Consider the following 121,896-nt stretch of genomic DNA (forward strand, 5'->3'; position numbering starts at 1 on the left):
TGGAGAAAGGAACTCCTGTGTACTGTTGGAGGGGATGATGCAAATTGGTACATACTGGGAAAGCGTAGGAAGGGTCCTCAGAAAATTAAAAACAGAACTACCCTATGTTCCAGCAACTCCATTACAGGGTATATCACCCAAGGAAATGAGAGCAGGACAGTGAAGAGAGATCCGCGTGCCCATGTTCATGGCAGCATTACTCGTGATTGCCAAGGTGTGAAGACAACCTAGGCATCCTTTGGGAATGAAGGGATGAAGAAGATAGAGCAACTGGCAGAGCAGCCAACCTGAAAGCCACGTCAGAAGCAGCGGTGAGACGGTAGGTTGGTGGAGGCAGAGGGCACAGGCAGTTGCTCACTTACAAATCTTTGCAACATGTAGTGTTTGAGGCAGAACAGTGCAAAATCCTGATGGAATGAACACAGAAGCACGTGCCATGAAAGAGCTAGCAAATTAGGTAAAACATGCTAAGGGTTGCAAGTAAAATGAATGGCCATTCTCATTGCCCAGAATTTTCAATGTCTCAATCCATTTGATTTTTTTAAACTGGTGAAATACAACCTTAAATTTTCTTGAAATAAACAAGGCATACGTATTGTATTAATATGAGCACTCACATGAAATATCTAGAATTGGCAAATTCATGGAGATGGAAAGTGGTTGAGTGGTTGCCAGGGGCAAGAAGAAGAAGAAGGGGTAAATGGGGAAGTGATTGCTTAATGCTTACAAAGTTCCCTGTAATGAAGTTTTGGAACTAGATAGTGATGATGGTTGTGTAATATTGCGAATGTCATTAATGTCACTGACTTGTACACTTAAAATTGTAAAAATGGCAAATGGGTGAAAAAGGTAAAAGATAGATAAGGTCAATGATACCCAGACCCTTTGGAATTAAAAATCAATTCCGGAAAATTTTTATACATTTTATCCTTGAGCATTCTTTTTACTTTTTCTTTGTTTTCCTCATTTAAAAATACCTAGTAGACATGTTCTGGACACCCTCATTCTATCTTTCATATCCTTTAACATCGCAAATATTTTTATATTTTATTCTCACTTTGCACTAAATTTTATATGATTTCTTCATATATATTTATAGTTTAGTAATATTCTTTTCAGCTGTGTCTAATCTTCTATAAAACTTATCTACTAAGTTTTTAAGCTTTATTAATCCTTTGTTAAATTCCTATAAATTCTAATGGGTTATTTTCCTATTAGTTTTTCTTTTCATTGTCTCCTGTTTTTCTTCTTTAATAATTTATATATTTTATAGTCTTTGGCATAATATTTATTATTATTTGTTTTTTGAGGTTGGTAATAGTCCCATTATTTTTGTCTGCTGATTATCTTTCATAGTTAACTTTTGATTATGAACTTAGCTGCTATATCTCTCCCTTGTATTCTTGACTTTATAGATTTCTTTTGTCTTCTCTGTGGGGTTTCGGGATAATAGTGGTATTAAGAGGAAAAAGAGGAAGAGGCATTTTGGCAACAAGTAATGTGGTTGTGATGTGTTTTATTCTTTGAGCTTTTACTATTTTCCAGGCACTGTTCTATTAACTTTCCTTATATTAATGAACTTAATCCTCCAAATAACCATACATATATTCAGTTATCTCAATTTTTTAAAATATATTTGTATTGATTTCAGAGTGAGGAAGGGAGAAGGAGAGAGAGAGAGATAAAAACGTCAATGATGAGAGAGAATCATTGGCCCACAATCCAGGCATATGCCCTGACCAGGAATTGAACCATGACCTCCTAGTTCATAGGTCTAGCTCAACCACTGAGGCATGTTGACTGGGCTATTATCTCAATTGTTATGAATGAAAAACTGAGGAAGAAAAGTTAAATAGGTGATACAAGGACACACAGCGATGGCATAGCCAGAATTTGAACCCAAGTACATCCACTAACTGCTGTTTTATTGTTCTTAAACATGCTGCTATGCAGGGAGAATAAATTCAGCTCCTGCTCCTGTGTCCTGTATCTGACGTGTGCTACATATGCTTGGGTTTCCATTTTCTGTGGAGGATACATTTGTTAGTTTTTTAATCTAGAGATTGGCAAATAATACATCCTTACTTTCCATTGGAGTAGTAGGTGAAGTTTTTCTAGTCTCAATTTCCAACGCTGAACAGTCTTGTGAAGCTTCTGGATTCATGTGGAGGCAGGAGGCCAACTTCAGAACCTGCCAGGCACCACGCTCAGGTCACAAGGGTATGAAAATACCTCTTTGGACTGCTGGATTTCTTTTTTTTTTTAATTTCTTTATTGATTAAGGTATCACATATTTGTCCTCATCCCCCCATTCCCATCCCAAACCCCTCCCCACGCATGCCCCCCACCACCCTGTTCGTGACCACTGGTTAGGCTTATATGCATGCACACAAGTCCTTTGGTTGATCTCTCCTCCTTTCCCCCACCCTCCCCTACCTTTCCTCTGAGGTTTGACAGTCTGATCGATGCTTCCCTGTCTCCGGGTCTGTTTTTGTTCATCAGTTTATGTTGCTCATCATTTCCCCTAGATGAGTGAGATCATGTGATACTAGAAATACACTTATAAGAACCGAAAATGAGACAAGCAATAATGGTTATGCTGGGAGGCAAATGAATCAGTCTGTAGTGAGTTTCTTTCTGGGCTAACAGTTCTTTGAGTCCCAATTTCAATGTCAAACAGTTCCTTATGTGTACATGTCAGCAATGATATTTCAGTTCTGGGTGGTGGACAAATGGTGGTAATGCAGGTCTGATCCTCTCTGGTTTGGTCCTGGGCAACCTGCAGCGACGCACAGCTGCTGACTGCTAGTATGGCAAGGCGTGGTCAGTGTCTTCCATCTCTGGACTGTTTCTCTTGTCTTCATGGCTGGAGCAGTCCTGTCAATTCCTCTCTGTTGCAGGAATCCACATGGTCTTGGAGGTGTTTTCTGAAAATACACAAACATATTCTCGACCAAAAGTTAATAAAGGAATCTTTTCTATAAATTTGACTTGGGATCCTTTTTCATTTTTTGCCCAAACCATTTTCCTTTGGCTTGTTTTGACACCATGTGTGTTTTTCATGGGTGTCTTGCTGTTAGCATTACAAATGAAAGTTAATTTTCTAAAGTAAAAATTTTCTAGATGTAATTTACTTACAGGATATTTTTCCTTACATGATATTCTTCTACTATTCCCCCTTTTTTGATTTAAATATTAGGAGGCTTTTGGAAATTTTATAATGTAGTCTTGAGAGCTTTTAAATTTAAATTTTTTGCACTAAAATATGACTGCTTTAGGTTCATTACATGTTACACAATTTTACCATGAGATGAACTACCAATAAAAATTTTAGCTAACACTTTAGGAACAGCTTTTTGTCCAGTACCATTAATTTTTCTAGAATATTCGCTTATTTCACTTAGCCAATTTAAATTAGTCTAAGAACTTGACTACTATTTTACTGTCAAATTTAATACTCTAACAACAGTCTTATTTTACCCTGTAAATATTACTGGAAAGGATTATTTGCCTTCTTGAGTAGGCCCTGAGCATTCCTGGTGCTAGGCTGGATTTAGATATCAAAAACCCACTTCCCCACACCATGGGTACAAGACAACTCAAACAAGTCTTGTTGCAGTGAGAGGGCAGCTACTGTCGGCCAAGTCTGTCTGTTACCTGGGTCCCGATTTGAGCTGGGCATGGGAAGCGAAGCAGCCATGGGGCAGGAGACCTCCCTCAGAAGGGGTGAGAGTTCAGGCCCCTGCAAAGTTGAGAGGGTAAGGGTCTGTGCCCCACCTCTTTTGACCCCCAAGTTCTCTCCTGATGGCCCCTCTGCGACTGTGCCTGTCTTAGGTTGTTCCTTCCCTGAAGAATCTTACCCATCTCTGGCTAACCAGCCATCCTCCGGGGCCAAGCAGAGTGATGTGAGGTTCAGTTCTGTCTCCTTGGTAGCCTATGCCCCCGTGGCCTCCACGCCCAACACCTGCCTTGGGATCCCCTTGCCTGCTGGCGGGGCCCCGGCACTGATCACATATTGGACTGCTGGATTTCTAACATAGTCACAGTTCCAGCATTAATTTCCCTTCCCCTTTTTTGCACCTGAGAATGTGTTTTTCTTTCTCTTTGTTTCTTTTGTTGATTCTTATTTTCTTTTCTTGATCTTTTTCTTCTTCTAGGTTTTGGTTATATATCTGAACAGCTATTTTGGATATATTTTACCCACCATTTCAATGTGCTTCTAGCTGGAGGTTGGACACATTTTTAACAAATTAGGTCAAATTTATGGGGAAGTCATGGAAAAAGGCCCCCCCAAGAAATAAATTATAGTAAATAAGTCAAGAAAGAGGGACACAAAGAATACACACACAAAAAAAACAATGATAAAAAGTGAAGTTAGTAAAATACTTAATCTGAATAATTATTGACATCGTAGTTGTGAATTTTAATACAATTATGAGAAAGGCAGGGTGGGAAAATGATTTTTAAAATGGAGTCTATAGAGTCTAAAGCAATAACAAAATGAATAAAAACTTGAAATATATTTCAGGTGATTTAAAACAAACTTAGCATTTTTGTTTGGACCCTTGACCTATTACTGATATAAAATTTTAATAGTATTTATGACCTGCTCCTCTGCCCCCATCTATGAGAACTTTAGAACATTTTTATTACCTTTGTTTTTGCCAAGTTTAAATGTAAATGACATATAATATTTCACTTGATTATTTGTAAAAGTAGAACTAAAATAATCCACCTTTTCTCCAAAACATCTCTCAGTTTTATGATTATTAACATCTGTGGATCAGGAGCCATGTCCAATATTTGAGATTTCCCAATTCATGGACTTTGGCTTCCTGTTTTGTCATTTACTTCACTGGGTCAAGAAAAGTTTGCAACTCTTTATAGAGAGAGATAAACTATGCAATAACAGTTGAACAAATTTCAAGTTTTTTGCCTGGTTGTCATGCATAAAAATTGACCCAAATCTTTTTTTTTTTATTCTTCTATGTTTTTTAGTCCCTAGAAATCCACTTTTTTTTTTATTATGTTCTATTTTCCTTATGAAATTTGGCATTCATTATGAACTGAGCGGGGGAAAGGACTTTGTTTATTATTCATTTGTCTAACTTAGGTGTTTCTCCATTGCAAACTATGGATTGCTTAGCTTTCTTAGGCAAAAATTTGAAATTCGGTTCCAGCATGTTGTGCATATTTCATCTAAAATAGTCTAATATATCATTGGCAGTTGTGTTTGGGCATTAGGAGTGAAAAAAGTAGCTGAAGAGTCCTTATGCAAATTTACTTTGCTTAGTTATTGATTTTACTCGGTCAGGTCATCATGCTCCCCCCGCCCCCCATCTTTATTCATCACGTCTGAAGGACTCGCTGCATTTGTTTACCATTGTCCCCCAGAGCCCTGGAGTTGAAAGGCCAAGTGCACAAAAACAGCGTTTGTTTTATTCTCAACCAACCACAGAACGGTCATTTCTGTGCAGAATAATTGGCGTAAGGAAGAAAGGAAAACAAGTTCATCATGTGCAGCTTGGTTTGACTACACCCCTTTTCAGAAATCAGCCTGAGTTAACTGTTGGGAGTGGGTACCCATTTAAGGAATAAATGAAGAAGTGGCAATCAGAAAATTTTAATCGTTGCCTTAGACAAGAAGAGAACAGTGCTTTGAGAGTGTTTTCCAGAGTACTTCAGATTTTTCAGTAAGTAAAACCCTGTTTTGTGGTAAGTAAAGCTCTGTTTTGTGGTGTTATGTCAAATATGTGGGTGAACATGGGGGCGGGGGGAGGGGGAAGAGATCAACCAAAGGACTTGTATGCATGCATACAAGCCTAATCAATGGACACAGACACCAGGGGGGTGAGGGCATGAGTGAGTGGGGGTGGGGGGGTGGGGAGGCAATGGGGGGATAAGGACACACATGTAATACCTTAATCAATAAAGAAAAAAATAATCTATTTTTCAGATGTTTTTCTAAATACTTATGTGATTTATGATAAAATTTTTCTATTTATTTTCAACCAAGTTTATTATATAGACACAAGAGTAGAATATAGGAAAATAGTAAAAATTTGCTTCTATGCTAGTGGAGAGAGAATTGTCTGAATATTTTAATAAGCAAATCTAAAATTAATTTTGAGATTTAAAAAAAAAATTATCTCTTGGTTTACTTGGCAAACATTTGGGCAAAATTACTTTCCCATGTGATTTTTTTTTTCTTTTTTCTAAAATGTACTTTGTACTTTGTAGTTTGTTCCGTCAGTTATTCAGGGACTTCAGAAGTCAGAAAATTGAGATAAATTGTTTCATTCTTCCTGTGTATTAAAATCAAGTGTCAGGTAGTTTGTGTCTGGATTATTATCCAATGGCCTATCTCTTTTGATAAAAGTTGTTCAAGTCAATCTGGAAGGTAAATGCCACAAGAAAATATTTCATTGGAGTTACATCTCATGGACATAATTATTCAGATGAATTTAATCAGAAGTTTGATGTTAATTTGATGTAAATACTGGAATTTCTATTTAAATGCAAAGAATAAAAAATTAGTCATATAAGATACAATTCAGATATGGTATTCATATAGTTGAATTTCTATTTTGAAAGGTCAAAAATGTGAAGTATCTTATAGGTTCTGGTATCTAATGATGTCTTTTCCATTGTAATACTTTGTTATTGTAAAATTGTGATAATAATCATTGTACCTCCCCACCAAATAACTCACAGTGCATATATTTGATGTATAATTTTATCATGAATTATTCAAATTCTTTAAATCCATTTTTTTTCAGTTCTTAAAGGTAGGAAATATTCCTCACCCCCATGTGATCAAAGTTTTTCTTATTGTACCTTTTTTCTACTTTATGCTCCACAATGTTTACTTTCTTCTTCTTCATTTAAATGAATAGGCTAAATGCACAGGAAAAAGAAAAATGTGTATCAACAAACTCAAGCACTTCTGTGCAAAAATTTTCTTAAGAAATGGAGGATGAAAAGAGAGAGCTTACTGGTATGTTTGAAAGTTTTCTTCTTTCTACAGTCAATATTATTGTATTTCATTGCTTAATGATTCTCATTTTATATTTTAAGTAACAGACTGGATGTATTGATTTTGAAGTTGTCTCTTGTTGTATTTGTTGAATTGCGAGACTCACAGCACTCCAGAAAAATAATGTAACGTTGTCAAGACAAAGTATTAACTCATTTTTAAAAAATGAGGTTAAGTGAAAATTTAATTATGTGATAAAGTGCAACAATTATTAAAACTACTATAATTTGCATGTAATACATTTAGAGTCAAGAAAGAATAAAAGTAGTGCCTGGCAGAAATGAAAGAATTTTAATTTTAGGGATTTATTTTCAAGGCATGAATCATCTACATAGAGACTGTTTCTAAGAATTATGACCAAGGAACATCATGGTCAGTTTGAATTAGGTAGGTGGGCTATCTACAGGTAACAGCCCCAAATCGCAGTGGCTTCACTCTTTTTACAGCCTAAATAAGGTTGGCAGGAAAGTGAAGTGGGTTGGGTAGGTGAAGGGATCTTCTCCACACAGTCATTTAGGAACCCAGGCTTTCATCTAGGGACTCTGCCCTCTCCTTGGGCCTTGGTGACCTTCACTGGATCCAGTGCATCCAGTCAGAAGACCAGGAATAGAAGGACCTCGGTTGTATTCCATGACCCAGGCCTGGAAGTGGCCTGTATCACTGCTGCCCACATTCTACTGGCTGTAACTGACACACTTGGTCCCACTTGATTTCGAGAGGCTGGAAATATAGTCTAGCATTGTGCCAAGCAGGAAGAGATTACCAATAGTGGTGAAACACTAGACAGTCTCTACCACTCAGTTCGTTTTCATTTTCTTCGATTTCCTTGACAACTGACAAGGATATTGCTCTTTGCCACCATAAAACTTATCTGGGATAATCTGTGTCTCATAGAATTTAGAACCTGATGCCCACACATACAGAGATTGTCATCCTTTTATCTTATAGGATGGCCTCTCCATTGGTTCATGATTTAGTGAAAAGGTGTAGTTCTATTAGTGGAGAGTGATATCTGTAGCAACTTTCTCAGTATGTGTCTGTCTTTGGGTTCCTTTTGTTCTGACCGAGAGCAAAGAGAAGCCAATGCTGTGGCAACATTGGAATTTGTCTTTAGTTGTTTGGTGTCAGTTGAGCTCTTTAATGGAATATAATATAAATTTGTTCTTTTTTCCCCCTCTGTGTTATAGGAATGGGGCTTTCCAGTACTTCTTGGACTATATATGGGCTTATTGTCATATGCAAAAGAAAATAACCAGTTTCCTGAAAGGCCTTCTCAGAACCTGGGAAGGGTAGATAAATATAATAGCTCTTTAATGATTGCTGTGTATACACCGATCTCTAATATAACCAATCAGATAATGAATAAAACAGTATCTGCTCCCTTTTTGAAGGGTAAGTATACTAAAGACAAAGGAATTACTGATACTATTTTAAATTTTGGGGAAGATGTGTATATGCTTAATTTGAAGTTACAGTAACCCATTAAGCTAATTATTTAGGTATTAAAATAGCATATAAATTTGGTTAGTTTCTTCTTTAACAACAATTAGCCTATTAAACCCTTTTTCAGCTTGGTGGAGGTTCAATTTAGGGAGGCCTACATTTCTATTGGAATTTAACTAAAGCAATACATTTGTCATTCCAGATTTACAGAATAGTGTCAAGGAAGAATATGTGGGTGTTAAGCAGGAATACAATGATTCAGATTTATGTAACTTAGGGAAAATAATCATCTAAATAAAATAAATTAGGCCATAGTTATTAATAACTTCAAAACTGTGATAAGTTAGGATGGATAGTCTAAAGATAATCTGTATCAGGTGTTTTTTTGGTAAGCATCTTTCAAGGCCTTCATTCTAAATGAGGTTGCCATATAACTGAGATAAGCACAATGTGTATTTCACTCATGGGTGAGCTGGGTACCTGAATTCTAACCCTTCATTTTTAACAGGTAGAACTCCTGGCTGTTAAATATAGAATCACTTTGTGCTCTTGGTTCCTAAGTAAAGCAAAGATCATAGGAGAGATGTCTTTGCTTCAGTAACTCTGATTTCTTAGGCATACCAATTCTCCTTTCTTATGCATACTTCTCCTGGTATAGTATTTTATGTACCTAAAACTTGCCCTAAGACTTACCATTATTTCTCATGCATGTCTCTTGATTCTAGAATCTAAAACATTAAAATAAAAATTTCCCCCTTGCCTCTTGGCATAGGTTTTATGTAAATGGAAAAAGATTTCATTTTCATTCTAATGGAAAATATAGGATGATACAATTGGATATCACATTCTGGTTTAGTAAAATTCTAACCATCTTATCTGGTTTTGCTTTGTAATTCACAGAAACGGAAGTCATTGGGGCACCAAATCAAAAATCTATGGACGAACTACTTGTGAACCATTTCCCAAATGCAGTGGGAATCATCTTTAGTGACACTTTCTCTTACAAGTTAAAATTTTTTCATAAACACGGCATTCCATTTTTGAAGGAAGAACATCTCTCAGGTTATTTTCCCTCTAAAATATCATCATGATGTTTTTCATGTTTTTCACATAAGGAACAAGTTGGCATGGTCAACAGAGATGCTTTCAATGGCGTATGAGAACATTAAAAAGCACATGTTATTGCTAACCTTCTCCCAAGGTCAATCATATTATCCCACTATATGATGATGCACAAAAGATTATAGAGTCACCCAACATCTGTATGCAGTGAGCTCTCAGGTGGATACTGCAAGGATGCAAAGGGTGACCAACAGTGATAGGTCCCAATCTAGCAGAACAGACATATTGAAATATATTAATGGTACGTGCAAGGGAAAGTCCTTGAAGGGACTTAGACCAAGGGTTTCTAATACGCTTGGGATTAGAGAAGTCATATGTGGGGAAATGATGTTTTAACAAACATCAGAAGGAATAGCACATATACAGTGCTAGGGGCATTGTTTTTTAGATAGGAAAAGGGCAAGTGTGAAGGCCTGGAGGTGAAGGACATCAGCTAATATATACAGAAGAAGAACAGTATAACTGAATAGAGAAGACAAGAAGGAATGTGATGGGAGAATGAGGCTGAAATTACTCAAGGTCTAGATCCTGCAGGGCCCTTTAATCCTAGGGCAGTGGTCGGCAAACTCATTAGTCAACAGAGCCAAATATCAACACTACAACGATTGAAATTTCTTCTGAGAGCTGAAAACTGACTTCTGCGTATGGGCCACGAAGTTTCAATTGCACTGTACGTGTGCGCCGCATGTGGTATTTTGTGGAAGAGCCACACTCAAGGGGCCAAAGAGCCGCGTGTGGCTCGCGAGCCACAGTTTGCCGACCACTGTCCTAGGGCAATGAAGAGCCATCCAGGTACAGTAATCAGGGCTCAGAGGCGTGATTAGATTTCTGAGTCTAAGGTAACAGTGTTGTTTAGTTTTGAGGATGGATTGCAGAGGAGTCAGGGAGAATGCAATAAAACATACCAGTGAGGTGATGGTGGCTTAGACCAGAGTGGAGGCAGCTTAGAAAGGTGAAGATATTTGAGGACCCCTTAAGAAGCAGAATCGAAGTGACTAATAGAATTGGTTTTTTTCCAATCCCTTCACTGATGGTCTACTGTGTGTTCCGCATTTTTCTTGGCCTTGAAGATTGAAGTAAAGAAAACATACTTAGATAAGCCTGCTAGCACGGATCATTACAGTCCGGTGGTGATAAAGCAACAGAGTAAGATAAAGCAGGAATAGAAGATAGAGCCTGAAAGAGCTATTTTAGATATTCTTATTTATGGTGGCCAGAAAAGATGTCTATAATGAGTTCACTTTTGAGAAGAGGGCAGGATGGAGGGAAGGAGCTCGCCATTAATTCCTCTAGAGTGAGAGTGTTTGAGCACAAAAGTTCTAGCCCTGGAGTGCATTTGGTGTTTTCAGGCACAGCAAGGGGTCCAGTATGGGTGAAGCTTTCATTTTCTTTTTCTAAGCTCCCTATGCATGCTGTGGTCTCCAGGAATAAACTTGCCTCATTGAGAACTTTCATTTGCTCCTTTTTTTTTTTCTATGTGTTTGAAAGTCCTCACTGGTGGATCCCCTTCTAGATTGTTTTCTCTTGGATTCTTGTTTCTTGTTCTCAAAGTGCCTTCATCCCATAATATTGATTCTGCCCTTCTTTGTGCTTTACAGCTCATTGCTGGAATGCAGGAAATGAGCCATCATGTTCACTGGCCAGATACTGGCGTTCAGGATTTGTGACTTTACAAACTGCCATTAATGCTGCTATTATAGAAGTAAGAAAAGTCCTAATAAACAATGCAAATTAATGCCAGAAGTATCAAAATGTTGATGAAAGGTGATACATACTCAGGTTTCCACATGGTTATATAAGGAAGCAGGTATATGTAGGGTGAAATGGCAAAGGATCACATTGCTTTTGATTTTTTGCTTTAACATTTCCAGTAGTTCTGGAATGAGTGGAAGTTGCAAAAGCAATGCCCAGGGAGGTCTGTGTGTCTTTCGCCCAGTTCCTCCAACTGGTAATGTTTTACGTTACCATGGGACAGTATTAAAACCAGGAAATTGACATTGGTACAATCCCAATAGCTTATTGATTTCTCGATTCTTGACTTTAGAAAGTGATTTTGTGTCTTTAAACTCTTTTTTTAAGATCCTGACAGATCACTCTGTGATGGAAGAGTTGATGTCAGTCACTGCTATAAATATGAAGACATTACCTTTTATTTCTAAAGACTTCCTTCAAAATGAGATGTTTATTTTCTACTGCTTGCTTTACTTCTCCTCATTTATATATTTTGCATCACTTGGTGTTACCAAAGAGAGAAAAAAGAGTAAGGATTTGATGAAAATGATGGGTCTACAAGATTCAGCATTCTGGTGAGTGACAGATTCAAACAGCACAGATGAGTAAGAGATATGAAGAAGCAGTGAGAAAGTGTTAGCATTTCAGGACATTATGATCTAAACTCGATACATTGGCCATTTTCCTTCTGTTCTGACTTTTTTATTTAGTTTTTGTTAAATTTTGCCATGCAAAACAGTTACTCTCATTTGCTGAGCACTTTTTCCGTGCCAGAGTAGGTTAAGCTGACACTGTTACACTCATCAAAGGGAGTAAGAGTAGGCCACTATCCACTGGCCACTGATTGCCAGAGCTGGAACTACTATCCAGGTGCCCTTATTGCAACTCTCTGGCTAAGTCTGCCCACCATTGTCATTTGATTTCTTTGCAGTTCCTTGTGTTGATGAAAGTATGACCTAATAAAGGCTAGCTTGTGTTCAGAGGTTGGGCCATCAGGAATATATTTTTTTGAGCAACTAAATATCGTAAGTTGGGGTTAAAAGAGATTGCCTGTGGAATGTTCCCAGCACACACAACACATAGGCTGGCACATAGCAGGGCTTAATAAGAGCATATTCTTCATATATTGATATATTGATATCTTGCCCTGTGCCATGAATAGTTTAAAGTGATTATGAAATTTTGAAATACAAGTGTGTATGTATCTCTGTGTGTGTTTGTATTAAAATAAGAACAGCCCTGGCTGGGTGGCTTGGTTGGTTGGAGCGTCATCCTGTATACCGAAAGGTGGCAGGTTCGTTTCCTGGTCAGGACACATACCTGGGTTGCAGTTCAATCCCCTGACCTGGTGCATATGGGAGACAACTGATTGGTGTTTCTCTCTCTCTCTCTCCCTTCCGTGCTCTCTGAAATCAATAAACATTTCCTCAGGTGAGGATTAAAAATAATAATAATAAATAACAAAATAAAAACAAATAATTGAGGAATAGAAGCAAAGACCTAGCAAAATAGTTAATAGGTAAGATTTGATAGATGAAAATGCAAATCATAGAAGCTCTAACTGCTGAGCCCAAACAGAATTCTGCAATACAATCAGTTATAAAGTCCATAGTCTTTAGGAAAAGAAAAAAGGTCAATTAATTTTACCCCCAAAGACACCTGATGTTTTTCAGTATTGAAACCCGGGAGACATGTCTCTGTATAATCCTCGTGTCCAGAAAATACTGTTTAGGAATGTGGAACTGTCTGGGATAGATGAGGAACTATTTATTGAAAAATCTTTTGCAAGCCACATGTCCTCTGAAACAAAAGTATGATTTAGGCCTGGGCAATGGACACAGACATCAAGGGGGGTGAGGGCGTGAGTGGGGAGGTGGGGGGCAATGGGAGGATAAGGACACATATTTAATACCTTAACCAATAAAGAAATTAAAAAAAAAGAAAGTATGGTCTAGGACAGTGGTCGGCAAACTCATTAGTCAACAGAGCGGCCAATTTGATATTCCCTATGAATTGTGTTTTATGAACAGAGTTTTGATTCTGATATGTAATATGACATGTGAAATAGAAATAGAGAAAACTGGGTCTTTCAATAAAAAGGAAAGAGGAGAAGAATATTTTGTAGTGGAACTTTGGGAAATACAAAGGAATAGATGGAGTCTGTGAGGAGGGAAAAGATGGGAGCTCTGTATGAAGACACTCTTTCAGTCCAGGGCGTGTCTTGTGGAACAGCACCTCTGCAGTCACCTGAAATAGGTAGGACCAAGTCAACTCTAGATCAGAATCGGAAAGGCATTGGATATTTATTTACATAGGGATTCATTCTCAGGATAAATGCTTCTTAAAAGCATTCCCAGTATGCATGTAACTGAAAACTAAGAAGGCAATAGATTCTGAAACTTTTCATTAAGTATAGGATGTCTATTGCAAATACATTTTATGACAGCTTTTAAAATCTTACGTAATGAATGTGAAATGTAATCAGTATTTTTTTTAAAAAATTTTTTATCTTGTTGAAAGTATTACAGATGCTCCCTTTTTCTCCCCCCTGACCCCTTCTAGCCCACACCCCCCCCACACACCGCAGGCCTTCACCATACTATTGTCTGTGTCCATAGGTTATGCATATATGTATATAAATTCTTTGGTTAATCTCTTTCCACCCACTCACCCAACCCTGCCTTCCCTCTGAGATGGGTAATCTGTTCCATGTTTCTGTGTCTCTGGATCTATTTTGTTCATCAGTTTATTTTGTTCTTTAGATTCCACATATGAGTTAAATGTGTTGTCTGAATTGCTTTGTTTTCATGCTGAAGTTTTTCTTGAGTTTAATAACATCACTCTCACCCCCTACCCCCAGCTCTGCAATGAGTTCCTTGTTCTAGATAATGTTTGAGTTTCCTGTACTTGTAATTCCCCTACCCTGTGGTTTTTCAATTCCTACCTATTGTAGTTCCTTATGTTCTCAGGAAGTGGATTCTGCAGAACATATTATGCTTTTTAAAAAATGCTGATGTTTCCAGTCAGGCTGAATCATTGTAAAGACATGGATTTTAAAAAGAAATCTCATAGCAATATTTTTTTCTGACATACCTCATTGGAAACAACAGAAAAAATAAATGCAACTACATGGAACTTAAAAGTTTTTGCACATCAAAGGAAACCATCAACTAAATGAAAAGACAACACACTGAATGGGAGAACATATTCACCAAAGATACATCTGGTAAAGGGTTAAAATCCAAAATTTATAAAGAAACAAAGAACTTATAAACTCAACACCAAAAAAAACCAACTCAGAAACAAACAGTCCAATTAGTAAATAGGCAAAGGATCCAAATAAGGATATGCAGATGGCCAATAGACATAGGAAAATATGCTCAACATCACTGATCATCAGAAAAATGCAAATTAAAACCACAATGAGATATCTTCTCACACCTGTCAGAATGGCTATCATCAATAAATCAACAAACAACAACGTGTTGGTGAGGATGTAGAGAAATGGGAACCCTCAGGCACTGTTATTTTTTTTTTTAGAGATTTTATTATTTTTTATTTTTATTTTTCTACAATATACAAATCTATTACCAGATTGTAGATACAAAATAATTAGCCATTTACATGCAATAAACATTCATATTTTAAGAAAAATGATTTTAAATATAATGTTACATGCAATAAACATTAATATTTCAAGGAAAAAAGATTTCAAGTATTACAATATTACCAAAACTGTACTAAAATAGTATAATATCACAAAAGTTGTAGGAAATACTAAAAACCTGCAAATAATAGGATTACTTCTGTTATATTCTAAAATATATTTTTTCTCTGGCTCTATTTTTGTTCATCAGTTTATGTTGTTCATTATATTCCACAAATGAGTGAGGTCATGTGAGATTTACCTTTCTCCGACTGTCTTCGCTTAGTATGATCCTCTCCAGGTCCATCTATGCTGTTGCAAATGGTAGAGTTCCTTCTTTTTTTCCCGCAGCGTAGTATTCCATTGTGTAGATGTACCACTGTTTTTAATTCACTCATCTGCTGGTGGGCACTTAGGCTGTTTCCAAATCTTAGCTATTGTAAATTGTGCTGCTATGAACATAGGGGTGCATATATCCTTTCTGATTGGTGTTTCTGATTTCTTGGGATATATTCCTAGAAGTGGGATATAGTCCTAGAAGTGGGATCACTGGGTCAAATGGGAGTTCCATTTTTAATTTTTTGAGGAAACTCCATACTGTTCTCCACATTGGTTGCACCAGTCTGCATTCCCACCAGCAGTGCACGAGGGTTCCTTTTTCTCCACATCCTTGCCAGCACTTGTCATTTGTTGATTTGTTGATGATAGCCATTATGACAGGTGTGAGATGGTACTTCATTGTCCGTTTGATTTGCATCTCTCGGATGATTAGTGACTTTGAGAATGTTTTCATATGTCTCTTGGCTTTCTGTATGTCCTCTTTCAAAAAGTGTCTATTTAGGTCCTTTGCCCATTATTTGATTGGATTATCTTCCTTTTGTGAAGTTGTATGAGTTCCCAGTAAATTTTGGAGATTAAGTCCTTATCAGAGATAACATTGGCAAATGTGTTCTCCCATGCAGTGGGCTTTCTTGTTGTTTTGTTGGTGGTTTCTTTTGTTGTGCAGAAGCTTTTTATTTTGATGTAGTCCCATTTGTTTATTTTCTCCTTAGTTTCCCTCCCTCATGCACTGTTGATTAAAATATAGATTGGTGCAGCCATTGTGGAAAGCAGTATGGAGTTACCTCAAAAATTAAAACTGGAACTACCTATGACCTAGCAGTTCTATATCCGGGAATATATCTGAAGAAACCTGAAACACTGATTCAAAAGAATACATTGCATATATTGAACCCCTCTGTTCATTGCAGCACTATTTATAATAGCCAAGATTTGGAAGCAGCCCATGTTCCCATCAGTAGATGAGTGGATAAAAAGTTGTGGTACATCTACATAATGGAATACTACTCGACTAAAACAGAAGGAAATCTTACCCTTTGTGCTAGCCTGGATGGACCTGGAGAGTATATTATGCTAAGTGAAATAAGGCAGTCAGAGAAAGACAAGTATCATCTGATTGCAATGCTCTGTGGAATCTAATGAACCAAATAAACTAACAAACAAAATAGAAATAGACTCAGAGAGAACAGACTGGCAGCTATCAGAAGGGAGGGTTGTGGGGAGCTCAATGAAAAAGGTGAAGGGATTAAGATAAAAAACAACAGCTAACTCATAGACACAGATAACAGTACGGTTATTACCAGAGGGAAAAGAGGGTGGGAGAGGTGAAAAAACACAGTATAATATACAGATGATGTGTTATAGAATTATATACCTGAAACCTATATAGACACAGATAACAGTACGGTTATTACCAGAGGGAAAAGAGGGTGGGAGAAGTGAAAAAACACAGTATAATATACAGATGATGTGTTATAGAATTATATACCTGAAACCTATATAGACACAGATAACAGTACGGTTATTACCAGAGGGAAAAGAGGGTGGGAGAGGTGAAAAAACACAGTACAATATACAGATGATGTGTTATAGAATTATATACCTGAAACCTATATAATTTTATTAATGTTACTCCAATAATTTCAATTAAAAAGTAAATAAATCTTGAACTCAAAAAAAGTCAGATAAGCAGCAAACATGTTCTGTTGGAACATATTGATGCAAGTTTCCAGTTTTAATACTTTTGCTGTTATTTGCAGCTGTTGAATTCTTTCTTACTTAGGCAATTTTATGTAGAGGAAAGAGCTCTGGACTGAGCAAAGTCCCTTGGCTTCATCTTAGCTTTGTTAAACTGTTTTACTCTGTTGACCTTGAATAGGCCCATTAACTAATAATAGGGACTGTGTTTACTCAGCTGTAAAAAGAGAAGTTTGGACTAAAACACCTTATATGCTTGTTAGGTCTAAGGTTGAATACTATTTCTTAATAACCACCTCATAAAAATGTGACCACTAGCATATCTAAAGCAAAACAGTGTGAACTCTTAAGGCATACCATAATTTATATCAGTTTATATAAATAAATTATGAATAGGCATGGCAAGAATGGAATGGGCTTAGTGGGGTTATGGAATTTGCTACTGGCCAAGATCTCAAGAATGGTCAAATTATCATCTGCCCCCAATGCTTCCACTGTTACTCAATTGATTGGCAGCTGTCAAGTTTCCTTCCAATGTTACAGTTATAACTGTGAAAGTGTTGCAGAGTGGCAGGAAGGGGGCGGGCATCCTACATGAAAGGCTCAGTGGACAGTGCCCTCTGTACCCTCCCTCAACTCTGGGCCCACTCCGACTGCCAGAGGTCTGGTCTCTAGCTCCCGGACAAGGTTTGGAAGAAGTTGTACTAGTCCAACTGAGTCTCCATGACCTCCTCATGATCTCCTGGTTGGAGCTCTAATAGGCATTCATTCATTCATTCATTCATTCATTCATTCATGTTGGACCTTATGTTGGTAATATATAAATTAAGCTGAAGATACAAAATGCTTATCCCCTTTAATTCAGCAATTTTACCTAAGAGAAATGTTTTTGCATTTTCCCCCCCGAAAAAAGACAAGTAGAAGAATGCTCTTAGAAACATTGCATGAGAAAAAAAGAAAAGAAACACCCAAAATATTTATGGGCAGGAGAACTTTGAGATATAGTTACTAATGAAAGATTATATAGCAGTGTATACTATTGTATAGGTTTATTGGTAAAGGCAAGTTGTAGAGGAATCCATATAAGATGATAATATTTATGCAATGTTCATACTATTTATACAGTATGTGAATATAGAGCTAACACCTACCCAGTAGATACAGCCATGCCAGTGTATCATTAGTGGTACTTTAGTTAACAATCTAGGTGGCAGGCACAGGGGCAATCATGCCATTATTCTTTAGATACTTTATGTTTCCAGTATTTCATACTAAAGTTAAAATAATTGCAATAACTTTTTGTCTTTAGGTTTTCCTGGGGTTTAATCTATGCTGGCTTCATCTTCATTATTTCCATATTCATTGCAATGATCATAACATCCACCAAAATGATAGTCATGACGGGCTTCATGGTCATATTTATACTTTTTTTCTTATATGGCTTATCCTTGGTAAGTTCATGGCATGACGACCACTTTCTCTGCTTTAGGTCTTAGCTATATGTAGCAAGATTGTCTCAGCAGTCGTTTCTTTCATGTGCATTTTGTGTGTACATGTGTTTGAGAAAGTCCCTCTGACCGTGAGAAAATGATGTAACCTAAATAAAGTTGGACCTCACTTTTACATAAAGATCTGAATTAATGAAATGCATCCAAAAGAAAAAAATAGTCCTAGCTGGTTTGGCTCAGCAGTTAGAGCATAGGCCCACGGACTTAAGGGTCCCGATTGGATTCTGGTCAAGGGCACATACCTTGGTTGCAGGCTCAATCCCTGGCCCTGGTCAGGCTGCATGTGGGAGGCAACCAATCGATGTGTCTCTCTCACATTGATGTTTCTCTCTCTGTGTCTTCTCCCCTTCCTTCCACTCTCTCTAAAAAATAAAAAAATTTAAAAAAATCAAGGAAAAAAATAACCTCCAGTGAGGATTAACAAAAAAAGAAAAGAAAGATGTTTGACTAAATTATCTATGATTTGTGTAGACGATTAACAAGGATGCACTTGAGGAGTGAACCCATCTTTTTTCTCCAAACTTCCCAATCACGTGGTAGCTTTATACAAGTCTTCTCCCTCTCATACCCCACCTTGCCACGATATGGGTCAGTCTCCTCTCCCTTCTTTAAACAACAGCCTCTATTTTCTCCCACCTTTCGGGGCATTTCCTGAAGAAGGTTTGTCGACGCTCTTTAATACTTCAGTTTCTTCCCATCTTTGCAAGTCTGCATTTCCACCCTTTCCCTGAGCAATTCTTCCCAATTCCCCCCGACCCTATCCTCAGCAACAAAAGCCCAACATTTGTATAGGACAAAAAGGGATCCTATTTATAAAAGGGTTGAGAAAGAAGGACTGAGCATAATTACACCTTCATATTTTCATCACTGACTCACTCATAAAGATGTTTTGACCTTTAGTTAATTGTGCTACCAATGTTTCTCAGTGAACTGATTCTATATAACAGCTACCTGTCTTCTCTCTCTTTCAGATAGCTTTAACATTCCTGATGAGCGTGGTGCTCAAGAAAACTGCCCTCACCAATTTTGTTGTGCTTCTCCTCACTCTCTTCTGGGGTGGTGTGGGACTCTCTGTATTGCATAGACAACTTCCTTCATCTCTGGAGTGGATTTTGAGTATTTTTAGCCCTTTTGCCTTCACTGCTGGAATGGCCCAGGTGAGAGGATAGTTAATTGGTTTATTATTAAAGTGTCAGAAGAATTTGATACTTCATGACTCTGTGTAGTCAACACTTTCAGATGAAGACCTTTTGTTCTAAACAGTTCTACTCTAAAGCTAAATTTGAAAACATTATCACATTGTAGGAAAACATGGTCAGCTCACATCTCAGATATATTTTCATTTGAAGTCTTTTCTTGTCTTATTTCTATACTAGAGGCCCAATGCACAAAATTCATGCAAAAGTAGGCCTTCCTTCCCCCAGCTGCCGGCACAGGCTTCCCTCTGGCATCCAGGACCCGGGCTTCCCTCCAGCCGCTGGTAGGCACCCGGGACCCGGGCTTCCCTCTGACCACAAGCAGGCACCCAGGCCCCGGGCTCCCTTGCAGACCCTGCTTCATCCAGAAGGTCTTCTGGAAGGACGTCCAGTCTAATTAGCATATTATGCTTTTATTATTATAGATAGAAAATTTCTTTTTGCTTCACATAAGGTATTCTGCTAGTTTTTTTAAATTTCTGGGTAAACCTCTTTTTGAAAGCTCAAATATGAAAAACTTTTGAGGCATACATACAGAGTTGAACCAAGAATTATAAAATAAATCCAAGGGTTCATGAACTAGATCAAGAAATAGAAAGTTGCCCCAAACCGAGAAGCTCCTTTAAACACTCCTTCCTCCTAGAGTTAAGTTGTATGATAATTAATTACTTTTTATTATCACCTATAAGTATGTGAACCTAAATGTAATTTTTTAGTTTTTCCTATTTTCACCTCTAAATGATATTGTTACAAGTGTATTTTTTGAAAGTCTGGCTTTTTTTACTGAACACTGTTTTTAGACATCATCCAGTCTTTAGACGTCATCCATCTTTAGACGCATTTTCAGTCTTTCAAATTTTAGCCATTCTAGTGGATAGGTTTTGATAAATCATCACTGAGCTGATTTGCATTTCCCTGAGGATTGATATATTTTTGCATTTTCGTTTTTATAAATTGATGATTCAAGCCTTTTCGCCATTTTTCTGCTACCTTTCCTATCTTTTCCTGATGCTCTGTAGGAATTCCTTAGACATGTTGAATATGTGACATTTTGCAATTATTTGTTGCTGACATTTTTACTCTCATAGTGGTACTTTTGTTTGATGAACAGAAGGTCTTAATTCTGATAAAGTCCAGTTTGTCAGGTTTTTCTTTTATATAGAGTAATTTTGTACCTGTTTAAAAAAAAATCATTGTCTACCCCAAGATTATAAAGATATTCTTCTACCTTTTTATTCTGGAAGCTTGAATGATTCCGCTTTTATATTTAGATGTAAAATCTTTTTCAAAATAACTTTTGTGTATTTCTAGGTAGAGTTAATATTAATTTTTCTACATGAATATCCACTGTATTTTTTAAATCAGTATTTTCTAATGTTCCTTTGCTATAAAATAGGAATAGTTTCCTAATAATTTCATTAAAAGGCTTCTTCAAAGAGCCCAATAAAGTGATAATTCTTGCTACTACACTGCATTATTTTTATTTATTTAAGTATTTATTATTATTTTTGTTTGAACCTTAGATTATCCACATGGATTATAATATGAATGGTGTAACTTTTCCTGACCCATCGGGAGACTCATATATAATGATAGCAACTTTTTTCATGTTGGCTTTTGATGCTTTTTGGTACTTGGTATTGGCATTATACTTTGACAAAATCTTACCCTGTAAGTAATAGTGGATTTTTCTCTGATCTCCACAAATGTTGATCACATTAAAGATTTTTTTCTTAAGGGCAAATAAATATGTTTTAAGAAATGATGAATAACAGTTATTTCCCATCACAGACTGAATGAGTTCTTTATTTCTACTTCATGGTTTTAATGGTCTGAAAAATATTTATGTAAAAGCAATCATAATTCTGACTTTAATATAATACACATGGACAGTGATGATCATTTTAATACATAATATAACTATATTGTATTAAATAATGTTACTTTTTTCAAGGATCCCTGAGTGTTTTTAAATAATGATATTTAGGATCTGTTTAGAACCAGCTGAAATAACTTAGTCCTTCAGATGGTTTGGACTTATACAGTATAGGGCCATAATACTTGTGTTTTCTTACAAGAATGTGGGACAGATTGTAAACTAAATAAAACTAGACCTGGGTTGTGAACTAATTAGTGTCTTCCTCACTCACCCCATGTGTGGGAGAACATTTCAGAAGGGAGATCTCTGCCTCTTAAGGAAATCACAAAATGAACATTAGGACATTTTCAGAGTCTTTCTGAAAAGTTTTCCTATATTGTTCATGCTTACAGAAGCATATTGCCCAGTTAGATTTCCTTTATCTCACAAACAACCAAAAATTTCACATATGCCCAGAATTCCTTCACATACACTAGAATCAAAATGCTTTTTTATCCATGCACAGTCTTTTTATTTATTTATCTTCTCATTTTTTTTTCTTTTTAAAAAAAATATATTTTATTGATATTTCACAGAGAGGAAGAGTAAGGGATAGAGAGCTAGAAACATCGATGAGAGAGAAACATCGATCAGCTGCCTCCTGCACACTCCCACCGGGGATGTGCCCGCAACCAAGGTACATGCCCTTGACCGGAATCGAACCCGGGACCCTTGAGTCCGCAGGCCGACGCTCTATCCACTGAGCTAAACCGATTTCGGCTATCTTCTCATTTTTTATACTCCTTCCACTTTGACTGTAGTTAAGATTGTTTCGATGTATACCTGTCTTTTTATCACTTCTGGTTTATATCTTGAAGGCCCTTAGTAACAGATACTACTTTGTTTTTTTTCTCTTTTAATCTAGAAAATGACCATATATTCATCCTGAACAAATATAATTACTCTATGTACTTTCAATTCATGTACCATACAGATTTCAGTATTATGTTCAATCGTATTGCTGTGGTCAAATGCTTCATTAAATTCACAAATATGTTTGCAATTAATTTTATGCCATATTAAGGCTTTCCCCAAAATATTTGGTTTTATGTTCTGAATACCTTTTAGACCATATTTTATTCAAGCCTTTGATTTATGCTTTGTTGAATGTTCTATCTTTTAACTTCTGTGATAAATGTTGCTTTCTTTAGATTTTCATTTCTTAATTATCAAGTTTGCTTGATAATATGCTCAGTAATAGGAAGCTAGAACAGAATTTCTTTATGATGCTTTAAAGTCTAAGACATTCTGCATTATTCTGAACAAGGATTCTTCTCTCACTGTTTTAATGTTACTGATCCAATGTTTTTATTGCTTAATTAATTAGATGGAAATGAGCGCCGTTATTCTCCATTATTTTTCCTGAACTCGTCATCTTGTTTCCAACACCAAAGGACTGATAAGATCATTGAGAAAGAAACAGATCTGGAGCATACCTCTGATGATGATTTCGAACCAATGGCTCCAGAATTTCAAGGAAAGGAGGCCATCAGGTAATTACACTTATACTAATTAATGTATGGGTACAGGCTGTTCCCTTTGGAATTCCAAGGTGCATTTAAGTTTGACAACCACTGATTTAGAGGTGTGTGCGCGTGTGTGTGCGTGTGTGTGTGTGTGTGTGATATTTGTATGAAGAAATCCAGCAAACGTTTGAATATGTGAGCCTAAATCTCAGGGTCAAGGACTGAGTCAACATTAGGTTGGTATTGAAAGCATGAAAACCAATGAGATAACACATCAACAGAGTCTGGAGTGAGATGAACAATAATATACATAGAGAAAACCAATAAAATGGAATGTGACCTTGAAAGCAAGCACTTTTAACACAGAGAAAGTCATGAATGGTGACCCATAACCTAGTAAGTAAGGATGTAAAAGTACTTGTTGCATTTGGTGATTAGGAGGCCACTACTAATTCCCATGTGAAGCGGTTCACGAGGGTAATGGGGTCAGAATGCAGAGTGCAATTGATTGAGGAGGAAGTGAGAAGGGAGGAAGTGGACATGTCAAGTTTGCACTTTCATTTTGAGGATTGTGTTATGATTAGGGAGAGAGAAATTCAATCATCTCTAAAGCAGATTCCCTGGCCAAATAGGAGCTCTCAGGAAAATTCAGGTGACAGGGTTTGGGAAAGGATGGTTACAGAATGCAGATACATGTGCTAATGTAGACGGGGGAAATCACCCAATGTTCTAAGACTAAAGGAAGAAAGTGAGGATGATTACAGAGCGTTCTACTTTTCTAAGCAAAACACTGGTAATTTAACCACAGCTTTCTAAAGAAATTTGTTCTGTTTCATGGGGAAATGATTTATCAAAAACAAGTCTTTGTCTTCCCAAGTAGACTGGGGATGCCACCCCTTCTTTCACACCAAGTGGGTGACTGCATCTGCCTAGGGTTGCTCATGATCTGTATCATTTTTATTTCTGTGTTGTCTAAGTAAGCACCTCTTTTGTCATTTCAGAATCAGAAATGTTAAAAAAGAATATAAAGGAAAGTCTGGAAAAGTAGAAGCATTGAAAGGTAAAGAAAAGCACTTAATTGGAAAAAATCAATGTGAAAAATTAGAAAAGACTGGTAAAACAGAAAGAGAAAGAAAAAAAAAGTATACACTATAACTCCACCATGTGGAAATTAGCTATGATTAAGAACTGGATGTAAAATCCTTCTGGATGGTTCCTGGACATATTGATCTACAAAAACGGGATCATATAATGAAAAAATGCAAGTTCACTTTGTTTTTTAAGATGAATTTGTAATAAGTAATATTTTCTATTATTTGGAAGGAATATTTAGACTTAAAATTGATCAGTTTTTTTTATACTAGCTAGGAAATCACACAGTTTACATGTGCTGGTGAGATTCACTAAAACAAGATGAGTAAAACCATTGACCATGAATGAAATTTCACAAGTCAGTATCCTGTGACATAGTTTATAATTTTGAATGAGCCAACATATCTTACACTAAATATTCTAACAAATACAGTTTTCTGTAACAAATATTTAAGTAAACCATAGATCTTCCCGAAAGTGGAGAGTTCTCTGTCCTTTGTGTTTATTTTATAGCAAATGCAGCACCCCTTCATTCAGTCTTACTTATTTCTTTGAGATTAGAGCTTTATTTGATAATTTAATGTACTTGTATCAGCAAGTGTATTCTTACTCCAGGTTTTTCTCATCAAACACTATAGATCTGTGGTTTCTTTCTTAATTTTGGCCAAGGATATACTGAGGTATTTTTAAATTTATTATTTCAGTTTCCAGAGCACATTATGTAATACTTTTGCACTCATCAACAACTGTGGACGTTTTAAGTGTAAACATCTTCAACTTCTGCAAGGATTTCCTCTTGTTTGAAGATAAAATTAACTCTAATTCCAAATATTAACACTCTACTTACTTCCAGTATGCATGCATGTGTATATATGAATATGTAAATGTATATGTCTCTTACTCTGTCTATAGAACCAGCCTTGTCTAATGCTCTCTTAGATGTTAATATTTTATTTTAAAAACAGGTTTGCTGTTTGACATATATGAAGGTCAAATCACAGCAATTCTGGGCCACAGTGGAGCTGGCAAATCTTCATTGCTAAACATCCTTAATGGGTTGTCTGTTCCATCAGAAGGTGAGCAAAAAGAAGTTCCTCAAAGGCAAGATGTCTGATAATAGAGGGAGGTCATATGTAGCCTTTCTCATTTCAGGGTTTATATTTGTCTCCTTAAGAAAAAATAATGTTTGTTTATCTAAAGTTATTGACCAGAAATACATGATTTTAAATATATTTCCCCAATTTTAATGAAAATTATCTTTATTCCATTGATACGTTATATCCCAGGGGAAATAGACACTACTCTGAGCACACATTTAGGTTAAGAATAATTAGTAGTTGTTAATAAATTGTGAAGTCAAATTATTTCTCACTTCTATTTTTAGGATCAGTTACCATCTACAATAAAAATCTCTCTGAAATGCAAGACTTGGAGGAAATCAGAGAGATAACTGGTGTTTGTCCTCAATTCAGTGTTCACTTTGACATACTTACTGTGAAGGAAAATCTCAGGCTGTTTGCTAAAATTAAAGGGATTCCGCCACAGGAAGTGGATCAAGAGGTAGATGGGCATGGTTGGGACTAATTAAACTGTCTACCATTTATCAAGTTAAATCATGACCACAGGATTCCCCTCAGTGATTTACCTGTCCTGTTAGGATTGGCACTTAGGCATTGAGGTTCTATAAAAAAAAATCTACTGCTATAATGAACAGTGAAAATTGCACAATGTGAGTCATCTTGCATTTTAAGCTTCATATATTTTCTTCTACAGGTACAAAGAATTCTATTGGAGTTGGACATACAAAACATTCAGGATAACCCTGCTCAACATTTAAGTGAAGGACAGAAAAGAAAGCTGACCTTTGGAATTGCCATTTTAGGAGATCCAAAAGTAAGCGCCGCTGTGCATGGGGAGGAATGCCGATGGAATGTCAGTGAAAAGCCAAGCTCTTCTTTTACCTCTGAAAGTAGCAGTGCTTCCCTTGTAATGTACCAAGAGAGAATCTGCTGTGTCTAACTGTGAATATGAGTATGTTGGACATAAACGGTTGGATAGGTTTTTGTTTGTCTGTTTGTTTGGGTTACTCATCATCAGGAAATGGGTAACATGAGAGAAGGTCATATTTTATATATCATCATCCTCGGTAGGTTTTGCTATTGGATGAACCAACTTCTGGATTGGATCCCTTTTCAAGGCAGCAAGTGTGGAGCTTCCTCAAGGAGCGCAAAGCAGACCGTGTGATCCTCCTGAGCACCAACTTCATGGATGAGGCTGACATCCTGGCTGGTGAGTGTCGATTTGATCTCAGTATCACCATAAAGAACTTGGGCAGTACTTACTCCCAGAGCCCTGCTCTCATTGCCTTCGTGTGCCCATGTTACTTACCAGTCCGGGGGATGACAGGAGCCTGCTCCCACGGTAGAATTCCTCGCCAACTGTATGATTGCTAGATTTTGACCTCTAATAAAAAAAAAAAAATTGTGATTTTTTTTTCCAGATCAGCTTTAAATTAATTTAAACATCCAACTATTCTTTAATATATATATTTGGTTGAAAATATCCACTGAAGCCCTAACCGGTTTGGCTCAGTGGATAGAGCATCGGCCTGTGGACTGAAGAGTCCCAGGTTTGATTCCGGTCAGGGGCATGTACCTTGGTTGCAGGCACATCCCCAGTTGGAGGTGTGCAGGAGGCAGCTGATCGATGTTTCTCTCTCATCGATGTTTCTAACTCTCTATCCTTTTCCCTTCCTCTCTGTAAAAAAATCAATAAAATATATTTTAAAAAAAAAGAAAATATCCACTGATTATTTAGCATCCCATAGAAAATGTACCCATGTAGCTCTAGCCTGTTTGGCTCAGTGCATAGAGTGTTGGCCTGCAGACTGAAGGGTCCCAGTTCGATTCCAGTCAAGGGCATGTACCTTAGTTGCAGACTCCTCCCCAGTCCCGGCCCTGATGGCGGCTCCTGCAGGAGGCATCCAATCAATGTGTTTCTCTCACATCGATATTTCTCTCTGTCTTTCCCTCTCTCTCCCACTTTTTCTAAAAATCAAGGGAAAAATATCCTCCAATGAAGACTAAAAACAAAAGAAAATGCAACCATGTAATTTCTGTTTTTTCTTTTTTACATTTTGGAGAATACTAAAATGAACTGGAACTCATAAGCTCATTTAAAATGCATCCATTTTAAGGGGTATTTCAACATTTTAAATGGATCGTTGATATAGCAATGCCTCATAGAACGCTTCTCTTTTGGAAATCTGAGCATTGGTCCTCATCTGTGTTTTCTAGGGAGGGAAGAAGTGACTCCTATCATCCTTTTTCTCTTTCTTTTTATTCAGATAGAAAAGTGATCATGTCCAATGGGAGATTGAAGAGTGCAGGCTCTTCTGGCTTTCTGAAGAGAAAATGGGGTCTTGGATATCACTTAAGGTAAAGAATTTGCAGATAAATTACATGTACACACACACACACGCACACACACACAGATATTTTAATATTGGTATATCAGAAAGGTAGATAATTATGAGAGAGATTTGGCCTTGTGCTTAGCTCTGCCAACCTGTATTGATCAATGTTTCCCAAATGTTTTCCCTGTATCCATTGTGATAATCAAAATTGCAAAATTATCAGCCCAGGCTGATAAATCATAGCAGGGCTGCTTCATGGACTACTTTCCACCCTCCAGTTTCCTCAGCTGATCCACACAATCCTGTGACATCGTTGCCTTCTTTCATAGGGTACAAAATCAAATAATATCAGAAGCTAGTATCAAAAATGGGAGTCAATCTGGTGGCAGTGAATAAAGAGGACTATGTCTACCGAGAAAATGTTTCCAGGCAGAAAGCATTTAAAACACAAACTCTCTGGCTCGTTGGCCAGGTTTTTCTGTTAGGCACTAATTTCTGGTATCTGTACGGTCTGGTGTAATAATGATTTTTCCTAAGAAGTCTCTTCTGTCTAATGTCCGCACCTCCCTCTGTTTGTCTTCCTACTTGATATATATCAGCTTTCAAATCCATCATGCATTTGTTTGTAAAATTTAGTTGTTCTGAGTCAGAATATTTTTCTAACCAATGGCAATATTATTATTATTATTATTATTATTATTATTATTAACTCATTTTGTTTGTTCCCTAAAAGCCAAGTAAAGTACTCAAAGGTTAGCTAATTCAATAGAAAGCTCTTCTTTTGTGATAGCACTGGAGGAAACACAAATGAATTGTCTTTTCTTTCAAACATTAGTTTGTACAGAAATGAAATATGTGATCCAGAAAGATTAACATCTTTCATTAATCACCACGTCCCGGATGCTAAATTAAAAACAGAAAGCAAAGAAAAGCTTGTGTATACTTTGCCTGCGGAAAGGACAGATAAATTTCCAGGTAACTTAAATATGATTTCAATAGAATGAAATTTGGGAATAAGTGCTTACATTATTATTACAACTTTATTGTTTAATGGACTTGGATTTCATTTTAGGTTGGGTTTCCTAAGAAGCAGCACTTGAGATGAGGATTTTAGTGCCATTTATTTGGTAACGGATGCTTAGAAGTACCAGTAGGGAAGAGAGGAGAACAAAAGGCGGGGGGGGGGGGGGGGAGAGAGAGCGAGAGAGAGAGAGCAGATTTACTTGGGGAAGTCCTTGAGATGTCCAAAGAGCACAAGTCAAGAGGTAGCGTTTGGTGTGAGCAGCTACAAGTCGTCTACCTGTACAAAGAAAGACCCAGAATATGAGTAGAACTACACGTTGGTTTGTGGTGTAGAGGAGATATTTCCTAAAAATATCTGCAGGAAGTTCATGGGCTGAGAACAGAAGATAGAGTGCAGACAGTGTGAGGATAAAAGGAGAAGTCTGACATTCATTTCAGAGGGGAAGAGCATTCCAGTGTAATTTTGGTTTTCCTTATTGGGATATTGCAAAGATGTAAACTTTATCAGCCATATTCTGCATCTTTTAAATATGTTAATTCACTGGGTTTAGTTATCCATATGCTATTTCAAATGTATCTACTCCTGTCTGTTGCCTTAGACCTTTTCAGTGATCTTGATAAGGGTTCTGTCCAGGGTGTGGTGAGTTATGACATTTCTGTGCCAACCCTGAATGAAGTCTTCATGAAAGTGGAAGAAATATCAACTGTTGAGCAAGGTACATTCATTTGTATATTTCATATAAAATCAATTTCCCAATGATTATATAGCAATTTAGTATTTATAATGCTTATACCTGATTCACTCTAAAGAACGGGACTAATTCCAAATCTGACTCTGCTGTTTGTGAAGAGCAGGCCTTGTTTCCTAACATCATTACTAGGACTGAACACAGACTCCTCTTGGAATATACCAAATTTTTCTGTAGAAACTACAAGTGTTTGTTTCCTTTGTGGCACTTTTCTTCTATCCTCTGTTACTCACTTCTTAGATACTTTGAAGATGTGAAAGGCCCTCAATCGAGGTCATGAACTCTAAGCAGATATATTTTATGAAAATTGCTCTTAGCTTGTTCATAGACAAAATTCCAGTAAGGTCTCAATGGAGGAAAGGCCTAGGATCAGCTCTTGTGTATTTTAATGGGTGATCATAGTAAGGGCTGTCATTTACGGAGTGTTTATGCCAGACGCTTTGATCAATGTGTGGCTGAATGGCATTGCTGTCCTTACAAGAACCATTCAAACAAGTGATGTTGGCACCATTTAAACCTGAGAAAATCAGACCTAAGAGCAGTTCAGTGATTTGCCCCAAGTTATACCACTTGTAAGTCATATATTTGGAAATCAGGTGTCGGTCTTGGGGTTTCAGAGCTGGCAGTTTTTCACCTGGACTTCTAAATGATTGATAGCTTAATAGTAGACATTTAGGCATCAGTGTAACTTGAATGTACCTTGGCTACTTCTCTGGAGAAGACTTCTTGAAATTTCTCAGGATCGTGTTACATATAGGATTTTCTGTGCCTTTTTAAAGACTGGGCAGGATGAGATCACCCTCGACTGAAGTCTTCTTTTGATAAGCATTCAGAGTATTTTATCAGTGAGTTTATTAAATGTCATCATGATGAACATAACCTGGTGCTTATATTGTTTGTTTTATAACCACAAATATCCTAAAACATTTTTTCTCTAAAAAGAGAAAACTATGATGACCCAAGCATGTCATTAAGATTTAGTACGTGTGTGTACGTGTGCATGTGTGTGTGTGTGTGTGTGCACGAGCATGCATACCTGTGTGTTTATTTTGAACAAGCAGAGATGAGAGACGCAGAAAGCCTGCCTGAGATGCAGCCGGCTCGGCCTCCTTTCCCTGTGACTGACCTGGAACTCTGGATAATGCAGATCTGTGCAGTGGCACGGCTCCATTTCTTAAAGTTAAAATGTGGCAAGAAAACGCTTTTGACCCTGTGAGTATCATAGTGCTGTGGTTTTCTTGGATAGTGAGTTTCAAGAAAGGGTTAAACCAGAATAAAATTTAACGCTAGAATGAAATACCCAACATTCCTGCCAGAGGATAGATAAATGTAGCCTTTGGGTTTACTGCCAGTGGGAATAGCTGTATGTGAGCATTTGATTAGCCATATACACAGGTCTGTTTAGTCTTCATAGTTTGATCACCTGGTGTTTATATAGAAAAACCTTTGGTACAGTGGGGCAATGTAAGGTATGACTCTCAGAATTTTCTCATTTATCCTTACGGCTAGCATAAAAGTTGATATTCTACAAATATCTGAAATGTCTGACGGAATAAATGAAATGGCTACAGATTAATATGGTAACTTTTCTTTATTGGTAGACTGTTGGTATTTGGAATTGCACTGCTCCCATTGATTGTGGAACTGGTATTTGATGCTGTATTAAGTCAAAAGAGTGATTGGGAATTTAAACCTGAATTGTATTTCCTCTCTCCTGGGCAACTTCCCCAAGACCCTCTTACCAGCTTATTGATCATCAATAACACAGGTGAACAGAAAAACACAATTTAAATCTAGAAATAAGTTATTTTTATGTAGAGGGAGGAAAGCAAATCGTAAGGGAAGAATATGTGTATTTAGACTTTATGAATAGAAAACAATTTCTAGCCCAGCTGAGTGCTCAGTGGTTGAGTGTCAGCCCATGAATCAGGAAGTCACCGATTTGATTCCCAATCAGGGTACCTGCCTCGGTTGCAGGCTCAATCCCCAGTAGGAGGACTGCAGGAGGCAGCCAATCAATGATTCTCTCTCACCATTGATGTTTCTATCTCTCTCTCCCTCTCCCTTTCTCTCTGAAATCAATAAAAATAATATTTAAAAAAAAAAAAAGAAAAGAAAAAAATGTGAGGAACTGTGCACATTTGCTCTGAGTTTAGAAGTGCTGGGGATCAGGGGACAAGGTAGAAGCATCCTTGGTCACTACGTAACCTGGTAGAGAAGAGCCGCTTATCTGCCTGATGACCCCGAGCTATCACGTGAAGGAGAATCTTCTGTATTGATTGAACCCCTCAGTTTTGAGACCTCTTTGTTACAGCAGCCTTTACAGTTGTTGGCTCCTGTGTGTGCTAGGCTGTGGGTTTTTCTCGGCTCCTACTTATCTATTTTCTTCGTTAGGGCCTAGTGACAACTGTGTCCTGATAGTGGCACTCTTTTTTTCCAATTAATTTCTTTATTGATTAAGGTATCACATATTTGTCCTCATCCCCCCATTCCCATCCCAAACCCCTCCCCACGCATGCCCCCACCCTCCTGTTGTCTGTGACCACTGGTTAGGCTTATATGCATGCTTACAAGTCCTTTGGTTGATCTCTCCCCCTTACCCCCACCCTCCCCTTCCTTCCCTCTGAGGTTTGACAGTCTGATCGATGCTTCCCTGTCTCCGGGTCTGTTTTTGTTCATCAGTTTATGTTCATCATTTCCCCTAGATGAGTGAGATCATGTGATACTAGAAATACACTTATAAGAACCGAAAATGGGACAAGCAATAATGGTTATGCTGAGAGGTAAACGAATCAGTCTGTAGTGAGTTTCCTGATAGTGGCACTCTTTTCCTTTCCCACTTCCTAACAAAAAATGTATCTATGTAACATGTGTATGTAATACACATGTAAATACGCAAAATACATTCATGTTTTAAAATACATTCATACATTCAGCTAAATGCATGTACTTTCTGTTATCTGGAGAACACGGCAGCAAGGGGAGTGCTATCATTAAGCAGTCTAGGCTAGCCAATTTGAAGTCGTCCTCATGCATTTATTGTAGTTTCACAAATTGTTGAGTTAAATTGTATTTTTTTAACCAAGAGTCATAAAATAGAATTACATTGTCTTAATGGTCACATGTTAACTTGCATGAAATAGGATCATAAAGCTAACTTATCACAGAGTAAGATTCGATGAATAGAAGTTGGTATAATGGGTTCTCCTTTATAGGCCAGAATTATTATCGTGATGCCCAAGGAGACATGCCTTTATACATAATATAAATTGTGTATGTGGCTTATTTTTTTAAATTGACATATATGTTCTTGCTTTCTGTGGCCTTCTGTTGTTGATGTAATACTAGAATCCAACATTGAAGATTTTATACAGTCACTGAAGCATCAGAACATACTGCTGGAAATCGATGACTTTGTAAATAGAAATGGTCCTGATGATGTGTCCTACAACGGAGCCATCATAGTCGCCGGGAAACAAAAGGTGCGTTTGCCTCTTACTTCTTGGTTCTGCTATCATGAAAAACAATGAAGTGCTACATTTTAACTGTCTTAACGCTGTGGAACGTCAACCCAGCAACTGGACTCAAACACGTTAGGGTCATTATTAAATAATCTGTGAAGTTTAAAGAAGTGTTCGTAAAACATTTTCTATCTTAACTTTTGAATTAGACAATTTTTTTTTTTTTTACATTTCAAAGTAGCTGAATATAATTGCATTATTCAAACTCAAAAGTTCTGACTAGAAAATATACTAAATTCTATCATAGAGATCCTTCCAGGGGCAAGACTACTGAACATGCGTTCTAATCATAAGGAAACCCAGTCTTCCTTGCATTCCGATGAAAAACGGAGCCAAATTATGTGACGCTCCCTCTTTATTTCTTGCCACAAGGAGAGAAAACAAAGACCTTTGAAGAGATAGCATTGAATTTGGCTCTACCTAAACTAAGTCCACCATGCAAAATGTCATCTCCGTGAGGGATGCTGCATTGCCTGGTAGTTGCTTTATTTGTTCTCTCCAACATATGTGTTACATGAACCCTTGGTAACATTTAAAGAACATGGATGAATGTGTGAACATTTTCATCGACCTGAAGAACATAAACATTGTCCTAGAAAGTGCGAAAATGCTCCATTGGCCGTGTAGCCACGAATACTTAATGAACCTCATGCTTACTTCCTTTTCTCAAAAACAGCGTTCCTTCCTTTGCTCACTGCAAAAGGGGCAAGTTTCCAAATCGGGGCCACCTTTAACACCCATCAGCTGAAATGTCCTTATCGACAAAATGAGGACACAGTGTTCTAAAATGAGTAATACTGATAAAAATTCATATTGCTGACTGCTGGGGCCTAATATATATTGTCCCCTTTAAACTGTACAACAACCCATTTATCGTATTGACCCTTTCACAAGATGAGGATGCTGTCGCTCAGAGAAGTCGGTTAATTTGAGGATGGTCACACAGCTAGAAAATGGCACTGTTAGGATTTTATATACACAACCTTTTTCTTTGTTCATTAATTACTTAGAATTAACATTGTTTTATTTTATTTGAAGGATTATAGATTCTCAGTTGTATGCAATACCAAGAGGCTGCAGTGTTTTCCTATTCTTATGAATATTATCAGCAATGGGCTGCTTGCAATGTTTAACCATACACAACGGATTCGAACTGTAAGAAGCCCCTTCCCTTTAGTAAGTACTGGGTTTACTCATTCCGAACAATTAGCAGTTTGACAGGTCCCCTGTGTATGTTCCTTCTTTAGCTTTTACATATTTATAATTGATTGTTAACCCTAAAAAATTAACTTTGGCCTTATATTTTAAACAGATTGTATCTAACATGTTGCTGATTTTCCCCCTTCATTAGGCTCAGAGAATTTTCAAGGGGGAATACTGTTCCATAGTATGTCATGGTCTTCCAGAAAGTCTTCTAAAAAGATTCGTAGTTGATTGCACGAGTATACTGAAGAGAGAATGAGGTGTGTGTGTGCGCGCACACGCACTTACTTGGAAATCAGGAACAGTTGTTTTAGAATCTTATATTTCTAATATAATTTGTTGGTGAACCCTTCATTGACTAAATGGGTAGTCGATTGACTGATTTGAAGGGAAATTTGCCAGTTCTTCGGCTAGATGCGTTCTGATCAATTCCTTCACCCACCCACAGTGGCTCTGCCTTGGGGTGAGGGAGTCTGGTACACACAGGCTGTGTTCTCATGACTCTTTGTCCTCTGCCTATACTGTGGCCTGCCAACTGGAAGCAGTGCTTTCGGCTAGGTCAGCAGAAGGATCCTTCCCCCTGGCCTTCAGTCACATCCCTTCCTCCCCTTATCCCTCCACCCCAGGGGTGACAGTGGCTTCTCACATTATCATCCTTGGCTTCTCTGCTCTTTCCACCCATGTAACCATGGCATGATTAATGTTGCTCTGTTTTTTTCAAATATATATTTTTATTGATTTCAGAGAGGAAGGGAGAAGGAGAGAGAGAGATGGGAACATCAATGATGAGAGAGAATCATGTATCAGCTATCTCCTGCACGCCCCACACTGGGGATGGAGCCTGCAATCTGGGCGTGTGCTCTGACCGGGAATCGAACCATGACCTCCTGGTTCATAGGTTGACGCTCAACCACTGAGCCACGCCGGCTGGGCCGTGGGGGTGGTGATTTAAAGTGTACCTCCTTGAAGATGGGCTCGGTGGTATCGAGTTGTCCTTTCGGGGCTGTGCTTCATAACATACCGCCAGCTGCAGTACTTTGCACGGATTCATCGCTGGGTTTACTGAGGAAGACCTGCTGCTGCTCAAGCGTGAGCTACCTGTTTCTCTAGGACCCTAGTTGTTGAATCATTTTTTTTTTTTTTGATTTTGATTTAAAAAAAACACCCACATAACATGAAATTTACCACCTTAACTATTTTTAAGCGTACAGTTTAGTAGTGTTAAGTATATTCACATTATGGGAAACAGGTCTCCAGAACTTTGTCATCTTGTAGAACTAAAATGCTATGCCCATTAAATAAGAACTCTTCATTCCTCCCTTCCCTGGACCCTAGTAATGACCATTTTACTTTCTGTTTTTATAAAATTTGACTCCTTTTGATACATCATATAAGGACAGTTGTATAGTATTTGTCTTTTTGTAACTGGCTGTCCCTCAAGATAATTTCCTCAAAGTTCATTCATGTGCCAGGATAATTTCCAAAGTTCATCCTAGCATGTGCCAGGATTTTCTTCCTTTTTAAAACTGAATAATATTGCATTGTGTATACGTACTACATTTGGTTTATCCATTTGTCCATGGACATTTGGGTTGCTTCTTGGGTATTCTGCATAGTGCTGCTATGAAGTGTGTGAGAAGATACATCTTTGAGATCCTACTTTTGATTCATTTTCATATATACCCTGATGTGGGTGGGCCCTGAGGTGTTTTTTTATTCCCCTCCCCTTTTATTTTCTAAGAGTTAAAACCTCATGTTAAATGATCAGAAATCATCTTCCTGCCACCATGCATAGATGTTGATGATCTAGATGTACACTTCGTTTTTTCCAACATATTTTGAACAGCATATTCTTTATGGTTATTCATATTTGTTTCATGTTCTTAAATATTTACTAGCTTACAGTGCCTCTTATGATTGCAGAATTTGTTCTTTGTCTGGACTGGGCTGCCAGAAGGCTCCTTTTTCCTACTTTCTGTTGTTTGCAGCATTTCTCCTTACATCTCCATGAGCAGTGTCAGCGATTACAAAGTAAGGAGAAGGCGGGGGGAGGGGTGAGAAACTTCAGAAACTTCAATAATTGTGTTTTAAATGCTATGTGTTCAAAATGTAGTCCTGTGAGGAAAACATTTAAGTGTATATTTAACTTTAGATAATGTAGTTAAGCATTATTTCTATCAAGTAAAAAATGTACTTCTAAAAGCACAAAATACTTTTTATTTCAAAATTAAAAGAAAAGTACAGTCATTTTACAGGGATTCAAGTTAATCTAATCCTTCAAAGGGGAATATTATAAAACTTTCGACTATATTACTTCTTAACTACAAAGAAGAAGTCATTGATGTTGACATTAAAGACCAGATTTAAGACTTGAGTCCCCTTTCTACTGTGGGGAATACAATTTTTTTTTGGTTATATTTGTATTTGGTTATGTCCATTATTCAAGTCCAACAGTTCAATGAGATTTAGGTGAGTCATTTCAATGAGATTTAGGTGAGTCATTCTTCACCCTTCTGAGCCAGTCTATTTGGATAATGGAGAATTTATTGGCCTGCAGGTCACAAAAATGGTATTTCTTTTGAAGGAGATTCATTCCTGGATCATGGTGATGTCTGCTTTTCTACTTATTATGCATAAGTTAAGGTGGTATTATGAATCAAACCTACATAATGAAATAATACTAGTATTCACTGTCAAAAATGGTCACCTTAATGGAATTCACTAAATTCCATTGAACAGTATATGCATAATTAAAATTATCAGAAGATTTGACAGTATTTGGTTAGATTGTATTTGACATATCATCCAATGTGTTTGTTCTGGATTTGGACTTTAATTGGATCTATGTATGTCCTGTGTTTTTCCATCAGAAGAGAATTAAGTCCCAGCTATGGACTTCGGGCCTCTGCCCTTCAGCCTACTGGTGTGGACAGGCCATGGTGGATATTAGCCTCTTTGCTTTCTTTCTCTCTTCATCGTTTTTAATTTTCTGCCTGGCAAACATAGCGGACCGTTATTTCACAACTCGACTTGTGTTTGCTTCGGTGAGTGATGCATTACATAGAGATTGTCTTACAATATAAGTTCATGATACATTTTAACATTTGCTACTTTATGTAATCAAGACATTTTCATTTTTATTTTGCCCCAAATGGAAACAAAAAGCATTCAAAGTGTATGTTCAATAAAATATTTTAAAATACTTATAATTTAAATGTTCCCTCAATTCATATTTTATTTTTTGACTTTGATATTATTTATATTACCTTTTAGGTTGTGATTATATTTGGTTATGCAGCTTCTCTCACCTTTTTCACATATGTGATATCATTTATTTTTCGCAAGAGAAGAAAAAACAGTGGCATTTGGTCATTTTGCTTCTTCATTGTAAGTATACATACAAACATATAAATAGAGAGATAGAGTTCTTTTTTCAACTTTCAGTGTAACAGGAAACATAGTCACTTTTGCCCTGAGCAATGGGAAATGAACACCTTAAAATTACACCACAGAAAGGAGAGAGAATGTAACATGTTGCTGATTCAACAGTGTTTCTGAAGACTTCATCTACAACTCTTTGACTAGAGTTTACAGAGTACCTACAGAAAACCTGAAGCTCGGGATGCCACTCTTGAGTTTACGAATGCTTCAGAATACAGGGCTTCCTGGTGACACTAGGACAAAAATGGGCTTGATAAAATTTGACAGTCCAATCCATCTCTACAGTGTTTAAGAAGTTGTCTTTTAACCTCAGATGCTAGTAATTTCAGAGATCAAAGATGTTCTTATACCTACAGCAGAGCATTTATTAGTAAATAGGAATGAATGATTCCAAGATTACTGAAAACTTGGATGGAAATGTTTACCAAGACACTGGACACCCAGTGTGTCTAATCCCAGCACTTTAGGTTCCTTTTAGCTCGTGGTTGAGTGTGTGTCTTGCAAACATAGCTCCCAAGTCTTGGAGTTGAAGTCCTGAAACCACAAGAGGAACCCAACCAGAGGCTGTCTGCTAAGAAAATACATCTGACATTGCCCACTGACTTCTGTGAGAAATTAGCCTTAGACTATCTGGTCAGTAGGTAGCTATTGAATTATCCCTTCTCAGTGGACAGTTTTCTGATTTGGCTTCTCTAGATTGCATTTCTCAGTATGCAACAGGTAATATCTGTTCAGAATATCCCTTCAATACAAGCTCAGAAGTTACAGAAAGATGTATAGAGATACCTCACTCAGAAGACTGGCTTTGAGGCAGTCATGAAGATCTGATACACCAAACATCTTTGCTTTTATACCTTGCATGGGAATGTTTTATTCAGTCAACAGATTTACTGCCTTTGTCCAATGTAAACCCAGGTATTGGGTAGACAGCACAGATGTTAGCAGAAGAGAGTCTAATAGTTGATTTCTTTTCCATCAGCGCTCTTCTATATGTCCAGCAAAGTTTAACAAAGAATCTGTGTCCATACTTTGTGTTTTCTAGTCATTTCAACTCTGAATGAAAGTCTTTTTCAGAGCTGATGTTCCAGCAATGTCAGGGTTATTGGCCAATATGACTGTTGACATGTCTGTTATTGCTAGCCTAAGGCTCGAAATCTCCTAGTGAGTTCCCTCATAGACACTCTTTAAACTTATTGTCCTCCAGTCCTAAGCAGTCGGCAGCCTCAAGTCATTGTTCCTTTTTCTTTCCCATTCTTGTGTTGGTTCTCCTTAAATAGAAGCCATTCCAGACTGGGACTAATACAAGTCTATATGAATGTCTTTTTTTGCTTTGTGTTAAGTGAAAAATCAGCCCCTGGTTTACCTTATACTCACAGTTCACCCCGGTTTGTATAGATTTGACAATATCTCGGGTAGGGGAGCACCTGCATCAACAGGCGAACCATACCTCCACCCCTTGTCCTTCAGCCTTCAGTGGGACCTCTTCTCACGGAGGGAGGCTCCACAGTGATGGTTTGGGTTGGACAAAAATATGGATGGAACTTTCTCAGAAAAGGCCATTCTTTCAGAACTTGAAACACCATGATCTTCCAGAACAATAGCTCTCATCTCTTGGCTTACAGAGTAGAGACCATTTCACTTAATACTTGATAGGTATATAATCAGGGGCAAAAGTCTAACGAGGCAAAGTTCCTTCCATACCTGGTAGAAGGCAAAATGAGTTCCTCTTGCATAATTCCCCAGCTGCAAGTGCCTAAATGCGCCAATGAAGAAATCTGATGTTGTTTCTAGGGAAAGTCATGATAATGCAGAACACCTTTTCTATTAGGTTTGTGGACAAATGTTTGTGGATTAAGATGTTCTCACTGTGATGGGAACAAACTATAGCAAATAAAGGACCACAGCAGAGAGTTGAACATGAGACTCTGAAACACTATTTTTCAAATAGAATTATATCTATATATGATTAAATACCATTTTTCCTTTGCTGCCAACTATTTTTGAATTATTATGTATTAAAATAAGGCAGTACTGCAGAGGCAAAGTCAACTTTTTAAAACAAGGATTTTTGTTCAAAATGTAAAAAAAATTACATAATGTCTGATTTTTTTCTTTTTCATATTTATCTATTTTAGTGCACTTGTCTATTTTATTTTTATACACTTGTCTATTTTAGTGCACTTGTCTATTTTATTTTATTTATTTTATTTTTAAAAGAAGCTACATGTTAATGGAATATTGAGATGTCAGGTTTGAAAAAAATTCAAGATTATCTAATTTAATTCCCCTCATATTTTTAGAATGAAAATAATTAAGCCACTTGTTACACACAAAAAATAGTGATAGACTCATGAAGGAACCTGAGATCTCAAACCTTATGTCATTCTTCAAGTAAAAAAAAATATGAGCTAGTAACATGGTGGAAAATACTGATGTAAAGTTTGTATTGATCAACATCTTGATTTTAGTAAGCTAAAATACATCTTCACAGAAACCTCATGGAGTTTACAATAATTTATGTCTGCTACAAAGAACTTAGAATTTCATTCAAAATAGGTATTGAGGCTAATTACTGTGATAATTGATCTTTCATCACACAGTGCGTATAACTTTAAACCATGCCAGTCTTAGGACTGAGGTAATTTTTTATTACTCCCAGGATCTTATATAGAAAGGTATCACATGCTGAGGGGCAGTACAGTTGTCCTTTAGTGACCTTGGGCTTACTTAGAAGGACAGTATAGGCAATGTCTCCCCATCACTGCGTGAAGCCACAGTCAACAGTTAGTTTCTCGAGTCCAATGCACTCCTGTACCCCCAAGGGTGTGGCACTTCATAGGTACCTTAGGCCCTTGTCCAAGGAGGAAGCACCCTGTCAGCCCACATTTCAGCCCAATGGTGGAGGTGCAGTCGCACATCTTAGTACACTGGGCCATTTCCTTTGGTGCATTTTGGCATCTTCTCTTATTCCAGTGGGTGAGAAAGGAAGAAGAGAAATGGTCACAAAAGCAGAAACTTGGAGTCCTCGTAGAATAAGCAGAGTCAGCTAAGTGGACTAAAGGACTCATAGTTATCAAAAATAAGGAGCTAGGAGAAAAAATAGAGAAGTGTGATGTCATGGAAACTAAAAGAAGAGAAATGTGTAAACATGGACAGTTGTGCAATACCTTTGCAAGGAGATCGTGGCGGTTGTAAAATGAGAGAAGTCTTTTGGGTTGGCTATCCAAAATGCTTATTGTGCCCTTCTTACTGAACACTCAATTATAAGTTTTTGGGGTTTTTTCCCAATTGTTTTTGATAAGGTAGGTTACACATTTCCCCAAAACTTTAAATTCACTTAGTAGCAAAGACAACATTCCCTGTTATATACGTAACAATGCCTCAAAACAGTCTAATTTTCTTACACAAAGACTTAGCAATCATTACACCCACCCAGAGTTTTGAACTCCAGCTTTGTCCCTCACTAACTGTGTCATCTTGAGGATCTTATTTAATGTCTCTGGACCCTAGATTTCCCATATATAAAAGGGGAGGGATAAGAAGAAAACGTGGTAGAGTCATTGTGAGGGTTAAAGCAAACAGTGCATGCTCACTTCTTAACGCCTGGTCATTTGTGTAATATACAATGAATTGAGTAGTTATGATTCTTACCAGTTTTATTATAATTAATACATTAATAAGACCCAGCAAAGGTTCGATAAAGTGTTCAAAACGTACTTATTGACTTATAAACTGATCCTTAAAACAAAATATTATTTTTAATCTCCACCCCAACATTTACCAGTAATCTAAAATAAAATGAGTGTATTACAATCAAAATGCACAATCTCCAAAAAATCATTTACTTGGAATGGTGAATTAATGGAGAAGGTATATGACAATTTGAAAACTTCAGTCTAAGTGATAGGCAATATGGATTTTTCATAAGGTCATATATATTCTCATTAATAAAAGCATATCCTTTCCCTCTTCCTTCTGAAAGGGATGTGTCTGCATATAGGAAAATTCTGATATGTAGGATAAGAATATCTACATCTTAAATGTTTTCTCAAATATCAATGGACTGAGTATGTCTGACATGTAATATATTTCACCTTGCCTTGTAGACCTCATCCAGCTTGTTAGACATGATTATAATAAGTCAGTCCCTATCATCTGCCTCGCTTTTGACCATGGTGTTTGTTCCCTCATTCGCCTTGAATGGATTTCTTGCTTTTATGGTAGAGGTAAGGTATATTATCAACTGTGTCACTAATTTTGAATATGCAACCTGTTAAAATGCTTTGCCCGAATCTATAAAGATGAAAGTAGGCTACAGGTTTTCTGGGGCTAGAGGTTAGGGGCTGGCAGTGCAGAGTGACAGCAAATGTATATGATGGAAATGTTCTTAAATTGTGGTGGTGTTCTCACAACTCAGTACATTTACTAAAAATCCTTGAATTACACACTTAAAGTGGGCGGATTTTAGGGCATGAAAATGTGACCTCAATAAAGCTGTTAAAAAAAAGCTTTGCCCTATGCACTTTGCAAAACATACACTTATTCTAAACAAACTCCAGATTGAGAAACGTTGCCTCATTCCATGGGTGTTCATTATCCATTGTGAGGAATACACTCATGGGTGATATCACTCATTCATTTAAAATGTATATTAAACAATATTCTGTGGCAGGCACTGTGCTAGTCATTGGCGATATCTGATGGACAAAATAACACAGTCCTACCTTTGACAGAGCTTAGTGGAGACAAAGGCCAACCTCAAGGTAGTCATTGCAAGGGACTTCAAGGTTGCAAAGGAGAAGGGCAGAGTTGTAAGCACAGCCGAAGTGCTCTAGAGAGGCAGAGAATTCTTCTAAGGGGAAGCAATGTTTAAACACAGTCCTAAAGAAGAAGAATTAATTAGGGGCAGAGTGGGGTGGGAGGTAATAAGCATGTTCTGTAGAGGGAAGCAAAAGCATTGAAGCAGAAAAGACCAGAAATCATCAAATAAACTGAATGAGATTCAAATGGAAAGAAATGTACAATGAGGGGGGCAGAAGAGCTCAGTCAGTAACATAATTTCGGGGGCCCTGCCTCATCCTGAATGAAGCAGCTTTGAACAAGGTAGCGAAGGCTTCCCCAAGCTTGTGTTCTTGGGAGCCTGTAAGAACACTTTTCCATTGGCTGAGCAATGCCTGGGATTTCAGTGGAAAATGTATTTCTCTGTAAAGCAGTTTTCTCCTGAAATAGAAGTAGACCTGCAAAATGAAATACGTTGATCTACACCTGTCACACATTATTTAGGCGTCATGAGTTACTTTTTGAGTGCATTGATTGATGAAGAAAGAATAATACAATAGGACTAATTATGGAGGTGGAAACAGTCACCACTGTGGGATTAGGAAGGGACTCTGAAAAGGCTTGTGATGGCTCTTTAGGACAAATATTGTTGACCCCTAGAATGTATCGGGATGAAGGCATCTCTCTCTGTTATGCTTTCAGCAAACATTAAACCAAAATATTAAAGGAAAAAAAGGAATTGGAGAAGACAACATAGGTTATACCTGCTCGTTGGGAGACATTCAGAGTTGAGTAGGGGTCCCCTCACGTCTCTGCAGAGAATTGCTTATCACCCATGCATATAGGGGACTCAAGCTTAAGAAAAACATTCAATATGTGCAATTCCTTATTACTTAAATGGAAGTTGTAAAGCTGATGAATTTTCATTTAGCATTTTTTGTGGGTTTGTTTGTTTTTGCTTTTACAGAGAATCTATGAGTACGAAAAACTAAATGAAGACCTAAATTATGACCTGAGTGGAACTGATTTTCTAGTATGCCTAATAGTAAGAAGGTTTTTTTCAACTCACCATTTATTTTTTTATAGTTATTATTTAGTTTACTATAACAACTACTTAATCTTGCCTAAAGTGTACCACCTTCAAAGATGTTTTTAATTATAGTCTCAGAATAAGTAATTACATTCCAACATGATTCTAAACCCTGGAGTTATTTTTTATATGCATGAATGGATGGTGTACATCTAGAATTCAATATAAAATTAATTTTTCATGTTTATTTATCATGTATACTGCCCCCTCCAAATTTGAGAGAGCGTGTTAAAAATACAGATGAATATAACTTAAGTTCTTCGAATTAGAGATAAAAAAGCAAAAGTTTAATAAAAATGAAAGGGAAATAATGATTATGTTGATGTATTTAGGCTGAAGAAAGGCATTGTCTTTGAATATAATGTATCAGTACTTTTCTAGGCATAGAAGCACATATAGACGTAAGTCCCTGCCCTCATGGAGTTTACTTTTTGGTGAAAGGAGACAGATAATAAATGAAATAGATAATAGATACCATGTCAGATAGGTGGTCAGGAAAGGCCTGGCTGAGAAATAATGATCTGAGGGAGGCAGGGAGCAAGCTGTAGAGAGAGCTTGGGGAGGAGCGTTCCAGCAGAGGGGCAAGAGGCACCTGGCTTGTTTGAGGGTCAGGCAGGAGGCCAGTGTGCTTGTGGCAGAGTGACCTACAAGGGGAGGTGGTACGAGAGGAGGTCACAGAAGCCACAGGGACACGTGCAGGTGGATCGAAGAGGTTACACAGTGTTCTCGGTCACCATAAGGACTTTGACTTTGTTTGAGTAACTGAGGAGTCACTGGAAGGTTTTAAGCAAAGGACATGTTTCAGAAGAGTAGCCGTAGTGGCTGTGTTGAGAATAGATGTTTGGAGCAAGGGGAGAAGAGGGAGACCAGGTAGAAAGGTATTGTAAATTTTTTTTTAATTGATTAGAGAGAGAAAAAAAAACATCCATGTGCGAGAAACACAGCAGTAGATGCCTCTGGCATGTGCCCTGACCAGGGTTGGAAGCCGAAACCTGGGCATATGCCCTGACCTGGAATCGAACCCGCCACCTTCTGATGTATGGGATGACATTCCATCCAGCTGAGCCACACCTCCAGGGTTCTTTTAAAAAATAATAATGATAATAATGATAATAATAAAGAGAAATGATAAGGACCTGGCCCTGGGTGGGGGTAGCACAGCCATGGGTGAGAAGTAGTTAGTTGGATGCTGGGTAATTTTGAAGGTAAAACAGCAGCATTTGCTGGCAGACTGGGGTGGGTTGTGAGAGGAAAAGGAGTCGGGTTCCACTAAGCTGGATTGTCACTGTGCAGCTGGATTTCTTCCCGGTGTGTAAGATGATTCCCATCTCTTTTACCTGAAGACCAAAGGTCGCCAACTTAATTAAAATGTTTAACTCATATTTGTGAACAAAATACCTAAATATAACTGTTTTTTGTTTGTTTGTTTTTGCTCCTAGCCTTACTTTCAGGCTTTGCTGTTCGCTTTTGTTCTAAGATGCCTGGAAATAAAGTGTGGGCAGACAGTAATGCGAAAGGATCCTGTTTTCAGGTGGAGGAAAGCTTCCTTTCATGCTTGATGTCGTATTTTAATATTCCTAGATAGTGGCCGCACTGTTGACCTATTACTACAGGTTTATCTTTGCAATGTAAACAGCATGCTGATTTTCACCAGGATCAGCAGATTGCTGGCTTACTGTCAGGAAATGGGGCTCCCAGGCGGAGTTCTGGCACTAACCAGCTGAGGGCGCTTCTAGTCTCTCCAAAATTGTGTAGACAGCTAGCAATGAGTCCTCAAGCATGCCATTCTGCTGTCCAGGATGGGTACACATCCTTGAACAGAGGAGATGGGATGGAACTGGTTGAGCAACATAGTTCCAAGTGCTTTACGTGTGTGTGTGTGTGTGTGTGTGTGTGTGAGTGAACTCCAGAAAGGGTGAACAATAAGAGATGCTAAGGCAAATGTTGGGCTGATTAGATGGGCTCAGAATAAACAGAGGAAATGTAGGTGACATGATTTTTAAAGAGGCACTGGTCCTTACCAACACATTGGAAAGGGTCAGCGATGCTAACTGAAAGAACGGAAACCACACGGACAAAGGGATTTGGGTTACCAGGATGGGGATTTTTGGCCAAAGCAGAGGTAGTATGCACAGGGCCATGGTCATCACCAGTTTATTGAAAGAAAGGGGCAGTGGTCATATCACCAGGGGCTGATTCGCGATCCATCTTTGACAACTGGAAAAATCACATGGCATATACGTTTCCTTTTGTCCACAGAATTTCCCCCCAAAGAAGAGAGGCCCGGCCAAATCCAGAGGAACCTATCGATGAAGATGAAGATGAAGATGAAGATGTTCAAGCAGAAAGAATGAGAACAGCAACAGCCCTGATGACCACTTCCAGCACAGAGGAGGTAGAAAGCCATGGGACAGAGGGCATGCTAATGGCACTATCCAAAAACTATCCATAGTAGAGGTTGATGTGCTGGTTTTCACTTTGAAAGTTGAGCGTTTGGTGCATTTTCATGATTCTTAACCATTCTCAACACTCCCACTTCTTGGGGGTGTCCTAGGAGCTCCAAGAAGTGTATAAAGCAAGTGGCTCTATTCTTCTTTTGATAAAAATGGACTTTGATCATTTTCAAAACCAAAAACTTCATGAGTTGAGGAATTTACCTGAGTGACATTTGTTTTAGAATCCTACATAGAGATTGAAATTTTAAGCATCATTCGTTTATTTTACTTAGATGCCATGATATTCCCATGAGGTTAGACACTTCTGTTCTAGGAAGGCAGTGAGCCGGCTTCCATGAAATGATGCTGCTTTTCTCAGCCCATTCAGATGCACGAAATGTTAATGAGTACATGTTGCATTTGTTTTTTTTTTTTTTTTTTTTTTTTTTTGTGTGTGTGTGTGTGTGTGTGTGTGTGTGTGTGTTTAAATATTTGTATTGATTTCAGAGAGGAAAGGAGAGGGAGAGATAGAAACATCAGTGATGAGAGAGAATCATTGACTGGCTGCCTCCTGCACGCCCCCCATTGGGGATGGAGCCCACAACCTGGGTATGTGCCCTGACTGGGAATCGAACCGTGACCTCCTGGTTCCTAAGTCGATGCCTAACCACTGAACCATGCCAGTCAGGCTGCATGTTGCATTTGAAACAAGCAGTAGGACCACCCTCAACTCAGCATCTGATTTGGTTCATGGCATAAGGCGCGAAGGGCTCCATTAGGGAGAACATGGGAGCACAGAGTCTCTGAACGTTCAGAGGAAAATCACGTGGTCATCTATTCCAGCAACCCGTCATCGTTGCTAGCTGTCTACACAAAGAATATGCTGGCCCGAAGAAAAATTGCTTTTCAAAGAAGAAGAAGAAGGTAGCCATAAGAAATATCTCCTTCTGTGTTAAAAAAGGTTTGGAAGAACCCCCCTTTTTTTTATTCACCATCATTTTTAGAAATACCCAGTGAACATCTCTGTTGTAGACACCACTGTACCTGCTGAAGCATTCGTTCATTTAACTTATATAGGATGTCCCCAAAATATGCATAAACACTGTAACAGTGGATGGCCCAATTTTTTAAATGAAATGTATTTTAATAAGCACTGCCTTCATAATTATTCAAAGTGTGTGTATACCTTTTTGGGGACACCCTCTATTATTTGAGTGTTCCAAAGACCGGATTTTGGCTCTGAAAATATAATTATGGAGGAAATAGGCAAGTTCCTGTCCTCATGGATTATATATCCTAAGGGCTGGGTTTTTTTTTCCCTGTTTCGTTTTTTTAAAGCCCTCTTTTTCTCTGTACTCTGATGCTGAATTGGCAACACTGGTACTTTCTTTGTTTTTCAAAATATGTCTTGAACATATTTTGAAAAAATAACCTATTAAGAAACAAAAATAACCCATTAAGAAAAATGTCAAAGGTGACATAGGAAAGGTCTGTGTGCAACATGCAAAAATGTGGAATGATATGTGTGGCCTTCACTTAGGGTTTGGAAGGACCTTCCTTGAACAGCCACATTTAAGCCACAACCTGGGTTATGAGAAGGTGCCAGCTGTGTTAAGCACGAAGAGAGAAGGGCACCCCAGACAGAGAAAACAGCGAGGACAGGGACTCAGGCATGGGGATGCCTTTGGCGTGGTCGAGACACATACAAAGAGGCCAGTGGCTGCATTGGTGGATGGAAGGGGTGAAATCAAAGAGGCGGACAGGACCAGATGAGGTGAAGCTTTGTGAGATCTAGCACAGAATTCAAGTTTTACATCAAATTATTGGAATGCTACGGGAGGGTTTTCAGCCAGCGGTTGTCACAATTATTTGTGTTTTAAAAAACAAAACAACACGCTATTGTTTGCTCATAAATTTGTGTTGTGGACAGGTTAAGAGCCTTTGTGTTAGTTCCAATGAAAGATGGCTTGAACACAGGCGGTGGAATTTGGGGTGGAGAAACTACTCAGCACATCAACCACCTGTTCTAGGAAACAATCTGGGCACATTTTTCACTGAAAAATTTTTTTAAAAGAACAGTGGTAATGACATCAAATTCATAAGCTTTTCACAAATATCTTAAATAATTATAGGACTTGAAGAACATGTTTTGCTGACATGGATTACATATGTTATAAATTTCAAAATGGCACTGAGGGGTTATTCAAGGTTATTGGAGAAACAGTTTTATGTTCTGTTTATTTTCTGATTATTTCTGATTTATGTCCTATTTATGTTCTGATTATTTTACTTCCAATAATCAATGGTCCTCTTTCAGGTGAAATACTGGGATTGCTGGGACCCAGTGGTGCTGGTAAAAGTTCATCTCTGAGATTGATATCTGGGGTCACAAAGCCAACGGCTGGAGAGGTAGTAAAAAATGAAGAAACAGTATTCATTCCAAGAATAGAAATCTCACAATAAATATAGACCATAGCTTTGCATGGCTATGCTTTGAATCATTAAAAAAGTTTTTAATCATAAATCTAGGAAGTGATTTCTAGAAATATTTCTTAGATGCTCAAAAAAATGTAGACATTTATTAGCTACATGTCATTTTCTTGAGTGATTATGTGATTGGAGAAAAGGCTGCATGTATTTCTAAAACCAGTTTACCTCCATAGGTGGAACTGAAAGGATGGAGTTCAGTTTGGGGAGATGGCTCTGTCAAGTTCCTGGGGTACTGCCCTCAAGTGAACGCGCTGTGGCCCAACCTGACGGTGAGGGTGCACCTGGACCTGTTCGCTGCTGCGAAAGGGCTGAGGAAAGCGGACGCCGCAGTCGCCATCACACGGTACAGTCATGCGATCCCCTTGTGTCAAGAGGCAGGGAGGCTGTCCATTGATGATGAATCCACTAATAAAGAGTGGAGAGAAGAAAGGACATCTCCCCCTTCTCATAGGGGGGAGCAGGGATGTCGGACAAGGGCTGTGTGGTGTTTATTTTCTTCCTGATTTTTTGTTGTTGTTTTTTAAAGTACTCTTTTCCTCTGTACTCTGATGCTGAATTGGCAGCACCAGTACTTTCTTTTTTTTTCAAGATACGTTTTTATTTATTTAGAGAGAGAGGAGGGGCGAGGGAGAGAGAGATAGAAACATCAATGATGAGAGAGAACCATCTATCAGCTGCCTCCTGCACTCCCCACACTGGGGATCAAGCCCACAACCCTGGGCATGTGTCCTGACCAGGAATGGAATCATGACCTCCTGGTTCATAGGCCGACGCTCAACCACTGAGCCACACCAACCAGGCGACAAAGGCTGTTTTTGACAGTGAATGAATGATCATTTCCGTTCCTAACAGAATCCTAGCTACTCTTAAAACCTGTTTACGAGATGAAAATCTTTCCCATTCTCAAGTAAACTGTCCTCTCCCTCGGTCACTAGAGTTAATGAGAACAGTAATACCCAGCTTCCCCTGAAGGCTGTTCCTCTTCTGTGTGATGACCTTCTCCCCATTCTCTTCCTGTTTCCCATCAGATTGGTGGATGCCTTCAAACTGCACCAAGAGCTGAATGTCCCGGTGCAGAAATTAACCGCAGGAGCCACCAGAAAGGTATGTGTGGTGTGTGCTGCTATCCTGAGGGCGGATGTGGGCTGGCAGCAGATAGAGGTGTTTCTCTGCATTTCAGTTGTGTTTTGTGCTGAGCATCCTGGGAAATTCGCCCATCCTGATCCTGGATGAACCATCTACCGGCATGGATCCTACCGGACAGCAGCAGATGTGGTGAGAACTGTCCCCCTCATAGCCAGCAGTAGAAACCTCATGTATACGTTGCATCCTTAAACTGGTCGTAGAAAAACAAATCCACGGGTTCCCAGTTCAGTGAAGATACTCCATATTATTAGGAAAACAAATATTGAACAAATAGATTCGCTAATGTAGCGTATTCATGTGGTATTCACATTGATTTTTATTGTTTAAAGTATTACACATAGAACATATGTCTCCTTTTCCCCCTATTGACATCCCCCCTCCCAGCACATGCCCTCACCCCCTAGTGTCTGTGTCCATTGGTTGTGCTTATATGCATGCATACAAGTCATTTGGTTGATCTCTTACCCTGCCCCCCCACCCGCTAACCCTTCTAGATTTGCTAATGTAGCATATTCATGTAGTATTCACATTTTTTTAAGAACAGCAAAACAAATGCACCCTAAGGACTTCTTTGGAGTTTTAGATATTGCAATTTGGAGTGTATTTTGATTTTGTCTTTTACTTATTGAGATGTCTATAACTGTTTCCTTAGAAACTATTAAGTTAGTGACATAATTTCCCCATTTCTGCCCCTCCCCCATTACCTAATCTGTCAAGTTTGTTTATATAACTTCTTAGTTTTTAAATTCTTTTTAGTTTCCTATCTGAGACTTTCCATTTGGACTAATAAAATTTTCCAATTCATTTTTACATTTGTGACTGTCCAACCTCTAAAAAGGACTTTATTATGGACATTGTTATACAAATGTAAAGAGAATCATTTTTGAGCACATTTTACCCATCACCCAGGTCCAGCAGTTCCCCACACAAAGTCACCATTTCTTCATCTGTACCTCCGCCCACTTCATCCCCTCCCCATTGTTTTGAAGCAAATACTAGGCAGCAGGTCCTTTATTGATAAATATTTCAGTTTCTACAAAAGATACGGAGTTTTTCTTTTTAAAAAAATATATTTTTATTGATTTCCTAGAGGAAGGGAGAGGGAGAGAGAGACAGAAACATCAATGATGAGAGAGAATCATTGACCAGCTGCTTTCTGCATGCCCCCTTCTGGGGATTGAGCCCGCAACCCAGACATGTTCCCTGACTGGGAATTGAACTGTGACCTCCTGGTTCATAGGTCAGTGTTCAACCACTGAGCCACGCCAGCTGGGCTGGAATTTTTCTTTAACTTAACCAGAATCACTCCTAAATGGTAATAAATAATTTAATAATAAAAATATTTTAAAACTTTTCTTTATGCTATAAAAACCTAATCATTAGTCACATTTCTCTGTTTTGTTTTTTTAATTAGGATCTAAATATGACTCATAAACTGTATTTTGCCTATAAAATTTCCCCTTTATCTCATCCCCCACCCCCATCTCATGCTCTTTTTTTAATGGTGTCGATTTTATTGGTTTACTTCAGGCAAATGATTCAGTCAACCATTAAAAACACAGAGAAGGGGGCCCTCCTGACCACCCAAAACCTGGTGGAGGCCGAGACCCTTTGTGACCGCATTGCCATCATGGTGTCTGGAAGGCTGAGGTGGGTGTCTTTCCACAGCCTTCACGTGACCCCCAAAACGAGATTCCCTATGAAAAGGGACAATCACCAGATGGAGTTCTTCTTTTCAGCTCCCTCAGTGATGCCCTTTCCCTTATATTTGAAATTTAGGAATAATGTAAAAAATTTCAGAGCCAATATTCATTCCAACATGTTTTCCTTCTTGTTCATAGATGCATTGGCTCCATCCAACACCTGAAAAGCAAACTCGGCAAGGATTACATTCTAGAACTAAAAGTGCAGGAAGCTTCTCAAGTGACTTTGGTCCACACTGAGATTCTGAAGCTTTTCCCACAGGCTGCCCTGCAGGAGAGGTGAATGGAGCTTCTGATTATGGAGAAACTTGTTGTTTTTACCCATTCGGTGGTTCCTTTTCTGCTCTGAGAGAACTTCAGGGTGACTTCATAATGAAAGTTGGGGCCTCAAAAATGGATTTGTTGAGTCTTACAGATTATGAGATTTGGGAGCTATCCCCCAGGGTAGCCTGGGGACAGCCTTCATGGGTCTCCTCTGCCATCCAGGGCTGATCCCCAGCTCTGGCAGAAGACTTGGGGGGGAAGAATTGGGGGACATCTGATTATTAAAACCCACACAGAGCCACAGTCAGGCCCATGGCATCCTCCTTGGGCCTCCTTGTAAATATTCAAAAGATGTTAATATTTATAATTTAAAAGATGTAACTGTTTAGGGTAAGTTCCCTTCATAGGGAACAAATAGCAACTGAGATAATCAAAGAGTTTTCCATTAATGAAGTTTTCATGACTCAAAATGGAGAATAGGTGTGTGTGTGTGTGTGTGTGTGTGTGTGTGTGTGTGTGTGTGTGTTATATAGGTGGGGAGGGGGGCAAGGAAATGGAGCAGGAACTGAATTTGAAATTTTTTGGAGAGGTAATCACTCCAGAGAAGCAGAACATAACTGCTGTTTCCATTTTAGCACAGTATAAATATAATGGCACTCTCTGAGATCTATGGCAAGGCATGTAACAGACCTATTTCTAGACCTTTGGTGTCACAAACCTGAGAAGTTTTTGATGTAGGTGGGAAGATCACGAAGGGTAAGGCTAGAAGGGCAGCGACTAGGATGAAGAGGGCCAGTCCTGGAAGTCTGGGCAGCTTTGGAACTACCTGGGAGCACCAGACTTCTGTTTAGGAAGGAGCTGAGAATGAGGCATGAGGTCACACAGCCAGAAGTAGCATGAGGTCACACAGCCAGAAGTAGCATGAGGTCACACAGCCAGAAGTAGCATGAGGTCACACAGCCAGAAGTAGCATGTGGAAGCAAGATGCCAAACATCAGTCCCAGCTCTTCTTTCCTCAGAGGTCAGGGACGTTTTTAGTTAAAACCTTTTGAACCCCATCCACTATTATGCCCCTCTTTCCCAACCTCATATCTCTCTTAGCTTTCTGGTGACAAGGATGAAATATTGAGTTGAGATTAATTCCAACCTCGTTTGAATTTACCAAAGGGATTAGTTCAGAATAGCTGTGTTCAACAAGAAAAAGGTTTGTGTAAACTGAGAATAAGTATAATTATGCTGGATTATTTCTAGGAGAATTGTCTCCAACAGCCAACTACCAAAGTCATTTTAAGAAATGTCCATTGATAAATTAGATTATTTCATATGTGAACTACATTAATTTGCATTATTACTTTTTTAATCTGTACCCAAGGATATGTTTATTGAGTTTTAGAGAGAAAAAGGTAGAAGGAGAGAGAGAAACATCAGTGTGAGAGAGAAACATCCATTGCTTACCTTCTGTAAGTGCCCTAACCAGGGATTGAACCCCCCAACTAGGTAATGTGCCCTGACTGGGAATTGAACCCAAAACCTTTTGGTGCACAGGATGACACTAACCTACTGAGCCAGCTGGACAGGTCTAATTTGCATTGTTTTTATTTCAAAAAGGAAATTGCTGATAATATCAATATTTATTTTGATGGTCATTTTTTCTCCTTGAAACTCAAGGTCAAATATGAAATTTTCCTATTTCCAGATATTCCACCTTCTTGGCCTATAAACTGCCCGTGGCGGATGTTTACCCTCTATCTCAGGCCTTTTACAAATTAGAAGCAGGTAAGAGGGACCATTTTTACAAGAAAACTTTTGAAGGATTAATTCAGGCTTGGATAGTAATTTAATAGGAGATAATTGTGTAATACATTTTAAAAAACAGGTCCTGTAGGATGTGTATGATCTTAAGAATCCTAATGGTACATAACGGTCGGGATTTAACCCCAGTATTGGTTAACCCAGTGGTCGGCAAACTCATTAGTCAACAGAGCCAAATATCAACAGTACAACGATTGAAATTTCTTTGGAGAGCCAAATTTTTTAAACTTAAACTTCTTCTAACGCCACTTCTTCAAAATAGACTCGCCCGGGCCGTGGTATTTTGTGGAAGAGCCAAACTCAAAGGGCCAAAGAGCCACATGTGGCTCGCGAGCCGCGGTTTGCTGACCAAGGGGTTAACCCAAGCCTCTGGGAAGAGGCTACTTTCCAGTGCAGATGGAAGCTGCAGAAAACACACAGTTGTGCTTGGTTGGTTTTAATGTAAATTCATAACATTAAACTCAGGAAGCCCTTTAGTCCTGTCTGCTTTGTTTACATGTACCCAATCCACTCATACCAAGTGTCCCGGATTCTTACTTCCCTCCCCCTCCCCTTGCATGTCTGTCTCCTTCCTGCTCTTCTCGCGCAGTTGATGTCCTTGCTTTATATTTCACTCATAAAATAAAGGCAACAGGAAACTTCCCTGTGTCTGTGCTGTGTGTTCCACCTTAAAGACGCATGAACAGCCTGTGTCTCCAGCTAAGGTTGTGCCCTGCATTGTGCATGACTCCTCTCGCCACTTGAAATTGTCCCTTTTCTCTCTTTGTCATCGTGTTTCCACTTTTCACTGGGTGGTTCTCCAAAGCAAACATCATGGTGGAGTTTCCGAGCGCAGCATAGTAGCACAGAGCGCCAACTCTAGCACCAGGCTCTCCGGGTCTCCATGCCAGCACTGCTGCTTACGAGCTAGGAGACACTGGACAAAGTTGCTTAATCCCCGCATCTGGATGGCTCGTCTCTAAAATGGGGGATAGCATCCGTGCCACGTGGCAGGGTTGTTGGGAGGATTACATGAGCTCATTTGTGAAGAGCCTAGAACAGTGCCTGGCTCACCAACAATGCTTAACACAATAGAAACCTCTGGTTTGCTCCTCCCACTCTAGACACCCTGACTTCCTGCCTCGGGACTGTGCACTTGCTAATCCTTCTTTCTGGAATTCTGCTTCCTAAATTTCCAAGCTGCTTCCTCACTTCTTTCAGGTTCCTGCTCAGTTATGATCTTGTTATTGTGGCCCTTCCTAGCTATCTATAAAGAGTGCCCTCCATTTCCTATTTATTTCACTTGGTTTATTTTTTCTCAATAGTAGCTATCATTTACTTCATTATACTTAGGTAAATTAATATATTATATATTGCTTATTTACCTAATGTCCATATTCCTCCCACTAGAATGCATAATACACAAAGGCAGGGGTTTTTGTTTTACCTGTTTCATTTACAGCTCTATCCCTGGCACCTAAGGGTGGCTCCCACTCATAGAAGGTTCTCAAAGTATAAATGGCAAACTGTGAACACAGGAATATGTAAATCTGGTGACCACTCTCATGCAGATTTCCTCTTGGGGATGCCCAGCAGAGAGCTGAAGCACACAGTTCCACCAAAGTAGTGGGTCCTCTTAAAGGGAATGGAATGGGATTGAAATCTTCCCCACGTGTAAGAGTCTATCAGTCAATTATGCAGTTCCTCCAGGAACCTATATATCTCCCAGGGCACATCAACTAAGTAATAAAACACGTGTGACCAATGTGTAATAGGAGAAAATTCTAATATCAAGATTTATTCAATGTGTATTTGTATTCTGACTTTTCATTATTTCTTTCTCTTATTATTTCATTTGTTTGTTCAGCTGTATAGTCCATTTATATGAATGGATGAATGGTTTGCGTTTTTATTTCATATGACTTAAAAAAAATTATTGGTAATAAGTTATAAGCGTCTACTACTAGTCTTTTTTCCCCCCAGTGAAACATAATTTTAACCTGGAGGAATACAGCCTCTCTCAGTGCACGTTGGAAAAGGTGAGCCAACTCTGACAATTTTGTGTGGTCTTTGTAAATTGCACGTGACAGTAACACACATTGTTCCTGACTGTAAGACAGTCAACGACTTGATAATTCTTTTTTCTTCTTGTTTGTTTCTTATTTAGGTATTGGTAGAGCTTTCCAAGGAGCAGAACGCGGGAAATTTTGATGAAGAGGTTGATACAACCGTGAGATGGAAACTCATCTCTCATTCAGACGACCCATGAGACCCGGAGCCCGGTCATTCCTTGCTGATGTCCTCTAAGCTTCTGTTATATGTAATAATTTGCATTTTATATAATTTTTAAAAATTGTCAACATCGATATTAGGTACACTTTGTATATTTAGTTAATAAATGAATACATTGTAAAATTATTCTTCCCCTCAAATTTAGGGACAATAGAAAATTTGTGATAAAAGCAATACGAAGTATTGATGAAGTTGTCTGAAGAACCGGGCACTGGGTTTTGAATAAATAAAACTACAAACTTGGATTTCTTTGAAACGTGACTTTTTTGAAATATGACATTCACTGAAAAGTCATCTTGCCGAACTATGTGAGGGTTGTAATCCACAGCTCGAGGCGCCGTGATTGCTGCACACCAGGTTATGATACATCCGGGTGCTGAGTTTGCTTTAATACCCAAGGACGACCCAAGAACCTTCCTCTGAAACCTTTTCAGGAATTGTTTTGAAATCCACAGGTTTAGGAACCCCTTAGCTCACAAAGGAACAAGCACCTGCATTGGAAAAGCAGTTCATACATAGCTGTTGAAAACAATGGGAATCACCACAGTATTTGTTCCGATTTTGAAATTGTTGAGTGTATTATGATTGTGTGAGTGCTGATTTCCCTCTTCACCTCATCAGCAGCTTTTTGTGTATTTACTGTTATTTTAAAATTATTTTTATCCTATATAAGTATATGCATAAGTGTGTACATCATACATGCACACACTCTCATCTGTTGTACTACTTCCAATTTAAAAAAATTTGTGTTGGCTTTACATAATATTTTATTTTTGCCTGCTTTTCATGGTCCTCCATTAATATCGTTTTGTTCAATGTCATTTTTGTCATAAAGTTGCTCAGATGTTATTATGAGCCATTAGTTCAGAGGAGACCTTCACAAATTTTTTTTTTTGTTTTAAGAACTACCTACCTAGGTAGGGCTGTCAGTGGGATTTGAGAGCCCTAGCGTGTGTAAGGCAGACTTTCCCCTGATGGCTATTTCAAGACTCCAAACACTGTCCTCAGTTGCCAGGCACATCTGTTGGTCTGTTCTTAGAATTTGCTTCCTACTTCACAGAAAAATGTCTCAACTCTCAGGGGTGAAGTACATTTTTTAAAAGTATAATTATTAATTGGTTTATTTTATGATAGTGGGAAACTCTTGGTGTAGCATAGATGGTAATTTACCATAAATCTTTATAATATTTATGGAAAGCTCTGCTGTTCTTTTTTCTTCTTTCTTTTCAGTTACGGTTTACATTCAATATTATTTTGTATTGGTTTCAAGTGTGCAGCGCAGTGGTTAGACACTCATATACTTTACAAAGTGTTCCCCTTGATATCTCCAGTACCCACCTGACACCATACAGTTACTACAATATTATTGACTGTATTCCCTGTGCTGTACTTGACAGCCCTGTGTTTTTTGTAACTACCAATCTGTACTTCTCAATCCCTTCACCTCCTTCATCCAATCCCCCAAGCTCCCTCCTCTCTGGCAACCATCAGCCTGCTCTCTGTGCTTATAAGTCTGTTTCAGTTTTGTTCACTTATTTTGTTCTTTAGACTCCACATAAAAGTGAAGTCATATGGTATTTGTCTTTCTCTGACATTTCACTGAGCATAATACTCAGGGGTGAAATTTTCACTTCACTTTGTCATATTTAAAAATTCTCTCAGTTCTCACTTTCACCTCCCTTTTTTCTTGTGACGAAGAACCTCTCCTTCTCCTTTTTCAGGCTGACCTCTGGTATTGGTTCTGATCCACTCCCTGCTTATCTCCCCTGCTGCCCCCAAAAGTAATGTTCCATCTGTTACTTAATTTCTCCTGTTTTTGTTATTTCCCTTTTCCTTCCTCTTCTAAAAAACACATTAAAAAAAATGTACTCTTGATCAGAACAACTCATTTTGGCTACTACCCAACCAAGATCTTTCTTTCAAAACCAGGCTTCCAAAAACAGTAAGTGATAGTTTAGTTTGGTTTAGTTTGCTTCCCTGCCTCACATTCAACATTTAAAAATCAAAATAGAGGTATTGAGCAACTTGTATGTCCCAGACTCTGTGATGCTATAGCAATGAAGATAGCAGTTTCCAGTCCATAGTTGGGGAGAGATGGTCATTAGTTTAAAATGGGGTGAGGTACATACTACAATAGCAGTGACCTTGGTGTGCTACAGGAGACCCTGGAAGGCGTCCAACCCATGAGGAAGGCAGGCCAGGAAGGCTCACTGGGGAGAAGAGGTCATAGCTAAGACCTGCAGGACAAGTAAAAATTAGGCAGATAGATGGAGTCATGAGAAAGCCAGTTGAGAGGAGGGGTTCATTCCAGGAGAGCAAATAGAGGTAAATGAGAGCGTGGTGGATTCATTAAAAATTGAGTGGTCATGCCCAGCTGGTGTGCCTCAGGAAGTCATGGTTCAATTCCCAGTCAGGGCAAAATCCCTAGTGTGGGGTGTGCAGGAGGCAGCCAATCAATGAGTCTCTCTCATCATTGATGTTTCTATCTCTCCCTTCCTCTCTGAAATCAATAAAAATATATTTAAAATAATTATATATATATAATTTAAAATATATATTATATAAATATATATAACATTTATATATATTTATAACAGCTGGAGTTGGAGGAAAGGCTCAGGCAAAGGAAGTCTGGAGAGAGAAGCAGGGATCAGATAGTCAAAAGTCTTACATTTTTCTGCAGAGAAACCAGAAAACTGGAGGTAGTTAGGAGAGAGACATAATCAACATTACATGTTGGAAGGATTATTTCCATGTGGTGTGAACATGGACAGCTTTCCAGTTTTAAGATGGTACATAGGCAAAAGATAACACAAGGACTATAGATGGTAAATACCTAATGAACTTCCAGGGGAAAAGAATAGAAAGATTAAAAAGAAAAAAAGTGAAGGTAATATTCGACCAAAGTATTAGCTGAAAATTTCCCAGAACTTAGAAAAAGAATTAAGATACAGGTTCTTGGATTACAAGTGACCACAAAGTGCCATGCAGGACAAAGGGGAAAAGACAAAAACAAAAGCTACACCTGAGTGCATTGTCACCACATTTCATACACTTGTGGTTAAAGAGAACATCCTAAAATAGCCTAATGGGAGAAAGACAGTAGCTGGAATTAATGGGGTTCAATGATACATAAGCATTCTCAGCAAAACCGGATGTGAGGAGGCAGTAACATGTAATTATTTCTTTTATTGTTGACACTGTTACAGATGTCCCCCATCATCCCCATTATTCCCTCTATCAGCCCCCTAATCCCCCAGCTTTCACCACATTATTGTCTATAACCATGGGCTATACATATATGCATATATGTTCTCTAAGAACATATATGCATATATGTATAGCCCATGGTTATACATACATGCATATGTATATGCATATATGCATATGCAGCCCCCTCCCCTCTGAGATCTATCAGTCTGTTCCATGTATCTATGGCTCTGAACCTACCTTGTTCATCAGTCTATTTTGTTCATTAGATTCTACACATAAGTGAAATCATATGGTAACATTTTTAATATATTTTTATTGATTTTAGAAAGGGAGGGAGAGGGAGAGAGAGAGAAACATAGTGATGAGAAAGAATCATTGATCGGCTGCCTTCTGTACATCCCCTACTGGGGATTGAGCCTGCAAACCCAGGCATGTGCCCTGACCAGGAATTGAACCATGACCTCCTGGTTCATAGGTCAATGCTCAACCACTGAGCCACACTGGCCAGGTGGTAACATATTATTTTTAAAGTGAATGATTTAAGACATTTCAGTCAAGGTCAAAAATCAAAAATGAAAACCAAAAATCTGGAATGACGAAGTAACAGAACTGGAAAAATCAGACAGTTTTTTCTCAGATAATTTACAAATGGCCAAAAATTATATTAAAATATGCTTGACATCACAAGTAATTTAAAAAATGCATGTTAGGTAATCAAGGAGGTAGGATTTTTTTTAATCAATCAGATTAGTCATTAAAATGCCTATAATTTCCACTCTTGGCAAGGCTCTGGAGGGTCTGGTCACTAGGATTTATTGAGTGCTCACTCAACATTAGGTATACTGTGATAAATACTTAGCATGTGTTTTTTTTTTTTTTTTCTTTAATCCCTACCCTATCCCCAAATCCTACATTTAAAATCCTAAATGACCCTGTTGGAGACTGTATCTTACGGGTGAGGAAACAGGCTTTTGAGATAGGTCACCTGCCTGGCATTGCAGAGCTAGCAGAAAGCAGACCTAAGGTTTCAAGGTCAAATATGCTAAAGGGCTTAATCTGGAAGGGGTATAATGGGGGCACATATATAGCTGGTCCTGGGGGAAGATAGGCAAAAAAAAAAAAAAATAGGCTGATTGTTTTTTTACATTGTCAGGGTAATGTACGTCCAAATACGTTTATCAACATTTAAGGATGATCACTGGTAGAATGAAATAACAGAAAGCCCTCACTCTGACTTTCCAGATGGGAGGAGGAGAATAGGGCTAGGGGAACCTTAAAAAAGGAACAGAAAAAACATGGTCCAAGTAGAAATGGAGAACTGGAAAACCACAGGAAAGCTTAACATAGAAACTATGAAACCAGATGACTGGATGAAATGGATGGGTTATCCTAGGGACCTACCTTCTTCCCTCATGGGAAGTAAAAGATTTGCAGGCTAGGTGAGAAGAAAAAGAAAAGTATACTGTTTCCAGCGACATCCTATTAACATAATGGAAGCAGGCCAAAAATATACCTGAGAAGTGCAACTGCAAGTAAAAATGAATATCATACAAAGGATCTTTCCGGGCCCCCCCTTCTAAAAGAAGGCACAAATAGGACCGAGTAGAATCTGTTTACTATGTTTTTAAGAAACAAAGAGAAATTTTTGGAAAGTATCTGCCAAAACCCAGGAGGTGCAGATGGATCTGAGGAAGGATGAAAAGCAAGAACAGAAAAGTCTCTGGGAAATGAAGAGTCTCTCTCTCTCTCTCTCTCTCTCTCATTGTCTGTTTATTTTAACTTAAGTAACAGATGTGATCTATTGCTTAGTTTACTGCAAAATTGAGAATATAATTTTACTTTACCGGGTGTTTTTTAAGATGAAAAAAAAAGTAATTTACATTGTTGTTGAAGAAACCTTTTTTCTTCTCTTCTCTGGGCACTGTTTACAGTGATCATGCCTCATTGGAAGGGGTGGGGGGGGGCTGCATTTTACTTATAGAATTTATTTGGAGACATTTGGAGACATTTATTTTATTTTCTATGTTTTGTGTATATTGTCATAGGTATTATGAAAAATACGTTAGCCACATTAAGCTTTTAAGCTTTCACTAACAATTAATAATGACTGCTTGGGAGTATGCTTACATTAAAAAAAATGAATTGGAGCCACAGCTCATGTAGGCATATAAAAAGAAAATACTTACCAGCAAATATTCCTTCAGATGACTTGGGTTTTTTTGTTTTGGTTTGTTTTGGGTTTCCTATTCATGGAAGTGTCCTTTAAAGCAGTGATTTTTAAAGTATGCAATGCCTGGCTGTTCAGTCAGGGGCACTGAATTTTTTTTTTTTATATTGAACTTATTGGGGTGGCATTGGTTAATGAATTTTTATAGTTTCAAGCATACAATTCAATACTACATCATCTGTATATTGTATTATGAGTTCACCACCCCAAGTCAAGTCGCTTTCCATCACCATTTATCTCCCCATACTCTCTTCTCCCTCCCCTACTCCCCATTCCCTCTGGTAATCACCACTGTTGTCTGTATCTATGAGTTTGGGGCGAGGGTTGCTTAATCTCTCACCTTTTGTACCCAGTCCCCTAACCCCCTTCCCCTCTGACAGCTGTCAGTCTGTTCTCTGTATCTATAAGTCTGTTTCTCTTTTACTTGTTAGGTTTTTTTTTGCTCATTAAATTCCACATATTAGTAAAATCATATGGTACTTGTTTTTCTCTGACTAGCTTATTTCACTTAGCACAGTGCTCTCCAGGGCCATCCATGCTGTCGCAAAGGGTACAATTTCCTTATTTTTTACAGCCCAGCAGTATTTCATTGTATAAACAGGATGCTTCCAATAGGGGGAGCATACTTCAACATAATAAAGGCCACATATGACCAACCCACAGCCAACGTCATAGTCAGTGGGCAAAAACTATAAGCTTTCCCCTTAAGATGGGGAGCAAGACAGGGATGTCTGCTTTCACCACTCTTATTCAACATAGTTCTGGAAATTTAGCTATAGCAATCAGACAAGAAGAAGAAATAAAAGGCATCCAAACTGGAAAGGAAGAAGTATTACTGCCATTATTTGCAGATGACATGACACTGTATATAGAGAACCTTAAGATTCCACCAAAAAACTACTAGAACTGATCAATGAATTCAGTAAAGTATCAAAATAAATATCCAGAGATCAATTGCATTTTTTATACACCAATGAACTATTTTAAAGAGAAACTAAGAAAACAATCCCATTCACAATTGCTTAAAAAACAAACAAACAAAAAACGTAGGGCCCGGCCGGTGTGGCTCAGTGATTGAACTTCAGCCTATGAACCAGAAAGTCATGATTCCATTCCCGTTCAGAGCACACGTCCAGGTTGCAGGCTTGATCCCCAGTGCGGGGTGTGCAGGAGGCAGCCGATCAATGATTCTCTCTCATCATTGATGTTTCTCTCTCTCTCTCCCTCTCCTTTCCTCTCTGAAATAATAATGATAATAATAATAATAATAATAATAATAATAAACATTTTAAAAACCACCTAGGAATAAATTTAACCAGTCTCTTTATCAGGCTGCTGGGCCAATTCATTCTTCTCTCGTTGCAGATCAGGTATTTCTTCATTTGCACACACAGTGTTGAGGGCTGCACCAGGTTCCACGGTAACAGTTATTCTCAATCCCAGCCGAATGTTTTAGCCTGAATCAAAGCCCATCAAATGAAATCTATATGGCTTCTGGCACTGGAGAATAGTGAAGCAGTGTAGCATTTACTTGAGCTCACAGACTGGAGATGATCTGGGTTCTAACCCAGGTTCTGTTCCCAGTTTTGTGAATTCAGACAAGTAATTTCAACTCTCTGGGCCTCACTTTTCTTATCTGTGAAGTGGGGGTGATTGTAATAATGCCTACCACATGAGATTATTATCTTCATTAAGTGTGTTTTGCACATAGAAAATGCCATGTGTGATTGCTAAGTAATATGTTAGGGTATAAATTAAGTGCCATTCCACTTTTGAAATCCTACTAACACCCTTTTCCTTTTTCTTTTTTATTTTATTTTTTTATTTATTGATTTCAGAGAAGAAGGTATAGGGAGAGAGAGACAGAAACATCAGTGATGAGAGAGAATCATTGATGGGCTGCCTCCTACATGCCCCCCACTGGGGATCGAGCCCACAACCCAGCATGTGCCCTACCGGGAATTGAACTGGGACCTCCAGGTTCATAAGTCTTTCTCGGCCACACCAGCCAAGCAAGACTCTTCTTTTTAAATTGGCAAGCTAATACTAAAGCTTATTTAGAAGAGTGAAGACAAATGACTCGATCAAGACAACGGTGACAAAGAAGTTTAATGGGGGTGGGCTTGCTGTGCCCCAGTTCTGCAGAGGTTGCATGTGAAGAATGAGGACACCACATTGAAGGGAAAGAACAGAATCCAGAAGCCAGCCAGGTCCAGAACACACAAGCTCCATCCTAGATTCAAAGTTCTAGGGGAAAAAGTTACTGAGAACAATTTCCTAACTTATGTTCTCCGAGCACAAAATACGGGCAATGTTCTTAAATGTGATCATTTTGTATTTTCTACAGAAGACAGCAGACATACAGAAACCATCAGAAATGGTGAGTGTTGCTGTTTTTTGTTGTTTTTTTTTAAATGTCTGACAGTCTCGTGCATTAATGAGTTAGTTCAACCTGCTTCTACTCTGCTTGCTGAGCAATTTCTGAACTCGTGGAATTAACCGAAGGGTAAACATAATAGATTACATATTGAGGGGCAATAGGTAAGGAAGACTTCATGTGATTTGCATGGATGAGGGGACACAGAGGAGTCTGTTGCCCTGAGAACTGCATGCCTAGCACTTTGCTTCGCTTTCAGCTGCGTACTTAGGAAGTAATTGCAGCCCAGAAGAACTTAGACTTGTCGCCTGCCAGCAGAAAGGTAGCAGTCCTTGCTTTTTCTCCTTTCTTCTTCAGCTCAAGACGAACTTCATGAATTCTAAGCAGCTTTGGAACAGGCTTCTCTTCAAGTTACATGAGATGCTCAAAAAAAAAAAAATGGCAGCTCCTAGCTGTTAAAAATGATTGGTAAACAATATGGAAAGTGGGACATACTGAAAATCTATAGCTGCTTATAGAGGAAGTAGTTTGTTTTCTGGGACTCGCGCAGAAGTAGTCAGCGTATGGAGTGCAGTACTTTTTATTTTTAAGACATGCCTCTAAGTCCCTCCTGTTTTGCACTCGGAGAAAAATGCTGCCGTTGGCGGGCATGCAATGCTGCTAAACTATATTCTCTGTGTACAGAATGCGGGCGATGTTATTAAACGTGATCATTTTGTACGTTTTACAGAAGACAGCGGACATACAGAAACAATCAGAAATGTGTTTTAAGGTTTGACCATCTCATGCGTGAATGAGTTTATTTTGTTACCCTGAAAAAAAAAAAAATCACTGCTTCATTGCCATATTTCTATGTCCAGGTTTGAAGAACCAAATTTCAGAGGAAGCTTCGTTTGGAGCTACTTTCTGACTTGATTGGTATATTTCTAGCTATTTTTTAAAAATCTCCCCCACCTCCTGCCCCCTACTTCTTTCTGCTCTGCTCTGCACTGTCTCTAATGTTCCTTTAAAAGATTGGAGGCTGGGGGAGAAGGGAGGTGGAAATCCCATGAGGGCCTTGTATGAAAAAAGCTAATGGAGAAAGACTAAAACCTTTTGGGTCTGATAGTATCTAATGTTTTGTTCTGTCCAGCCAGCCATCTGCAACTCCACACTCCCTGCTGAGGAACTGGCCTGGAGACAAAGCAATGGAAAACAGTGAAGGAGTCGCCCCGGTGATGTGAGCAGAGAGCTTTTGGCAGTAGCCCGGCTGAATTAAGACCATAATCCTTTTCGGAAATCAGTCTACAACGGAACTCTTCACAATAAACATGAAATTAAAAGCATGATGTACTAGTGATCCAGAAGGAATGTGAGTGCTTCTCCAGGAACTGCCGAGCCCCGTGGACGAACTGTGTCTGGACGATCATTCCAGATTTCCTGCGAGTAAGTAAACCTCGAACCCTGTGGTGGTATTGCCTATGGAAATATCACCTACGACTTCCAACAGGAAATGCCAAACATTTGGGTGGAAACTATTAAGTGCAGTAAGTTATTAATGACTCGTTTTGATTTGTCAAATCATCTGAGTAGTTTCTATTGTAAGGCTAAATAATCGGTTGGAGAACTAAGACTTTTTTTTTCCCTTCTCATTTTTACCCCATGACTAAAGCATATTTGGACCAAGTGGCATATATTAGCTAATAGGCTATTGGAGAAATGGAAAGCAATGTAACTTTCTGCTCCCTCTTTGCAAGTAGGAGTTACTTCCCACGTTATTAGACTTAATTCTTTTTTGTTTGTTTTCAGTGTTACTGCCAGAGGATTAGTAAGCATGGGGGGGCGGTGGGAGTGGGGGTGAGAGTGGAGGGTGGGGGGCGGAGGCTGGGGGGCAGGGGGGAGCTACATGATTTTCAGAGTTTTGAATTGTGTTAACTGGCTTGAGAATATTTTCATCAAGGAAACTCAGGGCAATGTTTTTATGGACCTTTGTGGAAATTCTGGCAGGAAGTGACTGGGTTTTTATAGCCAAGTTATTCTTTCTAGATCACACAATTTTTGGAGCAATTTAAGCTAGTTAGATGTTTTGTGCTACTATATGGTGAGTTGTATTTTTTCCTGGCATTTACATCAGGAGGTGCTGTGCAGGGGGCGGGGGGAGAGTGAGGGGGGGATAGTGTTAACAGTGAGAGACAAAGAGCCAAATGATGACACTTAGATCATGTCCATTATTCTTTTATTCATAAATAATTGTCAGCACATGCACTAATCACAGAAAGAATTGGCAATATATTTAACTCTTTGATACTGTGGTTTACCAGACAGTGATGTCCTGATCTGAACTGCTGCTGTTGGTGTCAGGTGAGTCCTCTCAGCTGTCACCACCTGCTCCAGTGCAGTAATATTGGGAGCTCATCCCCATGGCTTCTGAATCCTTCTGTTCATTCCTGGACAATTGTTAAACATAAACACATGGCCTCCTGTGTTCCATGAACAGCACATTGTAGAAGGAGCCTCCAGCAACTATTTCTGTCCTCGCGCTCTTTTATTATTATTATTATTAAACTAGAGGCCCAGTGCATGAAATTCATGCACTGGTGGTTGGGGGTGTCCCTCAGCCTGGCCTGTGCCCTCTCACAGTCCAGGAGCCCTGTGATGGATTGCCCCAAAGAGGTAGGCCCCACTCACCCAGTCAGGGCTCCGTGATGGATCACCCCTGCAGAGGGAGGCCCCAGCCTGCCGGCCGGTGGCCTGGGCTTCCCTCTGCAGGGCAATCATGGTGTGATGACTGGGCCCGCAACCAATCACATCACACCTGCCTTGGCTGGCCTGGCACCAGTGGGTGTCATAGCATAGTCGTCCGGATGGTCGTTCCACTGTTCGGGGTTCAGTCGATTGGCATAACATTGGTCAACATGAACATATAGATTCCATGTGTGGATTTCTAAGTTACAAAGTCTGTATATAGCACCATGTGCCCAACACCAAAAGTCAAATCTTCTGCCACCTCATATTAGGACCCCTTTCTCTGCCCACCTCTCTCCCCCCGGCAACCACCACACTGCTGTTTGTGTTCATAAGTTTCAGTTTTATATCCCACATATGAGTGAAATCATATGGTTCTTAGTGCTTTCTGTCTGACTTACTTCACTTAGCATAATGTTCTCAAGGTCCCGTGTGCTGGCTTTAGACTGGTCAGATTTCTTCCCGTCTTGTGCCCAGTCCTCCTTTCATGCTCCTGTGTCCGTTTTCTATTTCAAATGACCACATACCTGCCCTGACCAGTTTGGCTCAGTGGATAGAGCATCGGCCTGCGAACTGAAAGGTCCCAGGTTCGATTCCGGTCAAGGGCATGTACCTTGGTTGCGGACACATCCCCAATAGGAGGTGTGCAGGAGGCAGCTGATGGATATTTCTCTCTCATCAATGTTTCTAACTCTCTATTCCTCTCTCTTTCTCTCTGTAAAAAAATCAATAAAATATATTTAAAAAAAACAACAACAAAAAACAAAAAAACAAATGACCACATACCTAATGGCGTCCAACAAGACAGATTTATCATCTCAGAGCTGGGGAGGTAAGACACGTGTTGTGAGTCACACTGGACTACATAGAGGTGTTGGCAGGGCTGCGTTCCTTGCTGGAGAACATAGGGAAGGATCTGTTTTCTTGCTGTTCCAGCTTAGCTGCTGCCCCCATTGCCTGGCTCATGCCCTTTCCCCTCCATCTTCAACGCCAGCAGTGGATTGCCTCCTTACAACATGCCATCGCTCTGACCTCCTCTTCTGCCCCCATCTTTACGGTTAAGGGCCCTTGTGATGACATTAGCCCGCCCCGATAACTCATGATTACCTCCCTGATTTAAAGTCAGTTGCTTAGCAAACCTACTCCCATCTTACTCCACACCTTAATTCTCCTTTGCCATGTCACAAATTCCAGGACTAGAATGGGACCATTATTCAGTTCTCCTCCATTAGTCCTTGCCTTTCAGACTTAGGCAGCAATAGCACATTATTCCCAGCAGTAAAGCATAATTAGGCTCTACCTCTGGCATTCACCGGCTCCCTTTCCCCAGTGGTGATCTTCCCATTTGAATTGCCTCCTGAATACCAGCAGGAGGCAGCATGGGCAAGATCAGGATTTTAGTCCTTGAACCTCAGCCATTTGTAAAATAAGGGAAGAGACAATAGCGACGCTATGATTACCATCCTTGTTAAATATGGCACCAAAGGATGCCACTACCTTCAAAACGCATGTTTCATTGGCCAAATAGCCTTCTGCTCCAAGCACAGTCCTTGTAACATTTCCTGGACCAATTCCCCCTCTTAAAATGTTGGTTTGTTAACTGAGATTAGGCCTTATGTTTTCTTTATCAACTAAGATAATTCATGGGTGTTTGTTCACACTCTACAAGTCTCAGAGTCTTTTTGTTTTTCTGCCTTATGGGAAAATAATGAGATATGCCCTCTGCAAGGCAATTATGTAGCTCATTCTGGGAAATATACTACTGGTTCTTGGGCTGCACTAAGATGACCATGTGAATAATGACATTCCACCGCTGCTAACCAGGTAGAGTGTCATATCTGAATTCTGCTGCCTTTATTAGGTTTGAAGTGATCAGTGAATGGCCATTAGACAGATAGGTCCTAAATTTTTGTGGTTATATAGGTTCTAGACTAGAATTAGAATGCTCTCTGCAAGCAGCTCTATAAAGAGTTGCTGACGACTTGGCCCACATATTGCAAATGGACCCTCAGACCCAATGGTGGATCTGTGGTAAGCCTGAAGGCTAGTTATCTCTTCCTGCAAGTCTAGGCCTTATGTGGATTAGCCCCAAGGCCAAGGTTGAACCCATAAAAAAGGAGGGAATGGGTAATCGTCTTCTACTGACAACAGCAGGGCAACATAGATGCCTGCAAATAATTATGCCTATATTGCCTAGGATGCATTTCCAGTTCAAGGACCTCTAAGTGCAAATTTATCCGATCCACGTATCCCTTATCAGTTCACCCCTATCCCTATTGCCACCTCCCACCTCCCCATTCATATGCAAGGCTGAAGTTTCTATGCATCACAGACCTGATGATTATATGGGGTGCTCTTTTCTACTGGCAATAAAACTGGACCATCTATTTTGTAAGAATCAAAGCATGGTATGGGGTTAAATCATATTCTAGTTTTATTGCAAATAGATTTTCTTCAGTGTTCTTCTTTAGTTTTGTCTATTTTGGTAGGTTTCTCTAAAGGAAATTGAGTAAATCGCTTTTTCAATTCCACCTCGAAGATATCAGGCTGATTTTTGTTCCATTACAAACTGTTTACTTCCTCCTGAACTACCCCATTCCTATCCTGTCAACTTGATTCTTCATAGACTCTTCCTTTTATCCTTTAATTTCAAACATATAATTTTTTATATTTCCTTGTCATTATATTTGGTACTTAAAGAGCCTTTAGGAAAATATGCATGTCTTCCCACTACCTTGAAAAAATATTTCCATTTTTATTTTTTACAATGTATTTTTTATAATATATACTTTTTGCAATTGTATTTTCTTTCTTTTTTTTTGATATCACTTCACCAAATACTTTACTTTTTATCTTTTTTCTCATTTTAGTTATTTTTAATCTCATTATTTTCAAAGATGTTTGAATTTTTTTGAAAAATTGGAAAGATTGCAAATTCTCTGTATCATGGAAGATGTTATGGTCTTGATACATAGGGGAATTTTTAGTATGATATTTGCTTTTAATTTCTTTTTAACTTTCTTCTTGAATTTCATTATGGTCATTAAATGGAAGATTTTAAATTTTTCTTCTGTTTATTGTAATACAGTTTTCTTTTTAAATAGTATATATTTTCTTTGCCTTTGGGGGTAATCTGCCTTTCTTTATGTTCCAGAATCGGGGGCTTCCGATAACAATTGCGCAAACTGAAGGCTGCGGATAAACGCCTGAGTGAATCCCTCCTAGAGCTCCTCACCGCCAGTTGGGATGCTGGTAGGATCTCTGATCTTGCACGGAAGTGACCCCTGATCCACACACTCCTCAGATGAATTTGTACCACAGCACGGCACTTGGTTCAGAGTGAGGGCTCCAGAACTTCACCCTCTCTGTTCGAGCCCTGGTTGTGTCACCCTTAAGCTGTGTGCGGAGAGTCACTTTGCCTCTCTGTGCCTTAGCTTCTTCATTTGTAAAATGGGGAGAGTAATAAGGTCTATCCCAAAGGTTTACTGTGGGGATTACACTAATTAATTCTTATAAATGCTTAGAACTACCTGGAACATAAACCATCATTAGAAGTTAGATAATATTATTTTCTTTACAGTATCCTATGTTTAACCTACTTCCAATCGCTCTTCGTTCCAGCCATAATGAACCATCTGAAATTCTCTGAAATTTCATGAAAATTTTTATCTACCTGCTTTTGGATTTTGTTGCTGTTGGCCTTGTCGTTTTCTCATTTAATGGTTGGCATGGAACTTCTTTGAATTTTACTTATAAAAGCTGGATAAAGACCTAATTAATCATACTTTTGATTTCATGGCACAACATGATTGGTTCAAACAAAGCCCTTATCTTGTTTTGGTTATTCATTTCCTTAAATTTACAGCTCCCACTTTATACCCAAACTCCATTTCCACTTCCCACTGCCATAGGTAACCTTTTCATTGTACTTGATAACCATCCTTTAGTTCCTGGATATTCCTGGAAAATGTATACGGCATGAAGTGCTAATTAATATAAATGATGATGTGTTATAACTCTCAACATTTTCTTACTTTAAAAAAATGGCACTATGTTTTTTTAAAGATCTCTTTATGTTGCTACATGGATACCAATCCATTGCTCCTGAACCCTACATGCTTTATGGGCTATATTGATTAAAATGCATTTCACAACACCATGCCACCATAGTGCCCATTATGAAGAGCATCTTCGTAAAGGTCCCCTTCAGGGCTCCTGTGAAAGTTTCCTGGGCGTTTGTACCCCACCCTGAATTGACTGATGGCAGTACCATGTTTCCCCGAAAATAAGACCTACTTACAGGTTTCCTTCTGAGTGGAATATAAGGCATCCCCCGAAAATAAGGCCCCCAGGCTCTGTCTCAGAATGAAAATTAATTTACCATAAACTGGTCGCTAGGGCCGCCCCGACTGGCGTCTAGCAACCAGTGACGTTACGCGGAGTCCTGACGTCACTGCTGTGTGGAGGCGGATCGGAGGTCGGATTCACAGTTTATCTGGTTTGTGTTGACAACTACCGTACTACTGTACCGTATACAGGTAATAAATTTCCTTTATTTTCATTTAACAATAAATGTGTACCGTATTCTTCTTTATGGAAAAATAAGACATCCCCTGAAAATAAGACCTAGCGTGTCTTTGGGGGCAAAAATTAATATAAGACACTGTCTTATTTTCGGGGAAACACGGTAGTAACGAATTGGGAATGAATCACTCCAATGGCCGTGTGATTCTCCACTCCCACCCGCAGTACATAAAGTTCCCGTATTCCCATTAGAAAGCTGAACAGTGGAAGGTTGTGGGGAGAAAACTTGACTCTGTGAAACTCTCTAATATTTGTCAGTCCATGAGGAGTCAGTACAAATTATGTCTAATCATGTTTTAAATTGTGGCTTCTTTCAACGCTGCACATGAACATCCCTTTGTCTGTCTTTGAGCTTCTCACCTCCCTTCTTTGCTACGCAAGCACTTGGAAACAGCTGTTATGATATTTCTTTTCAGCTTGATTGCACAGTGTTCTTTATTTCACACCTTTCCATTTACTTCCTGATTTTTAAATAAACAGGTCAGAATGAGCAAGAGGCACATCAGCGTGGGTCAGCAAACATGGGCCCTTCTCTGCAAGAATTTTCTTAAAAAAAGGAGGATGAAGAGAGAAACCTTCTTGGTATGGTTCAGAGTCTATGTGTTCAGAGTCATATGTAGAGGAGGAAAAAGTATTTGATCAGGAAGCACAAATACTGTGTCTTCATTATTTAATGTTTCAGATAGATTCTATTTCTAACAGACTGACTTTTTAAAAATTCTGGACTTTGCTATTATTTCAAACTAGGGGCCTGGTGCACGGGATTCGTGCACTGGTGGTGGGGGGGTGTGGCCTGCGGGGATGGCCTGCTGTGGGAGCGCTGCTCATCCTGGTCAGCCGAGCAGCGCTCCCACTGTGGGAGTGCACTGACCACCAGGGGGCAGCTCCTGCATTGAGCGTCTGCCCCCGGTGGTCAGTGTGCATCATAGCGACAGGTTGACCTGTTTTTCTGGTTGTTCCACTGTTCAGTCGTTGGGCTTTTATTATATAGGATAAGATTCCTTTTAAAAATATTATTATTATATGTTTTAAGGCATTTGAAAAATAATTCCTATTTAGAAACTCCATGAGAAACAATGCCACATCTTTACATTGCAGAGTTAATAATTCTTAGCATCTGAACTCATTTGAAACTCATGAAGGCATAGGTACACAAGTTCAGGGTTAAAGTCAAAGAAACAAGCAACATTTAATCCAGAATTAATCCAGAAACCAAGATGAAATTTTAAAAAAGCATTCAAAAGACAAAGTGTAGCACTTCCAAACAGTTGTATTATGGATGCGGATGATGTCAATTGGAAAGAAATAATGGGTGTATATACAACTAAGAGAGAAAGAAAGTACATTTTGAACTTTTGCTTCTATTAGGATAGTATTTATTTTCTTCTAATTATAAGGATGACTAGAAGAACTTTGTGTAGAAAATTCAGTAAATTTAGAAAAATATATTAAATACATTAAAAATCACTCATAAAATATCCATAGATTAAGGGATGATGTATTAATATTTGATCCTAGAGACATTGTGTATATGTATGTGTGTGTTCTTTCAACCAATATGTATTGAATACTTCACTTGGCAAGAATAAGGTCTATAAAATCCCTGCATGAGTAGGGATCATATGAATATAAAAGTTAGATGCTACTTTTGATAGATGTTTTGCTATCATCATTTTAATTATTCATATAAGCCTTGTATCTGTTAATTTATCTACCTGACTAGATAGATTAGGATAGATATAGGCCAACACACACAGCTGAAATAAGAACATATGGTGAATATTGTCTTTTAAGGGACATGTGTTTAGAATTAAAACTAAATATTAAAGTGTTCTTAACACAGGACTTCACATGCATTCTGTTACATCTCCAATTCCAGAATATTGTCACAATGACGAAGACTTTTAAAATCTGTCTTTATGAGCAATATTTTGAAACTATCCTTTTCCACATACAGGTAGCAGAAGATAAAAATATGACCTTCCTCCTGTTGATGGCTGGTTCTCTATTTCATGCCACCTAACATTTCTTGATCATTGTCACTCGGGTTTCCACATGACTATAAATCATTAGGCCATTCATGAAGCAATCTAGCTTTTAAAACTTGCATTGAAGTATGATAAATTTAGATTCTCAATTATAATTAGAACTAAAAGCCCGGTGTACAAATCCATGCACCGGTGGGGTCCCACAGCTTGGCCTGCGGGATCGGGCCAAAACCAGCTCTTGAACATTCCCTGAAGGGTCCTGGATTGTGAGAGGGTGCAGGCCAGGCCGAAGGACCCCACCGGTGCATGATCAGGGCGGGGAGGGACATGGGAGGTTGGCCAGCCAGGGAGGGGCTGTGGGAGGGCTCCAGGGTATGTTTGGCATCTCATTCAGTCCAGATCACCCAGATCCCAGCAGCAAGCCAACCTACCATAGAAGAGTCTTCGCTCTAGTGATCAGTGCATGTCATAGCAACTGGTTGACTGGTAGACTGTCTGCCCCCTGGTGGTCAGTGGACATCATAGGGAGTGGTTGAGCAGCCTTAGCATATCCTTAGCATATTACGCTTTTATTGGTTGAAGGGACCACCGGACACTTACATATTAGGCTTTTATTTTATAGGATGGATGCTACAACTCCATCTTGATAGATGATGTGCACATTTCAAAACGGGCAGATTAGAGGATAAGAAATTTGGGAGAGTTCAGGACTGGGAGAGAGGAAAAATGGAATCTTAGCTACATAAAAATTAAGTGTTTAACTTTGTTTGGGAATGATCTATCTGTGGTTGAACAGCTACTGATTTGCTCCATCTTCTCTCATTGCTGTGCAGGAATGGTTTTTCTCATTGCTCCTGGTGTTATTTGCATACCTGTTTTCTTCCACTATACATTACACTGACAACTTTCCTCAGATACCTGCAATATATCTGGGACGTGTAGATCATTTTAATGATTCTAATTACATTATTGCATTTGCACCCGAATCCAAAATCACCCAGGAGATCATGAACAAAGTAGCTTCAGCCCCATTTATGAAAGGTATGTGCTCTAGAAATTCAGGGTAAATTTCTTGTTGGCAAAATACACAAATTCATTTTGAAATTCCTTTGATAAACTGCGTTAAATGATTAAGTTTCTAGATTTAATTCACAACATTAATGCATATTCCTTTCTGATATCAAGAAATTTTCTTACTGTATTTACTAGTCTCCTATACTATGAAATTTTATATTAAGAAGGTTTTCCTTTTTATAGTCCATATAAAAATGAGGCAGTCCAGGGTTTTTCTAATGTATGTTTGTGAGAAGATTGGTGACAGCATGGTTTTTTAATCTCTTGAAAGGCATAAAAATTGAGAGAGAAATTAGACAGCAAAAACCAAGAAACCATGGACGATATTCACAACAAAATAGGTGCAAAGGTGTTTCCTTGAGCCTCCAGATATAACAGGGAAGAAGCCCTAACAGCCACAAGGCTTGCTGTAGGGTATCAAATGGGCCCGAGAAGAGAATGATAACCCCTTAAGAAAGAGCCAGTAACCACTGCAAAGAGAGGGCCAATTTGAAAATGATCCAAACTATTAGTAATTGGATTGGTGCTGTCGTTTTAGAATGTTATTCTGAGGCTGTTATGTATGTCATATGGGATATACCAAATATGTAATTATGGAATAGCCTAATTCTCGTATTCCTGAGTCCTTGAAACATAGGAGTCTTGGTATGGGAAGAAAGAAGATGCAGAGATCTGGAACAGGAAATTTACAGGGGGAGGAATCTTGACCTTCCAGAAAGTTAGGAAACCTTTGAGAGCAAGTAGATTGTGTCAGAAAAACTCAGTAGTCAGCTTCAAGAAACCCCCTGTGGGTCAAAGCTGGCATATGTTAAGTTTCAACAAGAATAAGCGCCATGATTTGAAACTCATCCAGTGTATATTTAAATGCATGCTTTCATCGTGATGTTCAAAGAAAAAAAATGTTTGCCCTTGGAAGATGATAGGAAATCAGTTGTTAGGAGCATTTGTAAATAAAGGGGAAATACCAGCATTTGTCCTATGTGAACTGTACTATTGGATAACCAAACAGATGCTGTACTATTTTATACTGTTTTATAAACATGTTCCACTAGTAAATGAACAACAAATGATGGAAATAGAACATCATCATTTTGAAATTTCTAGTGGATCTGGGCACTGAGTGTCATTGGCTGCTCCTATCACAAAAAGCAAGACACTCAGCAATTCTGACACTAAGGAAAGAATACACCACCACCTGTAGCCTGGCCCGAAGGGCTGGACCTGGGTCTAGTGAAATCTCTGGTCCAGCTGCCAGATGGCAGGAAGCACAGAGGACAGTGGAACATGTTGCATGATAACAGGCGTTTGCATTCAACAGATTCTAGACAGTGGGTTAAATGGCCTGGGTTTGGTCCATAAAAGGCACTCATTTACATTACATATTTTAGAATAAACAAAGTCTTGTGGGAAAACACTACCCGAATTGAACAATTTTATGCTGCCTTTGAAGTTCAGCCATATTGACACCATTGTCAAATGGAAATATACAGGGTGGGATGAAAATAGGTTTACAGTTGTTTGTATGGAAAATAATGCAATCATTAATAATCAATAATACAAGAATAAACTCTGTGTTTCGTGTACTCACAAATATAAACCTACTTTTGCCTGGCCCCATATATTATAATTATAGAATATATTTATAATTGTAATATATATTTCAACTTTAGACAGGTCTGTATGCACATCAATTTAAATGTATGCATTGGTATTGCTATTCCAAATTCATCATGCTTTAAAGTATTGGTTAAATACAGGGTGTCCCCAAAAATGTATACACACTTTGAATAATTATTAATTCCAATGAGTTAAATCTGAAAAGAAAAAGAAAACATCAGTTGAGCTATCAGCTATAAAGTGTGTATACCTTTTGTGGGGACACCCTATATTTCATTTGGAAAGGCACAATCTGTGATAGCAGCTATTGCCACACGGCACTTCTGAGTAGCATTAGAATCCCCCCTACACACACGCCAAGTGTGAATCTCTCAGTTAGTGAGGAGATGATGTGAATGTAAGACCTTCACCATGATTGTGTGTGGTGTGCTGTCTTTGGACCACGTAGAGAAATTCCTTACCTTTTCCTTTCTTTCACCTGCAGGAAGGACAATCACGGGGTGGCCTGATGAGAAAAGCATGAATGCATTGAATTTAAACTATTCTATAGATGCAGTGAGAGTCATCTTTAACAGTAACTTCTCATATCATTTAAAGTTTGTCTGGGGAGGTAGAATTCCCAAGATGAAGGAACACAGAGACCATTTAGGTAACTTTCCTATTAGAAAAATACTTTTTTTTTTTTTGCTGTTGTCATTCGTCAAGAGGAAGCATATGTGAGAGCAGGAGTATGCACAACATATCCAAACTTTTAATTTCTGAACATAATGAGATTCATTCCTGTTTTAAAAAAGCCTGTGTTCTTAAATATATTGTCTTATTAAGAAATTATATTTGCTGTTGCAATTATGCGCTGCTTAACGAGAGGGATACTCTCTGAGAATTGCATCATGAGATGATCTCATTGTCGTAAAAACATCACAGAGCGCACTCACACAAACCTAAGTGGTACCGCCTCCTACATGCCTAGGCTGTATGTATAAGGTATAGACTGTGACTTGTAACCTGTACAGCACGTTATTGTGCAAAACAACATGGGATTAAATCAAGCACAAGAGAAAATGGTGCAATCCAGAGATGTGGTAAACATGAGCTATTCTATGAGGCTGCTGTTGGCATAGCCTGGCATACTGCTTTACAGCCAACTTTTTATGTAAGTAGAAAGAGTACACTCTAAAATAATGATAAGACATATAGTTAGTAAATACATAAACCAGTAACATAGTCATTTATTGGCATCATCAAGTATTATGGACTGTACATAGTTGCAGTAGGTTTATTTACAACAGCGCCACCACAAACAATTGAGAAAAGCATAATGTCATAATGGCTACGATGTCTCTAGGCCAGCGATGTTAAGCCTTTTCATCTTGTGGTATACATAAATTACTAAAATTCTGCAGCACACCAAGAAATATATTTTTTGCTGAACTGACAAAAAATAGGTGTCATTTTGATTCACTCACACTGGGCAGCTATTGTTGGGTTGGCGTTGTCATTTTTTCATTTGACAATCGAAGAGAAAAGAGGTCAGTGCCCTGACTAAGTAGTCAGGTCCTAGATTATAAGAATTTTTCAACTTCATTATATGTGTCCCATCATTTACCCAATATAGTAATCTGGCACGTGACTGCATTCCTGTGTTAGTCCTAAATAAAATTTCAAGAAAAGGCTCTTGCTCAATGATTACCAAACATTTAAAAAATGTAGTGCTTCTTTGGCACAAGCCACAGAATAGTCTTGGCTCAACAAAGCTCAACAAAATATTCTTGGGTAATGGAGAGAATTATAAGATTGAGTGAAAAATTGTGGAGAACTGATGTTCACATGAACAAAGCATATTCTCTGGGTGTACCCTGCAAACCTTACTTGCAAAAAGCCCTATCACACACTATGCTATTGTGAACGTGGAGTGCATTTTGGAACATTTGAAGTCTTCATTTTTCCTATCACCAAGATTGTCCCATCCCATCATAACTGTTTATGTTGTGTTCTTCTTTTCCTAAAGCTCATTGTCAACCAGCATATGAAAAAGTCACCTGTGAAGGTTCACTGTTCTGGAAGAAAGGCTTTATAGCTTTTCAAGCTGCCATTAATGCCGCTATCATAGAAGTGAGTATTAAGTTAAAGAGACAAATGGCATTGTAAGTTCAGTTTTGTTGGATGGTTATCTTATGGATTGTCCTGTCTTACCATGTAATTGATTTATTGGGCACAATGTACTGGACAAGTACTGTGCAGTCATGGGCCACTGGGCACTATGATGTTTGGATAGTTGTGTCACTAGACGATGGGACCACTCTTGGATATACAGTCTGTCATGGACCAACATGTATTTTTGCGGTGCATGACTGTATCTAAACCATTACACGAAGCACTGAGGATCAGGAAATAAGTAGAACCCAGTTACTTTTCTCCAGGGATACTGATTGTAGGGGGAGAGAAATGGATATATGGTTCATAATAAGAGTTTGGATTCTGTCATGAGATTATAAATGGTGTACTAGGCAAACAATGAAACAAGATACTCTGAGATATCAGGACTTAACTAATTGAAAGGACATTTCAGCTGAGACTTTGAGATTGAGTAGAATTTTGAATAGTGAAGATGGTGGGAAGATGTTCTAAGGCAGTGGTCGGCAAACTCATTAGTCAACAGAGCCAAATATCAACAGTACAACGATTGAAATTTCTTTTGAGAGACAAATTTTTTAAACTTAAACTGCTTCTAACGCCACTTCTTCAAAATAGACTCACCCAGGCTGTGGTATTTTGTGGAAGAGCCACACTCAAGCAGCCAAAGAGCTGCATGTGGCTCGCGAGCCGTGGTTTGCCGACCACTGTTCTAAGGAACCAAGACAAAAATTGGAGGTTGGCAGGAACTACCTGGGGACAGATGGTGATAGGCATATGCATTTAAATGTGGAATGCACATAATTTCTTATCACTGAGAGGAAATGCATGAGGTTACAATTAGCTTCATAATAACAATGTGTTCATTGATATCTTTCTTTAGATCACAACAAATCACTCGGTGATGGAAGAGCTCATGTCAGTCACTGGTTTAAATATGAAGATATTACCTTTTGTTGCCCAAGCAGGGGTTGGGACTGATATTTTCATTTTCTTCTGCATTACTTCTTTTTCTACATTCATCTACTATGTATCCATCAATGTTGCCAAAGAAAGACAGTACATTAAGTCATTGATGACCATGATGGGGCTTCGAGAGTCAGCATTCTGGTAATTACATGGCTATAGTCTGTCACGTAGCATACATAATCAGAGCTAGTTGTTTGGACTCCCTAGACCTATAAAGTATCATATTTAAACTTGATGGCTTCCATAAAGTAGTGTACGATAAATAAGTGACGTAGATGGATTTATGGGCTTAGTAAATGATACTTTTTATACTTCACTGAATTAAAGAAAGTCTAATTCTATAGATTGCTGAAACCCAAATCACTAACCAATATATATGATGACTCTTGGTCACTAGTTACCATATATGGGGTGGATGTGTGTGCGTGTGTGTGTATACACACATATACACTGAGTGGCCAGATTATTATGATCTCTGAACGCATAATAATCTGGCCACTCAGTGTATATCCTATATAATAAAAGGCTAATATGCAAATTGTCCCCTTGACCAGGAGTTCGACCAGCAGGCAGGCCGGCCTACCGCCCATGTCCCCTCCCCCTGGCCAGGCTGGCCAGACCCCACCCATGCACTAATTCATGCACCAGGCCACTCAGTGTATACATGCAGATTATTATGTGTTCAGAGATCATAATAATCTGGCCACTCAGTGTATACATGCATATGTGAGGTTTCTAATGTTTGATGAAATATGTTTGGATGATTGATTTTGACTCCACATTGAATGAATTCTTACTTTTATGACACTGAAGGAAATAACACAGATACACACATGTGTTATGTTCTTTAAGCACAAAGCTTTCTTTGGTGGAAGTATACACAGTGGTGAGAACACAGGCTTGGGAGGTGGGAAGCCATGGGTCATCTCCATCTGAGCATTACCACCTTGACCAAGTTACTTAATCTCTTTAAATCTTGGTTTCCTCTTCTGTTAAACATTGATAATAATATCTACCTCTTATTGGTCATGAAGATTAAACAGGAAATGTACTTAAAATGGAATTAAGAAAAATTAAACACAAAGTATTGGGTAGCACTCAGTACTGGGAAGTAGTACATACTGAGAGATGTAAGTTAAGTAACCAGTTAGCAACGAAATTTTTAACGAGTTTAGCCAAACAGATGAATTGTTATTGGAACTCAACCACACTCACCATTTGCACATTTTTTTAAAATTTTATTTTTATTGATTTCAGAGAGGAAGGGAGAGAAAGAGAGAGATAGAAACATCAATGATGAGAGGGAATCATTGATCGGCTGCCTCCTGCACATTGGATTGAGCCCGTAACCCGGGCATGTGCCCTTGACCCATGTGCCCTTGACCGGAATCGAACCTGGGACCCTTTGGTCCACAGGCCGACACTCTATCCACTGAACCAAACCGTTTAGGGCTGCACATTTTTCAATGACTGCTCTTGTGCTCTGAAGGCAGTGTTGAGTAGTTGCAAGAGAGACCACATGGTCTGAAAAGTCTAAAATATTTGCTATCTGGCTCTTCAGAGACAAAGTTTGCTGCTGCTTCATCTACTTTTGGCCCATGATATTTATACAATTACTTGACTGAAAGAAGAAGTCTAGAACTGACAAATCCTCATAAATGTTTTCCCTGAAACCTCTCCCAATTACTTTCACTTTTTATCACCCAGTTTCTTTCTTATTTTGCAGTTAGCTGCCTGTATTATTTGTTCACTTGTTTATTGCCTGCCGCCCCTGTAGAATATGGACTTCAGGAGCGGAGAAATTTTCTGATGTATTAGCTGTCGTATTCCCTGTACTCTTGCTATATGATGAGCTTCACACGTCATTTGCTGAACCCATGAATGAGTCCAGTGATGGAGTAGCAGCACTCTGAACTGACGTTTCTTCTCTCTGCAAGGCTCTCCTGGAGTGTGATGTATGCTGGCTTCGTCTTTATTATGGCGATTCTGATGGCTCTTGTTGTAAAATCCACCCATGTTGTCGTCCTCACTAGCTTTGTGGTGGTCTTCTTGCTCATTCTCCTCTATGGCTTGTCTTTGGTGAGTTGATGAATTTAATCAACTTCTCTCTTTATCTCTCTCTCTCTCCTTCCTCCCCGCCCTCCCTCTCCCTCCCACTCCCTCCCTCCCACTCCCTCCCTCCTTCCCTCCCTCCCTCCCTCTTCTTTTTCTCAGGGAAACCCATTATTTATCACTAATTCTGATCACACCTGTTCTTTTCTGTTTGCAGTATTTGAGTATTTACGTGAGACACAGTATCTAGGGGTGGGGAGGGAATAGACAAAATATCATACTATGAAATTCTGTCCGTTAGTATGCCACTGATGATTCTCAGAGAAGTCTATACTACCTGAAGTGTTTCTCTTCTCTCAGATAACTTTAGCTTTCATGATGAGCGTCCTGGTAAAGAAACCATTCCTTACCGGCCTTGTTGTCTTTTTGCTCACGGTCGTTTGGGGGAGCCTGGGTTTCACTGCGCTGTACAGGCATCTCCCTGCCTTTTTGGAATGGACCTTGTGTCTTCTTAGCCCCTTTGCTTTCACTGTCGGGATGGCCCAGGTAAGAGCTGATGTAACCACTTCATTTTCTACAAAATATTTAAAACAGATTGCCTCTGAATAACTCATGCTTCAGGTGCTAAGCATTAAAATTCCCATCTACCTTGGTAAAGACACATGCAGAAGGTATAGATAGGAGATGTACGTTTTCATTTTTCTCTCTCAGCACAGTTTGTTTTCTTTTAAGTCCCTAAGTGCAGGCAAATACTCCATTACTGATGTGGTTCTGCTTTTACTTTTAATGGGCTGCCCCATTGAAGATGTATCTAATTTAAAGCTCAAGAAACATGACCCTTAATATTATGGCCAGTATTTGAAAACCAGGAATTCCATGGAAATACATTTTTACTTGTTGATGGGCCAATTTAAATGAAACTGAGCCTCCTCTCAGAAAATTAATTCTAGTTAATTTGGTATCTATATTTACGCCTGGCCTGCGGGGATTGGGCCAAAACCAGCTCTCTGACATCCCCCGACGAGTCCCGGATTGCAAGAGGGCACAGGCCAGGCCGAGGGACCCCACTGGTGTATGAATCCATGCACTGGGCCTCTAGTAAGACAATAATAATTCTTGATGCTCCGTTTATCCTTTTAATAGTCTATGTATTTTTTTTTTAGCTTATACATTTGGACTATGATGTGAATGCTAACACCCATTTGGACTCTTCAAGCAACCCAAACCTAATAATAGCTACTTGTTTCATGTTGGTTTTTGATACTTTTCTCTATTTGGCATTGACGTCATATTTTGACAAAGTTTTGCCCAGTAAGTAGATTCATGATTGTGACTCAACACAATTTCATTCATTGCATTTCTTTAATGGTCTACACTTTGTTCAAGAATAAAAAGTATATCGTAAATAATATTAATACTGGTTACATATTGAAATGATAATATTTAGGATACAGTGGGTTAAATAATATCTATGGTGTATTGACTATAAATTAGCAAACTTTTTTTTTCAAGACTTTAAAAATAAGCCTAATGGTATTCTGCACTGTGTTTATAGAATAACTTCCTAAGATCTTGTTCTACAATAACACTTTAGATTGTTTCTTTTAAGAAAGAAACACTTGTGCTCGGCCAGTGTAGTTTAGTGGTTGAGTGTCGACCTATGAACGAGGAGGTCATAGGTTCGATTCCCGGTCAGGGCACACGCCAGAGTTGCAGGCTCAATCCCCAGTAGGGGGTGTACAGGAGGCAGCCAATCAATGATTCTCTCTCATCATTGATGTTTTCATCTCTCCCTCTTCCTTCCTCTCTGAAATCAATAAAAACATTTTTTTTAAACACAGACACTTGTAAGTGATGAAGGATAATTATATTAGTGCACGTATCAGAACTAGATGAAGAATGCTACTGCTATGGTGACTGCAGTCCTTAAAGTGGTGCCTGACCCAATATTTAATTGTCTCCCTTTCATGTAGCTGAATATGGACGTCGACATTCTCCCTGGTTTTTTCTGAAACCCTCTTTTTGGTTTCAACACCAAAGAGCTGACCACATGGCCCTTGAGAATGAAATAGATTCAGATTCTTCATCTAATGACTCTTTTGAACCAGTGTCTCCAGAATTCCATGGGAAAGAAGCCATCAGGTAAAGAAAAAACTACCTGGAGATGCAAATGAAACACCTGTCAGAGACCAGAGATCTATCAGGCAAAACCCAGATATGACAAAGATTTCCTTCGGTGTCCTTCTCCTACCCACCGATGTCCAGGCTGCTATCCTCAGGAAGGGCCACCTTCTGTCTTGATAACATTTTGTTTTCTTACATTGTCAGCATTTACATTTACTAATATCTATGGTTCAGCAACAACCATCCATGAATAAATAGTATTCATATTTCCACTCTCTTCATTATCTCTTTTCCATTGTTCATGCTTTACTCTCTTTCTCTGCCGGCTGTCTTTGTGACAGACACTGTCACCATCGCCCTGGTTGTTTTCACACCCTTTTCTCTGTGATTCACTCTGTCCCTTTCCTCTTTGCTTCCTGGTTAATACGATGAGAAGGAAGAGGCAGGTGAGGCAGAAAGGGGAAAGAGACCCTCCAGTGAGTGGATGTCTCAACCGCCTGTCCACCTTCACCATTTCTTTACAACATTTTCATCTTTTTTTTTTCCAGAATAAAAAATCTTAAAAAGGAATATAAAAAAGGAAAGCATGAAAAAGTAGAAGCTTTGAAAGGTAATAAATGAGAAACATGCAAATTGACCATCCCTCCGCTATGCCAACCAGCCAATCAGGAGCAAGTATGCAAATTAACCCAACAAAGATGATAGTTAATTTGCATATGCAGGCAAGGAGTGAAGACTGAAGACAGTGTAGAAGGAAGCCAAGTGCTGCAGAAGAGAGTGAAATGGTGGAGAAAGGAGTGAGGCAGCAGAGAAGGGAGGGAGTGAGGCAGTGGAGACGGAAGGGAGCAAGGCAGTGAGGCAGTGGAGACAGGAGGGAGCAGAGAAGGGAGCAAAGCCCACCTTGGCAGCTTCACTCCGGCCGCAGGAAGCCCTATTCTTGCAGGAATAGGCCTGAGGAAGCCCTATTCTTGCAGGAATAGGCCTGAGGAAGCCCTATTCTTGCAGGAATAGGCCCGAGGAAGGCCTATTCTTGCAGGAATCTTCCTGCAATGGGGGCCTCTAGTCATATATAACAGGCAGGTTGGTTTCAAGACTGTATCTCAACTGTGATACTGTCTTGGCAGACGAAGAACAGATAGTCCAGCTCTCATGATGCTCCTTTGTTTGAACCCAGTATGTTTCCTTCCAAGTAAATGAAAAACCACATAATTTCAGAAAGTCAGATGCACCCCTGATATCCTATAGGTTTGAGAGATGCATGATAGGATCATGCTAGTTTATTTTCAGCTCATCACATTCTCTAATCTGAAAGCTATCTTCGTTGTAGTCAGCCCATCTTTAAAGACAAAACTGCTTTGATCTCCAAGACTGTTAATCATAGAATAATATATTATGGTAATATTGCACCTATAAGATGTATATCATAGCAGATACCATTTTAAAGAAAGGAATTTGGGGATGAATTTTGACTATTGCTAGCCAAATATACCCATATTATAAGAACTTATAAAAATTTCAGAGAATGTAAAGTTACTATGTAGGCTCTGAGTGTAATTTTTTAAAAATAATTTCAGGTCTGGTATTTGACATATATGAAGGCCAGATCACTGCACTCCTTGGTCACAGTGGAGCTGGGAAAACGACCTTGTTAAACATACTCAGTGGATTGTCGGACCCAACATCAGGTGAGAAGACAATTATATAATGACAAGAACATGGGCAAATGAATTAACTGTGCATTTTTATTAGTTAATTTCAATAGTAGTTTCATTAACTACTAGTCACTCTCAGGTATTCAAAAGTTTTAGAAGTTTCTTCAAGTTATTCTTGTATAGACTCATGTTCTCTTTATTTAGGAAAATCTTTTTGGTTTAAATATTTCCTGGTAAGTAGCTTTATGCTTATGAATTGGCACCCAGCTGGATCAGATGTCTTGCGAACATTACATTTTTAATTAGTCAATAGTGTATTCCCTATAGGTAGGCCCAATATCTTTAAAGGATTCTAGTGATTGACACATATTGTTTTCTCATTTAAAAATATCTTACATAAAGCAAGCATGCAACATTACCCTGATGTTAACTGTCTACCTTTAACTTTTAGGTTCAGTCACCATCTACACTCACTCACTTTCGGAAACGGCTGACTTGGAGACTGTTAGCAAGCTCACTGGAGTCTGCCCCCAATCCAATGTGCAATTCAGTTTCCTGACAGTGAGGGAAAATCTCAGGCTCTTTGCCAAAATAAAAGGGATCCAGCCACAGGAAGTGGAAGGAGAGGTAGATTCCTTGTTAAATGTCATGCAGCCATGAGGATGAAATTGTTTACCTAGGAAATTCTAAATGCACTTGTGTTACTTCTACCCACTTCACCTTCTAAAGGGCAAAAAGGCCCCTTAAAATGAACAGAAAATGATACTGTTTTTTTAAATAACCATTCTGGGTTTTGGACCAAATAGCCTTTCTTTGGTTTAGGTACAACGAGTTTTACGGGACTTGGAAATGGAAAATATTCAAGACATTCTTGCTCAAAATTTAAGCGGTGGGCAAAAAAGGAGACTAACTTTTGGAATTGCCATTTTAGGAGATCCTCAGGTAAATCGAACTAAAATTACTGGTAAAATCAGATTGAGGGCTGAGAAACTATTGTATCCGGTCAGACTTAATTTGTAAATGCTAAAAGCAAGAGAGCAGTTACAATGGAAAATTAAGTACTGAGCTATGCCTCCAAATACATCTACTAGTGTGTTGCTTTTTTAACGAAATTTTGCCTGGAAGGGGAAATGATTTTATGTGCTTTTGTGCTGTACAGATTTTGCTACTGGACGAACCAACCGCTGGATCAGATCCTCTCTCAAGGCATCGTGTGTGGAACCTTCTTAAAGAGAGGAAATCAGATAGAGTCATCCTCTTCAGCACCCAGTTCATGGATGAGGCTGACATCCTGGCCGGTGACTCTTGGGTTTCTTGCATGTACCTTAGTGAGAAATCAGAGACTCATGTGGAATATGTATAGATTCATTCCAACACAGTTAGTTGCCATGGGTGTGACTGCCATGAGAATCTTTCATCCATTTGAGCACCTACATCCCCGAGTACATTGTGCCATGGAAGTGCTCTGAACCTATTGCATTGGTTGTAAAATATATAGCTGTTCTCAAAAACCTATTATGCTTTGCCCTGGCCAGTGTGCACAGTGTTTAGAGTGCTGGCCTGTGCACCAAAGAGTCACAGGTTCGATTCCTGGTTAAGGGAACAAAACAGGGTTGTGGGTTCTCTCCTCATCCCCAGTTGGGGTGCATGCAGGAGACAATTAGTCGATGTGTCTCTCTCACAGCGATGATTCTCTCTCTCTCCACACCCCTCCCTCCCTCCCTTCCACTGTCTGAAAAGCAATGGAAAAAAATATTCTCAGGTGAGGATTAACAACAACAAAAAAGATATATTATGCTTTATTCAATAGGAATGTCAGTTCGCTTGAAACAGATCCTTTCGATGTATAATTTTTTTTCTAAATATACTAGAGAATAAACTAACATGTCATTTTAGTTATTGTATGACAAAGAAAGTGGCTTACATATGATCAGGATTTGAATGCATCTGTTTTAGTGGGTCATGCTTCTAAAATACGTTGCTTATTAATGAATTTGTTTCTTTTATATTAATAGTGAAAATATAACACCTTAATGCAAGTTATTATTATTATTATTATTATTTTTTGCTTTTAATACTTAGACCGAAAGGTGTTTATATCAAATGGGAAGCTGAGGTGCGCAGGGTCTTCTCTATTCCTGAAGAAGAAATGGGGCATCGGCTACCACTTAAGGTACGACCTCACTGTTGGAGACAGGTTAGCACATGTTGGAAAAGCTGAGGGCAGGTGATACCACTATTGAGCATGTTCAGGTAGACTGCACAACTGGTGTGTTCATTTCAAGAGATCTGTGTTAGAACTATGTCACAGGACTCTTTTTCTTAGCCAAGCAAGGGTCCTCAAACTACGGCCCGCGGGCCACATGCGGCCCGCCGAGGACATTTATCCGGCCCGCCGGGTGCCGCTGCCTGTCCTGCTTAGCAGCCGACTCGTCCCGGGCCCACAGTGCGCATAGGAATTTGTTCATAGTTTTTTTTTAAAACTATAGTCCGGCCCTCCAACAGTCTGAGGGACAGTGAACTGGCCCCCTGTTTAAAAAGTTTGAGGACCCTTGGCCCTAGAGTAAAGGATATGAGGGGTTGCAGACATGAAGGCTATCAGGATGATTAAGCGACGTTTAAATAAAATTTTTGGAAAATATTTTCACAACACTTTGTTTGCTAGAAGAAATGTATTGATGTTCCAGTCCCTTCTCTTACCATATTTTGTTGCTTATTTGGGTTTATTTTGACAGTTTCAATAGCCTCCTCTCGGCTCCCCATGAATTCATTTTCTCCTTCATTCTTTTCTGTCCCCTTCTCTTCCAGATCATAATTATTATCATTATTAAGTAATGTCTGGCACTTAATAAGTATTGGCTATGTTTTAGGTACTTGCTAAGATATTGACATTTGGAATTCTCATATAATCAGATTTAAACCTCCAGATAACTTTAAGATGGTATTATTATTCTCCTTTGACATGTCAGAGAGTTTTAATAATCTGCCCAACTCACTTATAAGTGGTAGAATCTTGGACCAAGATTACAGGTGTAATATGAATCACCCCCTTTACTCCCACTAAAATATTAATATTTCTTAAAAATAATTCAAGTCACTTAATCTCCAGTGGTTAAATGAATCCCCCATTATTTACTCCAGGTGTTTGATCTGATCTAGCCTACCATTCCATCATGATTGCTTGGTATTACCTGATTGAATCTGTACTTTCCAACTAAAAGGAACCACCCACTGTTCTCTGGGGGTGTTCCATAGCGTTGTGTTTTATCTGTGCTTGAGATAGGACATCTGTTTAACATGTCATCCTCCAACCCATTCAAACTACGTTCCAATCGTATCCATTCTTGAAGGTCTTTTCTGAGTGTTTTCTTCTTGAAAAGCACCCATTCTTCAGGAACCCTGAAAGCATTACTTTGAATTGTTGCCTTAGGCAACTTAATTCATTTACTTGATTCTCAGTAACTTCATTTATAGAGTAGCAGCAATAATACCTGCTTTGTATTTAAGACTAAAGATGTTGAACGAATGAGAAATCGACAATGTGCAAAGCACTTAATTGAATTAACTCAACTTCCTTCTCCCTTACTTATTTTATAATATACTTTATATTATGTCATTATATATATATACACACACATACATATACATACATATACATACACACACACACATATATATATATATATATATATATATATATATATATATATATATATATATAATGTTTTGTTACGGGCTCCTTTAGAGAAGGTTCTGTATTCTTTTTTTTTAATATATTTTTATTGATTTCGGAGAGGAAGGGAGAGGGAGAGAGAGATAGAAACATCAATGATGAAAGAGAATCATTGATTGGCTGCCTCTGGTACACCCTCTACTGGGGATTGAGCCCGTAACCCGGGCATGTGCCCTTGACCAAAATCGAACCCGGGACCCTTCAGGCTGCAGGCCAATGCTCTATCCACTGAGCCAAACCAGCTAGGGCTGTATTCTTATTTGGTATCTTAGAGAGTGCTTAGCACAGGGCCTTGTAAGCACAAAATAGCTTTTTCTAAAATGGATTTTTTTAGGTTCATGTCATCAAAGTCAATTGTGATACCCTCGTCATTCTATAGCCTCAGTGTAATTCAATGCATGTGACTAATAATGGGCTTGCTCAAATCCAATGATTTCATGAAGAACTTTGTTTGTTTTTGTAACAAGACAGACCAGCTTCGACTTGAATACATTTTGGACCAAAAAAGAAAAAAAGATCACATCGGCTAACATATTGAGGGTTTCCTTAGTGCAAGGCCCTGTGCTATCTCATACCTATTTTGTTTTGTTCTGTATTTTGAGATCCTTTGAGAGGTTAGTATTGTTCAGTCTCACAGATGAGAAAACTGATGCTCAGGGACATTAGACCTGCATTCTGGAACAAGGATCAGTAGAACAATGAAACCATGTTCTTAATGACTATACACAGTACCTCTGTTTTTGTTTTTCCCATGTTCAAGTGCTAGTTTTTGCAGAAATCATACTTTACTGCAAAGGGAGAATTCAAAGTTGAGTTATTGAACAGGTAGAAACAAAATTAGACATTCCCTCCCACTTCACCCCAGCCAAAGTCTAGCCGAATATCTCTTTTCTCCAAATAATAATCCTGAGTCACCTTCTCTGTCTCTAACATCCCTTACACTACTTCCCCTGCCATGTGGTACCGATGATACAGTTTGGACTATATTGGTATTTCTATGTCTCACTTCTTTCATTAGGTTATACGTGTTTTGTCTCATTAATGAAAGGATGAGCACATACTACAATTGTTTGTAGAGATAGTGTTCGAGAAAAATAATTTAAATTTACTCTTTTTAAACGTTAGTTTGCATTTGAATGAAATGTGTGATCCAGACAATATAACATCGCTTGTTAAACAGCACATCCCTGATGCCAAATTAACAGCACAAAGTGAAGAAAAGCTTGTATATATTTTGCCTTTGGAAAAGACAAGCAAATTCCCAGGTAACAGAATGCAGAGACCACAGAATGGCTTATACTGATGTTACAATAACCTTAGTTCTTTTGCATTTGTTATTATATTGCCTAACAATTAAGCCTAACATGAAAGCATAAATCTTGATTTTCTAGAAAATATTTCTTAAATAATGGGGATTTCAACATATAAATTTTGGGTTGACACAGTCAATCTATCCATAATACTCTTCATAATCTAACAGTTAAATATATTAAAACACATTAAATAAAATATAACTTATTTCAAAATCCCTCACATGAGTTTTCTAAGAATAAAAAAATAACTTTAAAATTGTATACTCAAGAATACATGGAAATGTACATACTGTATAGACCAGTGGTCGGCAAACTCATTAGTCAACAGAGCCAAATATCAACAGTGCAACGATTGAAATTTCTGTTGAGAGCCAAATTTTTTTTTTAAATATATTTTATTGATTTTTTACAGAGAGGAAGGAAGAGGGATAGAGAGTTAGAAACATCGATGAGAGAGAAACAGCGATCAGCTGCCTCTTGCACACCTCCTACTGGGGATGTGCCCGCAACCAAGTTACATGCCCTTGACCGGAATCGAACCTGGGACCCTTCAGTCCGCAGGCCGACGCTCTATTCACTGAGCCAAACCGGTTTTGGCAGAGAGAGCCAAATTTTTTAAACTTAAACTATATAGGTAGGTACATTGTTATTAACCTAATTAGGGTACGTGGTATTTTGTGGAAGAGCCACACTCAAGGGGCCAAAGAGCCGCATGTGGCTCTCGAGCCGCAGTTTGCCGACCACTGGTTTAGACTATTTTATGAATAAGGGAAAGTCTATATCATAACTTTGCTTCTGATTAATGCATTGTATTCCACATGAATTTTCTATTTTTTAAAACGTTATTATCTATCTCATTACAAGTCATATTCTTTTCATGCATTTTTGTGTCTACCTTTAGACCTTTACAGGGATCTTGATAGATGTTCTTATGAAGGCATTGAGAATTACGGTGTTTCCATGACAACTTTGAATGAGGTGTTCTTGAAACTAGAAGGAAAATCAGCTATTGATGAATCAGGTAAAAAAAAAAAAAGAAATTTGAATTTTATCTTTCTGTGCAGTATTTTATCTTGAAAATATACTTTGAATGATGAAATGATATGCTTTTGGAGTGTAATGATTTAGTCTTGTCTTGGGAAAATGTAGAACATATAAAAATGTATTTGTTCCCTACCCCCTTTTCTCAATGCTGGCCTCCCACCTTGAATATCCTATTTTTATACTATGCATTTTTCAAAGCATGTGGAATACAGCAGTGCATAAGACTAAATCGTCATGGAGCAGACAATATTTATTATTATATTTATTATTATGTACATAACATAATATTGTATAAGAGCTATTGAGATAAGAAGTTAGAGTTGTAGATTGACAGTTGCCTTTTTTGTAGTATTTTGATGACATCATTCCAGTGTCTTCAGGGTTCCATTGTTACTGTTGACATTTTTTCTGTCAGTCTAATTGTCATCCTTGGATAGTGTTCTGCCTGTTCTCTCTAATGATTCTAAGGTAGTCCCTTGTTTCTGGTTCACTATCTGTGTCTACTCTTTATTGCACTTGTTCATTTTCTGTTTTTTTCCTGATTGATCTAGTGGGGTTTTATGTTTTATCCTTTTTTAAGTTATACCCTAGATATCTTTTCTTAGTGGCTGGTTACACTTACCTTTTAATGTTCATCTAGCTTTCTGAAAGTCTAGAGTTGATCAATTTCTCTAGGCTCTTCTTCTAAAAGATGTAACTTTTATCTTATTTTCAACCATGACTATATTAAAAAATCTTGTCTCTACCAATTTCATATTCCCAGAGGGTAAAGGGAAGTGTTTTATCTATATTAATTTTTCCAGCTGGGTCAGAAATACTAAAATAGTTTATCTGTTGCCATGAATAGATTCTTCTTCTTGGCTAAATATAAGTTTCTTTTCATTGGTTTCTCTAGACTAAACTAAGTCCTTTAAAGCTGTAGACACAGAACTTTTTTTTCTTCAGAAAATACAAATTTTTCTTTTATTATATCATATTTTTTCGTCTTATAGTGTATCTTTTTTTTTTTTTCTTCATTCCCATTTGTGTAGTAGTTGCTCAGGTAAAACCATGAGTTAGATTACTTGTATCTTTGTCGAAGATTCTCTACTCTGATACCATGTGTTGAGTAGATAATCTTAGGGAAATCGAAATAAGGCACATCTAAAATGGCACTTTATAAATTACTGATTTTACATTTTCAAGATATTGGAATTTGGGCGCAGTTACAAAGTGACCGGACAAAAGATACAGGAGGCCTTGTTGAGCTGGAACAAGTTTTGTCTTCCTTTAATGAGACGAAGAAAGCAGCCAGCGGCATGGCTCTCTGGAGACAGCAGACCTGTGCAATAGCGAAAGTTCGCTTCCTGAAGCTAAAGAATGACAAAAAAACTCTGATGACCATGTGAGTACCCGAGCGTTTCAGGTATGCATAGTCGGCACATTCAAAATCAATTCAAGAGAGGGAAAAACAAAAACAAAACAATCACGGATAAAATAGATTTTAGCAATTGTATATGGTCTTTTAAATATAGAAGCCAATTTTTAGTTGCTTAAGTGGGTGGTGTAATTAAAACAGAGAAAGTATGGGGGTTTTCTCTTAATTTCACACAGAATCTGCTCTTACCCAAAGCTTGAAGTAGTTTACCGGAAGCATGAATGTTAGCACTTGGGTTCCATCCCAAAGATGCGCCTCTGTGCCAGGCCGCATCTTACCTGAGGCTTCACGTCACTATCTGGAGCCTGCACAGTCCTCTCCAGCTTCGTGTTCCTCACTGAGTGATACCTCCTGGCATGAGCCCTGCTCTCCACCCAGGGCACTCACTCATTCCATTGGCTCTCGAGGGTGATTAGAAGCCCAGTAAAAAAGCATAGTCTAAAATCAGACCATTTGTTGACCATAGCGTCCAAATAGGGCATTGGAAAAAGAATTTTACATGAGGGAGAATTTGAATTTGATGTAGGAAAATGGGACATTTAGCTAAGGAGGGAAAGCAGGATGGAAATTCAGACAGAGAGAGCAGTTCAGAGCGTGGAGATGCATGGGAAGTCTGCAGAATTGTTATTAATTGTTAACACAGACTGTGCAAAAGGTAAAAACAATTTTGATAATATATTACATAAAGCTAGAGAGTTTGGACTTTGTGACTAATAAGGAGTTTTTGAAGTTTTAGTTTTTAGTTTGAACAGCCAATTGATATCATTAGAACAGAATGCCAAGAAACTTAGCCAGGAAACAGTGCAAACAGTTTGGAAGTAGTAGACCGTGGGTACAAGGAAAAGAGCCATTTAGGGCAATGTTGAAAGAGGTCAGGGGAGAGATAATTAAGGCCCAAACTTGAAAAGTAGAAGAGATAAGAAGGTGCAAGGCAAGTACTAATGATGATATGAGAGACATTTTCAACCATTTGGAAAAGGGAAGTATGGGAGAGAAATGAGTATAACATAACTGAACTTCGGAACCTGAGTGGATGAGAAAATGTTGGAACTTGCGGAAATCAGGGAGAGGAAAGGGAAAGTTACAGAGTATAGCAAGTCAGGGTCTTGGCGATATGCTAGCTTGCAGTGGTTCCCCCAAGAAAGAAATGCAAGACTGAGTCAGAGCAAAAAAAGTGGGCATTGGAGAGGGATATTTAAGAGTGATAATCAACATATTTCCTAGGCTTGAATGACATGTCTAAAGGGGGTAGAGGGCGGCATTTGGAGAGATAGAAATACCAACAAGAGGTTCATAGGAACCATCTCATCTTAGAAAAAAAGAAACGGGAAGGAAAAGCATGATTCACATATGTGGTAGTGTTTGTAATTTCTATTATCACATCCATTTTCTGCCCACATGTAAAAACCTACCAAAGTTGCTCTACATGATTTTCTCTTACCTTTTCCTTTATGCAGATTACTGCTTTTGGGCATTAGCCTTTTCCCTCAGCTTTTGGAATATCTATTCTATGAGATATATCGAAAGAGTTATTCTTGGGGACTGTCTCCCAGTATGTACTTCCTCTCGCCGGGACAACCGCCTCAAGCTCCTCTGACACACTTACTGGTCATCAATAAAACAGGTGAACATGGAGCTCAAATGCAACCTTTCAATGTTGTGCTTGTTCAGAGATTCCCAAGACAGCATAAACCATGAAGGAAAAACATATTCCGTATGTTTTATTTTATTTTATTTTTTAAACCTCACCCAAGGATATTTTTTCCATTGCTTTTTTTAGAAAGAGTGGAAGGGAGGGGTGGTGGGGAAGGAGAGAGAGAGAGAGAGAGAAATATTGATGTGAGAGAGACTCATCAATGGGTTGCCTCCTGCACATGCCCTGACTGGGGCTGGGCATGCAACCGAGGTACATGCCCTTGACTGGGAATTGAACCCAAGGCCCTTTGGTGCATGGGCTGATGCTCTAAACACTGAGAAACACCAGCCAGGCTATTTAGAAAGCACACATGATGCCAAACAGAAAATTAATTTAAAAATGGCAAATAGAGGGTGGAAGAGTTGGTTTTAGGAACACATTTTGCAAGCTTACTTGACCATTGACTGATCTTCTAGATCTTTCCATAACATTTTTGAAGTACTATGCATTCTTAGGCTCTGGGAAGAAAAATTTTCCAAATTTCTAAGAAAATAGAAGATTAATATCTTCAAGGATGATAATGATAATTTTAAATAGTATTTTTTTCAATTGATTTTTATTGTTGGCACTATTACAGATGTCTCCATCTCCCCCTCCTTTGTCCACCTTCGCCTCACCCCCAAGCCCCCTTTCTTCACTGTTGTCTGTGTCTGTGGCTTATGCATATTTGTACATGAACAACATTACAAGTAAAATACCTAGCCTCTAGGTAAAGTTACCTTGTCATATCCCGGTATCAGAATGGGTTTTAGTACCACACCATCAATTCTGCCTTTTTAAGGAAATCCTCATGATGGTATGCTTTGAGTGACATTATTTAGGTTTTTTAAAAAATACATTTTTGCTTCTTTTGAACTTTACCTTCTTGGTAGGGTCGAGCATTGAAAACTTTATACATTCACTGAGGCAGCAGAACATAGCTTTGGAAGTGGATGCCTCTGGAATTCGACGTGGCGCCAACGAGCCATCATACAATGGTGCTATCACGGTCTTAGGTGATGACAAGGTATGTTGGGCTCTGATTGCTGCATCTCACCAAAGATGGAGTATGAATGTGCAAGCTAAGAAATACATATTGACTGACGTAAAAGACCAATTGGACATGAGAAGATGGGGTAGCTCTCATTTGTAGAGAAGAAGGTGGACTACAATTAGTTACCCACAGCCTCCATATAACATATCGTGGCTGATGTGGTGGCCAGTAAAGACCACAATACTGTATTTCTTGCAGTATTTTGGGACTTAATCAAATATTAGTGGTGGTGGTATTCATTGTATTCAGTGCTTTAGCCTTATTGTGTTGTCAATACTTTGAGTGATTTTCTATCAGATTCTTGCATTACATTTCGCATTGGCTTTCTGAGGACTCAGAATGCACATTTGTTTTATTTCAGCACCAGAAATTTTCAATAGCATGCAATACCAAAAGGCTGAATTGCTTCCCTGTCCTCATGGACATCATTAGCAATGGACTACTTGGAGTTTTTAATTCTTCAGAACGCATCCAGACAGACAGAAGCACGTATTTTGCAGTAAGTATAATATTATCTCCCTTATCCTGAACTATAAGAAGTTTTTTAAAAAAAATACCTGAAATGCTGAAATACCATCATGTTAATTTTATGAACTTATTGAATAAGTTCATGTTTGTTTTTTAATATATTTTTTATTGATCTCAGAGAGGAAGTGAGAGGGAGAGAGAGATAGAAACATCAATGATGAGAGAGAATCACTGATCGGCTGCCTCCTGCACACCCCCACTGGGGATCAAGCCCAGGCATATGCTCTGACCGGGAATCGAACTGTGACCTCCTGGTTCATAGGTTTACACTCAACCACTGAGCAGCACTGGCCCGGGTCATGTTTTATATACTTACAAGTTACTTATATTCATATATACTGTGTGTGTGTGTGTGTGTGTGTGTGTGTGTGTGTGTGTATTTAGCAATAATTGTATAAAATTGTAAACTTAATTGGATGATACTTAGGGTCAGTGGAACAGCAGAAAATACAATTAATTCAGAAAAAGGAATGACTTTTGGTCTTAGATCTGTCACCATCTCTGGTCCTAAGTACTGGGACCTGGTTGAAACAGCCAGGGTCATCAAGGCCAGACGCTGGGGCTTCCTTAACAACTTGGCTTCAGCAGGCCTTGGTTCACTAGTCCACACAAAAAAATACAGATGAGAAGTTCATCACTGGGGTTTCTTTGGAAGTAAATGAGGCAATGTGAACACCCGGTTCAGTTGGCCAAGTTAGTAGAAACATAAGTTATGAAACCCGTAGATACAGGAAGCCATAGGTGCTCAATAAAATGCATTTGTTATCATTACTGCTGTTAATATAATTTTCTTGGGAATGCATTGTTTCCGTTAAAGAGCATTCAGTTTTGATTAGATTGGAGAACTGGCTGAGTTAGAACTAGAAGCAGTTCTTGTTTAAAATATAATTTGCCACTAAATTTTAGGCAGGGCTAAGAAGAGAGAGAAGTAAGATGATCTCAAAACTCATGATTTCAGACTTCATGATACAGATGGCTTGCAGTGTAGTAAGGCAACCGATCATAGATCAGATCAAAGCTTCTACCAAAACCGCAGGCCCTCTTTGACCTGTACAGGATTTTGACATTTTTAAGACTTAATGCCCTTATGTGGAAAGGGTGCTGATCATTTTTCTCCAAGCCCCATCACTTTTATTTCCTAACATCCCCCTACTCATTCATTTATATCTACCAGGTCCCCAAAGGCATTTGAATTTGCTACTTATGCATTAGGTTGAGCCAGAGGAATGATTCTTCGTAAGTGTTGGACTGAGCTGATTTGGCACCAATTTCTGAGAGTAGCATTGGCAGTCCATAAGCTCTATTGCCCATAGAGAAATCAGCCTAAATGAGATCCTCATAGTCAGAGAGCAGACGTTTTGTGCTTACCTTGCATGTTATTAATTGTGGGACCTTGGCCAATTCCTGCAACCTGGTGGCACTTGCTTCCTCCTAAGTAAAGCAGGAAGCATGTTCAAAGTTCCCATGTTGTTGCAACTCGTGATTGAAAATTAATGTGGAAAGAAGTTGCAAAGAGAACCTTGGGAAGTATCTTTGTTGGTCAGATTGGTTGATTTATTTGAGTGATTTAGTTAAGAAAGTACAAATGAACCTTATACCCAATTGCCATCAACTCTTGTGTTCTGCACTATTTCAGGAGGCCATGTCAGAGGAGTATGGGTCCATGAGCAATGCCTTCTTCTGGATACCCGGGGCGGCCTGTTTTACTCCTTTCATTGCCATGAGCAGCATCGGGGACTATAAAGTAAGAAGGGTTGACAAAGTGTTTACATGTTCTTAACGCCCAGGGAACCCTTCCCCATCTTCTGACCATAAATGTATATGTAGGTGGTACACCTAATTTATATACCTGAAACAATGAACAGCCAAGCATTTTCATTAAAGGTTGGCAACTATGAAGAAAATGCTGTTTTTCTTAAACCAATGAGAGATCTCAGGAAGGGCAGCTTAGGAGATACCATCATCTAACAGGAAGTGGGAATTTTATCTGGTCTATCACTTAGCTTTATCCCTAGGTGCTTACCCACAGACATCCCCTCTTCCTGGATGAGCATAACAGCCTCCCTAACTGCTCTCGATGGGGCCACATTTGTCATCTCCTATTCCATTTTCCACACAGTGTAACAGAACACTGTCTTAAAAACACAACCCTGACCTTGTTCATTACCTGCCTAAATCTTGTCAGTGGTTCCTTATCAAACCAAGGAGTGAGAATGAAATACTTGAACGGCCTCAAAAGCCTGGGTGGACCCAGGTGTTTCCACTTGGATCTGATGCCTCTCTCATCTTGATAGCCATGTCCAGCTCTACTGGCTTCTTTCCAGGGTCCCCTAAACTTCAGCTCTTCCCACTGCCCGGCCTTCACTCCTCCTAGTCTCCCTGCCTGCAATGCTCCTGACCTGGCACATGGATACTCCTACTCATTGGTTAGACCCTAACCCTTCACCAAGGACCCCTCCCTCCCTACCCCAATCCTGTATTACAAGGCATCTCCTTTGTAAAGCCTCTCCTATGACCCTGAACCTCCTGAACACTTTTAATTTTCCTTGTTTTCCATTTTTTATTTTAATAACATTTTTAAATTATGTAGCTATTGTTGTACTTATTTGCTTATTGCCTTTTTATCCCCCCCCCCCTCTCTCTCTCTCACACACACACACACACACACACACACACACACACACACAACTTAAACTCTACAAGAGCTCTTTGACCAACGCAAAGGCAGGCACATGAACAAATGAATAAATAGGACATGTCAGCCCTCCAATGTGTCCTCGCTGTCATTCTCTTTCCTGCTTCCTTCCAGCTGTACTCTCCTTTCCAGAATACTTACCTGCTTTCCAACTTTCCCCTTAGTTCATCTTTTTTTATAGACTCAATTTTAGATTTAAAATTTTAATTGCTTTTGTGCTTTACTGTTAGAACAGGCCAAGTTATATTTTCGGACCTTATGTTAAAACCATCACCGCAACAAAATACAGCTTATAGTGTGGTCCACAATATCAAAAGCCACTACTAGTTTTCACTTACATTAATGAAAAGTATGGTTTGCTTCAAGACAGGGAGTGTAACATTTTAACGGAAGACTTCTTAGGCCAACCTAAAGAAGCCATTTTTAATGAAATCGACTAGTGAGATGATCATTTCTTAGACCCCAAATAAAAAGCCAATTATAAATGCACTATTGACATCCAGCATACAATTTATCTATCTTATAGGAAATTGTAAACCTACATCTTTTGATTATTTGTACAATTAGCAAGTATTCAAGATGTGAAAGGGAGGAATAGCTTTGGAAAGAAAGGAACAGGTATCTTCTCATTGAGGCAATGCCTAGTCATTCTGTGATGGAATGTAAGCTAGATATGTGGATGCATTTTCCCTTTAGAGAATGAAGTCATAATGTGGTTTACAGCATTATTAATACCCCAGAAGCAGGAGTGTGGCATGTGAAACCCATTTACTAAGTCAGCATAACATATAGAAGGAACATAGAACATTTGTGACTACATGGTTGTAATTTCTCAGCCTGAACGATCAGTACCTTTGATGACTTCGTTTTTTTTAAATCAGAAAAAAGCTCACTCCCAGCTCCGGATCTCAGGCCTCCACCCTTCCGCTTACTGGTTCGGGCAGGCATTTGTGGATGTCCCACTGTACTTCTTGATCCTCCTTGTGATGCAAATAATGGATTACATTTTTAATCCAGATGAAATGATAGTTATAATCCAAAACTTGTTAATTCAGGTAAGTGGCAAAAATTAGGAAATGGTTTATTAGATTATTTTTAATGGCTGCGGTAACATTATTCATCTTAAACCAAAGAACTTTACCTTACTTCTGCTAGTGCATAGCTTGGAAAGTTGGGGTTTAAGTATGAATACTTTCCTAGATACTGTTTACCTTATTCAACCTTAATCTTCTCTTTTCAGATCCTGTGTAGTATTGGATATGTCACATCTCTTATTTTCTTGACATATGTGATTTCATTCATTTTTCGCAATGGGAGGAAAAATAGTGGCCTTTGGTCATTTTTCTTCTTAATTGTAAGTAAGCATACAGTGCATATTGTTTTGTTTTTAAATCATTTTACATAGTTTTAAAAATGTATATTTTAATCTTTATACTAAACAGATTGGTAAATTAATCTTGCTCTCTAGAAAATTCTAAATAAGATAATCATAGACATATATAAAATACTGTATGTGAGGGTGTGCACCATTTATAAACAAGGACCTCAAACATGTCTCCAGGTGTAGCCTGTCCCTGGAGCTAGAGCCTTCTACCTTCAATAGTTCACTTACAATTTCACTTGAATATTTAAAAACACCTCAAGGATCACATATCTAAACTATAATCCTTTCCTCAATCCTGTTCTTTTTTGTCTCTTAATATCTGACTTTACTACAGTGCACTCTACCCAGATAATTGCTCATACCAGAAATCTAGACTTATCTTTGATTCCTCTCTGTTTCTCCTCATATTCAATCCATTTGTATGACCTTAAAACTCAACATTTCTCAAGTCTGTTTGGTGTGTCTCAGTGTCACTGCCACTCCCATTGTCTAAGCCTTCAGCATCTCTACTGGAGTATTGCAACAGATCTGTAACTGGTCTCCCGCTTTCTACTCTTGCTTCCTGTAAATTATTCTCCATATAATAACCAACATGATCCTTTTAAAATAAAATGTTATTGAACAGTGTAACCTACATATGGAAAGTACACCATAGATTCGTTTATCTGGTTTCTGAACTTACTAAAAGTGGAATCGTGTAGAAACTCATAGACACAGTAAAATGCTGATTACCAAGGGCTGAGGGTGGGGAAATGTCGGTCAAAGAATACAAACTCCCAGTTATAAGATGAATAAGTTCTGGGGATCTGGTGTACAGTATAATGATTGTAGTTCACCATATTATATATTTGAAAGGGGCTAAGAAAGTAGACTTTAAATGTTCCCATTATAACAATGACAAAATGGTAATTATGTGTGGTGAAGGATATGTTAACGAACATGATTTTGATAATCTGTTCACAATATATAAATGTATCAAATGATCACATTGTACATCTTAAACTTACAAAATGTTATTTGTCAATTATATCTCCTTAATGCTAGAAAAAAAAGATGAGCCACTTAAAGATGAAATTCATTCAACCAAGAAATAAGCCAAAATAAAGAATTCAACAAAATAAAAATTAATATAAAAGCATAGGTAGGATTCACTGAACTCTGTTAAACATGTGTGAATATTAGATAACTTTGAGAATCATGGATAGGTCATATTTATATAGAAAAATCCTCAAATTTAACGGTTCCTTTTGTAAAGTGAGCATAACTTTAATAAAAATCCTGTGAATGATGGTAAAAAAGAAAATCCCTGAGAAATTTAATCAGAAAAATCAAGGATAGCTCTCTAAATAAAAAGATGGCCAAGCAACCCCAGAAGTAAATTTAAAAAATAATAATAAATACTCATGTGTGATTTATTTTGGAATAAACTGATGGCTCAGTATTAGCAGCTGTCAAACTAAAAGAAGAAAACTGCCTTTGTTAAGAAAATACTGTACAACTCCTTTTTAAAAAATATATTTTTATTGATTTCAGAGAGGAAGGGAGAGGGAGAGAAAGAGAGAGAAACATTAATGATGAGAGAAAACCATTGATTGGCTGCCTCCTGCATGCCCCCTACTAGGGATTGAGCCTGAAACCCGGGCATGTGCCCTTGACTGGAATTGAACTAGGGACCCTTTAGTCTGCAGGCCAACGCTCTATCCACTGAGCCAAGCCAGCTAGGGCCCATACAATACTTTTTTAAAAAAAAGCTGAGCAAAATGAAAATATAAATATAAGAAACACAAATTACCAAAAACCACTCTCATATTACATGGTAAATTATATAGTTATTCACCTAATATCAGCAGTAAAATGAAGACACCTACAATCATTCATATAATGTCCTGTCTCAGTGAGATGGCATGATGTGTACTCTAACTCACGGTCGATAGGAGAATAGACTGTCACCATCTTTTGGAAAAATATTCTGTTAGTAACTATGGAAAATTTAAGTGCGCATACTTCTCAGAAATTTTCCTTAAAGATTATAAATGTAAATATACAAAAATTTATGTCGACCAGCATTTATAGGATCAGGGAAATTGGAACATCATTTCTAAAAGTGAAATTATTACATTCTTGCACATCCATTCAAAGAAATACTAAGCAACTGTGAAATGAATAGCTGGTATGCCAAAAACTAAAAGGGGTGTCTCTGACCTACTGGGCAATGGAAAAATGCAGAATGTGGAGTAATGTGTAATAAATGGATCCTTTGTCAGAATCTAAATTTAGTAAAAACTCCTTCTGGTTTGTATGTACTTGAATTTGAGAAACCCTGCTGTGTCTTAAAAAGTTCATACTCTATCCAGTACAGAATTGTGACAATGCAAGACAGAATTCTCTGTGTTTCAGAAGAAAAAAATAATAAAATGGCAGTACTGGCTTGGGAAGTGAGATGGAAATTGAAAATAAGAACATTTACAAGATGAAGCTCCACTTTCTTGCAAAACATCAAAAAGTTCAGATTGTTGCACTTTAGTGAACTATACTGTGTTTCTATTTTAGGTCACCATCTTCTCGATAGTTTCTACTGAAGGAAATAATTATGGATTTCTGGGGCTGTTAACCTGCACCATATTGATGCCGCCTTTCACACTGATTGGCTCTCTATTAATTATCTCAGAGGTAAGAATCTCACTCTTGTCCCTGGGTCATGAAATGTGTGGCCATTGAAGGCAGCCTTGCATATTGTAAAAATGTAGGTAGAGGTTTCAGTTGTATAAGGTTTGAGGTCTCTGTCTTCCGAAAGCCAATTCACTTACCACAAGCAAGAATCATGTTCTCATTCAATAGGAAAGCCTGCCTTGGTTTATGAAGGTCAAAGGCAACTCCACAGTGGTAGAACTTCATAGTTCTCATGATAACCCTCACTCGTAGGAACAAATGACCCAACTGAGAGGCCAACGAGATGCCCTTCTTATGGTATTTTGGACATATCAGGTTTAAGGCTCCTCACAGACATGCAATGGGAAATATCAAGTATCCGGTTAGATATATGAGTCTGATATTCAGTATGCAGGGTTTTGAGGATTTGGGGGACTTAAAGCTAAACACTTGAGATTCCTCAGCATGTAAGTTATATTTAAGGCCATGGAACTAGGTGATATAACCTACAGAGTAAGTATAAGTAGAATGAAAAACAGCCCATGGAATTGGCCTTGAGCTCCAAAATTTAAAGATTGGGAAGGGACTGTTGTGTGCCAGGATCTACTCTCAGAAACTCTGCTTAATGACATAAAGCACCCATATATAAGGATTTACATCAGCACCACTGAGTTTCTCCTAGCAGGGCAAATCCTGCTAACTCGCAGTGTTCAGTATAAAAGCATTGGCGCCTACAGCACAAGCACAAGGTAACAGGTCACCGAGTGACATGAGAAGAAAATGAGGACACGCTGCATAGTCAGAAATTGACTTTTACCTGGTGCATGAGCAAGAATTACATAGAAGGCTGACAAGGTCGTGTAATGGGCATTAAATTGTCTTAAGTGAGATGAGACTCATGCACAGGTGGAAGTTCATTTAAATACACCTTTTTCTCTCTTTACAGATTTCTCCTGACTTGATGGAATATTTAGGAGCTTCAGAGCAGTATCTAATTTATCTGGCATTGCTGATAGTAAGAAGACATTTCCATTTAAATGTTCTTGCATGAGGGGGATGCATTTGTATGCTTTGCACTAAATTAAAATTTTAATTTTAGTGCTTAAAAATTTGGCACTTTACACATTTGAACACACACACACACACACACCCCAACAGAGGCTTCAAATTCTCGACCACTAATTTTATAATGATCATCTGAGGCTGAGTATGAAGCCCAAACTCTCACTGGCATGAACAGAGTCAGTATCAGTGTACTCCTTCTATTTATGTCATGCTCTCTCTGGAGAGGAGTGAAGCCAATTCTGAGAGTTTCGTAGAATATTAAACACAATTTCTCAATCTTGTGAAAATGTTATCAAATCTACCTTTATATATGATCAAACTCCTTAAGTCACGTCTCATTGAAATTATTGTTTTTCATGGTGATGCTAATTTTGATTGTCTTTTCCCCCCTCATAGCCTTACCTTCAATCTTTCATTTTCCTTTTCATTCTACGGTGTCTGGAAATGAACTTTAGGAAGAAATCGATGAGAAAGGATCCTATATTCAGGTTGAGAGATTCATATTTTATTTTAATATTCCTTGTTAAAGACACTTTAATAGGCTTCAATTAATTGAGTAAAAAGTACTGTATAGGATTGTTTTTAAGGGACTGTGTAGTATACAAAATTATAATTCTTTTATTTTAATGAGCTTATAATCTAGCAAGAGAAGCTACACTAGCACACATAAGACACTGAAAAAATAAGGCAGACCATAATTTCACTAACATCCTAGAAGAAAGCCCTATACAAGAGGTAGCACTTAAAAATAATGGCTAAATATAGACAAGAAATTGGGTAAGGGTAGCCAATCCAGGAAGGAAGAGGAGTCTGAACAAAAGGACAAAAATTGGAATAAATGTCACCAGTCTACAGGTTCATGAAGGCTGCTGGAATGAACTTGAAGCCTTGTGTTGGAGGTTAATAGGAAATTAAAATTAAGCTAGATATTGGAGTTTCTTGGAATAGGGAACCATAGGGAAGGTTTTACAAATTATGCAATCAGAAACAGGTGTGTTTGGAAAACCTTGCCCAACTCAAAAAGTATGAATCAAACTCAAGTCTAATGTAGGCGGTAGAGCAGGAGAGTGACAAGATGACAATCATGGTTTAGGAAATCTACTGACTGCAGCAATTTGGGATGGCATGAGGGAAAGAGACAGGAATCAGCAGTAATCAGTGTGGATGATGAAGGAAAGGGTTAGCAGTTTACACAAAGTTCATTATTTCTGCTACAAGTTGTTCAACTGGAAACCTGCTCTGATTTTAGAATTTCACCAAGAAGCAGTAAGTTTTTTCCAAACCCAGAGGAACCGGAAGGGGAGGATGAAGATGTTCAGATGGAAAGAATGAGGACAGCGAATGCTGTGACTATCCCGGACTCTGATGAGGTGGAACTACTAGCAATACTCTTCATCATATACTACTGTCTGTCAGATAAAGTGGGCAACTATCTAATCTGAATTTGGGGGCTGGGGGACACACACACATTTTGAGGTTCTTTCATCCTTGCCCATAGTGCTCATTACTGGATTTCAGTAAATATGCAAAGCCAGCAGAGATCCAAGAACACATACAAGTTACTTTTTCAGTCATAGTTTTGGTGGGTAAGGCTAACAATTACAAAACCTAAAAAAGATTTTGGGAGCAAAGCAATTCAGAGGAGAGAGTTCACCTGAGGTGTATGTGTGTATGTGTGCGCATATGTGTGTGTGCCTATGAGTGTGTGTCTCAACAGACTTACTGGTTTGATGAAAGTCTCTGTTGCTATTTTTTGAGGAACAGCGAGCATGAATCAGATGATACAGTGCAAATGTCCTTTTGCAGATTGGGGGAGTTTGCTTTAAAACGGCAGTTTTGAGGAGAACTGGTTGGATTCACTATTTTGTATTAGGAAAGATTTGGCCAGAAGGAGGGAGTATGGGGCACTCACTCATCTCAAGGTGATAATGTTGTTATTTCTTTGTCTTTCCAGAAACCAGTTATCATCGCCAATTGCCTCCGGAAGGAGTATGTAGGCAAAAAGAACAACTGCTTTGCCAAGAAGAAGAAGAAGAAAGTTGCCACAAGAAATGTCTCTTTCTGTGTTAAAAAAGGTTGGAAGCAGTAGTTCTGCTAGCAGGGTGATCTTGACCTCTGAAGATGAGGTCTTTTGAAGGGAATAATGCCATCCAAATATGGGACCATCCACTGCTAAACATGATAGGCAGCCAACTCATCAGCAGTAGAATTCTGACCCAGCCTGCATCACAGCCTGTTACAGCCATTTGTTCTTTGCATAGAGGACATTAATGTCTGTTCTGCTGAAACAAACAAAAAAGAACAACATCCAAAAAGGACGCAGTGTTTATGTTAAGAAGGACACGACAGCTTTCTAAGTAGTAACATTAATTGCACGGCAGGGAATACTGCCCAGAAGGGAACTCACAGGCTGCGGTAGCTCATTCTTCATACCTAACAAAAGGCACATTTCGCGAAAGTGTCGGTGAAATGCAACAGGCACTGGAATCAAAATTTGATTCAATTCCATCTCAGCCTCTTATTGGCTGCATGACCTTGGGCAAGATATTGATCCTCTTTACACCTTCGTTTCCTCGCCCATAAAATGAAGGGACATAAGAACACTCGAGTTTGTGTGTGGTTGCGGGATAAGTGAAATAATGTACATAGCACATTTGACATAAAGCTTGACACATAGTGAGAACCCTCACATCATATGTGCTTTTATTTTTATCATTGTTGGCGGTTATAATTCTGAGCTTACCTTTTTTTTCAGGTGAAGTTATCGGTTTGTTAGGACACAATGGAGCTGGTAAAACCACAACCATTCAGATGATAACTGGAGACTCCAAACCAACCGCAGGAGAGGTCAGTGACACACACAGAAGGGTGCTCATGAACGCTGCCTCGCTGAGATGTTTTACGATACATGTTGATGACAATCTTTAAACGCACAGGCGATCTTTTCCTACTAATCAATGCGATTTATGCATTGAATGAAGAGGATAAATTAATACAAGTTTCTCTCCTTAATTTGTAAAAGTAGTTAGGTGTTGACTAGAGCTGCATGTTATCTATCCTATGCCTTTTATCGAATGAATAAATAGAAACATTAAAAGGAGAGATTTTGGAAAGGAAAGCTAAACATTGGCTTTACTGGAGGCCAGAGATCTTTGTTTTGTGGATTGATGCATCCTGAGAACTTGTTAAATTGAATTGCCAAGATCCAGTATTCATTCAGAAAACAGAGATCATACGTTAGAGGGAAATTGAGTAACTGTCTAAATTCCATAGCAAACATTAGAGAATGGCACTTGGCTGTACGTCCATCCTAAGTCGGGTGAAATGACGGACAGAGGTACAAAGTCAAACAATGGACAAATGAATAAGCAAAATTGAGTTCAAGCACCATGATGGGCTCAGTAATAAAGCCTAGACTAGAATGGAGGGATAGAACGGTATGGAATGTCTGCCTTTTGATGTATTGAGTTTCTGTCATCTTTTCTCCAGAGCTAAGTGATTACTTAGGGACTTGTATACTCTTGGCAGCCATGTGTGTAAGAGGACACCATTGCAGTATGCTCACATGCGCGCACGCGCACACAAACACACACACACATCATACCACACCACAATTTTGGTCAGAAGGTGAGAATGAACTTTTTGTGTAGGTGATTTTGAAAAGGAACAGCAGAGGGGACGCCCTCAAGTTCCTGGGGTACTGCCCTCAGGAGAACGCACTGTGGCCCAACCTGACAGTGAGGGAGCACCTGGACGTGTTCGCAGCTGTGAAAGGGCTGAGGAAAGCGGACGCCGCAGTCGCCATCACACGGTACCTGGGGGAGACACACCTGTCTTCTACTAGAGCGATGTCATAGATTCACAAAAAACTAAGGAAGGACCATTCTAACTGATGACTCCATACTTACTGGTATGGGAGATGACTTGTTCACTCAGACCCCAGTTCAGCATTATGTTCTTTCATTTTAAGCCTGGAGAGGAAAAGTCTAGTGATTATTCTTAATACAAAAATCAGTCATTAAAAATGTGAGTTTAAAAACCATGAAAGGGCCCTGGCTGGTGTGGCTCAGTTGGTTGGAGCATAGTCTCATTCACTGAAGGGTTGTGGCTCCATTCCCGTCAGGGCACTTATCCGGGTTGGGGGTTCAATCCCCTGCATGCAGGAGGCAACTGATATATGTTTCTTTCTCTCCCATTCCCTCCCTCCCTCCCTCCCTCCCTCCCTCCCTCCCTCCCTCCCTCCCTCTCTCCCTTATTCCTCTTCCTCTCAATAAAGTAAAATAAAAAATGGAAGGTTCATGAAGTAACCAAGATAATTTAAATTTTTTTTAAATTTTACTTTTCCATTACAGTTGACCTTCAATATTATTTTGTATTAGTTTCAGTATACAGATTAATGGTTAGACAGTCAAATATAGTTTCAATTTTATGATCACTCTGAATAGTGCTGTTAAACATCCTGCACTGTAGTCTTCTGATTCACCCCATCTCCCACGTGCCTTCCGGTTGTGCGCTGGTAATGTGGGTTGACTCCTGTTTGCTTCAGGTTGGTGGAGGCACTCAAGATGCAGGAGGAGCTGAAGCGCCCCGTGAAGGCCTTATCAGAGGGAATCAAGAGAAAGGTAGGGACGGGGCTGGGGTTACACCAGGAGGCCCACTGATCCCAGATCCACACCAGATGTGCCCTTCCTCTCCTTCCAGCTGTGCTTCGCGCTGAGCATCCTGGGAAACCCGTCGGTGGTGCTGCTGGATGAGCCATCCTCAGGCATGGATCCTGCGGGGCAGCAGCAGATGTGGTGAGAGGATGTTCTGGGTAACCAAAGTGAAAGTGTTTTACTTAGCAAATGAAAGACCTCAATATTATCAGGAAAAGCAATAGAATGGGGGGCGGAGGGGAATCTGATAGCCCACTTCAGCCAATTTTTATGAAGGAGAAAAAGATATTCTAATAAATTAATACTCAAGAATTTCATTCTCATCATAGGTGGTCTGGGTATGCATGGCCTGATGTAATGAGTTTCTGTCATCCTTTCTCCAGAGCTAAGTGATTACTTAGGGACTTGTATACTCTTGGCAGCCATGTGTGTAGATTGATCAATCAGATCAATCTACATTAAGTTTTTCTGTGACATCTCCAGATACATAATTCTATTGGAACAAAATAATTCTTTAATTATTTTAGGATATATTTTGAAATCTGTCATTTTGCACTTTGGGGTATATGTCATTATTATCATGTTTTTAAATACATTCTCTCCTTTTTTCCTACTGTCTTCTCATAAAAATTCTTGAAATTTAGCATTTTTCTTACCCAATGTCATTCTCTCCATTATTCAGCCCAAGCCATGCACTGAATTATTCACTCTAACCAGTGGTTTGTTTATTCCCATACCTGTTACCCCTGCAAAAAAAAAAAAAACAAACAAAAATAAAACCCCTTTCTTTGTCTAATCTGAATTCACTGTTTATTTCGTATGTGCCCATAGAAACTTCTTTAAATTTTTCTTTTCATATTATCTTGGCGTTCCCCCTAGTCAACATTTCCCTTGCTCTAACTTTAGGCAGGCCATCCGGGGCACCTTTAGAGACACGGAGAGGGGCGCCCTCCTGACCACCCATTACATGGCAGAGGCGGAGGCTGTGTGTGACCGTGTGGCCATCATGGTGTCCGGGAAGCTGAGGTGAGTGCCCACGTGAGGTCCCCAGTCATGCCCTGCACAAAGGACATGTCCCTGCACAAGGCATCACTGTGAGGAGCATGAGAGGCTGGCTGCTCTGGCTCTCCCTGGCCCTGCCCTGGCCTCCAGAAGCCAAAAATCACCAGCAGTAGATTTCTCTCTCCCTTTTCTTGATTGACTTCATCCTCTTCCTCCTCCCTCCAGATGTATTGGTTCCATCCAGCACCTGAAGAGCAAATTTGGCAAGGATTACCTGCTGGAGATGAAGGTGAAGACCCTCGCCCACGTGGAGCCCCTCCACAGTGAAATCCTGAGGCTTTTCCCCCAGGCTGCTCGGCAGGAAAGGTAAACCAGGCTCTGGTCTGTTTCACCTCGGTCTCGGTGTTATTTTCTATCTTCTCATTCTTTTTCTTATTCTTTTTTTTTTTTTAACTTTATGGTCATTGTGAAAAATTCCTAGAGAAAGTCCCAAACCCAAGGGCAACTACAGGAGGGAAACAAGAGAACAAAGTGCTCATTTGGAAACTGATTCTGTAAGGGAAGGTGCCAGGTACTAACAGGTACACGTACCTAGTTCATTAGTTCATTTCAGTTGTCCTTTTAGAGGGTGAAGCCATCCCCATTCAAGGAGACCTGCTGTATAACACCCAGTGCCAGGCAGCAGTCAACCTCACTGAATGGTGTCTCTTAGCGTTTTTATTATCAGGAACATTATCAAGTAACTAGAGGCCCAATGCATGAAGATTCATGCAAGAATGGGCCTTCCTTCCCCTGGCTGCCAGCACCGCCTTCGCTCTGGCCAGAGCCACCTTTCTGCCTTCCCACTTTGCCCAGAGGCCCAGAGCAGCTGGGGTGGTGCAGAATGCCTGCGTCATTGCCATGGCAACTCCAAAGCATCCCACCCGGCTCCCGGCCCCTCAGCACCTGTGTATGCAAATTAACCCACCATCTTTGTTGGGTTAATTTGCATACCCACTCCTGATTGGCTGGTGAGTGTCGCAAAGGTACGGTCAATTAGCATGTTACTCTTTTATTAGTGTAGATTAGTGTAGATGAATGGCGCTGGAGGCTCAGGTAGGTTAGACAATGCCAAATAACTTGTGGTGGGGCCAGGAGGTGAGCCCAGTCTTTTTTAGTTAAATAGTATTCTCTCTAGGAGAGAAGAAGGATGATAAGTAATCGGCTTCTGTCCTTCCAGAGAGGTACACATGGTCAGATTCCTGCCCTTTGTCTCCAGTTCCTGCCTAGAGTAAAAGGGGCCTCTTCTTAAGAGCCTGGAAATGGTTCTGCTTTAGTACATTGACTTCCTGTTGTTTGAAGAACATTCACACTGTGGCAGTTTTTAGTGCTATACAGATGTGTACCTGCAAACAAGTTATTGGTGCCATTGTTGCTCCTTTTCATTTACTTTTTACCTATGTCATGGTTTTATTTTTTACATTACCGTTTACATTCAGTATTATTTTGTATGAGTTTCAGGTATACAGCATAGTGGTTAGACAGGCATATACTCTACTAAGTGATCCCCCTGATATTTCCAGTATCCACCTGGCACTGTACATAGTTATTGCAATATTATTGATTATCTTTCCTATGCTGTACTTTACATCCCCGGGACTATTTTGTAACTGCCCATTTGTGGTTTTTCATCTTTTCACCTTTTCCATCCAGCCTCCCACCCCCCTAAACCTGGCAACTGGAAAAATGTTCTCTGTATCTATGAGTCTGTTTCAGTTTTCTTTCTTTGGTTGGTTGGTTCTTTAGAGAAATGCACATCAAAGCCACAGTGAGATACCACTTCACTCCTGTCAGACTGTTGCTCCTTTTTGGATGTTCACTCGTCAGGGGGTATGCTCTTAAAGCCCGGAGTTCAGCCTCACTTTTTTCCTTCCAGGTACTCCTCCCTGATGGTCTATAAGTTGCCTGTTGAGGATGTGAGACCTTTATCGCAGGCTTTCTTCAAATTAGAGATCGGTAAGAGCAACTATTTAGAGGTAAGACCCTGGGAAACAGCCCTAACTGGTTTGGCTCAGTGGATAGAGCATAGGACTGAAGGGTCCCAGGTTTGATTCCAGTCAAGAGCACATGCCCAGGTTGTGGGCTCGATCCCCCGGAGGGGGCGTTCAGGAGCCAATCAATGATTCTCTCTCATTGATGTTTCTGTCTCTCTCCCTCCCTCTCCCTTTCTATCTGAAATCAATAAAAAATATATATTTTTTTAAAAAGACTCTGGGAAGCCAAAACCGGTTTGGCTCAGTGGATAGAGCGTCGGCCTGCGGACTGAAGGGTCCCAGGTTCGATTCCGGTCAAGGGCACGTACCTTGGTTGCGGGCACATCCCCAGTAGGAGGTGTGCAGGAGGCAGCTGATCGATGTTTCTCTCTCATCGATGTTTCTAACTCTCTATCCCTCTCCCTTCCTCTCTGTAAAATATCAATAAAATATATTTTTAAAAAAAAAGACTCTGGGAAACAGACACATTCAAAGCTGAACACCTTCCCTACCTGAGTTGTCTTTTTTTTTTTTTTTTTTGCCTGTCATCAGTTATTAGAACCCTCAGGCATCCTAGGTCTTTAAAGATCCTTCCCCTTGAATTAAGCTTAGGATGGCCCCAGACAAGATTTCTTTTCACCTTCTGATTCTGCTGGTCCCTTCACTCTGTGGTCTATGGGTCCATTTACCGCACAGACCATTTTGGCCTTTTGACCAATTTTGCAGCATTCTTGTCTGAAGGATTCCCATAATGGGGTCTGATCAATAGGAAGGATTTTATAATTAACTAGAGGCCCAGTGCATGAAATTCATGTGGGGGGGGGGTCCTTAAGCCCAGCCTGCACCCTCTCCAATCCGGGACCCCTCGAGGGATGTCCGACTGCCAGTTGGGCCAAAAGTGGCAGTTGGACATGTCTCTTGCAATCCAGGACTGCTGGCTCCTAACCGCTCACCTGCCTGCCTGACTGATTGCCCCTAACCACTCTGCCTGCCTGTCTGATCACCCCTAACTGCCATGCCTGCCTGCCTTATTGCCCCTACTGCCTCTGCCTCGGCCCCCACCACTGTAGCTTTGTCTGGAAGGAGGACCGCATGACCGGAAGATGTCCAGTCGACCCGGTCTAATTAGGATATTACCCTTTTATTAGTATAGATTAGAAGCAAGGAGAGAGATGTTTCAGGAAAGCTGCCTCCCTGGAATACAATGGAGCTTTTTCTTAAGAGCCTTCCTGTGTTTCTGCTTTCAAAAATGTCCCCTCCCTCCTCAAATGCCTTCTGATGTGCTTAGTTTGTTGAAATGGAAGTCCTGACTTAGGGGGTAAAACAATTTCTTATTAGTTTCCTATCCTGTTATGTGAAGATTACACAAAGTACAAGATACTGAAATGTCCTAAGCTAGTGTTTTTCTCTCCAAATGTTAAGTGAGCCATAGTTACATTCTCAGCAGCAATGCACGTATTGAAATTATGGAGCAAGGCCAAGTAGCATGGATGCAAAAGGCATGCCCCATGATTATTTCTTTACCTTGCCACATAGACTCATTTTTCCATATAATCAGATCGCTTTGGGCTAATGCAAGTCCCAGCGAAACTAGAGCCTCCCAGGTCCCCTTCTTCCTTCAGATTTGAAGACTTGAAGCTAGGGTGGTGGGATGGTCAGTTTTGTCTCTCTTCTTACACTATTCATCTCTACTCATAGGCTGATGGTTTAGGCCTTCCTAGGTCAAGTATAAGAGGAGGAGAGAAGAGATAATATGGAAGCAAAGCTTGATTTGATCTTTAGAGCTGTCCTATGACAGCAGGGCCTGACACCCTTTCTCTTGTGGGGTGCTTTTGTGGGTTCCTTGATGAGACCCTCTCCCCTCCCATCTTTAGCCTCTGAACACAGCTTCCCAGGGTAAGTGACACCTCCTCCTCTTTGCCTCTTGGAACTTTTTATGCATGACTTTGGTACAACTTTCAGGATCCAAAATATATGACTTCCTAATGCCCATCCATCCATCCTTGTGCAGTTAAACAGAGCTTCGACCTGGAGGAATACAGCCTGTCACAGTCCACCCTGGAGCAGGTGGGTCCACTTTAGAGATTTCTGTATCACCCATGGAATATAAAGGTGCAATATATGCATACCCTTTGCATGCACTTGGAGCTCCAGGAGGCAGTGTGACACCCTCTCTGTGTCCTTTCCTCCATGGCAGGTCTTCCTGGAGCTCTCCAAGGAGCAGGAGCTGGAGGATTTTGATGAGGAAGTTGATCTCTCTGTGAGGTGGAAGCTTCTCCAGCAGGAAGAGCCCTAAAACCCCAAATACCCTGTGTTGCCCTTTAGGCCTGTGACTCTTTTTCAGTTAATATTTTATAGCATTATGATACCTTATCTCAGACATGGACAGGGTACTTTTAAAACGAATGTCATGATTTTTTCTCAATAATATCACTTACGGTGGGACTAAAGAAGCCAGGCCATGTGGCCTCTGGACCAGCAGCCAAATTCCATATTTCATGCAGTAGCAAACACAAAGAATCCATTTATTACAGAATTGTTTATGTTTATGAGGATGATGCAGGGATTGCTTAATTTTTTTTCTCTGAACTTTAAAATATGGGATATTTTCTTATCTTTTTTATTACAAGAGAAAGTAACACGATGCTGATTATGGGGGAAAGGGAGTCAGTTGATTACATGGCAGCATAGTCTTTGCTTTTTGTAATTCTATTTTTTTTTTTTACTTAATTCACTGATTTTCCTTTCCAGGCATTTTTAGGATTTTAGATTTTAGAGTCTGTGTTTTGCCTATTGTAACTATTAAGGAAATTTGAAACCCGTTAAGATAAATAATTGCAGTAAGACAAGTTGATGAAAAAATACATACGTTTACATACAATTTTGAAACATATTTCTGATTTTATGTTGTCTTATGATGCCAGAGTCTACCCTGATGCAAAGCACTAGAACTTCCTAGATCTTAATTTCCCATGTCTGTATATCTTGTGATTTATTCAACTGGTAATTCTATAAACACCTTAAAATCAACACAGTATACTTATACACTCATACTAAGATGAGTTTTTATTGTTGTTTTTGCTACTTTCATTGTTGCATAAGTCACTGAGTTTATGGTAATTTGTTATGCAGCAATTAAAGTCTAATGCAGGTATATAAATAAAGTCATATTTAGAGAAGTTGACCTTCCCAAAGTCATAGGTCACAGGACCCTGAATTCAAGCCCAAGACTCTGTGTGGTGGCACCTACTTTAAGATTTCAACAAGCAGTTATTAAACACCTGATTGAGGTTGCAATGGAGGTATAAAGAACATTCCTTCAACTTGAAGTTTTGGTTACCGTTCAGGAAGAGAATCTGAAGAACACAATAGACACTATATAATCAGCTTCTAATTGTTATGGTATCAACTAGAATGATACAAGGTTTGAAGCTAAACACTATGTTTGCACCCAAAACATAGCCAATTACGGTGGTAAATTCAAATGACCCAGCTGTGAACAGCAGAAATGTAAAACCTTGATGCTGAAGGATTTCCGGTGCCTATTAAGAAAGTTAATTGCACTTCATTTTCAGGAGAGTCACAGTGATGGATTATGTTCTTTGAATGGTTCCAAAATCACTTTGAGATAAAATGCAGTTGCCTATTTTGTTGAATCATATTGAAGTCAGCTGGGGCACTGTTTCTCCTCTGGTGCGGCTTCTTTACTGAAAATCTGGGGGTAATAACAGCTCTACTTAATTTTCTATGTCGTTTAAGTAGAGACCAGCCGACGCTCACCAATCCCATTCTCCCTCTGAACAGACGGGAAGACTTCATTGTCCAGGCTCCCTTACAGTTACTCTGGGACCATCTGTCTAGCCCTGGACTCTAGAATATGGCAGAAACGATGTATGCCACTCTTGGGCCATTACCTAACTTTCCTGCTAGATTGTTTGTGAGGTTTCTCTTTCTCATATATGTGTCAGGAAATAAGGAACTCCAAGATGCAGAGAGCACAATGGAAAGTACTCAAGTCCCTGAGTCGCCATGTGGAGGTGAGCGGCCTAGAAGAGCCAGCTGGCCTGCATAGGACAGAGAGATGGAATACACACATCCACACACACACACAAACTCCAAAACAAAACCAACAACTGAACCACTGCAAAACACTCGTTGAACTACTGACGTTATTGAGACTTCGGGGTTGTTACAACAGGCAGCTAACATTACACTGACTGATAGAGTAGATCATGCCAATAAAGGGGCGGGACAAAAACCTGAACAGGGCACTGATGCAATTGCCAAGGACCTTTGAACTATCCCAAGCTGCCTGTCCCAGATCGTTGCCTAGATCAGGACTCTGCAGGGCGATTGATCCTTCCAGCTTGCTTATCCGTGTTGACTCTATAACCAGTTGATATTTCAGTTTATCTCCACTAGACTGCCCTCAAGGTGTTCAGATAGATAATAGTAACTTCTTGTTGCTATTGTTCCTATAAATGTTTTACTTGTTTTGATACTTGTTGAGTTATATCCATGGCAATTGCAAAGCAAGAGAGTTAAAATCTTACGTTAAAAATGCTATATATTTTTAATTTTCCATTTTAGTTTTTCAATGACTGTTGACATTCAGTATTATTTTGTATTAGTTTCAGGTGTACCGCATAGTGGTTAGGCAATCATATATTTTACAAAGTGTTCCCCCTGATATTTCCAGTACCCACCCAGCACAATATATCATTATTACAATACTAGTAGCCCTGTGCACGAATGCGTGCGCCAATAGCTCTCTGCAGGACCTGGCCGCTCTGCGCCCACTGCCCAGAGGCTCTCTGCAGCCCAAAGGCCCATCTGCTGCCGGGCGTGGAAGGCTTACTTCATCGCCAGGGTGACAACAGAAGCGTTCCCTGCCCTGGACTGGCCAGAGCTTGCCTTGTTGCCAGGGTGACGACGCAAGCGTTCCCCTGGCCCCCCCCACCCCTCCTCAGCCGCTCTGTGCCCACTGCCCATAGGCCCTCCATGGCCAGGGTGGAAAGCTTGCCTCATCGCCGTGGTGATGAAGCATTCCGCCAGGCCACTCACGCTCTCCACTCATAGCGGCGGACCCCTGGGACTGGGGGACTCCGGCGGGGCTGAGAGGACTGGGTGTGGCCATCTTGTGGCTATGGGTGCCGCCATCTTTGTGATGGAGTGACAATTAATTTTCATATTACCCTTTTATTAGATTAGATTATTGACTATATTCCCTATGCTGTACTTTACATCCCCGTGACTATTCTGTAACTACCAGTTTGTACTACTTACTCCCTGAACCTTTTTCACCAAGTTCTCTACCTCTCCTCTCCTCTGGCAACCATCAGTCAGTTCTCTGCATCTATGAGTCTGTGTCTGTTTTAAAACTGCTATCTTGAAATGGAACTTTCATTATAAGTTTTGGAAATATTTTAATGTCTCTTCAAAATCCCTCTTTTGGCAGGATCCAAGCCAAGACACCCATGACGCTTTTGGATGAGTCTACCCTCTCTCATAGTGTTAAAAAAAACCAAAAACAAAAACAGGAAAGAAGGATAGCTTAATTTGGATATGCAAAATGTATATTGAGTGAATTATTGTAGTGTTTGAAGTAGAAGTTAAGAGTCATTTATTCAAAGGGCCAGATGAATGAAAACATTACCATGATTATGAATAATTCATTTCAATGATAGTCGGCTTCTTTATTCTTATACTAGATGTGAATTTCTCAACAGTGGCACTATTGACATTGCACTGGATAATTCCTTGTTGGGGCAGGAGGAAGAAATAGAAGCTGCCTGTGTACTGTTGAATTTTAAGTGGCATTCCTGTTCTCTCCCCAGTAGAAGCCAGTTGCAACCTGCCCCTGAGTGTGACAACCACAAATGTCTCCGACATTGTCCAAATCATCCCCCTTGCACTAGAATGATGTGTCAGGAGGATGTTGGGGGAGGGAGGAGAGGCTGGTCAAGGAGATTTCCTATACAGTGGGTCCTCTGGTTACGTTGGAGATCCGTTCCTAAGGCGCAGCATAATGCAATTTTTCCCACAAGTCAGAACCCACCTACATAAGCACCTACGTCACTCACATGGAGCACATACACAGCAGTAATGAAGTGAAACAGTAAAACAAATTTAAAAGAAAGATAACAATTTCTGACCTTTACTTGTGGTAAATAAATAAAAAAACATAAATCACATATGTACATATGTACATATGTCAAAATGACGGAACTTTTTTTTATAAATAAATGGTAGATGGCGACGTAACCACGAAACGACGTACATCAAGTCCGATGTAACCTGAGGACTGTCTGTATTTTATCTTGAGCAAGTAGAATGTGGTACTGTTTCCTGGGATTAAAGAAAAAATAGCAAGGATGTGATATGGGAAGCAGAGAAGAACCCAGAATTTGCTTTTTAAAAAGTCTAACTCCTGATTAGATTATCTGAGCCAACAGGTCAGTGTAGATCACTCTTAGACAAATGCTTTTTTTTTTTTAATATATTTTTTATTGATTTTTTACAGAGAGGAAGGGAGAGGGATAGACAGTCAGAAACATCGATGAGAGAGAAACATCAATCAGCTGCCTCCTGCACACCCCCCTCTGGGGATGTGCCCGCAACCAAGGTACATGCCCTTGACCGGAATCAAACCTGGGACCCTTCAGTCCGCAGGCCGAAGCTTGAGCCAAACCGGTCAGGGCGACAAATGCTTTTTTATTGACCTCCAGCTGTACTTGGTTGGCTGGCTGAATCACATCATAAAGAAGTGTCTTCCAGAGGGAATCTGATAGTTGTAAATGTTCTCGTGCCTCAGACAAAAGGGGCTGGTTTCAAAATATAAAACACTACCTTTACAAAAAAAGAAGAATGGTGGTGGGGGGGGAGCGGGGAACCTCACTATTTAAATAGTAAGAAAGTAAAGAGCTTAGTCATTGAAAAGCATTTTCTCCACTTGGGTGTTCTGGACCTTTGGATTAACATCTTGACTCAGGCAATCTAATCAGGATTTGGAGCTAATTTTGGATTCAGTGTTCTCCAGCCAAGAAAATTGCAGCCACAACCTCCCTCCAGAAAGCAGTCTGAATGAGCATTTTCAAAGCAAGGAAACAGTTCAACCATAGTGCAGACATGTGTGAGGGTGGGGCAAAGGTGTAATGGCCACCTTAATGAGAAGGTAAGTTCAGACGAAAGGTAAGTAAGCAAACTCCATACACTATAACAGGGTATATTACAGGGCAATTTACTTATGGGAAATTGGGCCAGAGTGAACAGATGGCAAAGCAGTTTTTCACAAATTATTCTCCTCTACCAGATACCTGTTATAATACATTTTTTAAAATATATATGTTTTTATTGATTTTAGAGAGGAAGGGAAAGGGAGAGAGAGAGACTTTCTTGATGAAGAGAGAGAGAAATATCAATTGGCTGCCTCCTGCATGCCCCCTACCTCGAGCCTGTGACCTAGGCATGTGCCGTGAACGGGAACATACCTGGCTTTCTTATTATTGTTGCGGTAGAAACATTGATCTGACACAGTCTGCTACATCTACCCCAAATCAGAAGCACCCTGCCAAGTTCTGTCTGAAGTTCATAGGTCTATGAATATTTGCAAAAGGGCACAGTGCTATGAACTGAGTGGTGCAATTATGTGTAAACTAGAGGCTCGGTGCACGAAATTCATGCATTCAGGGTGTGGGGGGGGGCGTACCTCAGCCGAGCCTGCACCCTCTTGCAGTCCGGGAGCCCTCAGGGGATGTCTGACTGATTTCTGAGGCCCGCTTCCCAAGAAGCAGGCCTAAGTCATCAGTGGGACATCCTTAGCACTGCTGCAGAGGTGGGAGAGGCTCTCGTCACCGCCACTGCGCTTGCCAGCTGTCAGCCCAGCATCTGGCCAAATGGTGCTCCCCTTGTGGGAACACACTGACCACCAGGGGGTAGCTCCTACATTGAGAATCTTCCCCCTGGTGGTCAGTGGGCATCATAGCGACCGGTCATTCTGCCTTTTGGTCTATTTGTGTATTAGCCTTTTATTATATAGGATCATTTATGCATGAAAAAACAAAGGCTCAATGCACATGAATCATAGCCTGTTCTGGTTAATGTGCCCACCAAAATTTCATTAGAGTAAAGAATATTGAAATGATAGAGAAGTCATCTGGTCAGCTGGTCAAAGATAGTGGGAATGACATATTCAGACCAGATGAAGTAGACTTTGGAGCATAGAAAGTTACCAGGGATAAAGATGGACATTACGTAATGATAAAAAGGCCAAGAAGACACAACCATCCTAAACGTGTATACACCCAATACCACAACTTCCAATTACATGAGGCAAAATCTGTCAGATCTGAAAGGAAAAGCAAAGTCTCTAATTTTTGTTAACATCTTCACTACTCTTCTCCGAGGAATCAACAGAACCAGTAGGCAGGAAAACCACTACCACCAACAACAAAATCAGAAAACTTAACAGCAACCAACTAGAAATAATTGACATTTATAGAAAACTGCACTTAATAACAGAATATATCTCGTTGCATTTGGAATATTCACCCAGACAGATGATATCTTGGGTTACAAGACATGTCCTAATAAATTTGACATGCAAAATAAATTTTCTGACTATAATAAGATTTGAATTAGAAATTAGTAACCCAAAGATAACAAGAAAATCTATAGAGACTGGGAAAGGAAAAAACACATTGATAAATAATTCATGGCTCAAAAAGTAAGTCTTAGGGGAGATTAGGAAATACTTGGAACTAAATGAAAATGAGAAATAGAGGAGTGAAAATCCTGATTTCCCAAGTGAGATTACCAATTGGGCAGTCGAGAGTTTTGTGTAGAGAGAAGCTTCCCTCTGATGAAACTGTTTCTTTTCTCATGGTTTGAAGACAGTGCTTAAAATTTTTGGTGTGAGCATAATAGAGGAAAAATAATAAATTCTTGGACATAATAGAGGAAAGCTTACGCATATTTGATTTCCTCTATTAGGTTACTCTTTATGATATGATACTAAGTATACCTGCCAGTATAATATGATACCGAGTATATTGAGTTCAGAGTGAGGAAGGGCGAGGGAGAGAGGGCTAGAAACATCAATGATGAGAATCATTGTTTGGCTGCCACCAGCACCCTCCTACAGGGGATCGAGCCCACAACCCAGGCATGTGCCCTGTCCTGGTTGATGAACTGACACTTAACCACACCAGCCAGATATCTAGATAGATCTTACCCTGTAAGTCAGAGACCAAATGACTCACATTTAAAACCAGATGTTCTGGAGGAAATGAATGGATAGACAGATAATTTGCAGCATGGGTGAAGACCTTCCTGTTTCCACAATCTGCTTAGGTTGGAAGCAATCCTCTGCAACTAAACTAAAGGGCTTCATTCAACCACACCCTCACTCAAAACACCAACTCCAAGAGGCAACCCTCACTGTGCAAGATTAAGTTCATCTTCACTGAGTTCCATGTATTTTCTAATTGGCAAGTTAGGCAAAGGCTCAACTTTCCATTGAATATGGTGCACTCTCACTTTCTTCCCAAAACTGCTAGTCTTCTGCCTTGCAGTTGTTGTACAGTTGCTGTGCAACACCACCTAATGAGCTCCCTTTAAAACACAAGGAAATGGCCAGGCTGGTGTGGCTCAGTGGTTGAGTGTCAAGCTATGAACCAGGAGGTCATCAATACATTCCTAGACAGGGCATATGCCTGGGTTGCAGGCTCGATCCCCAGTATGGGACATGCAAGAGGCAGCTGATCAATGATTCTCTCTCATCATTGATGTTTCTAACCCTCTCTCTTTCTCCTTTCCTCTCTGAAATCAATAAAATTTATATTTTAAATAAATAAAACACAAGGAAATGCTTGGGAGTTAGACAGTCACCGGGGACTACAAAGAGCAGTGCCTGAATACACTGAAAAGAAAAAGAAAAAAAGGAAACTATTGGCTTTTGGTCCTCTGATTCAACTATAGACCCAACTGCCTTTTTTTTTTTAATCCTCACCCAAAAATATGTCTATTGATGAGAAAGAGAGAGAGAGAGAGAGAGAAACATCAATGTAAGAGAGAAACATTGATCAGTTGCCTCCCATGCAAGCCCCAACCAGGGATCGAACCTGAAACCTAGGTATGTGCCTGACCAGGAATGGAACCAGTAACAGTTTGGTGCCCAAGCTGATGCTCAGTCAACTGAACCATTCTGGCCAGGAACCAATATAAAGTCTTAACTACAGAGAAGAGTACTCCCTGCCATCTCTGTGGAAGTCTGAAAGAGTGTATCTGGTTTTCAGTTAATTGTGTCCACGGTGCCATCTCCATCTCAAAGTGACTGCAGGTTTAGCTAAGTAATTTGCTGCATTTTTCTTTTTATTCAGAAGCCTTCGGGAGATCCTGATTAGAGATCAAATATGAGACGTTCCCCGCGTGTTCTTCGAGTCAGTAGCTAATGGAGAGGGGCACAAAGGCGTGTTACTGTGCAATTAGGATTGTCTAAGGAGAGTGCTATCAGACTGAGGCAGGTTCTCACGTAGTTACAGAACATGGATGGTTTTTGAGCTGGTTAAAAGAATGTTACCCGTGAGATAGTATTGATTTTTTAAGTAGGATAATCAGATGGGAAATAGACTTTTAAAACATTTTTAACTTTTTCTTGGGTCTGCTACTTGGTAAAAAAATAAGTTTATTCTGAAACTCTCATGCTTCCGTTAACTGAAACACTGAGAATGAAGATAAAGTGTAATTATTCAATTTTACAAAAAGGGAGAGAGAGAGAGAGAAACAGTCCAAGGGCAGTCATGTGAGTGTGCTTGTTGGCAGGGCCCTGAGATCATAGCTCTTCTGGAATTAGTCTCCCCGGGACCATTCGCCTGAAGCCAAACAGTTAAGGCAAAATCCTTAAATGGGGTCGAGATCAGGAAAGAATGTGACTCGCTTCCTTCTATGAAAGGAGACCAGTGGATAAAATGTGTTTCTAGATTATGTGCTTCACATTTCTCAAAGGTAAGTTCATTGTCTTTTTCTGTTTTGTTTGGGGGGAGGCTGTTTTTTTCTATCACAAAATTATAAATTAGTCTTTAGGAATTGAAAGCCAAGCAGCTATAGAGAAACTATTTTGAAAATGAATGGACTATTTGGATGTGTTTGGACATCTGGTATTTAAAATTGTAAAGATGAAAGCATTGAGTTACAACATACATCTTTTTTAAAGTATTGCAATTGTTATGTGGTTTTAAGCCAGAAACTGAATGTAGGAATAAGCTGAAATTTGTTCAGAGATTGTGGAGAACTGAGATTATTGACAATTTATTTGTACACCTGGATCATCTTTGAAGGCCTTCACTTTTATTGCACAATAACTTGGGGCCGTTGCGATAAATGTTTTTCTGACTTTGAGA

General features: G+C 39.1%; 1 protein-coding gene across 1 annotated transcript; it reads left to right on the plus strand.

The window, feature by feature from the left end:
* The first annotated feature begins 4,910 nt into the window (after positions 1–4,910).
* Positions 4,911–113,382, plus strand: LOC308254732 (ATP-binding cassette sub-family A member 9-like). The gene is made up of 77 exons (XM_080681127.1): positions 4,911–5,693; positions 6,897–6,997; positions 8,224–8,428; positions 9,380–9,541; positions 11,200–11,303; positions 11,681–11,907; positions 18,325–18,466; positions 19,495–19,680; positions 21,243–21,390; positions 22,965–23,130; positions 24,105–24,163; positions 25,161–25,271; positions 25,580–25,755; positions 25,969–26,088; positions 26,346–26,484; positions 27,542–27,632; positions 28,446–28,585; positions 29,233–29,349; positions 30,444–30,594; positions 30,984–31,150; positions 32,731–32,864; positions 33,942–34,079; positions 36,030–36,137; positions 36,977–37,150; positions 37,380–37,493; positions 41,654–41,773; positions 43,294–43,371; positions 44,856–44,947; positions 45,676–45,811; positions 46,695–46,812; positions 48,169–48,260; positions 48,515–48,684; positions 49,370–49,445; positions 49,522–49,616; positions 51,018–51,137; positions 51,329–51,469; positions 53,151–53,230; positions 55,229–55,284; positions 55,413–55,511; positions 71,143–71,244; positions 73,484–73,691; positions 75,826–75,990; positions 77,350–77,453; positions 78,358–78,584; positions 80,381–80,522; positions 80,856–81,041; positions 81,659–81,806; positions 82,469–82,637; positions 83,168–83,229; positions 84,194–84,304; positions 84,723–84,898; positions 85,094–85,213; positions 85,431–85,569; positions 86,354–86,444; positions 89,130–89,269; positions 90,219–90,338; positions 91,547–91,745; positions 93,236–93,402; positions 94,347–94,480; positions 94,869–95,006; positions 96,672–96,779; positions 98,612–98,785; positions 98,971–99,084; positions 101,665–101,784; positions 102,710–102,778; positions 103,225–103,316; positions 104,078–104,198; positions 104,783–104,903; positions 105,584–105,675; positions 106,479–106,639; positions 107,375–107,450; positions 107,530–107,624; positions 108,390–108,509; positions 108,711–108,851; positions 110,401–110,480; positions 112,509–112,564; positions 112,695–113,382. Exons 2-77 carry the CDS (start codon positions 6,902–6,904, stop codon positions 112,791–112,793), a joined length of 9,735 nt encoding a protein of 3,244 aa, XP_080537253.1. The 5' UTR covers positions 4,911–5,693; positions 6,897–6,901; the 3' UTR covers positions 112,794–113,382.
* Positions 113,383–121,896: the final 8,514 nt, after the last annotated feature.

This window comes from Plecotus auritus, assembly GCF_963455305.1.
Source record: "Plecotus auritus genome assembly, chromosome: 7".
NCBI classification, from domain to species: Eukaryota; Metazoa; Chordata; class Mammalia; order Chiroptera; family Vespertilionidae; genus Plecotus; species Plecotus auritus.

Coding starts and splice junctions, on each gene's coding strand:
- LOC308254732 (XM_080681127.1), top strand. CDS start 6,902: ATGCACAGGAAAAAGAAAAATGTGTATCAACAAACTCAAGCACTTCTG. Junction 34,080..36,029: donor TAAGAAGCCCCTTCCCTTTA/GTAAGTACTGGG, acceptor TTATGATTGCAG/AATTTGTTCTTTGTCTGGAC. Junction 105,676..106,478: donor CCAAACCAACCGCAGGAGAG/GTCAGTGACACA, acceptor CTTTTTGTGTAG/GTGATTTTGAAAAGGAACAG.